The 131,536-nt window shown below is 44.4% G+C and overlaps 1 protein-coding gene and 3 long non-coding RNA genes across 5 annotated transcripts; 3 read left to right on the forward strand and 1 right to left on the reverse strand.

Moving 5' to 3' along the window:
- The first annotated feature begins 2,148 nt into the window (after positions 1-2,148).
- On the forward strand, positions 2,149-120,247 carry dok4 (docking protein 4). The gene is made up of 7 exons (XM_036133064.1): positions 2,149-3,169; positions 32,485-32,592; positions 70,560-70,674; positions 70,810-70,929; positions 71,025-71,214; positions 112,252-112,390; positions 120,224-120,247. Exons 1-7 carry the CDS (start codon positions 3,104-3,106, stop codon positions 120,245-120,247), a joined length of 762 nt encoding a protein of 253 aa, XP_035988957.1. The 5' UTR covers positions 2,149-3,103.
- Positions 52,927-67,047, reverse strand: LOC118561139. 2 transcript variants are annotated; one of them, XR_004929794.1, is made up of 2 exons: positions 66,543-67,047; positions 52,927-54,248 (listed from the first exon to the last, which is right to left on the reverse strand). It is a non-coding gene; the product is annotated as an uncharacterized LOC118561139 (long non-coding RNA). The 2 variants fall into 2 exon arrangements; XR_004929795.1 differs by lacking the exon at positions 66,543-67,047 and adding an exon at positions 57,030-57,545.
- Positions 120,248-123,694: 3,447 nt separating the features above from the next.
- On the forward strand, positions 123,695-124,242 carry LOC118561138. Its single transcript, XR_004929792.1, has 2 exons — positions 123,695-124,091; positions 124,164-124,242. It is a non-coding gene; the product is annotated as an uncharacterized LOC118561138 (long non-coding RNA).
- A 4,418-nt stretch (positions 124,243-128,660) lies between these two features.
- LOC110368930 lies at positions 128,661-129,208 on the forward strand. Its single transcript, XR_004929793.1, has 2 exons — positions 128,661-129,057; positions 129,130-129,208. It is a non-coding gene; the product is annotated as an uncharacterized LOC110368930 (long non-coding RNA).
- Positions 129,209-131,536: the final 2,328 nt, after the last annotated feature.

The following is a 131,536-nucleotide window of genomic DNA, read 5'->3' on the forward strand; positions in this document are numbered from 1 at the left end:
AATCTGTTCTACATTAGATGGTAATAGCGGGTGAGCCGTCTTCTCTGGATGATGTCACAGTTAACAGAACACCAGACCAGGTGTACCTACTATGAAGAAAAAGAGAGAGAGCAAAAGTTAAAAGCTGAAATGACGACAGTCATTTCAATGTAATACAATGCAAAACTGGAGAACAGTAGACTGAAGAACAGTAGAAATCAGTAGAGTGAGAAAATTAGACCCTGATGTCCTCCAGCAGCCTAGGCCTATCACAGCACAACTATAGAGATAGCTCAGGGTATGAGCCACTCTAACTATAAGCTTTGTCAAAAAGGAAAGTTTTAACATTAGTCTTAAAAATAGATAGGGTGTCTGCCTCACGGACCAGAACTGGGAGTTGGTTCCACAGGAGAGGAGCCTGATAGCTAAAGGATCTGCCTCCCATTCTACTTTTAGAGACTCTAGGAACCACCAGCAGACCTGCAGTCTGAGAGCGAAGTGCTCTGTTAGGAACATACGGGGTAATCAGAGCTCTGATATAGGATGCAAGTACCCGTTTGATCCCAACTACCTGCACTCTGGGTCCCTGAGCAAGACCCTTAACCCCCAATTGCTCCCCAGGCGCCGCACAGTGGCAGCCCACTGCTCCCCAAGGTGATGGGTTAAGATGCAGAAGTGAATTTCTCCATTGTGAGATCAATAGAGTTCAATTATATTATTATTATATAAACACACCAATTTCAGATCAGAATCAGAAATACTTTAATAATCCCAGAGAGAAATTACTGTTTCAGTACAACTGCCATCACATACATCACAAACATTTCAGGGGGGAGAGACGATTTACTGAGGCCATGCTGCCAAGGACCCTACGGTGCCCACAAGGCGCTGCCATTGACTCTGTGGAAAGATAGAATACCACAATAGGGGAGAAGAGGAAAGAAAAAAAAGGCAAATAAATTCCACCCCATCCTCTCACGGTACAGTGGGAGATATCTGACTGAAAAAACTTTTGCACAAAAAGCAGAAATATAACGGAGACACATATAGCAGAAGGTAAACATTGGAGACTAGTCATGTGTAAGTTCATGTTTTTTTGTGGCCGTCAGTTACGAGTGTGTGTTTGGGTGAACGTTTTTTATATTTCCATGAACGCTCTCCAGAGGCCATTGTCCTTGATGTTATCAGCCGGCCAACAGTTCAGAAAGCATCCGCAGGTGTCAGCGGGGGAGAGTTCTGAGCTCCTTCCTCATAACAATCCAGGAGTGACTAGATAGGGGACACATATTCCAAATACTTTATTTGTTATGAGGACAAGCTGCTCTTACTTTGCCGTCAGCTGTAAGTCTTTGCTGGCTCCAAATGGCAAATCCAATATTCCAATTAGTTGGGCTTTTCTGCGTTTCACATCAAGATTTTATCCCATCTCCCCTTGAGTTCAACCACCAAAGCCAGTGTGAGTTCCAGCACATCCAGCTTTTCGGCTCTGCTCCTCCACCTTCCAAAACTGTCCGTTCACCGCCTTAGTGATCGCATCATGCAGCTAGTAGTCTGATCATAGCCAAATGGCTACCGACATCTGCTGTATTTGCTCATACATCAAAAATCCACCAAGTCCAATAAGTAGAAATCCAAGTATCCTGAATCCAAACATGCAAACGTTTCAAACGTCCAGGAATGACAAAGTCGAAAGACACACCATTTTCCATCCAGGAATGGAGGGTGTATCCCACAAAATGAGTCAATCGGATACATGACAGGTCCCCTTTATGCTGGCTACCCGTCGAAAAAATTTGATAAATTTTATTGAGAGACCAGCTTACCAGATCCATGGTTTTCAGAGTTCGGATGATATGAAGAAAGTACTCAGAAAGACAAGACATAGCAAAGCAGAAGAGGGGGAGGGGGGGGGGTGAATTTATTTAGAATACTTCAAAATCTATCGATCAAAACATCGATCAAAAGCCAATCTGGCTGCCAATCTCTATCAATTAATCTCTATATATTTTTTATATGTAAGCTCCATCTATATCTTTCTATCTAAATACTTAAAACATATATACAGGGAACATAGATGTTCACTACTTTCTGCCACATACAATATGGCGGTGACGTTAACGTACAAACCTGCGCCCTATGACGCGTCTACGTATTTAATGTGTATGGGTTTTGCTCTATGAGCTTGACGCATTGGTGTTGCCGGACCCATCACTACTGGACACCGAACCATCACAAGTACCTCTGACCTAGTCTCTCTGCCTGATCCCCTGGTTACCCTTGTCTGAGTGTGTGCATTGCTGGAAATAGACCTCGGACCGCTTCTGGATTCCCACTCTGTCTCACCCTCTGGTACCTCAGCTTGTCTCTGATCTCCTTTGCATGAATTTGGACTGTTCCCTGGATTTCCCCAGCTCAGTTACACACCTCTCAAAAACACAGCCTCAAAGAATACAATCTGCAAGCCTCCTGGACCTACTGCTTAGATTCTGTCGCAAACCAGATTCAAGAAAGGTTAGTGGCCTCTATTCTTTGTGCACAATTAACCACTGGATCATACAGCTACTAACCTTTCCTCTCTCCTTTTAGTGGTTCCTGAGTGCATTCCAGCCAGTTTCCAGTCTCTCTACACCTGCTGCTTAAATAAATCTTTAAAACTGCTCTTTATGTCTCAGCTGAATTATCAGGTTCTACCTTTGGTGCATTACAGGCCTTTGCATTAAGCAAGCCATCCTGCACGGCTGTTTGTAATGTAGTGTGCCAGTAACATGAATATTGGACTGAATAGTTTAATTAATATTTTTTTATATTTTTCTTTCCATTTTTTTCACCAAGGATTGGGATGCAGCGTTCTACATAGGGATATGAAAAGGACCTGTCTGGAGAGCAAAAAGAAGCTTGGGGAAAGAGTGGTAGGAGAAATAATTGTGGGGATTCAGTGAAGGGGAAGAAGCAAAGGCCAACGGAAGTAAGAGAAAGTGGAAAAGGATAACCTAAAGAACACAAACCTAACTGAAGCTTAAAGCTAAGGAGAAATAGTTGCCTGCTTGAAGGACAGGAGGAACATCTGGATAAGTCCCCCCACATCCTCCCCAGTTGCTGCCAGCAAGTTCTCTACCCTTGAAGGATGGCCTCCAACTTCATGGACATCATCAAACAGGGCTATGTACGAATGCGGAGCCGGAAGCTGGGGGTTTGTGTGTTTTAACTCCACTAATATTTCATCATGTCATATCTGAAGGGAATGCTACTAAGGCTTTGTTCACCTTGCAGGTCATTATACTCAATTCTATTTTATTTTTTGAGGTAGCCATTCATACTTCTGTCTGAATGGTTCAAGACCCCAATGCGACCCGCAAGTGCAGATACCAGGAGACCTCACACAGCAGCGCTGTTTTAAGGAAGCAATGCTGAATGCAATTCTAGAGGTATTAAAGTTTCATATAACACTGAAAAGATAAAACGCAGATACCGATGGCATCTCTTGCTATTATTAGAAAGCTATTGAGCAATGGGAGCTGACATTAAGACCACATCACAGCAAGAAGAAGTAAGCTAAGAACAAAGCGGCACATCTATTAACAGTGGTCTTTTATGGACCGCTAACTGCTACTACTGTGTGTGGATGTGTAGTGAGATCCAGGATAGTGATGTAAAAGATGGATAAAATGTGACATGCCTGTTCAGACTGCGGACCTTTTGAAAAATGTCCAATGCATATCCAAATTAGTACTACGTATCAAAGTGGCAGAAATCTAATTTCTTTTTTTTTTTTTTTGGATGAAAAGGTCGTTCACACTGCCATGAAAAAAAACATATATGGGTCACATAATATTAGTAGGGGAGTGCTGGCCTAGTGGTTAGAGCAGTGCGCTTGCACTCAGAGAAGGATGCAAGTACCCGGTTCGATCCCCACTGCCTGCACTCTGGGTCCCTGAGCAAGACCCTTAACCCCAGATTGCTCCCAGGGCGCCGCACAGTGGCAGCCCCCTGCTCCCCAAGGGGATGGGTTAAAAGCAGAGAAACCACATTTTGTTGCTTTGTACTTGTGACAGTGCAATGACAATAAAGTTGAATTCTATTCTATATGGGCAGAAGGATAAAAATTTGGTCACATTTCCCTGCAGAGTGAAAGTAGCCTTAGGTCAGTGGTTCCCAAACTTTTCTTGGTGGTCCCCCTGTGATTTAAAAGACAGTTTCCATGCCCCGTTCCAACCAAGCTTTTCGACAGCTGAACAAAGTCAACTGCAGTAAAATATGTAACAATAAAATAAACTGCAATCTTCTTTAAATCACAAAACTACCCATTTTAAAGTATAATTTTAAGTTTAACAGTATATTTTACTGTCATTGAATTCAACATTGCCATCAATATATATATTTTAAATAACCTCTCAAAATTGGTTATTTATCCTGCCCATTTCTGTAAAATAGCGGGCGGCCCACTTTGGTAACCACTGCCTTAGAGTATTGCTTGTATTGAATCTTGATTTTGTATAGTTTGCTTGTTATTTGTATTTATATTTCTTCCAATAAACGTCTCATTTATTTAATATAAACTTGCAATAGTTTTTACATATCTTATTTAATTTTTTTAAACAGACTTATATTTGTGTTTATTTGTAATAAAAAAATTTAAATCCTGAATGTGGAATTAAGTATTCTAAAGATTTTTAAGCCGTACTATAGTTCAGTTCACTTAGTTGTTTTTCATCCCTGTAAAAATACATATAGAGTTATCCAGTTAGCAGGAAAAGTTATTTCTTTGACTTAATTCACTTAATGAAATGTTATTTCTTTCTTCTTTCTTTCACTTTATTTTTAGTAAATTATCAAACATTAAACACAGGAAACAGTAAAAAAAACAACAACGATAAACAAACAAACCCACAATTTACCAAAAAAAAGGAATAGGCTGAAGGAAAGCTTATTATTGCATACCCTGTTTTATACTTACGACCTTAACAACCTACCAGGTTCTTTACAGTAGCTACATATATAAATATTGAAATCTACATAACACAGTATTTTATCATTTTAAATTTTAAAGCCCTTTTAAAATTCACCAAGAAAGGACATAACCTTAAATCATCATTCAATTCATTGCACAGTTTTACACCAATAACTGAAACACATCTAGACTTTATCTGGCTCTTCTCTTTTGCACATTCAAATATAAACAAACCTCGCAAATTATATTTATTCTCTCTTAACTTAAATAATTTCTGAATACCAGAAGGAAGACTTTTGTTCACTGCTTTATACATTATTTCCAGTATTTTTATATAAACAATGTCTTTGAATTTTAATGTGTTGCTTTGAATGAAGAGTTTATCAGTTGGTTCACGGTATCCCACCTTATTAATAAGCCTTATAGCTTTTTTTGCAACTTAACTAACTTATCAATAATTGTTTTATTTGCAATTCCCCATACTTCTGAACAATAAGACAAATAAGGCATGACCAAGGAGGAATATATAATATGCAGGCCTTTGATATTTATTAAATCTTTTATTTTAAACAATATTCTGATTGTTTCATTTCATTGTTTAATATATTCTATGTGAGGCTTCCAACTAAATTTATTGTCTATAATAATCCCTAAAAATTTTGTCTCATAAACTCTTTCAATTTCAACTCCATTTATGCATAACTTTACATCGTTATGAACCTGATTACCAGAGAATACCATAAATTTAGTTTTCCCTTCATTTAAAGACAATTTATTATAATCAAACCATGTTTTCAACTCAGCTAACTCTTTTTCTATCGTTTTTATTATTTCATCCAAATTTTTCCCAGAAAAAAATAGATTTGTATCATCAGCAAACATTATAAACTTTAAAATACTGGATACTGCAAAAATATAATTTAAATAAAGTATAAATAATTTAGGTCCTAGGACTGAGCCTTGGGGAAGACCACATTTTACTATGCCTGTTTGTGACTTTGTGTTATTGATTTGTTCATATTGCAATCTATTACTTAGATAACTTTTAAACCACTGATATGTAACCACCCGTAGGCCATACAGTTTACATTTACCTGATAGTCGTTCATGGTCAATAGTATCAAATGCTTTACATAAGTCAATAAACGCACCTACGGTATTAAGTTTTTGGTACACTGCTGCAGCAATATGCTCCACAAACTCCATCACAGCTAAAGTTGTGGAGCAGTTGTTCCTGAAGCCGTACTGGTGCTCATTCAATAAATTATTTTTATTAAGAAAGGAGTTCAGCCTTTTTATAAATTATGTTTAATAAATAATGTTTAAGAAATGTTATATAAATAAATTCTACACAATGATGGTTTCAAGCCTTTATTTCTATTAATTATGATGATTTTCTGCTCACAACTAAACAAAATTGAGGACTAGAATATTTATTACAACAGACCAATAAAAAACTGTTTTGACACTAATATGTGGGCTTAATAAAACATGTTTATCATCTGCTTAAGAAGGTGCTTTTCCATTGCTTGCAGAAAGCTTTTGAAAAATTGCTTTTCTAAACATTGGGGCTTTCAAAAGCCCAGGGCACATTTCGATTCAAATTTACATGGGTAATTTAAGTTTTGTGGGACTTTAGTTAAAGACGTATGTTGCAAAATTAAGTAAAGCTACTCATTTGAGAACATAATAATTCCATAAATTCTGTCCTACTAACTGTCATGTTCGGCTTTAAATGTTTGGCCCACATGCAGAAACACTCAGGGGAAACAGGTCAGATCTCAAGAGTTTTATTTAACAGAAACGCGGGATCACGAGGAAGATCTGTCGCCGCAGATCGGGGAGCAGTGGGTAACCAAAGTCTGGAGACAGGGTCAGTCTGAAGGAGAGGAAGACACGGTTAATTGAGGGAGAAGCTACGGTAACGTTACGGGGAATCGTAAGCTTACCACAGAGCACGGGAACCGAATCGAGGAGGTAGTGGTGTGGACTCAGCCCGGCCTGCGGATGTAGTGACAGGCGTCCGGGAGAACTGTGGGCGGAGGCGGATGGGGTCCGAGCAGCACCGGCGGGTCCAGGGATCCGGAATGAACAGAGGAAGGAACTAGAAGAGTCCGAGGTGACCAGGGTGAATCCGGGGAGGGGAAGCTCGCGCCCAACTTGGTACCACCAAGGGAGTCTTGAGGAGGAGATCGCCAGAGCAGAATCTGAGCGGTTGTGGATTCGGGAGCCTGGTCTTCACAGCGCAGAGTCACACGAGAGAAGGGTTCCAAAGACACGAGTGCACTGGAGAAAACACAGGAAACAAGGATTAGATCCAAAAACGTTGATCGAAAAACTCACGGGTCTGAAGCTCAGGTGGAAGTTTCTGGCCTTTAGGCATACTGCGACAAGGTAACACTCTGGCATCCTCCCTCTGTTCGAGCACGGTTCTTATAGTGCGGCCCGGTGCTGCTGAAGTGTCTGCAGGTGTGTGCACTCCGCCCACCCGTTAACCACGAACACCTGTGGAGAGAATGGAGGCAGCAGAGCCAGCAGCAAGCTGCACGGCCCTGCTGACTGAGTCCTGACACCACCCCCCCCCCTCAAGGGTCACCTCCTGGCGACCCAGAAGAGGAAGTGGAGGGAAGGGAGGAGAGAAAGGAGTCAATGAGGAAACGGTCAGGAATGGAGGAGCCGGGTAGCCAGGACCTATCCTCAGGACCGCGGCCAACCCAGTCCACGAGGTATTGGAAACCTCTACCTCGTGGACGGGAGGCCATGATCCGTTGGATTTGGCGTCCGTGGTGGTCCTGGGTGGGTGGAGGGGGTTCGGCCGGAGGGCACAGAGGACTGGAGGTAACGGGCTTGATCTGGGACACATGGAAGGTAGGGTGGACGCGGGAGTGAGACGGGAGACGCAGACGGACAGAGGTGGGGCTGACAATGGAGACAATCTCGTAAGGACCAGTGAAGTGTGGAGACAGCTTGCGGGAGGCGGCTCGGGAGGGAAGGTCCCTGGTGGAAAGCCAGACTCGCTGGCCGGGGTGGTAACTGGGGGCTGGGACTCGTTTGCGGTCAGCGAATCGGCGGTTCTGTTCGGTGGTGCGATTGAGGGCTTGAATGGTCTGGTTCCAGAAGTCCTTACTGCGCTTAATGTGTTCTTGAACTGAGGGGATCTGTCGGTTGTCCTCTGGGAGTAACGGGGGCTGATAACCTAAGGAGATCTCAAAAGGGGATAGTCTGGCGGCAGTGGAAACGTGGCTGTTGTGGGCGTACTCAATCCATGAGAGATATTTATTCCAGTCTGAGGGATTATTGGAGGTGAGACAGCGGAGGGCGGTCTCCAGCTCCTGGTTCATTCGTTCTGTCTGACCGTTGGTCTGCGGGTGATAACCGGAGGTTAGTGTATACCGGGCCCCAAGGGCCACAACGAACTCCTTCCACACCCGCGAGATGAACTGAGGACCACGGTCAGACAGAATCTCCTGAGGTATACCATGCAGGCGGAATACGTGTTTAACCAGGAGCTGGGCCGTTTGGAGAGCTGAGGGGAGTCTTCTGAGGGGAATGAGGTGGCAGGCCTTAGAGAACCGGTCAATAACGGTGAGTATGGTGGTCATGCCTTGTGACGAGGGGAGACCGGTGACAAAATCCAGAGCGATATGGGACCAGGGGCGCTCAGGGACAGGTAAGGGCTGGAGGAGACCTGCCGGGGGTCGGTTTGAGGTCTTGTTTTTGGCACACACGGGACACGAGAGGACAAATTGTCTGACATCACGGGACATAGTAGGCCACCAGAACCGACGGGAAAGGAACACTCGGGTGCGATGGATGCCAGGGTGAGCGGAGAACTTCTGCGCGTGAGCCCATTGGATGACCCGGGACCTGGCAGAAGAGGGAACATAGGTTCGATTGGGGGGGCCAGTACCCGGGTCAGGCTCTGACTGTTGGGCTCGGGAAATAAGGTCCTGAACCTCCCACTGGAGGGCTCCGCACACACATGACGAGGGGAGGATGGTTGCTGGTTCCTTCACGGAGTCAGGGGGTGAAAACATGTGGGACAGGGCGTCGGGTTTTAGGTTCTTAGAACCGGGGCGATAGGAAATGGACAGATTGAAGCGGGAAAAGAAAAGGGACCAGCGGGCCTGTCTGGGGTTCAACCGTCTTGCCGTCTGGATGTAGGCCAGGTTCTTGTGGTCTGTCCAAATGAGTACGGGCTGCTCGGACCCCTCTAGCCAGTGACGCCACTCCTCCAAGGCGAGCTTGATGGCTAGTAGCTCACGATCCCCGACATCATAATTCCTCTCCGCCGGGGACAGACGTCTGGAGAAGAAGGCGCAGGGATGTAGTTTCTGGTCTTGGTCAGAGTTCTGAGACAGAACTGCGCCCACCCCTCTATCAGAGGCGTCTATCTCCACAACAAACTGCTTCTTGGGGTCTGGGTGGATCAGAATGGGTGCTTGAGAGAACCTTGTCTTTAGGGCAGAGAACGCAGAGTCAGCTTCAGAGTTCCATGAGTAAGAGGTCTTGACGGAAGTGAGGGCGTGGAGAGGGGCGGCGATCTGACTGTACCCCCTGATGAAGCGTCTGTAGAAGTTGGCGAACCCTAGGAATCGTTATAACTCTCTTCTGGTCTTGGGCACCGGCCAGTCAAGGACCACCTTGATCTTTTTGGGTCAGATCGAACCCGCCCCCCTTCTAGGATGAGTCCGAGAAACGAGACAGAGGGCTTGTGAAACTCGCATTTCTCTGCTTTGACAAATAACTTGTTTTCCAGGAGGCGTTGGAGAACTGCACGGACATGTTGACGGTGTTCTGTTGGGTCTTGGGAATAAATGAGAATGTCATCCAGGTACACAAACTCGAATATATTCAGGTTATCTCGGAGGACATCATTCACCAGGGCCTGAAACACTGCTGGGGCATTGCACAGGCCGAACGGCATAACCTGGTACTCGAAGTGTCTGAGTGGCGTCTTAAAAGCAGTCTTCCACTCATCTCCCCGGCGGACCCGCACTAAGTGGTAAGCATTACGCAAGTCTAGCTTAGTGAAGATGGTCGCAGACTGAACCGGTTCGAGGGCGGATGAGAGGAGGGGGAGGGGATACTTGTTCTTCACCGTTATGGCGTTTAAACCCCGATAACCAATACATGGGCGAAGGGAACCATCCTTCTTAGAAACGAAGAAAAACCCTGCCCCTAGAGGTGAAGATGAGGCACGGATTAGTCCAGCAGCTAAAGACTCCTTAATATATTTCTCCAGGGCCTGACGCTCCCCCTGAGAAATATTGTAAAGGCGGCTAGACGGCAACGGAGCACCAGGCAAGAGGTCGATCGCACAATCGTAGGGGCGATGGGGCGGAAGCGAACTAGCTTGGGTCTTGCAAAAAACTTGCCTGAGGTCGTGATAGCACTCGGGCACTAGTTTTAAAACCTCAGAGTCAAGCTGAGGAACAGGCTGTGTGCAAGCCTGTGACGAGGGAACAGCTCACTGTAGACAGGTGGCGTGACACCCAGGCAACCAGGTCTCCACCCGTCACTCCGCCCAATTGATGTGCGGATTATGATGCTGTAACCAAGGAAACCCCAGGACAACGGGGGCGTGTTTAACGGGAAAAACTAAGAAAGAGATCCGTTCTCTATGATTACCGGACACCACAAGTTCAAGGGGATTCGTTCTGTGGGTTATACACGGGAGAACCCCGCCGTCCAGGGCAGAAATCTGGAGAGGTGAACTTAAAGGAACTGTCTCCAGCTTAGCCTGGAGGACAAACGAATGCTCGATTAAATTAAAATCACACCCTGAATCCACTAGGGCGGATAACTTAAACGTGTCTCCGACAGACACAATCGCCGCTTGCAGGCAAAGACGCGGAGGAGAAGAAAACGTAAACTTAGGCTGGTCCGCCGGTTTCTCCGCTAGAACCGACGGACCTGATCTTTTAGCTGATCTGGACACTCCTTAATAAAGTGAGCGGGAGAAGCACAATAAAGGCAGAGCTTCGCGCTCATGCGTTTCTGCTGCTCATCATCAGACAGCCTAAGCCGACCCAACTGCATGGGTTCCGGCGGGGAGGGAGGCGCTGCAGCGGGTCTGAGAGGGGTCCGCTCGGTTGGAGCCGGCCGGAACACCGACAATCTCTCGGGGCGGCTCCTACCGCGCGCCCGTAAGCGATTGTCTAAGCGCACCGCCAACGCGATGTATTCATTTAAGGTGGCGGGTTGCTCTACTCGAGCCAGCTCGTCCTTTAGGGACTCATCGAGAGCCTGGAGAAAGACAGATCTTAAAGCGCGCTCCTCCCAGCCCGTCACAGCCGCCACGGTACGAAACTCTATGGCAAAGTCTGCTACCCGTCTGCCCCGTTGTCTAAGAGTCAGGAGCCGCTGTGAATCCTGTGCCTCGTCTGATTCGGCTGCAAAGACCGTCTTAAACTCAGCTATGAACTCGTTAAATGTGCAGCAGAACTGTTGACAATTAGGGACAATTTGTGCTCGGCCCGTTAACAGCCGCAGCACAAAAGAGATCTTAGAGTGGTCAAGAGTGAAGGTTTGTGGTGAATTATTGAAAGCTAGGGAGCACTGGAACAAAAAACCCTGACAATCACCCGCCTCGCCGGAGTACTTCTCCGGAGTGAGCGAGGGGGTTCCGGGGACATGATCTGACGTCATAGCTGACGCGGCCTCGGGGGAGGGGTTAGGAGGCTCGGACGGAGTAGGCTGGAGGCTAGCATTTAGCATACCGGTTAGCTGGTTAAGCTGGGCCGCAAAACCCTGCATCTGACTCTGCAACCCCAACATCGAGGATTCTAACCCTCGGATCTGATCCTGTTGAGCTGTATACGCCCTACCGAGTGTCTCTGCCGAGTCTGTTTGGCCAGAGTGTTCTTCTGTCATGTTCGGCTTTATATGTTTGGCCCACATGCAGAAACACTCAGGGGAAACAGGTCAGATCTCAAGAGTTTTATTTAACAGAAACGCGGGATCACGAGGAAGATCTGTCGCCGCAGTTCGGGGAGCAGCGGGTAACCAAAGTCTGGAGACAGGGTCAGTCTGAAGGAGAGGAAGACACGGTTAATTGAGGGAGAAGCTACGGTAACGTTACGGGGAATCGTAAGCTTACCACAGAGCACGGGAACCGAACCGAGGAGGTAGTGGTGTGGACTCAGCCCGGCCTGCGGATGTAGTGACAGGCGTCTGGGAGAACTGTGGGCGGAGGCGGATGGGGTCCGAGCAGCACCGGCGGGTCCAGGGATCCGGAATGAACAGAGGAAGGAATCAGAAGGGTGAATCCGGGGAGGGGAAGCTCGCGCCCAACTTGGTACCACCAAGGGAGTCTTGAGGAGGAGATCGCCAGAGCAGAATCTGAGCGGATGTGGATTCGGGAGCCTGGTCTTCACAGCGCAGAGTCACACGAGAGAAGGGTTCCAAAGACACGAGTGCACTGGAGAAAACACAGGAAACAAGGATTAGATCCAAAAACGGGGATCGAAAAACTCACGGGTCTGAAGCTCAGGTGGAGGTTTCTGGCCTTTAGGCATACTGCGACAAGGTAACACTCTGGCATCCTCCCTCTGTTCGAGCACGGTTCTTATAGTGCGGCCCGGTGCTGCTGAAGTGTGCACTCCGCCCACCCGTTAACCACGAACACCTGTGGAGAGAATGGAGGCAGCAGAGCCAGCAGCAAGCTGCACGGCCCTGCTGACTGAGTCCTGACACTAACCACTACCTTTAGCCCAACTAAAGGATACAGCTTTAGTTGGGCTTTGATTGCAGGCCTTTGCTTTCTTATTATAGCCACACACTGAACTGAAGGTGAAGTGCAGTTTTCTTCACAACTTCCCCATTTGTCATTAGGCTGATTAATGGTCTGTAATAATGGAAAACACATATTTAAATTCCCAAGGCTTCCTTTTACCATTATAACATACCCTGGGGCATCAAAGTCTGGGGCTTTTAGTGGAAATGGGGCTATGAAGATTATTTTCAAGAGGAATTTTTAATCTGACTAACAAGCCCCATCAGAATACATATTTGAATTTATTGAAAATGACTGTATGCAAGAAATGCTAACCAAGCTACTAGTTAACTGTAGTTAAATGTAACTAGGATCACAAGTAAATTTGTAGGATTTAGTGTGCTTTGTTCTGTTCAGATATATTCAGTGTGTATCACAAATCATGAATCTTCATTAAAGTCTGCTTGGTCAATATAATAAAACCACCTGCCCATTTCCGCTCATAAAATGTGCCTGTAGAGAAAATAAAAATGCTGCATATTTAGTAACTAGTGCTTCCTCTGTATGTGCCTGTGTAAATTCTCAGTTATCTGGGTCATCGCAACAGCAAACGGGCTTAAATAGGCAGTAACCGGACTTTCGTTCAGTTCTTTCTGAAAACGTTTCAACACCTATCCAGGAGTCTTTGTCAATTCTGGTTGTTGGCACGTGAGCAACCTGCAGTTGGTGCACAGCTGTTTTTTAGACATGGTGTCCCATCCTAAGTCTAATGGACTTGCGTCGCGAGTGGACCAATTGGTCACCTAAATGATGATGAGACTGCTGATGTAATCTCCTTCAAATGTGTTGGAGGACTGAGCTGTAAACACTGTGGAGTTGGAAGTGCAATACTCCCCCTCTGTTTAGTGATGGCTTTTCTTATTTGACCAAGATAGCTTCTTTCACCCCTCTTTCAAACCATCTGTTCTCCCTGTCCAAAATTTGGACATCATTGTTGTCAAAAGAGCGCCCTTTGTTCTTCAGATGCAAGTGGATTGCTGAATCTTGCCCCAAGCTTCTGGCCCTCCTGTGCTGAGCAGTCCTCACTGCATTGGACCACATACACAACTATCAGCTGTACCCAGGCGACGCCATTCCATGCATATATGGACTTTCAAAAATACATAAAGAAGGGGTGCCCAGACCCATTGTTATCAGCATTAACTCAGTAACATAAAACAGCGAATATTTCTATTGTTGGAAATATTGCGGAGGTGAAAAAAGGAAACCATGGAAAAGTGTTTAATCCATCCAATAATCCATTTTCCTACACACCTATCCCTATTGGGGTTGCGAAGGGTGCTGGTGCCTATCTCCAGCTGTCAACGGGCGAGAAGCGGGGTACACCCTGGACAGGTCGCCAGTCTATCGCAGAGACAACACAGAGAAAAACAGAACAAACAACCATTCTCGCACAACCTCACACCTAAGGAGAATTTAGAGAGGCCAATTAACCTAATAATCATGTTTTTGGATGTGGGAGGATGCCGGAGTACCAAGAGAGAACCCACACATGCACAGGGAGAACCTGCAAACTCCATGCAGAAAGGACTCGAACCCAGGACCTTCTTGCTGCAAGGCAACCGCGCTACCCATTGAGTAAAAGGGTTGGCTGCGGTAATGATATGCGGCTCTACTAAGTTGACTTCACTCTGTCTGACTACAACCATATTTGGAAAATTTGAGACTACTTTTCGAAATAAAAGCAATATGTTTGGGGCATATCGACCTAGTTTATTTTTAAGTTTTACACATATTGACTTCAGCTAGTTGAAATATTATTTTACTGCTTTATGTAATATTTTTTTTATTATTCAAGTGCAGTGGGTAGCACTGTTGCCTTACAGCAAGAAGGTTCAGGGTTCAAATCCAACCCTGGGTATTTCTGCATGGAGTTTGCATGTTCTCCCTGTGCATGCGTGGATTCTCTCTGGTTACTCCTTCCTTCCACAGTCCAAAAACATGACTGTTAGGTTAATTGGCTTCTCTAAATTGTCCTTAGGTGTGAGTGTGTTCGTGAATGGTTGCTTGTCTCTGTGTTGCCCTGCCACAGACTGGCGACCTGTCTAGGGTGTACCCCGCCTCTTGCCCGGTGAACGCTGGAGATAGGCACCAGCAACCCCCGCGACCCCATGAGGGATTAAACGGTTCAGAAAATGGATGGATGGATGGATATTCAGGTCTGCTGGTGATTATGGAAATATATATTTGTCACCCTTTTTAAAACAGGTGACTACTTTCACTTACAGATGACAGATGATGATCTCTAGATGTTACTCATCAAAGTCCATCTACATGATGTGGAATTTCAAAATAAATACCCTTCAGAACCTTTCAGTGGATACTGTCACTTTGGTCTGACAGTAGAACACCTCCAAATGTTGCTCAACAAATTTAATTGAGATCTGATGTGGAATTTCAAAATAAAGGCCTCTCAAAATCTCTCTATATATAGTCCCTTTGACCTAAGTTGCTTTCAATGTTGCTACTAAGCCTTACATTTTCAGTGGATACTGATACTTAAGCCTGACAGTAGAACACCTCCAGACGTTGCTCAACAAATTTCATCCAGATCTGATGTGGAATTTCAAAATAAAACCCACTCAAAATCTCTCTCTCTATATATAGTCACTTTGACCTAAGTTGCTGTCAATGTTGCTACTAACCCATATGTTTCAGTGGAAACTGTCACTTTAGCCTGACAGGAGAACACCTCCAAATGTTGCTCAATAAATTTCATATACATCTGATGTGGAATTTCAAAATAAAAGCCACTCAAAATCTCTATATATAGTCACCTTGACCTAAGTTGCTGTCAATGTCCCAGACCGCAGTCTGGGACGAGGGGATGATTTCCATCGGGAGATGGCCCAGTCCTCCTGTTTAGGTCCTCCCGATTATCCAGCATGCCACTATCATACTGCATGCGATGGTAAATCGCAGAAATCAGCCTCACGTTACAAAAGAGTGGGGGATGTGGGCAGAGAACTGAGCATGGAGCAAGAAGAGAGCTGGCAGACACAAAAATGCTCACGGTGAGCTCTGGCACTATTTGTAAAGACTGCAAACACAGAGGACGTGCGATGCTACTGCTCTGCATTTACTCTAATTTATAGAGTAAATGCACCAAGTTACAAAAAATTTAATTACATTACAAGATACATTGATGTTTTTAAATTATTAACATATAGACCTTTTATTGAATGTTAAGAGTGAGATTATGTTAATTTTCTCAGAGCGGGCAGGGTGGGTGGGACACTAGTGGCTTGACTGCAGCTGGTCCAAAATGCATTTGCTCTTCTCTTAACTGGTACCAGAAAATAAGAGCACATTTCCCCAGTTTTAGCAGCAATTCATTGGCTACTGGTTCACATTCTGTCAGGGTTCTGTGGTGGTGCCCGGTCTTGGTCACAACCTCCGAGCACTGCCTGCTGAAGCCTGCTCACCCTCCAACACTCAGCCTCCCTGCTTGACAGCCACCTAACCCGTGGCAAGCACTCCACCATAGATGGCCTGTCCACAGCACCTGCTCACTTTCCCCCTTGGCGGGTTCACTGCGTACTCGCGGTAAGCCTCACCTCACGTCTTACTCCCGTTGATCTTAGCCATTGTATTACCCTCTCACTCCTTGTCTGCAGAGTGTAAGCTCGTCTTCCTCATTCACACACGTTTCCCGAAGACTTCTCTCGTTACGCTCTGTAGTTGTGCAATAAACATTCTAAATCTGCCGTCAGTTGTCTCCTGAGTGTGTTCTGCATGTGGGTCAAGAAACTTAGCACCATGGCACATACGGATTGATTTTAAAAATTGTATTTGTATTTGTATTCATTGCCTTGCTTTCCAGGATCTGCCAGACCTATGTCATAGGCACACTCCCTCTCGTTTGCTCAGGTTGCCAGATCAGTTTTATTAGTTATTCACAAAACAGAGTGCAATGATGTAACCGCACAAACTCTGGATTCAAGTAGCTTTACATATAAGGCAGGCCGTTTAACTTTCTATGTTTAATGTTCTCTTAAAACATAGATTGAGGTGTTAGCTTTTGAAGTTTTTATTTTTGTGGATCGGCATTTTATTTTACATTTTGTTAGCTTTAACTTTTGATTCTGTTTTGAATTACTAGTTTTTAGATTATGTAAATGTTGAGTTGAGAATATTACTAGTTTTAAAAAGGGGGAAATGTGGTTGCTTTGCAAGCAGAAGTTTTTCAAAAACGGCTCAACCACATAACAATCTTTTTTCCCTAACTTTAACAAGAAAATATTGTAGTTAATAATAAAAGGCACAATATGATTTATCAGATTCACATCCAGGCAATGAAAACACCCCCCATTATAATTCATCTATGTCATGGTTTAAGTTTTGTCTGGCTTCTTTGTTATTTTGCAGTTCACTCAGCTCTCCCTCGGTCAGCTATTAGTCACACCTCTGGACACTAATTAGTTTTCATTCCCGTCACCTGCCAGGCTGCAATTACCCCTGATCTGTTGCCACCTGTGTTCACCTCTTTATAAGACTCACCTCATTCTGTTCTCGTCGCCGATTCATAGTGTTCACTCCCGCTCCGTCTCTGCCAGAATCCTTGTCAGCTCAGTTTTTGTTACAGTCAGCCAGAAGACTTACTTCAACTTTGTTTTTTGTTCCAGCCAGCCAATAGATTTTCTGTCAGCTTTGTTTTTGTTCCAGTCTCTGCCTAGATCCAGCTCAGCTCTGTTCCCACTCAAGTTCTCAACTCCAGTTCACGACTCCCGGGTTCCGTTCTGCTCTCAAGTTCCTACTCTTGTTCTCAACTCCTGTTGAGCTGTTCTAGTCTCAAGTCCTCGGCTCTGATGTTCTGGTCTCAAGTCCTCGGCTCAGATGTTCTGGTCTCAAGTCCTCGGCTCTGATGTTCTGGTCTCAAGTCCTCGGCTCTGATGTTCTGGTCTCAAGTCCTCGGCTCAGATGCTCCGTCCTGGTCTCAAGTCTTCGTCTCCAGAGTTCCTCCCGGTCAGTCTATCAACACGCCTCCTGCCGGTCAACTTCTGCACCCTACACCTCCGTCTGCTGTAAGACTCTGGGTTCCATCGTCATTCATCTTCCACACTATTCAATAAACTCACTCCTAAGAACTAGCTCTGTGTGTGCGTGCTGTGCCTGGGTTCATCCTAGAAAAATATCATGACAATCTATGGGTTTGTTTATCAATGTAGATCTATAACCTCATTGGTGAATCAGGCTGAGTTTAATCCAGCCTATATGGTCCGACATTTTTCCCTCAGCCGCAACACTTGAAGCACACAGGGGTTTGTGCTTCATCTTTACGCATGATCCAACTACTGATGTTTCCCTGTTTTCAGCTCCATGCACTTCTACACTGTTATAGTTCATAACATGGGCGTAGGTTTGTATAGGGACCATAGGGACATGTCCCTACCAATAATTCGATGTGAATAACATGTTTATAATTTACAATACATCGTTGTTACAGCAGTCGCTTTTTTCCTCTCGCAGCTCCGCTGCTTGGCGGCGGCTGCTGCTGCAGCCATAGATATCCATAATAAAGGCTTTATTATGGATATCTATGGCTGCAGCTCCGTCTGCCAGCCTGCGTGTCCAGTCGGTCTTTCCTGTCGCTTTAACTTAGCAGCACACGTAACTGTGCTGTGTGCTGTTTAACTCCACTCTCATTGGTTGTTTTGCCTTAAGTCCCGCCTTCTCTCTCCCTGGTTGGTTGTTTTCTAGTGCGTGCATGTGCGTGCATGCTTGCAGCGCGAAATTTAAATTTAATTTACACTAGAATACTGCGGTTACTACAACGATTAAAAAAAATATATTATCCACGCTATAACAGGCGATAGAAGAAGCAGGAGAGAGTAGTTTTCATTTGTGGAACTTAAGAAATGTAAGTAACCAACGTTAGCATCTTAAAATAATATTTAATTCTGAAGTATAATACATTTTATCAACAAAAATATTCAGTATCAGGCAGGAGTTCTGAAGACTGCTGGAAAAATCGACAAGCAAAGAATGTAAGCTTTCAAAAAATCCCTTTAAGGCGGTTCAGATATAAATAGCAGGTGTTATTCGTTTTATAGAGTATAACAATACGAGATGGTGCCTAAACATTGCTATTTTTTGTTTAGAAAGCATAATTAGGGTTCTACATAATAATAGTGCTATTTAATTATTTCTACTTTTGGAAATAGGATAAAGTACAAACAGAGGAACACATTGGTTTGATTTTACATAGATTTCCACACAGTCCATAAGTAAATTAGTACAAATATTAGTGTCCGGTAAAAATGCTTGAATCTGGCTGTTTATTTTGGAGATTATTACATTACGGATAAGATAGTGTTATATTTTATTTTAATAATTGTTAAAAGCGATTTTATATTTGAATAAACTTAGGCTCATGCTTAGTGTTGTGATTGTAGATGATGCCACCAAAAATGAAAAGAGACATAAGGAGCTATTTTAACTCTCAGACAGTAAGTATCATAGGATGATATAAAAGGTTGTGTTACATTTAATCCTTTAATACTAAAAACACACTTGTATAATAGTAACATTATATGATTATAGGAAACACAGATATCCAGTAATAATGATGCAGGGCAGCTTGGAGGTGAAGCAGCTGGCCCTTCAGTGCTTCAGGTGATGTCTAATTTATTTTAATTACAAATTAAGGAGCAGCTTTTTATTTATATACAATATATATAGTGCTTATAAAATTTGTATTAATGTAGCAAAAAATACTGCTTTTCTCTTTAAACGAAATGTCCCCGATGCTCATGTCAAGTATAAAAAAATAGGGGCATGCATACTGCGTAGGACCAATGACATCAAACCAATGAAACTTGATGCAGCCTTGATGCATTACTCTGGTGGGTAATTACGCAAGCCAAGGGCTGAGTTTGAAGATGTTCTTTGAGCATGTTTTGTTTGTGGTCGGAGCAGACGGGATGATTCAATTCTGCTTCAATTTTAGTCCACTAATAGTCTTAAATGGGGTATCCTATAGGAAATATAGCACTTTTTATTCATTGTGTTGTGCATTTATACACTGTTTAAAGTTATTTAATGTTTAATAAATAACTCTCTCTCTGTTAGGCATTGTCTGTCTGGTGAATATCAGCCCAAGAGCTGATAGTTGAAAGGGATGAATTCGAGCACTGGCGATCTTTTAACAGCAAACTCTGCACACACATAGAATTAGGAGTGACAACTTCTCTTCAAGTTCAAGAATTTATTAACAAAAATAAAGTCACTTTATTCGGATCTATAGTTATAAATATGTATATATAAACATGTATATATATTGACTTATATATGTATATATTTATATTACTTTGTGTGGAATGTTGTAAATATATATCTAAAAATGTTTGTATATATGGAGCATGTAACAAAAGTAATTTCCCTCTGGGATTATTAAAGTATGTCTGATTCTAATCTGATCAACATCCAGAGAACATCACTATATAATGCTGTTTATCTGAATCAACCCTAACCCTATATTTCACTCAACAAATCTTCTCTACGAGGCAAGTGAAACTTAACTAAAACTACTAAGCAAAATGGAGAGAAAAAGTAGCTAAGTTAAGGAACTATGTACACACAGAAAGAAACAAAAGACAAAACAAAATGGTGATCATCATCAGAATGATTCAGAGAATCCTGGTTCATTGCAGATCTGAGTTAACGAACCAAAGTTCAACTTAAAGAACATGGACTGGAGTTCAATTAGCTTAACTAATTTAGAACAACATTTGGTAAGTGTTTCAACCCATTCACAATGCAAATCCTGAGTCAAACAAAACATTATTTGATAAACATTTTAAAGACTGATTTTCTCAGTAAGAATTTGTAAACTTTAGGATTGCTTGATTTTACTAATGCGATTATACCTCTGGGCGGCTACGAGTTGAGCCAAAAGGCAAAGCTCTCGATTTACCAGTCGATCTACGTTCCTACCCTCATCTATGGTCACGAGCTTTGGGTCATGACCAATAGAACGACATCCCGGACACAAGCGGCCGCAATGAGTTTTCTCCATAGTGTCTGGGCTCTCCCTTAGAGATAGAGTGAGGAGCTCAGTCATCCGGGGAGGACTCAGAGTAGAGCCGCTGCTCCTCCACGTCGAGAGGAGTCAGTTGAGGTGGCTCGGGCATCTGGTTAGGATGCCTCCTGGACGCCTCCCTGGTGAGGTGTTCCGGGCACGTCCCACTGGGAGGAGACCCAGAGGAAGACCCAGGACACGCTGGAGGGACTATGTTTTTCGGCTGGCCTGGGAACGCCTTGGGATTCCCCCGGAGGAGCTGGCCCAAGTGGCCGGGGAGAGGGATGTCTGGGCCTCCCTACTGAAGCTGCTGCCCCCGCGACCCAACCCCGAATAAGCAGAAGAGAATGGATGGATGGATGGCACTATTGAACAATGGCGGAGCGAGACAAACAAGTCTTATGCTTGAAACAAGCCTTTTTCATGCCTGTCCGGGAACCGGAATTTACCAGAGCTGATAGCATTTAGGCTAGTGGGGCTTTGGTACTAATTTTAAAAAGCTCCGACTTTATTTTCGTCATAATGAGTGAGCCAGATAAGATAAAAAGGTCGATTAGCTCAACACAATGTAACGCATTACACAAATAAACCATTTATTGCTCCCTGCTCATCCTCTGACAAACCTGTTGGTGCCTCAGTGTGAGTTCGGTTTACTATGGGCATCCAAGGAAGAGCAGTGGTCCAGGGAAAATGTTGGTCATTTAGGCAACAGACATGCGGCTCTGTGGCTAGCCAAAACGTGGTCGTAACAGGGTAGGCCGGTCTGACGTCCTGCATACAGTCTCAGCTCTCAGCCTGTCTGGTGAGGAAAGGCAATCGATCCGCCGTCTCAGGTTCGTTTTCCTGCTACAGCTGACAAAAATAAACAAAGCTGTTTCGGCATTCTTCACGGCTGCGAAGTCAGACTGCAACTTAGCTTTGATCTGGTCGGTGAATTTCTGAACTCAGTCGGGTCCTCCGCTCCGCAGAGGACAAGTTTCTCCCCATTGCTGTCCCAATAACACAGCAGGAACTAGGTTTCAGAGAGGCACATTTTTACTCAGCTTGTGGGTCTTTCGGGCCCCATGAGGCCCCATGCCTGGCTGGCTTGTCCTGGGCAGACTCTCTCTCCTTGAGAGTCCCAGGAAAAAGTGTGTAGTGAAGAGAACTGAGAGATATTGTCTGTGTGGCTAGCAGGGCAGCTGGTCCCCCAGCCACCCTCCCCTCCAGGTCTCCAGGCAAGAAGTTGAACAAAGAAAGAGGAGTGGTCTGGCTTAATAGCAGGGCACCCCTGCTGTGAGGCTGTCTCTGCTTTGGGTGTGAACTTCCTTGCTCACAATAGGGGGTTTTCACTGACGTCACTGGCCAACTTCCGGTCCTCCATATTGGGTGTCACACTTCCTTATCTCTAGTTGTCCACGTATTTTCGTATCGAGAATGGATAAGTACGCCAGCACGCTAGAGCGACCAGATAAGGACGTATATCTGAGGAAATGTTCCGTGATCGACCATATGGACCCTATGCCCTCCACGGTGCCTTGTTTAGCCGTAATCCAGATGATTGGCCAAATGTAGAGCACGGCGACATAGTGCATTACCTGGTGTTCGGTGAAAACCCTCTGCACAGTCTTGAGGAAATGAGAGCTTACAAGGGTCTAGAGGCTCACAACCAGTTCACATCTGGTTGGGTACGAGATGTCGAAGTTATGTACATCAAGGAAATCGCCATCATACGTGGACGGGTGAGTTTTAATAAGATGGTAAAAATGTAAGCAATCCGACGCAAATGCGGCGCATGCTTCTGCGGTGGCTGACGGCCGGCGGTGCGCGAAGGCGCTTGGCTGCAGGGCTGATCGACGCCACTCGCGGCTTTAATTATTTAAGCAGAACAATGACCAGTGCAAAATTAAGTTGTATTTACTGTATTTACGTCGGTAGGCGCCGGTAGGTTTTTGCCTACTGGCGTAACCCGGAAGGAGCGCGGACTTCACTTTACTGTTGTAAAGTGTTGATATTGAGGGAAGTGTTCATTTATTTTCATTGTGTCCCCTAAGTTACTGTGTGCCACATATGCCACAACGACACATGTTAAAACGTCTGAACGCATGAAATGTTAATAAGAGTTTTTGAACTTTAATTTATCTAATGCTGATTATTCATTGAATCGTTTGAATTTAAATATTTAAAATACTTTCACAGCAAAAATTATATGTGATTAATTTAGATTAATTAATTACAGAGTATGTAATTAATTAGATTGATTTTTTTAATCGATTGACAGCCCTAGTTTATGCATGTTACAGTGACACTTTAAACCAATTTGTTCTACAGCAAGGGGGGCCTTACACTTACAGAAATGCATTATGCAGGATAAATAATGGGACTATTAAATCACAAGTAATCATAAAGAGAAAAATTATGACAATTTGTTAACGTAATTGTAAAATAACAGTTCATTTAAAAAACATGCAATATTAAAACTGTTCTTATTTTAATTTCAGGTCCTTCACTCTCAAAGTGTCCGCGCTACAGCAACACATCCGTGGATTCTTTCCAAGCGGGATGGCCTCGTACTGACAGGGCATTGCGACTGCAAGGCAGGAATGGGCAGCACCTGTACCCATGTCGCTGCCATGCTGTTTCAGCTAGAGGCAGCTACCAGGATGCGTGCATCAAAGACAGTGACTGAATCAAAGGCGTACTGGCTTCTCCCAGGCGGTGTGAAGGATGTTCCTTTCGCGCCAGTATCGGACATAGACTTTAGCTCTGCCAAGAGCAAACGTCAGAAACTGGATGATAGCATAGCAGCGCTCTCGCTTCCGTCGCCAACAATGACTTCCACACCAGCTCGTGTGCGACCTGCTCAGCATGTGGCTGTTAAAAGTAGCGAAAAGCAGGAGGCGTTCCTGACAGCCCTCAGCAAGCTGAGGCCTAAAGCAGCTGTACTGGCTGCCTGTGATGACTTTGCTGCTGCCTTCCGCCCTAAAGCGACAACTAGCAAGTACCCCGCACCTTTAGTTGATCTGAAGGATGTAAAATACCAGGCTATGAGTAGGGCTGATCTGGAGAAAGCCTGTGCTGAGATCAGTATAAGCGTCACGCCGGAGCAAGCTAAACATATTGAAGAGGCCACTAGAGCTCAGGCGGATTCAAAATTATGGCATGTCTTCCGTGCTGGACGAGTGACTGCTTCATCTATGAAGGCTGCATGCCATACATCATTAGAGAAGCCCTCACCAAGTCTGGTGAGGGCCCTGTGCCATCCGGACAATAACAAACTGTAGGACACATTAAAACGGTAAGCAATATCCTGTACAGATAAGTTTAGACGAAGTCTCATTAGAGTAAGAACCATTTGCTGGAATTTGTTGAGACAGCTGCTGGGTCCACAGGTTAACTCATCTGAAATATAATTGAACAATAACATCAGAAGAGTAAATGATGGCAAGCCAGTGTAAAACTTAACTTTGCCATCATCATTTTCAAAAGTCCTCTGACAAACAGTAGATTCCTCAACCTTAATCCGCAATTCCATATTTTCCTGTGTCAGTCTATTCAGTTCTGACTGCATGCCATCGATCATCGACGTGGATATATCCGTTTGGCAGGGCAAAGTGTTCGGTTCTGCTGTCAGAGTCTCATCTGTATCGGGTAGTGGCTCACCACCTGATATTTCTAAGTCCTTGTTAGGCTTGAATGACTTGCTGAGAGAGATAAGGCTCTCAGCAGCATCATATAGCTTCCTTTTATGAGCCCTCTGCTGCACACGCTCCTTCCGGGATGCTGTCAGGTCTGAAGCTGGTTTCACCTTAGAATGGCCTAGGAGAAGGCTCGGTGCCCAGTCTGGGTTATCACAGTCGAAGAGTGCTGCAGGTTTGCCTGGAAAACAAAAAGCATTGTTGCTTAGCAAAGAAAATGCCATAAAGTTACAAAATAGCAATAGATTATCACATCAAGTGCATTTTTTGCAAGCTCTAACATTGTGTTCAACTATCTTACATTATTATTATCAATTTGTTTTTTAATAAGTACATTTTACCATAAGCATACAACATACCACCTGTATAGCTATTAGTCACAATAGTTAAAATGCCTGAGTACAAAGTTTATCATTCTAATCTGTCAAAAACACTGATTGACACACTGACCTCAAAATATACGTCAACTAGCACTGTAGGCTGCAGCCAGGCTTAACTAAACCCCAAGTAGATATATTGTTTAAATATAGGGCTTGGGATCCGCGTTGCATTGTGGGACGTGGCTGCCATGTTGATGGAAACGCAAAGTTAAAATGACAAAATCAGCATTATTAATAATTTGGATCCATATGAAGTTCCAAACAATGAGTGGAGCGTAACAGTTCTGAAGCTACAAGTCCTTGGAGTCTCATGTGCAGTTCACGAATGGATGGGTTCAGGAGCTGCAGATCTTAAAGCCGTGATCCAAGCGAGCCGACGACTCTTTGTTATCACTAACAGTTGTTCTCCGTGGTTGCGCCTCCAGGCAGGAAAGCGGTGGAAAATTAACCCGTTTCTATGTTTTTCCCATAGCGATCATGTGTTGCGCTGTTACAGCCCACAATACAGCAACGGTTTACATGTTTTAAATACTTAACAGTTAATTACCTGTGACAAAGTGAGCACCGCAGACTCTGGCGTATTCCAGCTTAACACCGTCCAAATCGGACCTGGATATCCGTGTCAGCCATAGGTGATGGCGTTGTTCAGATAGCTGTTTGGTTTTTTCGCACTGATTCACTATTACGGCTGGTAGGCGATAGAAAGAGCGTTGATCTCCACCTCCACGGGCCGTGCAACCAACAATTAAACACGTTTTCACCATTTTTCACTTCCAATACTGCCTAAGGCGTCATACAATGCAGGTCAACGGTGCGAAACGACTGCCACCCAATATGGCGGACGCGCTGAGTAGTCACGTGAGCGTGACGTCAGCTGAAAACCCCCTATCCATTTTGATTCCTTCCCCATGTCATATATTCAGAATTCAAAATGAATTCTGCCATGACGCGATGTCATAACAATTGCAGCCCCAGAATTGATGAATATAGGTGCAGCTTTTCAAGCTCTGCACCTCACTGCTTCCTAAGTGATGGTAGAAAAAAAACACTTATTTTTGGTCATTTCTGGTATCAGCATAATTTATATTTAATGATACCAGTTTGAGGCGGTGTGGTGGGCATATTTTACCCCCATTGGCAAATAAATAAACAAAAATGCATAAATAAAGACTGTAAAGGGCACCTTTAGAGGGAACAGGAGGAATTAAAAGTCTGAACTGAAGCCCTGATGTTACAAGTTCTTTAAAATGGCCCTTAAAAGTGCACACTTAAATTACATGTAACTTAAAGGTATACTATGCAACCGGGGTTGATTTTCCAGCGAGGCTCCCCCCAGAGGGCGAAAGTGAAAGTGCACTGTCGTAAATATGCTCAGCTGTTCTACTGGTTTCTCCGTCAAGCCAGGCGCGGCTGTTTTGAGCTTAGCAGACAGGCGAACGCAACGAATCACCATGTCTACTAACACAGTGAAAGTATGAACATGCACACAGAGAGAGAGAAACCATTCCAATGCAGTGTTTCTCCTAGGAATTTGCTTACCGGATGAGCGGAGCGGGGGAGAGACAAGCTTTGCGCAACCGGCAGAGCGGGGGGGGGGGGGGGGAGAGAGAGACAAGCTTTGCGCTAACGGCAGAGCGGGGGGGAGACTAGCTTTGCACTACCGGCAGAGGGGGGGCAAGCTTTAAGCTACCAGCAGAGCGGGGGGGGGGGGGGGGGGGGGGGGTAGACAAGCTTTGCAACCGGCAGAGCGGGGGAGACAATCTTTGCGCGCATATGGAGTTTAGTTTTTTCTTTTTTTTTGGAATGTCGGCGAGGCGGTAGCGTGAGGGAAACCCTACAATGTAACTTACAATTGCATCAGCAGAAACGCGAGGTCCGCGTCAGCCTTGCAGCCTTCTTTTTCTTTTAGTTCTCGCCATTCTGAAAAAGCTTGCCCGATGTTCACCCGTGTAGGACTCTTCTCTCTGTCCAGAGCCATTTTCCTCTTTCTCGCCTGCTCCAACATGGGCTTTCGCTGTTTTCTCGCTGGTTCCGCCATAATAAATGCACAAATCTAGCAACGAGCATGCTTTTCACTGGGGGCGTGTAGCAGTTCTCGCCGTAAAGCAAGACCGACTCTCGCGATGCACACGTGACTACTGAGCCTGTGAGTGCGGGCTGAGTGCTCCTGCAATTGCGGTATTTCCCCCACAGACCACCAGGGCGGCCGAGAAAACCTTAGTTCGACCTGAAATGACTCATTTAATCATCCAAAACACATTAATTAACTGAAAAATGTTGCATAGTATGCCTAATTTTGCACACCTGAATTCAAGCGCAAGGCGAAGCAGCAGCCCCACCGAAGCAGCGCTGGTTCTGCGTCATTAAACAAAATAGTAACTAATAACTAGAACTGCAAGCAGTTATTAACGGGTTCCAAGCCCACGCACCGCCCCCTTTGAGCATGTTCCTGGACTTCAGCATTCAATCCCACAGCATCTGGTGGAAAAACTGGAACATCTGGGCTTCAGCACACCCCTTCACCACTCCCTCACCTCCTGAGCACTGTCGGTCCGGGTCTGACAGACCACCTCTGATGTCATCACCCTCAGCACAGGCTCCCCTCAGGGCTGCATCCGGAGCCCCTTGCTGTTTACTCTGATGAGACACGACTGCACCCCCAGGTTCACCACCAATCACATCATGAAGTTCGCAGATGACATAAACCCATCAACAGCTCAGCTGTGGAGGTGGTTAGCAGCACCAAGTTCCTGGGGGTGCACATCACGGTCAACCTCACCTGGTCTGTGAACACCACGTCACTGGTGAAGAGGGCACAGAAGCGCTTGTACTTCCTGCAGAGGATGAGGAGAGCCCACCTGTCCCCGCACATTCTCACAACCTTCTACAGAAGTACCATAGAGAGCATTCTAACCAGCTGTCTCTCTGTGTGGTTTGGAGGCGGCAGCACCTCCGACTGGTGGAAAATGAGAGTGGTGGGGACAGCAGAAGGGATCATAGGGGCTCCTCTTTCCTCCATTAAGGACATTTCATCCCAGCGCTGCATGTCCCCAGCCCATAGCATCAACAGAGACCCTCAAACCCCCACCATGAACTGTTCCCCATATATATATATATATATATATATATATATATATATATATATATATATATATATATATATATATAATGAATGTTCTTCATTTACAGTGACCCTTTAAACCAGGGGTGTCAAACTCATTTCTATATAGGGCCACTTTGGCGTCATGAAGTCATTACAAGGGCCGGTTGCACGTGTGTAGACGATACTTTTCATTTCATAATTTCATTCCAGTTCACATAGAAGTATAAAAAATGCACAGTAACATAAAAGTAGCAACCTTAGGCCGTTTATACAGTTTATCTGCAAAAAACGTTGATATTGGGGTGAGTTACACTTACAGGAGGCACAGATTTAGCCATTTTATACACTTTCAAAGGATATATGCCTCTACTTTATTATTTTTGGCTCTTGAGGGCCGGATTATTTACCTTGACGGGCCGGATTTGGCCCGCGGGCCTTGAGTTTGACACCTGTGCTTTAAACCATTAATGCTATTACTCCTTTTCATGACAACTCATAATATATGAATTACATGTTTCCCGTAACCTATACCTTTTTATTCTAAGTTCAACCAAGATATTCTCTTCTTATCCTTGTAGCGTGTAGTGTTAAATAAGACTAAAATCGTTTCATTTGAATCAAGGTATGCAGATGTTGATAGATATATCTATCTATCAGTGACGTGCGGTAGGGTTCATAGCTGGTGAAGCACTGACATCATCAGTCAGATTTACAAATATATACACTCTACAGAGTAGACTCATTGCAAAGTGCTGAAGGAGACTGGTTGAGCCAAATCAATTAACCAAGAGACATGGAAAAAATATTGATTATTTGTTAAAAAAATAAATAAAACTAAATTATTTGTCATTTGATTGGTAGCAGTTTATGAGTTATGATGGATTTCTAACTAACCTACATTACGCACATTTTATTACAAAAACAAAACATGAATAATTATCGCTGTCTTACCTCTACTTAGAAATGAAGTGCAGCTGCGCTCTTTCTGAACAAAAATATCGGTCACTTTCCGGTAAAAGTTCTTTTTATCTTCTTCAGTTTTAAAAGTTTCTCAGTCTCAGTGGAGCTCACTGCCAGGGAGGAAAGCCTTCCTTCATCAGTCCTGTTCCAGCTGTATGTTTAGAGTCTTTTTAGTGCTTTACTTGTTTAGCAAAACTCGCTAATAACACATCCATAACTTGCTTTGACTCTACTATTTGGGGATCAGAGCGGTGCCCCTTGAGCGCTCCCTGCCTAGAGGCCAAGGAACTGCCGGCCTCACCTACAACCAGCTCTTTGGCTTTTATGATCGCCCAGCAGCACACGAAAACACATAGTTTAGTGACCAAAACACAATTCGTAATCCACATATATTAAATTGTGGAAAATCAGTTCATCAGTGTTTGAACAATTGAATTTATGATCTAGAGACAGGAAGATGCATTCACGGAATGGAAGTCAGCGCAGTTAACATGGGATTGCGCAATCCCAGGGGAGGCCAAGATCGCTGGCTTGGTGGCGCTTCACTATCAAGCACCACCAAGGATTTACGTTAAAAATAGCCAAAAGTCTTCGATTTTAAAGAGAATATGACAAAAAAAATAAGGAAATTAGATTAAAAAAACAATTATTACAAATCACTGCGTGAATCACAATATATATTGTTATCATTATTCTATATTTTCTATCTTTCCATGATTGCCTCCCCTGAATGCATGTCACTGCTATCTATAACTATAACCCATAACCTTTGCACAACATTCGCATATTTGCTCATTTTGCATCATTGTATCTCCAACTAGCATGACAAATGCTGTCGAACTCTCAGTTTCTAAATGCATTCTCGCACAAATGCCCTTTGCACAATCAATTCAGTACATACAAATGGTTTTAAAAATACTTACCTGTACACTGTGACTTTCTCATGCATTGTTTACACTTCAATTGTTTACTTTTAAATCACTGCTGCACCTTATATTGTAATTTAAATTGACTGTAATTTACAAGCTGTATTCTTGCACAAATTGCCCTCTGCACAATCAATTCTGCATATACAAATGTTTTTTAAAAATACACACCTGTACACTGTGACTTCTCCTGATTTGTTTGCATTTCAATTGTTTACTTCAAATCACTGCTGCACCTTATACTGTAATTTATTTTACTGCAATTTACAAGCTGTATGCAACAGAATTTTGTTCTGTACGCACTCTGTGCATACAAACTGACAAATAAAGTTTTCTAATTCTCTCTAAGTCTATCTATCTATCTATCCATATTATATTATAGCGTTACTTTTCGAATAAGTCTGATCCATATCTGAACTATGGATCTTTGCAAATGTTCTTGCCATTACTTCTACTTTTTATTCATTTGTTAATGCTGTTCCTTCTTCATGTTTTAGAACTGGATATGTTCTCTCTGATCTATTTCCCTTCATTTTCTTAATCATTCCACATACCTCAGCTATAGAAGTTGTTCTGCCTATTGAATCACAAAAATCTCTCCATTTTGTCTTCTTTGCCTTCTAAATAACTTTCCTTGCTTCTGCTTGATCTTTTTTATATTCAATGAAATTTTTTAAATTATGTGTTCTTCTCAAAACTCTAAAAGCTATCCTCCCATTTCAAGTCTCTGCTCCGCTTAGAAAAAACACAGGATGTGACGTCACTTCCGGTGATGTGCCCAAATATGGGCATAATGGCCGCCCTGTTCACAGTTCTGGATGGCAGAGCTCTCGATGATGAGAGCTGTAAACTGATCACAAACTTCATAAATTTGTTAAAATTCAACGGTTTGCTCTAAAATTCTGAAAATATTCATGAATGTCCAAGAGTGTTTCATCTAACCACACGATTTCTTTGATGGTCATTAAAAAAATGGATTCAGAGAAATAAAATATTAAACTTTATAATCTTGTATCATTAATTTTTAAAATCTTGTAAATTGGTCAAAATCGCCTGGATTTTTACCAAACTGAAAGACATGATTATTCTGGCTGTGCTTTACAGATAGAGGCCATTTTTATTGGGATTGACCAATATTTGTGGAAAATACATTGATTTCTCCATTTTACAAACTTTGAAAAAAACAGAGTGTGGCACTTTCAAACACTGGAATACATGCAGTGAGAGAATTGTTGCACCTTATTCAAGGAATACATCCTGAAAATCTGAGCTTGTTACACCACACAAGTGATTTTAGGTGAATTTTTGAAGTTTTCCTGTTTTTTTCCACACTTTTGGAAATAGGCCCCGCCCACTTGATTCAATAAATACCATATTTAATACTTTAGTTAAGGGCAATGTCTGGAAGGGAATGAAGAAGGTTTTGTAAAAATCCGATCAGCCATTCTTGCGTAGTAGATTTCTTGACATCACAGCGCCCCCTAGTGATGGACGATCCTCAAACGCGGGTCACATGTGCAAAATCTTATTTGGACTATGTGTTATGAAGGACATGTCAAAATCTGTTATAGTTTTAGAATAATCAGCAATTACATTTAGAGCTAGCTAGCTAACAATCACTTATTTTAGCGTTACTTTTCGAAAAAGTCAAAATTCAAAAATCCGCCGCGATAACTTTTTTTATTTGTCCATTATATGGGTATATATGGAGTTTTGTGCGGATTGCACAAAATATGTAGGAGGAGTTTAACAAGAAAGGTTTAACCTTTGTAGCCATGTAGCGCGAAAACTAGCTGGGAAACGAAGGGTGTGCCAATTCACTTTATTTTGCAGAATCATCCAATAAACAAAGTGCCATCAAGTTTTTGAGTGTGGGACCAGTAGTTTGGTGGTTACAGGCGTAAACGCATTGTCCATTGTTATAGCGCCCCCTAGTTGTTGAGGGGTCTGAATTTCTGGGTTTGAGTAGCGGTGCACATTCTGTACTTGGATACCTGATCCAATTGATTCGTTACAAATCCGCATGGGCCGCCCAACGCGTTTTAGCGGAGAATAATAATTACCCGTAATAATAAATAATTTAAAAACACACGAAAAACAATAGGGTTCTCTGCTCACAGAGCAGACGAACGGCATAGCCGTTCGCCTGCGCTGCGGGCTTGGAACCCTAATAATAATAAATAATTTAAAAACACTAGAAAAACAATAGGGTTCTCTGCTCACAGAGCAGACGAACGGCATAGCCGTTCGCCTGCGCTGCGGGCTTGGAACCCTAATAATTTAAAAACACGAGAAAAACAATAGGGTTCTCTGCTCACAGAGCAGACGAACGGCATAGCCGTTCGCCTGCACTGCGGGCTTGGAACCCTAATAACTACTAACTCTCCTATTGACTTTAATTGGGACATTTTGAAATGGTAGTGTTTCACGTTTTGGCCACTTGACCAGTTTGACAAGCTTGTAACACCCATATATGACTAGCCAGCAGAATCCATCCAAAAATTTAAATTTTTATCTTTAGATTACTAAATAACTTTGATAAAACATGTCTCCAGAAGGTAAGGTACTGCCCCGTTACCCACTTCCGAATGATCTTTTTAATAAACAAACATCTTTCAAGAAGTGTTTGTGAACTGTTAAAGTCAATTAAAATGCTGAAGACATACATTTTTCTTGCATTTCTTATTTGTGTTTTATGTCCTTGTATGTTACAGATCTATCGGCGCTGCTGGCTTGTATTCAAGAAGTCTTCCAGCAAAGGACCCTGTCGTCTTGAGAAATACCCTGATGAGAAGGCTGCCTACATCAGAGGATGTCCTAAAGTAAGTTTGAGTTTTTTGTGAAGGACAGGTATAGTCTACTCTGTACAGAAAAGTGTTCAAACACACATTTACACACTCACCGAGAGATGAAGTTAACCAGCCTTCACATCAAAGTAGCACTCTTTTACTTCTTATTAGGCGACTGCCATAGCATTTGCAATGAGGAGGCACTGCCTCTTCATTGTAAATGCGGAGAGAGGATGCTGGGGCTGTCTGTTCGCCGCTTCTACAGTCGTGTTAAAATAACGGCAAGCTTTTTTAGTAAACTTTTATTTTAATATTTTAACCTTTTTACTACTTGGGCAACCGACCAGTGGACCTTTTTTTTGATCAACTATTTTACCTTCCGCACCACTGAACTGTGGACCTGTATGGATTTCGTGGTTTTTCGAGTCTAGCGGTGGCCTACTTGTTGTCGCTGGCAGAAACTCCTGCTCGGAGACTCCCTGGAGTTGCTCATTGCCGCTGAGGCCGCATTTGGACAGCCTGGACTGAGTTTATCCTGAGAACCACCCTTCGCCGCTGCCGCAGAGTTTTCCACCGCCACCGGTGCCATCACTATGTTGAGTTACTCCGTCAACCAGCTGGTAAATTTTAACAGTTTCCTCACTCCAGCGTGCATTGCAATGATTAAACAACTAGGACTTCTCCGCCGTTCGCGCTATATCCATAGAAGTTCCCGCAGAAAGTTTTTCTCCTTACAAACAAGTCACACCATCCCGGTTCTTTGGTCACAAATGCAAACTTTTGCGCCACATTTATGTCAGTCTCCATGAAAACATCTCTCAATGTGCTGAATGGGAAACGTGGAGCGGACTTCCGTCTACTACGGCCAGTACAAAGATTTGTTGCATCATCAAATAGCAAAATCACACTCTTAAATGCACAGTCTATCACAAATAAATCCTGCCTCATTCATGACTACATCCTGGATAAATCTCATTACAGAGTCCTGGCACCAACCAAATAACTTTTTTTCTTTAAATGAGAGCTGTCCTCAAGGATATAGCTACCTCCAGAAAGCTTGCAGCACAGGGCGTGGAGGCGGCCTGTCAGTCATCCATTGCAGCAATCTAGAGTTTTCTCTGCAACCTTTACCCGAACTGTCTTCATTTAAATGCCTGGCAATTAACTGTCAGTCCCCTTCCCCTGTGCTGTCCCTTCTCATCTACCGACCACCAAAACCAAACCCATCATTTATTACTGAGATGTCAAATCTCCTCACAACTTCCTGCACACCCCCTCCTGCTGTTTTGCAGCTGAATTTCTCCAATTACTTAAAACTTAAAACAACTTGTTGATGTCCCCACACACACTAGGGGGCATACCCTGGACCTGGTCATTACAAACTCTGCCCCTCTTACCAACCTGCAGGTGCATGACCTAGGTGTGTCTGATCCCAAAGCCATTTCTATGGATCTGCCACCCCATCCAGTTTTTCCAAGCCTAAGCGGCATATCTGTTTCAGACTTTGCTGTCTTCCTGGCCAAGATAGATATATCATTAATAATCTACCTTACACCATACAACACCTCAACACCAATACTAATAGTAAGAGTGTCATGGTTTTTAGGTGTTTGGCCCACATGCAGAACACAGTCAGGAGACAAAAAGCAGTTTAAGGTGTTTTATTGCAGTGTCGGAGATACACTGAGAAATAATGCTCACAGAGTGAGCGGCCGACAGTGATCGAGACGCCAGGATCAAAAACACTGTGGGAGAAAAAGGAGATAAGTTAACTGAGGCCAGTGCGGGGATCTAACCGTGAATGGCTGTGCTTACCGCCAGGTACCGGTAACCTAGCCGGGGGGGAGTGGAGCAGAAGAACGGATTCAGTAGAACTCTTCTCTTGGTGTAACTAAGTGACTGAGTGACAGGTACCACAGCAGGATCAGGGATGGAGGAGCCAGGCACCCATGATCGGTCCTCCCAGTCGACAAGGTATTGGTAACCTCTACCCCGTCCACGGGAGTTCTCGATCCCTCGGATCCGGCATCCTTGATGGTCCTGGGTGGGTGGAGGGCAAAGATTTCTTGAGAGAACGGGCTTGATCTGGGAGACGTGGAAGGTTGGGTGGACACAAGAGTGAGGGGGCAGACGGAGACGAACAGCGGATGGACTGATCTTCTCAATTTCATGGGGTCCAGTAAACCGGGGGGCTAACTTCTTAGCTTATGGAGTGGTGAGTACATCTTTAGACGAGAGCCAGACCTTCTGACCTGGGTGGTATTGCGGAGCTGGGGTCCTGCGTTGGTCAGCAAACCTTCTGTTCTGCTCCGCGGTTTGTTGGAGGGCAGTGATGGTGGATTCCCAGGTCTGACGGAAACAAAGGATGAATTGGTGAACAGAGGTGAACGGGATCTGGAGCTCATCATAGGGAAGGAGTGGTGGCTGATAACCAAGGGAAATCTCGAATGGAGAATGACCAGTGGCAGTGGAGACGTGAGAGTTTAGGGCATACTCAACCCAAGGCAGGTATTTGTTCCCGTCAGTGGGTGACAAGGAGGTGAGGCATCGGAGAGTGGTTTCAAGTTGTTGGTACATACGTTCTGTTTGTCCATTGGTCTGGGTGTTATCTAGAGGTGAGGGTGTAACGGGCACCGAGAGCACAAAAGAAGTGCTTCCAGACTTGGGAAACAAACTGGGGGCCCCGGTCAGAGAGGATGACACTGGGAATTCCGTGGAGTGTGAAAACATGTTTAATAAGGAGCTGGGCGGTCTGCAAAGCGTTGGGCAGTTTTCTGAGTGCAATCAGGTGGCATGACTTAGAGAACTGATCTACAACCGTGAGGATGGTAGTAATGCCTTGAGAGGACGGGAGACCGGTGATGTAGTCTAGAGCAATGTGAGACCAGGGGCGCAGAAAGGGAATGTAGGAGACCAGCAGGGGGGTTGTTAGATGCCTTATTTTGAGCACAAACAGGGCAGGCATGAACATATTCTCTGACATCTTTAGACTAGGAAGGCCACAAAAAACAACGAGAAACTTGGGACTGGGTTCTTGAAATGCCCGGATGGGCGGAGAACTTGGAGGCGTGGCACCAACATAGGACATCGGGACAAACTGAGCGGGGAACATAGGATAGGCCAGGAGGTCCGGTTCCAGGATCGGGTTCTTCTTGCAAAGCTTGAGCTATGAGATCCTCCAGCTCCCAGCGAAAGGCACCAAAGGGTGCAGGTTGGAGGTAAGCTGGGAGTGGCTTCTTCATAAGAGTCCTGTGGAGCATACAGGCGGGACAGAGTGTCTGGTTTCAGGTTCCTAGGTAGGACGGTAGGTGATGGATAGGTTGAACCGAGAAAAGAAGACGGACCAACGAGCCTGTCGGGGGTTGAGGCGTCGGGCGGACCTTAGGTATGCCAAGTTCTTGTGGTCAGCCCAAATTATCATGGGCTGCTTGGACCCCTCCAACCAATGTCGCCACTCCTCTAGAGCTAACTTAATAGCTAGAAGTTCTCTGTCACCTACATTGTAATTTCGTTCGGCTGGGGACAACTGATGAGAAAAAAACGCACAGGGGCGAAAACCGGTTCCTGTTCAGAACCAGTTCCGTGTTTTCCAATTCCATGGAACCGTTTGGCAGCGCGCTTAACGATTCTCTTTTCGATTCCGTGTGCTCCGGCTCTGAGCAGCACGAGGGTAGCAAGTTAGACAAGTTACGTCACGTTACGTCACGTTTTTTACGCAGGTTACGCAAGTTACGCAAGTTAGGCAACTTACGTCACGTTTTTTATGCAGGTTACGCACACGGCATTCAGTAAGCAAATACGGCATGGTCAGGCTTAAAGCAAAACAAAACAAATGGTGCAGTTGAAGGTTTGGCTTCATTTTAAGGAAGAGAAAGATGGCAACAAGGCGCTTTGCAATCATTGCAAAATGGTATTTACATCCGCGGGAGTAAATACATCCAACAGGCAGAAATACCTGCGCACACAACATGGCATACATTTTAACAAATGCCGTGTTTTTGATTCTTACCGGACAGAAGCTAAAGTTACGACCAGCATGGAAGGTAACTCTGGTTGTAAGTAGCTAGTTTTACATCACTGGCTGTGCTTAATGTGGTGCCTAGTAAATCATATGCCAGGAAAATAAACCAATTTCCTACCTCTCTTTGGGGTTATTAAGGGAGTGTGCCTTTCTCATTAATCCAGCCCTTTATTGGTAGCATGTTTAATTAGAACTACTGGTAGGTGGAATTCTTACATGATTCTAGCTATTGCAGTGGATATAACGAAACATGCTACTGTCATGTTTGGCTTAAGGTGTTTCACCCACATGCAGAATACACTCGGGAAAACAGGTAGATTAGGAAAAGGTTTATTGAAGTACAAGAACGCAGGTGGAGATTGTGCTGAAGACCGGGACTTAAACGGGGACCAGGAGGGCGGGGAACCGGACTGATCTAGAGGAATGAGAGGATCTGTTAACTGTTGGAGGGACAACGGGAGATGTGCTGCTGGACGTATGCTTACTACGAGGTGGGGAAACCAAACCGGGGAGGAAATGACGAGGACTCAGGGATTGCCTGGTGGTAATGCCACAGGCGTCCGGGAGACCAGGGAGCGGAGGCAGAAACGGGTCCGAGCAGCACCGAGAGATCCAGGGATCCAGATCAGCGGGAGGAACCAGTTGTTGTCCGGAGGCGGCTGGGGTCCAGAGGTAGGTGGCTGGCCAGGAGGAACCAGGATGAATCCACGAGGGAAGACTGGCGGAGGAGTGACAGGAGAAGCTTGAAGGATGTTGACACGAGCGATGGATGTCTGATTACGAGGGGGAACCTGGGAGACACAAAGGTAGGAATCTTTAGTTTTCACGAAACCAATCAAAGCTAGAGGCCGAAGCTGGCTTGCATACCACGACGGTAACACTCTGGCATCCTCCCGCTGTCTGCGCGCTGTTCTTGTAGTGCTGCCCGATGCTGCTTAACGACCCGCAGGTGTGTGGGTTCCGCCCACCAGTCAACCCCGAACACCTGTGGAGAAAGCAGCAGAACCGGCAGCAGGCTGCACGGCCCTGCTGGCTGAGTCCTGACACCACCACCCCCTCAAGGGTCGCCACCTAGCGACACAGAGGAAGGGACTGGATGTGACGGGCTTGATCTGACACACATGGAAGGTGGGGTGCACACGGGAGTGGGACGGGAGACGAAGACGGACTGTGGTGGGGCTTATCACGGAGATGATTTCATACGGGCCGGTGAATCGGGGTGACAACTTTCGGGAGGCGGCTCGGGAGGGGAGGTCGCGGGTTGACAAGCCAGACTCGCTGACCAGGGTGGTACGTGGGGGCTGGGACCCGGCGCTGGTCAGCAAAGCAGCGGTTCTGTTCGGCGTTTTCCTGGAGGGCTTGAATGGTCTGGGTCCAAACTTGCTTGCAGCGGTTGATGTGGTCCTGAACAGAGGGAACGGTGATCTGGTGGTTGTTGTCAGTGAGCAGTGGGGGCTAATAACCAAATGATACTTCGAAAGGAGAGAGGCCGGTAGCAGAGGAGATGTGGCTGTTATGTGCGTACTCAATCCAGGGGAGGTATTTACTCCATTCAGAGGGGTTCTTGGAAGTGAGGCAACGAAGGGCGGTCTCCAGCTCCTGGTTCATTCTCTCTGTCTGACCGTTGGTCTGGGGGTGGTATCCTGAGGTCAGGGTATACCGGGCCCCAAGGGCCGCGGCAAACTCCTTCCACAACCGAGATATAAACTGGGGACCACAGTCAGACAGGATCTCACGGGGTATCCCATGGAGGCGGAAGACATGTCTTACCAGGAGCTGGGCCGTGAGGAGAGCGAAGGGGAGTTTGCGAAGTGGGATGAGGTGACAGGCCTTGGAGAACCGGTCGATAACTGTGAGGATGACGGTCATGCCTTAGGAGGAAGGGAGTCCGGTGACGAAGTCTAAGGCTGTATGGGACCAGGGGCGTTCAGGAACTGGTAAGGGTTGAAGGAGGCCGGCAGGTGGTCTATTGGATGGTTTGTTTTGGGCACAGACAGGACATGAGAGGACAAACTGCCTAATGTCTTGGAACATGGTGGGCCACCAGAAACTACGGGCGAGGAGGGTTTATGTCCGATGGATTCCGGTATGAGCTGAGAACTTTTCAGAGTGGGCCCACTTGATGACTTGAGATCTAACGGAGGACGGAACATAGGAACGATTAGGTGGGCCGGTTCCAGGGTCTGGGTCTGAAGGAAGGGCACGGGTGATGAGGTCCTGTACCTCCCACTGGAGAGCACCAAGCATGCAGGAGGGAGGTAGAATTGGGGCTGGTTCGTTCTCAGAGTCGGAGGAGGAGTACAGACGGGACAGGGCGTCGGGTTTTACATTCTTGGAGCCGGGATGGTAGAAGATGGTGAGGTTGAAGCGTGAGAAAAAGAGGGACCAATGGGCTTGGCGGGGGTCTAACCTCCTTGCAGTCTGTATGTATTCCAAGTTGTTATGATCTGTCCAAATGAGGACGGGCTGCTCGGACCCCTCCAACCAGTGACGGCACTCCTCCAGGGCGAGCTTGATGGCCAGCAGCTCTCTGTCTCCGACGTCGTAATTTCGCTCTGCCGGAGACAGACGCCTGGAGAAGAAGGCGCACGGGTGGAGCTTCTGGTCTTGACCGGACACCTGGGATAGGACGGCTCCCACGCCTGTGTCTGAGGCATCGATTTCAATGATGAATTGTTTCGAGGGGTCAGGGTACATGAGAATGGGTGCACTGGAAAACCGGTTCTTGAGATCGACAAATGCTGAGTGGGCCTCGGGAGTCCAGGTGAATGATGTCTTGACTGAGGTGAGTGCGTCAAGGGGGGCGGCGATCTGACTGCAACCCCGAATGAACCGTCTGTAAAAATTAGCGAAGCCAAGGAATCGCTGGAGGTCTCTTCTGGACTCCGACTTGGGCCAGTCGAGGACAGCACGGATCTTCTCTGGGTCAGACCGCACCTGCCCCCCTTCCAGGATTAATCCCAAGAAGGTGACGGATGATTTGTGGAACTCACATTTCTCTGCCTTAACAAAGCTTGTTTTCGAGGAGGCGTTGGAGGACGAGACGGACATGCTTGTAGTGCTCGGATGGGTCACGGGAGTAGATCAGGATATCATCGAGGTAGACAAACACGAAGACGTTGAGAAAGTCACGTAGGACATCATTAACGAGGGCTTGGAAGACAGCGGGGGCATTGCACAAACCAAACGGCATGACTTGGTATTTGAAATGTCCTAAAAGGGTCTTGAAAGCTGTCTTCCACTCGTCTCCCCGGCGGATCTGCACCAAGTGGTAAGCGTTACGCAAGTCCAGCTTAGTGAAAATGGTGGCTGACTGTACGGGTTCTAACGCGGATGAAAGGAGCGGAAGAGGGTAATTGTTTTTGACTGTTATGGCGTTTAAACCCCGATAGTCTATGCAAGGCCGAAGGGAACCATCCTTCTTGCCTCCGAAGAAGAACCTTGCCCCTAGAGGAGAAGACGAGGCGCGAACGAGCCCTGCGGCTAAAGACTCCTTAACATACCTCTCGAGAGCCTGACGCTCACCCTGAGACACAACTGCATAGGCTCCGGTGGAGAGGGTGGCGCTACGATCGGTCTAGCTGGGGTCCGCTCGATTGGAGCCAGTCGGAAAACTGGCTGCCGCTCGGGGCGGCTCTTACCCCGAGCTCATAAGTGGTTATCTAACCGTACTGCCAACGCAATGTATTCGTTCAGGGAGTTCGGCTGTTTCACGCGTGCCAGCTTATCCTTAAGGGACTCGTCTAAGGACTGAAAAAAAACTGATCTTAAAGCACGCTGTTCCCAACCGACCGCCGCCGCCACTGTGCGAATCTCGATTGCGTAATCAGCTATTCGCCTGCCCCGCTGCCGTAAGGTGAGTAGACGCTGGGAGTCCTGACTCAACCGCAAACACTGTCTTGAATTCAGAGCGGATACAGTTCTACCGACTGTATCCGCTGGGTCTGTTTGGCCAGAGTGTTCTTCTGTCATGTTTGGCTTAAGGTGTTTCACCCACATGCAGAATACACTCGGGAAAACAGGTAGATTAGGAAAAGGTTTATTGAAGTACAAGAACGCAGGTGGAGATTGTGCTGAAGACCGGGACTCGAACGGGGACTAGGAGGACGGGGAACCGGACTGATCTAGAGGAATGAGAGGATCTGTTAACTGTTGGAGGGACAACGGGAGATGTGCTGCTGGACGTAAGCTTACCACGAGGTGGGGAAACCAAACCGGGAAGGAAATGACAAGGACTCAGGGATTGCCTGGTGGTAATGCCACAGGCGTCCGGGAGACCAGGGAGCGGAGGCAGAAACGGGTCCGAGCAGCACCGAGAGATCCAGGGATCCAGATCAGCGGGAGGAACCAGTTGTTGTCCGGAGGCAGCTGGGGTCCAGAGGTGGGTGGCTGGCCAGGAGGAACCAGGATGAATCCACGAGGGAAGACCGGCGGAGGAGTGACAGGAGGAGCTTGAAGGATGTTGACACGAGCGATGGACGTCTGGATATGAGGGGGAACCTGGGAGACACAAAAGTAGGAATCTTTAGTTTCCACGAAACCGATCAAAGCTAGAGGCTGAAGCTGGCTTGCATACCACAACGGTAACACTCTGGCATCCTCCCGCTGTCTGCGCGCTGTTCTTGTAGTGCTGCCCGGTGCTGCTTAACGACCCGCAGGTGTGTGGGTTCCGCCCACCAGTCAACCCCGAACACCTGTGGAGAAAGCAGCAGAACCGGCAGCAGGCTGCACGGCCCTGCTGGCTGAGTCCTGACAGCTACAAAGTTGCTCCGCAGTCCAGGGAGCGAGAGAAAGGTGACGCTCGTTTATTTAAATCAGGGGACATGAGTTTATTTCCCAAAATCTTCTCCGAGATTAATAAGCAACTGTCAAAACAAACTTCATTTTCTTGTATTCTAAACAACTCATCTATTGTATTTAAGTTTGTTCTTATATTCCTTTTTTATTTAAACAAAGATAAATATTACTCCAGTTGCACATTTGCTGTGGACATCTTGACCTTGTTAGTTTGTAAGGTCGTGTGATAGTTAAGTAAACAAAGTTGATGCTCATCATCAAACTGTTTGTTCTCCTTTTTTCCCCAAATTGGAATCGAAAAGATAATCGAAAAGGAAACGAATCGTTTCACAGAATCGATAAGGGAATCGGAATCGTGAAAATCTTTTCAATTCCCAACCCTAACGCTGGGAGAGAACCGCCCCTACCCCTCTGTCAGAAGTGTCTATCTCAAGGATGAACTGTTTACTAGGGTCTGGGTGTACAAGGATGGGAGCCTGAGGGCATCAACTCTTTAATTCCTGAAAAGCGGCACTGGCTTCTGGGTTCCAGGTAAAGAGGGACTTAGGAGAAGTGAGTGCGTGTAGGTGAGCAGCAATCTGACTGTACCCCCTGATGAAACGCCTATAAAAGTTAGCAAAACCGAGGAAACGCTGAAGCTGCCTCCTAGAGTCTGGTACTGGTCAATCTAGCACAGCCTTGATCTTATCAGGGTCTGACCTGACCTGTTCACCTTCTAAAATAAGACTGAGGAAAATAACTGAGGCCTTGTGAAATTCACATTTCTCGGCTTAACCAAACAAGCGGTTCTCAAAGAGATGCTGGAGGACTAAACAAACGTGCTGTTGGTGCTGGGCGAGGTCTCGAGAGTAAATAAGGATGTCATTAAGGTAAACAAAAACATTGAGAAAATTCCGTAGGACATCATTCACTAGGGCTTGGAAAACTGACGGAGCATTACACTGCCCGAAAGGCATCACTAAGTACTCAAAATGCCCCAGAGGGGTCTTGAATGCCGTTTTCCACTCATCACCCCGGCGGATACGAACCAAATGATAAGCATTACAGAGATCTAGTATATTAAAAACTACTGCATCTTGGACCGGTTCTAGTGCCGAGGACAACAAAGGAAACGGGTATTTGTTCTTTATGGCAATCTGGTCCTCGCTCTTTAAAGAGGGTCCTGACGGATGACTGGACGGAACGGCGGACTGAAGACAGCGTGAGTGACAAGCCGGTGACCAGGACTCTAAACTGCACTCAGCCCAGTTAAGATGGGGACTGTGTTGCTGTAACCAAGCCAAGCCTAAGATGACTGGTGAGTGTTTCACAGGGAAAACAAAAAACGAGATGAGTTTCCTATGATTTCCGGAAATTATCACCTCCAGAGGCTTGGTCTGGTGAGTGATCTGAGTTAAACGCCCCCAATCCAGGGCTGAAACCTGGAGGGGCGCGGACAAAGGCACCATCTCGATCTTGGTTTGATGTACTAGTGTCTGGTCAATTAAATAAAAATCTGAGGCTGAGTCGATTAATGTCTTGGGCCGTGATAATGGTAGCACGAAGGCAAAAACGTTGTGACGCGGGTGCACTAGGCGAAGTGGGGGGTGAGAATTTGTTACGATCTGCCGGCTTCCCCACTACAGGCGGCGGACCCGGTCTTATGGCCGTACAGGGCACAAATTAACAAAATCTGAGACGCAGCGACCTTGCTGCCTAAGGGCTAATAATTGCCTGGACTGCTGCACAGGATCAGCTTCGACTGCAAATACAGTTTTAAACTCGCGAACAAACTCATCGAAAGTGCAGCCAACCGATCGGCAGTCAGGGAAGCGGGCTTCAGCCCATCTTAAACCTCGTTCCGATAGCAGCCGTAAAACAAATGAAATCTTGGCTTCATCTAAAGCGAATGTCTGAGGGGATCGATTGAAAACAAGGGAGCACTGAAACAGAAACCCACCGCAGTCTCCACTGTCTCCGGAGACTGCGGTGGGAAGAGCTCTTGGAGACAGGGGAAGGCTGAGCCATGGAGTCTGGGGAAGTGCTGGACGAGGGTGGAGCGCTGGACGAGGTGGAAGCGAGTGGATGAGATGCAGAGTTCAGCACAGCTGTCAGTTGGCCCAGTTTAGCTGTCAACCCCTGCAGTTGATCCTGAGTAGCGTGTACCGCTAATCTGAAAGCCTGTAACTGCTCTTGTTGGGCAGCAAGCTGCCTCCTGCAGGGGGTTGGAAAACATCTGAAGTCTGTTTGTCCTGAAAGCGAGGTGAAGGGAGCACAAGTCCAGAATACGACCAGGACATGACATCCTGTGTCACCCAAACAGAGGTCAACTGACAAGATAAGGTTGTCTGTTTTTCAACGTTTGTGGAGCTGTTCCCAGAAATATGACCAATGTCTGCCGAAGGAGGCTGGAAGCACATGGACACTGCTGGGTCACAGCGCGGACCAATGGATGCAAAGAGAATCCTATTTGTAACACACACCCATCTGTGGGATATAAAATGCATGTACACTATGTTGTAATTAGAACTCTAGCTCACACCCGTTCGTATGTGCTGAGGAGGTAAAGCCTGAAATAAATGGGTTCTCCAGTTGGCAAGCAGAAAGACCTCGTTTCCCGTGTCATCATTCTTTTATATAGTTTAATAGTTAAAAATCTCCCACACTCCCAAAAGTGTCTGCTGGGTCTGCGTGGCCGGAGTGTTCTTCTGTTATGGTTTTTAGGTGTTTGGCCCACATGCAGAACACAGTTGGGAAACAAAAAGCAGTTTAAGGTGTTTTAATGCAGGCTCGGAGATACACTGAGAAATAATGCTCACAGAGTGAGCGGCCGACAGTGATCAAGACACCGGGATCGAAAACACTGTAGGAGAGAAAGGAGATAAGTTAACTGAGGCCAGTGCGGGGATCTAACCGTGAATGGCTGTGCTTACCGCCAGGTACCGGTAACCTAGCCTGGGGGAGTGGAGCAGAAGAACAGATTCAGTAGAACTCTTCTCTTGGTGGAACTAGGTGACCGAGTGACAGGTAAGCTGGCAGGTGGTACAGAGGCGGGGAGCCCGAGCAGCACCACAGCAGGAAGCAGGGAGCAGAGAGCAGCTTCCAGAGAGAATCCAGGAACTTGACTTAAGACTTCAGCGCTCGGAGGAGCAACTGGTGAGTAATCCAGAGTACAAGGCGATCTGTGAGAAAATAGGAGACACGAGGTAGCGCTGGAAACAGGAAACACGAGTAGCGCTGGAGCGAGAAACTGTCGAGAGACAATGGCCAAAAAAATCATACCACAACGGTTTACCACTCTGGCGTCCTTCAGCTGACTGCAACCCGCTTTTAAGCTCCAAGCCGGAGCTGCCAAAACGAGCTGCAGGTGTGCACCAAGCCCACCAGTCAACTACGATCACCTGTGAGGGAAAGGAGAAGAGAGCAGGCAGCACTGAAAGAAACTGTACAGCACAGCCTGCAGAACCCTGACAAAGAGTAGGCCTATATATTGCTAAACAGACATGCAGAGAATTGTTAATGTCTCATAAATTGTGTCTCAATAAATTATCAATTAACAATTTATATTCTTAAATCAGTCTCATTAAGAAAACGTGTTATATCTATTATCAGTCTAATTTTTCAATATTCATTTATAAAGGAGCAAACTGTTTTACTTATTCAGTGAGCCCTTGTTGCATACTTCATAGAAATGAAGAAAAACACACAATATGAGAAAAATATTATATATATATATATATATATATATATATATATATATATATATATATATATATATATATATTAGGGCTGGGCAACGATTAAAATATTTAATCGCGATGAATCGCATAATTTGCCTGATTAATCATGATTAATCGCATTGTATTTACAAACTCCAAGAATTAATTCAAAAGTAGTGTAAAGAGCACTTTTATTTTAATGTTTGCCATATGAACAAAAGTGTTGTATCATTTGTAGCACTTATCAGTAACACATACTTAGTGTAAAGCTCAACTTAGACATGTAAAACAAAAAATAGCAATAATAATAAATTAAAGCTTATTGCCACTGACAGGAAATTCTCTTTATGGGGAAAAATCTACCAAAAATAGGCAATTTCTGAGGTAACCGCAGGGAGCAGCATTACCATTTTATGTTCAATACCAAAGTTTAACTTGGCAGTGGTTACAACTAACTTGTTTCTGTCATACTCGTTGCTGGAAGAACTTTAAACTGAAATATTTGCTAACTCGATATGCGTGCATGTTTATTTGACGTTAACACGCGTTTTTTTGTTGTTGCTTTCTCGCGTGCATATAGTGAATGGCAGGTAAAAAACTGGCAAAAACACATGGATACTTTGAAGCGAGAAGCGACTTCACCGACGGCGTCAATGCAGACCCCGCTCCGCTCCGCACAAAACTTGTTCCGTTCGCCAACTCACCGCCTCGCCTAAGCAAAGTCCTGCGGGAAATACCGCCTTCCCCATGTCAGCTTTGTTTTTTTCCGGCCAGCACCTTTCTTCTTCTTTGAATCCGAGGCTGGGCTGACAGCGAGGTTATTGGCGCATTATCGCCACCTACTGTTCTGATTCAAACCCCTACACCGCAGCAACAGACCTTCACAAAATAAAAGCATGTGAGCAACATGCGTTAATGCGTGTTAAAGTAATTACAAATGGAGTCAATAATTATCCTAATATTGATCTTACTAAAACTTTTCCATGATTAAATAAAGATACTGGAACACAAACAAGCCTAAATCTTTCTATCTGAAAGGAAATAATCCATACCCATAAATAGCAGTTTTGTGGAGAGCTTGAATAATATACTGTTCAAAAAATGAAGGTAACACTTACACAACACAATGTAACTCCAAGTCAATCACAAATCTGTGAAATCAAACTTTCCTTTTAAGCACCACTGATTGACAATTTCACATACTGTTGTGCAACCCTCCATGTGCTCGGCAGAGGTATTCTGACTGCCATTGGGTACAGAGATGAGATCCTCAGACCCATTGTGAGACCATATGCCAGTGCCGTTGGCCCTGGGTTCCTCCTAATTCAAGGCAATGCTAGACCTCATGTGGATGGAATGTGTCCGCAGTTCCTGCTAGATGAAGGCATTGATACTATGGACTGGCCCGCCCATTCCCCAGACCTGAATCCAATTGAGCACATCTGGTACATCATGTCTCGCTACATCCACCAACGCCATGTTGCACCACAGACTGGCCAGGAGTTGGTGGATGTGTTAGGCCAAGGTCTGGGAGGAAATCCCTTAGGAGACGATCTGCCACCTCATAAGGAGCATGCCCAGGCATTGTATGGAGTTCATACAGACATGTGGCAGTCCCACACGCTACTGAGCCTCATTTTGACTTGTTTTAAGGACATTACATCAAAGTTGGAGCCGCCTGTAGTGTGTTGTTACACTTGGCTCCAAATCCAGACCTCCATGGATTAATACATTTCCATTGATATTTTTTGCATGATTTTGTTGTCAGTACATTCAGCTATGTAAATAACAAAGTATTTAATAAGAATATTTCATTCATTCACATCTAGGATATGTTATTTTACTGTTCCCTTTATATTTTTGAGCAGTGCATTGTCCTACCAGTAGATTATCCCACGTGGGCTGAGGATCACCTCAGCTCCTCCAGAGTTAACATGGTTCTCTTGGCTAATTCTCTGGATGTTAAAGGCTGCTGTATGATAAGTTTGGGGCCAATCAACCAAAGTTTTTTGATATTAAGTGTTGTTCAAGATCTCAAAAGCCCCCAACTATTTTGAGTAAAGAGGTTCCATGGACACCGGAGAGGTCGCGTTCTACTCGGGATGACATCGTGGACAACACATGTGAAAACTCTTGAAAATATTTTGTGTCCTGGGAATCCCAGAGTCTGCAGATGGGCTCTGATTTCTCAAGCCGAGATGCTCTGTTAAAGATGGAAAGAGCACCAAAATAATTAACAAAGACCTGTGGCCGCCAAAATTCTAGCAAGGGTGATTCTAGACAGGGGTAGTGCCCCTTTAGAACTGGTCCTGGTCCCTGTATTGGAAATATATTACCATGATTATGCCCGTTTCTTTTAGAAATGTTTTTAAGATTTAGTTCTCAAATGTCTAAACTGTCTTGCACCTACTTATCTCAAAGAGCTTTTACAGCCACATATTCTCAATAGATCTCTTAAGATCTCTAGCTCAATAAGCTCTTAGTTGTTCCCAGGACTCTGCTCGTGACCTGGGGAGAAAGAGCTTTTTCAGCCACAGGTCCCAGACTCTAGATAAGTCTCCCTTTTTCTGGGAGGTCTGGTGGATCTTTAAATGATTTTAAGTCTCTTTTAAAACCCCTTCTTTTTAAACAAGCTTTTAATTCCAGAGAGCATGGCCATTAGTCCTGCCTATGTTTTTTCCTGACTTTTTATTCTGAAGTTTGCTGCCTACCTTGCATTTTGCTTATTGGTTTTGTAATATTATTATCATTATTATTTATTTTCCCTTTTAGTTCTTATGTGGGCCTACCTGTACAGCGCTTTAGTTTTTAAAGCACTTTGAAAGTAAATAATGATGATGATATGTGCTAGCACAGGAACTATAACTGATTAGTCCCTTGGACCGAATACATTTTTTACCGTTACAGTATTACTCTAACAGTGAAAATCTATCTAAAAATAGTCTGTTTCACTTTTAGCTTCAGCTGTATTGAGATAAGATCACAGTTTTCATCTGCTAGATCAGGGGTGTGCAACCTGCACTTCCACAGCTGCAAGTAGCCCTTTGGCTTACCTAATACAGTAAACGATTAAACATGGCCGTGTATGTTTTGTTTCATCCTTTTGTTCTGTGTCCCATGAAAAAACACTGGCCCCATTCTGGCTCCCTTGGTAAATTTGATCTAGAACCACCACAGCATTCTAGGCTGCATTTTGTGCAATTTCTGGGTCTCTAGGTGCCCTATGGTAGGGTGACCAAACGTCCGTATTTCCCGGGACATGTCCGTATTTCACGTCCTGTCCCGGGCGTCCCGGGTTTTTTTTAGAAAGTGAGGAAATGTCCTGTTTTTTAAATTACCTTCATTGGACCATTAAATTGACAGGCACTAGGGCACTGCGGGCGCTTGTCGGCCGCGCTTGTCTCTTCACCTGCCCCCTGCTCGGCCGCTTTTGCCTTACAACACCCCCCCCCGGCCGCTTTTGCCTTACAACACCATGGCAGAGAGCACATGTCACACAGGAGCATATGGCAGATAAATCACTACAAAGCAGGTAATGAAAATCAAACAGTTAAAAATAATTATTTTTTCTTTTCCAAGTCACTACTTTATGTTTTCCAGAAAAAAGTTACCAAGCTTTTTTGTAGAATGGTTTTCTGAATAGCAAATAGTTGTGCCAGCTAGCTTCTTCATGTAAAATGTTGAGAAATTTTAAAAAAAATCTTGCCATTGTCATGGTGCAATTTTGGCCTGCCTGCTTCCCCATGAACTTTCTCCTTTCCACCTCTCATGCAGTTCACTCTCCACTTCCTCATTAGTTCCACCTGCCGTGCTTAATCAGATCTGGGCTCATTCCACATGCCAACCCCTCTATAAAAGCTTACCTCAGTCAACCATTCCCCGCCGGATCGTCTCACAGTCTTTTCATGACAGCGTCTGCAGTCTTCACCTGCCAAGCCTGTCTGCTCCCTACGTCTGCCAAGCCTCAGCTCCGCTGTCCAGCTCCAACCATCATCACACGCCTGCTACAGTCTGGTACAGCCTCCGGTTCTCCATTCCATTTTTCAACCGTTCAATAAAAATCCTTAAGACGTGGCTCTGTGTGTGGCTAAATTCGGGTTCAATAGTACATTTCCTGACAGCCATATTTAAAAATTATTTAGATTGTCTTGGTTTTAAAGTGCTCATTATTTGAATTTGTGTGATTTGTATTCTGCAGTTTGTTGTGTTTAGGAGCAGAGCTGAGTAAAGTAGTCAAAAGTGTGCTCCAGTAACAATAGTAGTATTTGAACATATTTGTACCCAAGTAGAATTAAAAAGTAGCCATCCAGTAAGTTACTCAAGTAAGAGCAATACCTATTTAGTAAAATGTGTACTGAGTTACTAAAAATAACATCTGATTTAATGTTTTCAATTTATGTACTAAGACAAACAAAAAAGTAAAGTGAAGTGCAAACTCAAGTGTTTTAAATACATTATTTAATACAAATAAATACAATTACAATATAATACAAATAAATACAATTACAAAATAACAAAGGCAGAATAAACTCTCACAAATCTTTTGCTCAAAGGTAACACTGTCTATTTTGAATAACCATGTACAGTTTTGGTTCAGTAGGCTCCAACAGTTCCTGGATGTCATGCCTCAAGTGTACATGTGCAGTGTTGTCAGATTTTTGATTTATAAAGCTGGCCAAAGGCATTGAGCAAATATCCACTCATAATGTATTAGGTTTTGACAACGCTCTGTGATACTTGGGTTTAATCAACAAATTATTACCATCAGAATGAAACTGTATTCAAATTGAGAGGGCTGGTTTTGATCGATAATCTGATCAGTGTCCATCTAAACACTTGTTCCAATTAACTCATGGATGTACTGCACATACGTGTGGAGGGCGGGGCAGCAGCGCTGTACAGTAAGAAACATTTTGGGATGATCATAATTTTCTTACCGCTCTTTCAACAGCAACAGCAGTTCACTACTCTCAGAACCTGGTGCGGGTTCATTCCTTGTGCTCAGAACAGTTAGAACCAGCACATCTCCGCGTTTTTTTTGTTGTTTTTTTGTGCACGAAGAAGCACAAAGCTTTTGCGGTTGTTTTATGTTCGACCGTGTCCCTTGAGGGATCCTGTGGGGGGTACTCCGGGAATATGGAGTACCGGGCCCTTTAATAAGGGCTGTCAGGTCTCTGTACGACCGGTGTCAGAGTCTGGTCCGCATTGCCGGCAGTAAGTCGGACTCGTTTCTGTGAGAGTTGAACTCCACCAAGGTTGCACTTTGTCACAGATTCTGTTCATTACTTTTATGGACAGAATTTCTAGGCGCAGCCAAGGTGTTGAGGGGATCTGTTTTGGTGCCCTTAGGATTGCATCTCTGCTATTCGCGGATGACGTGGTCCTGTTGACTTCATTAGGGCTTGATCTACAGCTCCCACTACAGCGGTTCGCAGCCGAGTGCCAAGCGGCCGGGATGAAAATCAGTGCCTCCAAATCCGAGACCATGGTCTTGAACCGGAAAAGTGTAGAGTGCCTTCTCCGGGTTGGGGAGGATGTGGTGCCCCTAGTGGAGGAGTTCAAGTATCTTGGGGTCTTGTTCACGAATGAGGGGAAGAACGAGCGGGAGATCGACGGGTGGATTGGTGCGGCGTCTGCTGTGAAGCGGGCGCTGTACCAATCTATTGTGGTAAAGAGAGAGCTGAGCCAAAAGGCGAAGCTCTCGATTTACCGGTCGATCTACGTTCCTACCCTCATCTCTGGTCACAAGTTTGGGTCGTGACCGAAAGAACGAGATCCCGGATACAAGCGGCCAAAATGAGTTTTCTCCGTAGTGTGTCTGGGCTCTCCCTTAGAGATAGGGTGAGGAGTGGATGGTTGTCCGTCCGTCTTCTTCCACTTACGGACGGTTGTTTTATGGTAATTCAACAACTCTGCTAATGTCAGAGTTTGTACTTTGAATAAAGCTTGGTGCACGTAAACCCATGTTATGGTCGAATTGTTTGATTTTGAGCCCATATAAACTGCATTTGTCATGGTTTTGACATTTTTTGCCCACATACAGATCACAGAGGTAAAGAGCAGTTTAAGGCGTTTATTGTGACATACAGTTGTACAGGGGAGAACATGTGGATAAACCACGACGAAAGAGCGCCAGACAGAGACGCGACACTGGGGCTCGTTCAATCTGAGAGGTAAGGGATTAGATAATGCTCAGTGAACGGAGCGTGCAAGGGTGAAAGGGGAGCTTACCGCCAAGTACAGGAACCTAGCCGGGGGGAGTGGAGCAGAGAGACAGACTCAGCGGGTGACTCCCAGTGATGGCAGCAGTCAACTGAGTGGCTGGTGGGAGGGCTGGTGGAGTTGAAGCGGGGTCCGAGCAGCCGATGTTGGGAGCAGTGGTCCGTGGAGGAAGGAGGAGGAACCAGGGGAGATCCAGTGAGGGCCTCAGCCCGGCTTGGTAATACCAAGAGAGCCTCGGACTGGGATTTGAGCAGAGAGAGGGAGGAGACTTGACCAAGGATGCCTTGGGTTTGAGGGAGCGCTCAGGAATGGGATCCGGAGAGGTGAGAGAAAGGAAGGTGACTTGGGACGTCAGAGCTTGAAGGAGCACTTGGAGTGGGACCCTGAGCGCCACGCAACCTGTTAGAGACAGGAGACAAAGGATTACGTAGGAAACGAGAGAGCTGTCGTAAGACAGTGGCCAACTGAGGCGTACTACACTAGGTTAACACTCTGGCATACTTCAGCTGTCAGACCGCCGCTGAAATGCTCCCAAACCACGACGCTGAACGAAACGCAGGTGTTCGCCATGCTTACCTGCCAACTACATCCACCTACAGAGAAGGGAGAGAGCAGAGAAGGCAGGGCCGGGAGAGATCTGCTCGGCGCTGCCTGCTGAGTCCTGACAGCATTCGGAATACTTTACTTCCTTTTAATCCAAACACATTCCAATCCGATCAGAGAATGTTGTGCCTGTAAACAAGCCCCTGTCATTAACCAGCTAACAGCCGCATTAGACGAGCTACCAGACCGACATCCAGGCGGCACCCTGAAGCACAACTTCAGCTGTGCGGTACTCCGCTCTCGGTCCTAAGCCAAGCGCTGGCAATAGTATGTGTCTGCAGACCTGAAGACCACTGGTTCAAACCCACAATTCTACACCCCTTCTCTTCCACGACAGCAGCATTTATTTTTTTGACAAGTCGGAACAGGTTAAAGCTACTATTTATTTTAATATTTTTGATATTTAGGCCACCTCGACACCCCTGATAGCTAGAAAGGTTATTACTTTAAACTACTAGTAATATGCAATTCTAGACCCATTGTCTTCTGTAACAGCGCCATCTCTTTCTTTGCGGATCAGAAGCTATTAAAGCTACCTAAAACATTGATTTTAATTAGAGATCTTGTGCATTCCTATACCAAACAGTTTGAAAGTTTATTAGATAAATTACTAAATAGTGATAATGAATTAAAAGATTATTTAACATAATACTTTATGCCGACGCAAACATTATACAATATATTTTGTGTGGACATTCATATGTTTCAGCTGATAGCAGGACAGTCTGGTAGCTTTGAGTTATCCAGTCTGTGTGTCTGCTCTTTCTGCTGTCAATCATGGTGAGAAACTCTCATTTCTGATTAGATGTGTCATAGTTTTTGCCAATGGTTTAACCCACATGCAGAACACACTCAGGAGATCATAGTTTTTAAAGATTTACTTAAAAAGTGACGCAACTTGTCAATAATTCAAAAATGAGAGCTTGAGCCAGGGCAGCAGAGGCTTGGGGTGGAGGTGGAGATCTGCCAGGGAGATTTTTAACTATTAAACTATATAAAAGAATGATGACACGGGAAACGAGGTCCTTCTGCTTGCCAACTGGGAACCCATTTATTTCAGGCTTTACCTCTCAGCACGTACGAACGGGTGTGAGCTAGGGTTCTGATTACAACATAGTGTACATGCATTTTATATCCCACAGATGGGTGTGTGTTACAAATAAGATTCTTCGTGCATCCATTGGTCCACATGCTTCCAGCCTCCTTTGGCAGACATTGGTCTTATTTCTGGGAACAGCTCCACAAACGTTGAAAAACAGACAACCTTATCTTGTCAGTTGACCTCTGTTTGGGTCACACAGGATGTCATGTCCTGGTCGTATTCTGGACTTGTGCTCCCTTCGCCTCGCTTTCAGGACAAACAGACTTCAGATGTTTTCCAACCCCCTGCACATCCTCCCTTGTTACGTTACTTACGTAACACTCCTAAGGAACCCTCTATATACTAAAGTACATAGACTAAACATCGTATAAAGAGAAAATCTGACTCCGCACTAATCAAGCTTAGCTGTAATGATAACACATCTAAAAATGTAATTGCTTACACAACCAATGGATAATATACTAATGTGATCACGGTGTCCACATAATTGTTGATCAACACTGACTTGTAATAAGTGCAAATTACAATCAATAACACATTTCAACGAGAGAGAGAGAGAGAGATGCAAAATAGTCATTGCTTTCACATTGGCATCAATCCAGCTGATATGGAAGCGAAAAACCCCGTTGTTGGCACTTATTCATGTACTGTTCTCAGGGGAAAAAACTCTCCCATGGATCTCGGTTCCCCATCGAGCATCCACCAGTCAGGTCGACCGGCATCAATTGGAAATCAGCCATGCTACTTGCAATGAAATCCAGCACTTATCATTCAAAAAGAGTACCTAATAGAATGTAACATATACAACCATCAATAAACAACATATGAAATACATGGATTATATATATATATGCAAATTATCTTGCTAATAAAACTGATACGGAGGGTTAAACAGAAACGAATGTTAAAATATAATGTTATGACAGATTAAACTAACCGGCCGCCTGTGCTACCTTATCTACTAATGCTTTATTGTATTATATTTTATTCATTTAATCTTAGATTGAGTAACTTAAACAAGGTTAACAGGGTTAGTCAGTCTTCAGTTCATGTGCTTGGTTTGAATGAGTCCATGGACACGTAGCAAAACAAGAGAGTCCGTCTCGATCACGGGTACTCCTTTCTATTTGGAATGAGTCTGTAGCATACGTGTGAGTCCATAGACGTGTCCAGGCGGCCGGGATGTCAGCCTTTTCGATGGCTGCTGCCTGATGTCATCCATCTATACATCGTTCCCACAATCCACCTTTTCAAAATAGGCACAACACAACACAGAAACATTAAGATTACAATCAGTGTTATTACCAAAGTTAGTCCTGTTTTAGCAGCTAAAACACCCCATTCTCCTAAAATTTCTTCCAGACTTTTCCACGACCAGTTGTTTCTACCAGCATTCTCTTTTACTTCCTCTTTAAGTTTCATAAGTTTAACCATTACTGTCCTAAACGAACCTTTAGGAGCTGTGTTCATGGGAATGTATGTACAGTACTGATTACCGAACATGTGACAAACACCTCCCTTACTTGCTAAAAGCCAATCTAAGGCTTGTCTGTTTTGTATTACCATTCTACTTGTTTCATGTACTTGGTCTCCCAGTGCCATAAATCCTTCAACGGTGAAATTTATCATCCTTTGCTGATTATAGTAAATGTAGTTTATCCATTCAACATTTTTATTAATAGTAATTTGAGGTAAAATAGACTCAAAACCTGCTTTAACTTCATGTTGTGCTTTAAATTCATCTGGAATTCCTCTTGGTTGACCAATAAGATTTAAATAAACTCCTTCATTCGTACTAATGCACAGAGCCCTACCCACTTAAGTGGTAAGGTGTTCATTAGCATGTCATCACCACACATACCGTAACTGTCTGCCACTGGATACGTTTGATCTCCTAAAAAGAAAAGTTTGGGAATTGTCATAGATAAATTTTTACAGTCCTCTTCTACAAAATCTGGGTTTTCAAACCAAACGGGCTTTGTAGCAAACACTGGTGTTACATTTGCATGCTTAAACCAAGATAATACCCAGGTTACATTACATTTTACAGTGGTGTTTCCTACATTAATTCCTTCATTGTCCTCAAAACCTCCACTGATGAAACATTCGTAGTCTGCATCATAATCTATTTCATAATCAGTGGGTGGAACATTATCTGTAGTACTAATGTTAAATTCTGCACACAATGATTCTAATTTATACCCTTTCCATTTTTCTAAGTATTGATGAGAGTTTCTTGAACCATATAAGAGTCTGCAACTCAAACCACACATAGGTAATTTAAAGAATGACACTGCGTCTTCTCTTGAAGTGAACTCACCATTCCTACATTTTTGACGTTGTACAACTGCACATTCTTTTGACGTATATTTTTTCTGGAATAACCATCGGAACTGCTCCCGGAGCAGCAGTACAGATAAGGCAAACATTTTTAGTTAACTCTCTTGCTGTATACCATGACCAGCTATACCATGTATTAAGTATGGCTCTTTGCCATAAAGGATCACCCCTTGGTCTGATTCCATGCCATTTAATATCCTGTAATTTATTTATTGCTCTTGGTGTAGCTACTTTTGGATTTTGTTTTTCATAAAATTTATCCAACCCTTCAGAGAAATCTTCACTTCCTTCCTTTTCAGAGCATCCATACTGTTTTGGATCTGGTTCTGCGAATTCTAATATTAGGTTGTTGTCCTGATCTGATGTTACCTCAACCGGAGGAGGTGCCGTTGTAATTAATCTTATTAGTGAGGGTTTAGTAGTATTTAACACTTCCTTTGTGGTTTTAATTGTATTTGAAACTATTGGCTGTAGATTTGTTTTAGTTATAACAGTTGTTGGAGGTTCAGTTATTATGCTCTTAGGTCGAATCACGGTAGGTTTTGCATTGTCCCTAGCAAGTCCCTAGCAACCTCTGTAGGTTGCACTTCCATTTTACTTGTATTTACCTTTGTAATATCACTATTATTTGTTGAAATTTGTATTGTGCTATTTAAAATTTTAGACGCTGATGTGACCGTTAATGTCTTTTCCGTTAAAGTTGTCGACTTATTTAGTCCTGATTTAGTGACTGAAGTAGGTAAAGTCACATTTCCACTAGGGTCAGTCATTTTCTTCACTTCTACTGTAGTTCTAGTAGCCATAGTTGTTGGGGGAAAACAATTTACATCTTCTGGTAAAGTCTCTTTACGTGGTATGGTCCATAATATAGTTGAATCTACTTTTCCACTCGAGGTGACGTCTTCGAATTTCAACTCGTATGTTTTGTTAATCCGGAAAGCTATTACATTTGCTTCAATAATCCATCCACAATCTGCATTCCAAACAGTCATATTACAATTAATGTTTTCTTGATTTTGACTTGATAATTGATGACTTACCTTAGTATTCGAATTACACATCCTTCGTCTGTCACCTTTTTGCAGTAATCTAGAGATAATCACGTTTCTTTCAACCAAGTCATAATTATCACTGTCTGGCTCCACATGTATCCTAATTCGGTCATTAAACATTTGGACTTTAGCATTTAATTCCTTATTTCCTATTCGTTCTAAATCACCATTTCCTGATACTACATTGTGGTTTTGTAGATTCTTCATTGTTAAGTTATATTTGTAATTGTCCTTGGGATCCCTGTGGGATTCTATTTCTACCTCAAAACCATCATCCTTTATGTACAGAATAAATGAGCACTGATTTATCCCATATTCTGTATATACCTTTTTGACACTTTTTCCACACAATTTGTGATCATTGTAATAAATGTTCACCTCAAATTCCGTATCTAATTTTGTACGAAATCCTGTATCGGTTACCGTTGCTTTCCATTTTAATTCAGCATGGGTCTCTCTTTTCTTACGCAACCTTTTTGTTTTTACTCTTAATTGTTCTCTAAGACCTAGATGAGTCATTGACTTCAGTTCAGCTGGCAAAAACACTGGTGTGTACTTTGTCAAACTCATTAACGTTGTGTTGTACTTATCTTGTTCTGCAAAGGTGGATTTCCCTTTATAGACTGAAGTCCCACATTTCATGGTTGCATGTCGATCGTCTCGACCCTCATTACTCGTTGCTCGTTTCACTCGTGGTTGAGTTGACGTTGGCTGATGCTGTGGTGCCGTCTGCAGGCTGTGAGAGTTCATCTCCGGCCTCGCTGTTGTTAGGCTCACCACCTCTGCCAACATCCACAGGTGAAATGTCATTAATACCAGTTTCATTGCTGCAAACTTTCTGTTCACAGTCTTTTCCATTGTCTGGCTTCACAATGTCTGGCTTCACAGTGTCTCTGGCGTGTACTTTAGTACAATGAGTCAAATGATACCACGTATCACTCCCCTGAACTTGGACGGCGGTTGCGGTCGCTCGTTTGACCTCAAATGGTCCGTCCCATCTTGAGCTGTTCCATTTACGTCTCCTGGTTCGACTGGTCTCTTCACCACCGACTCTGGACAGGAACTTCTGGCTTTTTCCTGCAGATAGATAGCTCTATGGATAGCAGTTAGTTGGTCCATATATGCTTTCAACTCTGTTTGTAGCTGTTCAAGTGCCGGTCCTTTGAATGGAAGCCTCCATTCAGGCACTGGCATTGTTCTGCCTGTTAGCATTTCATGCAGGGTTAAATGTGTGCTGCGGTGCAACTGCATGCGATAGCTCATTAGCGCAAGCGGCAAAGCATCAGCCCAGTTTAGGTTAGTAGAAGCACAGATTTTATTCAGCTTAGCTTTCAAAGTCCCATTGATTCTTTCTACAATACCCTGACTCTGCGGGTGATAGACTGCTCCAAAGCGTTGTTTAATTCCTAGCTTTGACAAAACACCTTTTAACACCTTTTGGATAAAAGCTGAACCATTATCTGAACTGATTTCTGATGGGATGCCAAATCTCGGAATCACCTCTCTTGTCAGAAACTTAATCACTGTCTCAGCTCCCAATGTCTTTGATGGGACTGCTTCAACCCATCGGCTGAACCGATCGATCACCACCAACATGTACCTTTTTCCTTGCACTGGCTTTATCATGTCAACATAATCTATCACTAGATGTTTAAAGGGTCCCTCAGGGACCGGAATGTGTCCAATCGGTGATTTTATGCCTTTTCGTACATTGTTTTCTGCACATATTTCACATTGGCTCAAGATTTCATCCACCACTGCTTGCATGTAAGGCGACCAATAACCTTGCTTTTTCAACTTCTCCATCACTTTACCTCTACCACAGTGATCCAAACCATGTGCTTCTGAGACCAACATTGTCAACAATGCTACTGGTGCAACTAAATGTCCACTTTGTGATCTCCACAAACCATTTTCACTCATTGTCGCACCTCTCTGCGCCCAGAGAGAGTGCTCACTCGCACCTGCTTCCTGCTGCATCAAAATTATGTCTTCTGGTGTCACCATTGGTTCCAAGGTGACCACTGGTGCCAAGATAGCCATCTGGCACTTTGATGCTAGTTTTGCTGCCTCATCTGCGGCGTTGTTCCCTTTAATGACTAAATCATTAACTTTACGATGGGCGTTGCATTTGATCACTGCCAGTCTTGATGGCAGCATCATCGATGCAATCAGCTCTTTTAGCTGTTCTTGATGTAATACTGGACTGCCGTCTGCTCGTTTGCTGCTGTTTGGAAACAAAGAGGTTTCAAACAGATAACACACCCCATGGGCATAGGCCGAGTCTGTGAATATGTTTGCTACTTTTCCTTTTGCTAGTTTGCATGCTTCTGTCAAGGCTTTTAGTTCTGCCTTTTGGGCAGAACATGGTTGCTCACATTTTTCTGCTTTGACTGTTACAAAATTGTCTCCTACTTGTTTAACCACAGCATAACCTGCGTGGTTTCCAAGATGATCTCTGAAACATGACCCGTCAACAAAATAAGTGACTTCCGCGTTCATTATCGGAGTTGACTCTAAATTGGGTCTTAGTCTTGTGAATTTCATTGTTTCTGCAAGACACTCGTGTGGTTCTCCTTCACAGTCTAGAGGTACCATGTCAACAGGGTTGTTTGTTGTACACCTTTGTACTGTTACATCTGGATATGTTAAAAGTGGCATGTACTGTAAACATCTTGCCTGAGTCATCACAAACTTCCCTTGATTTATCAGTTCTGTGATTTTGTGGTGGGTCTGTATTGTTACCGGATAACCCATTGTTATGGTTGATGCTTTTTCATAAGCGTAGTAGACTGCTGCTAGACCTTGATAACATGGTGGCCAGCCTTGGGCCACATTGTCTAGTTTAGTGCTGTAATAAGCAATGGCTTGCTTTCGTCGTCCTACACAGGTTTCTTGCATTAGTACAGCTGATGCGTACATGTTTTTTCTGTTGGCTACATACAGGTAAAATAGTTTGTCATAATTTGGCAATGCCAAGGTTTGTGCCACTTGCATTTCCTGTTTTAGTGTTTCAAAAGCTATTTTAGCTTCTGTTTTAACACTGCTTTTAATGACTGGTTTCCTGTTTCTTTTATTAGCTCTCTAAGTGGTGCTGATTTTTCCGCATAGTTTTCAATCCAGTCTGCATTGAAACCTGTCATTCCCAAAAATGTCATCATTTCGCCGACTGTCCTTGGACTTGGAGCTTTAAATGTTGTGACTCTTCCGCTAGCGGAATGCTGAAAAACGCTGAACAGAGATCAATAACGGTGAAAAAACGTGCTTCTGATGGTATTGAATTTAAAAGAGTATTTGGATTTGGCACATCCGATTCTGCGTCTACTATTATGTTGTTTATTTCTCTTAAGTCATGAACAAGACGGTATTTGTTTTTGTCTGCTTTCAGAACTGGAAAAATCGGAGTGTTACATTGACTTTCTACTTCCACCAGCACACCTGCTTGCATCAATCCGTCAATGGTTTTCTGAATGCCTTGTTCTGCTTCTGGTTTTAATGGGTATTGCTGGTGAAAAGGAAACCGTACATTTGGTTTTATTTGAACTGAGACTGGTTCTGCAGATTTGACTAAACCCATGTATCATGTTCGGACCATAAGTGCTCAGGGACATTTTTTAGCATGTCCTGCATTAATGGTTGATCTTTAGAGGAACCATTTTCCTCAGACTGATCTTTTAGATCAACAGGCACTGTCACAACTTGTGGTTTTGCTGTCATTGTTGTTTCACATAGGATCTTGATCATTGTTCCATCACTTGATTGAAAAATGAATGGGTTATCTTTGTCTTCCCATGTTGCTTCTGTTGCAAGTTTCATCATTGGTCCCAGATCTTTCGCATGAAATCTTTTATTTACAAACAATGTTATGTGTGGTACTGAGTCTGGAACATTGTACCACTCTGAAATGAAATCATTTTGCTTCACATTTAAAGCTGCACCTTGGTTTCCAATAACAATACATTGTGTTTCAAGATTAACAGTTCTGTCTTTTGTAGAACTGTCCCATTTTTCTTCAAACTCCTTGCTCTTTGAAATGTCATAAAACATGGTGCAGTGGTAATCTAGAAAAGGTTTTCTGGCTTCTGGAATTTGAGCTTTAATGTACCGGCCCAAGTTAGTGACTACATCTTCAACTGGGCCTGAAATGTCTCCTAGCCAATAAACATTAGCTTCATGTGTTTGCATGTACATTTGAAGATCCAGACCTGTTTTGTCAACATACAAACCCTGAGGAGAACACCAGATTTTCAATTTCATCCTGCATAATGCATCTGTTCCCAATAGGTTAATTGGTGTTTGGTCAGAGACAAGAATTGGTATTCTTATCTCATCATCATCATTTGCCAGTCGTACAGGAGCTGTCATTTGTATTAACTGTCTTGTTCCCGAGAACCCTACTGTTGAAATAAATTTATTAGACATGGGGAGGTGCTTTGCATAATTTGGACTTACACACGTGTAAGCTGCTCCTGTATCGACCAGCATCGGTGTTTCTTTTTCTTCAATTAGAATTTTTAACATAGGTTCATTTTCAGCACCCTTGCTTACGATCGGGCACTGGTTCTCCCCTGTAAGGTTCTCTGGGCCCCCCTAGTAACCAAAATTAGGTGGGTTTACAGGGCGTCTTGTTGGACCTGGACGGAACCGGCCATGTGATTGCCTGCGGTAGGTGTTGTTGCCTCTTGGGCAATGCTCGGCACGATGTCCAAGTTCATTGCATGCCCAGCATGCGCCCATTATTCCAGGTGCGCCAGGCCTGCCTCTGTTAGTCCAGGCGGGACCTCTTTGCTGCCGTCCACGAGGCCCATATGGCTGTGTATTGAATGCTTGAGGATAAACATTAACCACTGGTTGTTGTGGCCGGGTAAGTTGAGGAGCCGGAAAACTCCTTTGTGTTTGATTTGTCACATCATGTACAAGTTCTGAAAAACCTTGAGGTGGGGTTACATTATCAGTCACTTTAATCATTGTAGCTTGGGTTCTAGCTTTGTTTTTTCTGATAGTTCTCCAAGCTGCATTTGTGCCAGTTTTCTTTGTACATTTTTATCATGTTCTGCACTCTTACTTTCTTCTCTTCTGTACTTCTCCACTGCATGTATCACATGATCACGGAACTCTCTGTGAGGCATTGATGTCAAAGCCACCACATCTTCTAACCTGCTTCTCACAGAAGCAGGCATTGCTTCAATGATGGAGTTCTGGAACAGAGTTGTCAGCACAGGGCTCTTATCAACTTCCTCTTCTGTTTCCTGTTTCCATCTTTTTAGCTGCTTTGCAATATAAGACGCTGGATTTTCTGCATTATCGATTGGATCTCCTCTTAATGTCTTTGGGTCAATCTTAGTGGGATATTTTTTTCGCAGTGCTTCCCACAGTGCTGTGCGAAATAAATTGAAGCCGATTCCATCAGCTCTCTGTTGGAGCATCCACGCGAAACGTTCCTTTAAGACGTTTTCCATAGCAGGTGTTCCCAGGCACTGTGCAAAAACAGCTTTTAAATCGCCAAGAGCTAGCATTTTTCCAACAGTTTCCTCCTCAAACACCTTTATCCACTTCCTGGCACCCTCATTTGTGTCTGGCAATCTGCCAACCAGGCCGACAAGGTCTTGAGACGCCCATGGAACATAGTGGGCAATGTTCCCTTTTACAAGTATGGGTAACTGTTTGTTATCTGTGTATTTGTCAGGTGCATGTATGCCTGGTCTCCATCTTAAATCATAATCACTTCTCCTGCCAGTAGCTGTTTGTGTTCCTCCTGTAGGGCCCTTCACTGCCTCTTGTTCTAAAAGCTTGCTGGCATTTTCTGGTACAATATTTTGTCTTATGGCTTCCTCATCAATTTCCTTTTCTAATTCCTCAATTATGGTGCGATCAATTTCTCTTTGCAAACTTAACCCTTCATGATCTAGGTTTACCCAAAATGAATCACCCTTTGGTTTCATTGCGTAGTCTGCATAACAATCAACTCCACCCATAGGCTTCAGGGTCAACGACCTTCTCTGATCCCCAGATGTTTTCTTTGCGGTGCTACAATGATTAGGTGCAAGATCCTGCACGTTAACAGGGGAATCTGAGTTAATTGGGCCTGCATTGTTCTGATGCATTGCAACCGAAGCAACAGGAGAACCTGATTTATGCACGGCCGAATATATGTTTACTAAGGCATGATCATTTTGCTGTGTTGCAGGTACGTTTTGGTTAGGCGACCCTGCTGCGTTTGTAAAACTGATATGTGAGGCCTTTGTCATGATCCCTTTATGTTCTGTTGAATCATTTTGGCTCCCCCCCTCTGCAGCTGCATCTATGATCAGACTATCCTTGTCCTTGTACTGGAAATCTCCCATTATATTAACTGTTCCACTTAAAGATGGGTAAAGTCCTGCAGCTTTTGAATATTCTGATTTACCATTTGCAGACTGCTGTCTCATTTCCATAAGCTTCTGTTTTAATGCACTTCTATAGGCCTGACCTTCTTCCTTGAAAAGGTTTAGAATTTTTAACTCAAGCTCACGTTTTTCTGTTCTCTTTTTAGAATTATTATTAGCCTTGTAATCCATGATTCTCACTTCCATTTGTTCGCAAAGAGATGTATCAAAGCAACCTGATTCCGGCCACGGGGAGGTTAATTTCTGAGTCCTTTTGTGCCATTTTTTAGAGATTTTGGGAATTTTTGAAGCAAATTCGGAGTATTTCAACCCAAGAATAACAATAGGAATGTTTGCCATTTTGTTCTGTATTTAAATTTAAGAAAACCAAAAATTTTAAATGTACTACAGGGTGACTTGTCTTGCAGAATCAATAAATCCCTGCAAACTGATAAACTGTTACCACTCAGAGATTTGTTTGCTTTCCTCCGGGCGGGGCTGTGCTCCGCTCTAAAGGGACTGTACTTTGCTCTCTCTGAGCTGATGCAAAGGGAGGGAGGGGGAGAGGGGGCGGACTGTTTGTATTGGCACGAGTCACTGACCGTCAATCGATAACCCAGGGTGCTTACTTTCTCCTCACTGACAGGCAAAATAATAAAAAAAACAACAGCAGACAAGCTCGCAGATTCAATAGCTGAAGAGTTTTACAACAACACACCTTTTTTAAAATAATAGCACACAGTCAGGAACAGACAGACGCCACTGCCACCAGCGAAACCACTGCACAACTATTGGTAAACCTTCAAACCCAGTTTACGTAACTGCACCCACATCTTTTCAACACAGCAGCTCAATAAGTATACACACCTTGGTTCAGCAGATTTCTTTACAAAAAATAAAGGTTTCCATGCACTTTTGCTTTCTCAAATTAGACACACTTTACCTTTACTTCTGATGACGGGACTTTGGAGAAAAAAACAAAGCAACAGCAAACAAAGCAGTTTCATACATGCATTTTAGTCAAACAGAGCTCTAATCATTTGTTATGCCATAAGCTGGTTGAATATGCTTATTATTATTATTTAATATAATTTGGTATTATAATTTAAATAATAAATCATTCAACTCAAAATTCCGCTATAACAAATATAGTTCAAATGGTGGTGATGTTAGCTATAAGCTTGTAGGTATTTATACCACTAATGCATTAGTTAATTTGCTGTTATGAACTCATTTATGCTGGAATAAATGATCTGGTCGGACTGTTAACCGACGAGGTTTATCCAGCAGGCTGTGAGAACCCCAATGTAACTGCAATTAGAGTTTAAATCCTTATTCCTTATCACCATCCATTGATATTGTCTCTGTATTAATATCAGATGTTAACTCCAAAGGAGGTTAGCTCTGAATTCTGAATACCCAGGCAACTGTGAATTGGATTGAACACAAAACAATGTCTATTCCGCAGTCGTTGGTTTTATTGAACCAAAAGCAATTCCCTGTTACAGTAATTCTCTGATTCAACAACTTTGGAATTCTTACTCACTACTAAAACTAAACATGCAAAATATATATGTGGAAATAAAGAACAAAACAAAAATAAACAATGGATTAAAATGAGCGGTTAGCAGATCTTAACTTAACTCACAGTTGTTTAACACTGCCCTCAAAACACCGGCATTTGACGTATCAGCATTGACAGACAGAACAGCTTCGGGAATCTCACTGGACGCTTTGATGTCTTACCAAAAGCTAGTTCAGCTAAGCTCCCTACAGTTCAGATACACGTCACCCTCCCAAGATGGCTGCTACGATAAATATGAGGGGAGGTCCTAATGACGTAACCATGCTTACGCTGATGGGATAATGCCTCGCTTCGAGAGGGCGCGGCTAACTGGGAGTTTAAGCAAAGCCCGCGACTTGAGCTCGGACAAAAAGATTAATTTATAAGAAGAAGCGAAAAGAGAGAGAGGGGAAAGCAGGGAAAAAGATGGAAAGAAATAAAGCAGTAACCCACGGCGGGGTTATTGATGAATCACAAATCAACACAGCAAAATCAATTGTAAAATGCATGCACATACAAAGAAAATGTTCAGCAAAATAATTCCAACTTCGTCATGGAATAAAAGCACTTCTAAACACCCTGTTGGTGAGACAGAAATAAAAGGGGAGACCCCGTTACTTTGAGGTGCCTCGGGGCTGGTCCGGAGCGCTCCGAGTAGTGCGGCTTTCTGGACGCGCCTTGACGAGCGCAGATGTCCGCAGGCTGCAGCGGGACGGGGAAAAAGCTCCTTCGTTTCTTCCTCCGGGTTCAACAGTCGCTTTGTTGGCCAGACAAAGCGGGGTCCTCTTCGATCACTGGGAGATACGGCGTCTCTCAGTCTTTTGATCAGAGGGAATTTAAAAGTACTTATTTTAGTCGACCTCCTGTTATGCAAAGCAGGGAATAACCGTTGCGTCGAAAAATCTCGGTCCAGCGAGAAACTCGAACACGTGGCGTGGGATTACCCCAACGGAAACAGCTGTGTGTGTGTCTTCTCGGGTTGGCTAAAGCCAGGGAAGAAGGAAGATTGTCGTGTGTGATCGGGTTTTATAGCCATCACCATAGCAACCTTATCTTGATCGGCGGCCATTTTGCCGTGTTGCGTGATGGGAGTTGGTGGCCATTTTGACCACATGAGTTGGTGGCCATTTTGACCACATTGCATCATGGGTAACGCAGTCCGTTACGTCCCGAATTGATGCCGTTTTTTGTCACGTCTGAACTGGCACAACACATTTAAGCTCACACATAGACGTCTGACACACAACACATCCCAAACACTCTTTCACTCACTCATTTCTCACTCTCCCGGGAACTTAATATTTTCTATTAATGGTCCAGATGCCCAATATTCCTGGATTTTACTGTGCTCACATATAATTTAAACCATATTTATTGGACCCATAGAAAAAAAAAAGTAAACATTTATATTTCACGTGCTCCAGAACAGGCCTTCTATTTCAAATTTCATTTCACCTCGTTACCTAAACCAGAGTACTCAAACAACCCAGACTGCAGTTAACTCTTTAAGACACACTGATGATCCAAGAGAAACCTCATTTCTCTTTTACAAGCGCTTACAACTACTGGGCCTCGCCCATCAAAAATCTGCATGCACCAAAACAGGCCTACTATTTAAAATTTACCGGGAGGTTTTTCTCACCTCAAAGCCTAAACCAGAGATCTCAGCTTTACAAAACAACTGCAGTTCACTAAGGCCACATCTCATTGGAGTCACTCGCAAGTCGAACCTCCAATCGGCCTGTACAGCGCTTCACGCTTCACTTACTCAGAGGCTTAACCTCTTAATACTCCGACCAGCCGGACATTTATGAAATCAACCTTTTACAATGATTTCTTTATTCTAAAAAGATATATATATTAGAAAACTTCAGCTTAAACCGTTATGGTCCGATCCATTTCCTATTCGTCGTCATACTAGCGTTTTCTAACGAGACGTACGATTAAAGCGGCTGGGAGTCACAAGTCACTTCTTTTAAGTTGTCTCTTGTAGTCAATTGTGTTGGAATTCTAAACCATTCCAAATCTTGTATTGTTTAAGACAACTCTTTCCTCACGTGGGAAATAATGACAGAAAGCAAAACAGAGAGACGACCTCTCCCAATTGTCAAACAATCAATAAACACACTCCTCCCAAATCAAACTTCACAGATGGCAATTTTTGTCATTATCAAGCAGAGAAAGAAAGAGAGCAGTATAAAAAAAACATTTACACTTACCCCCTGTCTTTCTCCGTATCTGTGTGTCCCAGCTCAAAGTGGCCAGCTTGCACCGAAGGCCCTGCCGTCTGGGGAAGAGGATCTCCCTTTTTATCCAAAATCACGTCGAAAGGTCACCAATTTGTGGGAGATTTGTAACTATTAAACTATATAAAAGAATGATGACACGGGAAACGAGGTCCTTCTGCTTGCCAACTGGGAACCCATTTATTTCAGGCTTTACCTCTCAGCACGTACGAACGGGTGTGAGCTAGGGTTCTGATTACAACATAGTGTACATGCATTTATATCCCACAGATGGGTGTGTGTTACAAATAAGATTCTTCGTGCATCCATTGGTCCACGTGCTTCCAGCCTCCTTTGGCAGACATTGGTCTTATTTCTGGTAACAGCTCCACAAACGTTGAAAAACAGACAACCTTATCTTGTCAGTTGACCTCTGTTTGGGTCACACAGGATGTCATGTCCTGGTCGTATTCTGGACTTCTGCTCCCTTCGCCTCGCTTTCAGGACAAACAGACTTCAGATGTTTTCCAACCCCCTGCAGAGGAAGGGTCTGATCAAGGAGGCAGGTGGGTTTACAAGTGGATCTGGATCTTGAGAAGGGAAGCACGGTGGAGGGTGAGCAGAGTGCAATTGCAGGAGGACTGAGGCCAAAAGCCTGGAGCCTGCCAGCTGAGACTTGGAACCTGGGAGTCTTCTGGAATATTTGCAGACGGGTTCAGGCGCTGGGAAACTGAGCCAGAACAGGATCAGGAGAATGCAGGCTTGAATCTAGGGAACAAAGCACAAGGCTATCAGACTTAAAACATTGGTACAAGAAACAAGAGTTTCAGAAGCTAGAGTTACCACTGTGAGGAAACACGCTGGCGAAAAAGGGCTGGCAGCTGGCTCGTCTTATCCTCCTGCTGATGAGGTCTGATAAAGAAAACCTGTGCTTCACCAGCCCCCATTCCTACTGGACGCCATCTAGCGGAGGAACAATAAGAATACCACACAGAAGGAAATAAAATCTCCAAGACCCCGACATCATTCCCCCTACCCCCCACCCTCCAACCAGATGAAGTGAGCGAAAGAGAAGACTTGTAATCAGAGATCAATGATGGGTCAGAGATGTTGTGCAATTAGTGCAATTATACACTGTTTAAAGTTATTTATTGTTTAATAAATAACTCTCTGTTGTCCGGTGGATATCAGCTCTTAACTGATATCAGGACAATAGTTGAAAGGGATGAATTTGAGCACTGCAAATCTTATAACAGCAAACTCATACACACATAGAATAAGGCGTGACAACTTCTCTTCAAGTTCAATAATTTATTAACAGAAATAAAATGAACATCCAGAGAACATCACTATATGATGCTGTTTATCTGAATTAACTATATTTCAATCTAATCCTCTCTACTAGGCTAGTGAGACTTAACTAAACTACTAAGCAAAAAGAAGATAAAAAGAAGCTAAGCTAAGTAACTGTGTACATGCAAAAGACACAAAAGAGAAAACAAAGTGGTTGATCATCATCATCAAAATAATTCAGTGAATCCTGGTTCACTGCAGATCTTAAAGAACATGGAATGTTAAATTAGCTTAACTAATTAAGAACAACATTTGGCATGTGTTTCAACCCATTCACAATGCACATCCCAAGTTACACAAAACATTATTTGAGGAAATAACATTTTAAAGAATGATTTGCTCAGTAAAATCAATAACTTTAGGGGCGCTAGATTTTATTATTGTGATTATACCTCCTGACTTTATTAAGTCATCTTGATCAAGAGAAGGTTTTTTAAGTAAAGGTTTAATAACAGCTACTTTAAAAACCTGTGGTACACATCCTTTTACTAAGGATAGATTAATCATGTCTAAAATAGTACCACTGATCAAAGGGAATACCTCCTAAACAACTTGGTTGGGATTGGGTCTAACATACAGGTAGAAGGTTTAGATGAAGCTAATATTTTAGATAGCTCAGAAAGCTCTACTGTTTTTAAACAGTTCAGACACTGCGCAGGTTCTAAAGATTCCTCCAACACTGCCTAACTTACTGAGGGCGAGGTAATCATGTTTGGGAGGATGCCAATTATTTATTTTTTAATGGAATCAATTTTATTTATGAAGAATCCACAAAGTCATTACTGCTGAAAGCTAAGGAAATGGATGAATCAACGGAGCTGTGACTCTGACTAAGTTTGGCAACTGTACTGAAGAGAAATCTAGGATTATTTTTATTCTTCTCAATTAATGATAAAAAATTTGCTGCTCTAACTCTGCAAAGGGTCTTTCTATACAACAATAGACTGTCCCTCCAGATTAGGTAGGATTCCTCTTGGTGTGTAGAGCGCCATTTTCTCTCCAATTTCCTAACATTGTGCTTCAAGGAGCGCAGATCTGAATTAAACCAGGGAGCCAGCTGGCTGTGAATAATCACCTTCTTTTTCAAGGGAGCTACATTGTCTAATGCAAAACGCAATGAGGAAGTCACACATGTATGTGTTTGTGCGTGTACTTCCCCTCCTCCACTACAGGGTGTCACCGGCAGGTGCCTCCACACAGCTGCATCCCACTAAGGCCATTCAGGAGAAGATTAAAAGGACATGGTTCCCCTGAGGCAGATAGTTCCTACTTAGTGGTAATCAGGATTCCTATCTTTGCTTGTGATGTTCCTATGTGCCTTTGCTTATCTCCTTGTGTCTTCCCTTGTAAACATCCTTGTCTCCAGTCCTTCATTCTGCCCAGGCCCTTGGTCAACTGCTTTCTAGTCCTCAGAGTCTTCTTGGAAGGACTCATTCTGGAAACCACTTTGTTAACCTTCATATTACTCCTGTCGCTGCTCCCTTGGATCTGCTGTTGGATAGGACCTGCGAGGATGGATCGAACCTGCCTAGCCATCCTCTAACACTTTGATGCCATTACCAAAAACATCTGGAAACAAAGGATCATTACTTAACTACATTGCTTGACCACCAACCTTAGCACGTGAGGATGTACTCACCTCCCTCCCGGATCTTCACTATCTCCACAAAATGGAAGAATCAGCTTTTCCCTCTTCATTTCCATTGGTTTCCTAATTCTTCAATTCTCTCTTAGTACTTGCCTCTCTTTGAAGGTGCTGTCCCGCATCCCTTTCCTGAGCCACAAAGGAATATTTACTTAACTGTTTTGTCAATAAAGTATTTATACTTTCCTCAATTGTCTGTAGTTGTTGCCTGCAAAAGGGTATAATAGAACTGACATCAGCTGGTTCCGGACCTGATCTTAGGAGATGAAGGTAAAGTACTAATACACATAGAAAAGAATACCGAGGGATCTAACAAGACAAAAATGGATTTTACTGACAAAGAAGCTTAAGAACTAACAAAAACAGGTTACTACCAATACACAAAAAACAAACACAAGAAAATTAAAACCTAGAATGAAGCAGCCAGTAGGTCATGAAGCAAAATAATAAATTATGTATGTGAGAGTGAGTGACAAGCAAAGAAAGCAATCACAACCGTATGTGATCTAAATACTGAACCAATGTGAGCAAAATGGAGCCATAGACCACGACAACCTGTTTTAAACATCTCCACAACTTTCTCCTTGTCCTGTCGGCTATGTTTCTTGGACTTCATAAACCTGTTTATGTTCTGTTTGTCCACTTCTCTGACAAACCTTTAAGACTATCACAGCAAAAAAAAAAAAAAGACCATCACAGCACAGCTGGATTCATACAAAGAATAAACTACTCACAGGTAGATTGTGCCTAACAACTTGGTAACTTTTGAGAGCAATCGGTTGAAAATATTTTTTTCTAGCGGTAAAGGCACCTCAACACAAATGCAAGACACAGTTTTCAGAGTTTTATTTGTTAAATATTTCAAAAATTTATATAACTTTTTTCTACTTCGCAATTAGGTGTTCATTTGTGTTGACCTACCATTTAAAATTCCAATAAAATACACTGAAATTTAAGATAGCAACATGATTACTGTATTTTTGAATTTTTCATGTTCTCTTTTAACTATTTAGGTGACAGAAATGAGTAACATCAAGAACATCACCCGGTTACCTCGGGATACCAAGCGACAGGCAGTAGTCATTGTGTTCACAGATGAAACTTCACGCACCTTCACCTGTGAATCAGGTAAGCACAATCAGACGATCTAAGATTTACTAGCTTCAGCTCATCTGCAGGACAGTGCTGCTAAGTTTCTCCATGGAACTGGCTTTTGACAAAGTAAGATTGCATACACAAGATGTGAAGTGGTGTGTTTTGCAGAGCTGGAAGCAGAGGACTGGTTCAAGATGCTATCAATAGAGTGTCTTGGTTTGCGACTGAATGACATCAGCATGGGAGAACCGGATCTGCTGTCTGCTGGAGTACAGTGTGAACACTCAGGTATTTTATATACAAACACACCAATAGACATCAGATAAAAAAAGTCATCACCGTACAAATGTTTTCTTACATTGTGCTATTCTTTGTCTTGCTAGAGCGTTTCAACGTGTTTCTCCTTCCCTGTCCCAACCTCGACATCTATGGGGCGTGTATGATGCAGATAACCCATGAAAACATATATCTGTGGGATATCCACAACCCTCACACCAAACTGGCTACTTGGCCCCTCTGCTGTCTTCGCCGCTATGGACGTGATGACACTCTGTTCACTTTTGAGGCTGGACGGTGAGACCACAAAAAGCTGACAGTGGCAGAAAGTCAGAGATGTATAGTACTATTACTGTATTTTGTCCATATAAACAGTTTCTAAACTTATCTTAAGTTAGAGCATAGATACTGAAGTTATTGTATAGACACTGTCCATTATTATACACACTGAGAAAAAGAATACCTAATTGTACCTTTAAGAGTAAAAGGCTCATCAGGTTCTTTTACTGAATAATGTGGTGTTGGTGTTTCTATTGTAGACTTCTGTAGGAGTAAAAAGACTCACGAAACCATAATTATATTTTACCATATTTAATCTAAAAAGCAGAGGAATGCTTTAGTTCCATTACTGGTTTCTCACACAACAATGCTGATGTCATTTGTGCCAGTGGGGAGTGGTGGCCTAGTGGTTAGAGCGTTGTGCTTGGGTCCCAGAGGTTCTAAGTTTAACTCCCACTGACCGCCACTCTGGCTCCCTGAGCATGACCCTTAACCCCAGACAGCTCCCCAGGCACTGCACAGTGGCAGCCCACTGCTCCCCAAGGGGGAAGTGAATCTCTCCATTGTGAGATCAACAAAGTTCAAATTATTATTATTTCTGGACATCCAAGACAGAGAGAGAATGAGACTCTCGTTCATTCCTCCCACAGACATTAAGTAGGATCAATTGTGTACACCACAATTGTTTACAGCAATTTAAACAAAGCGGTTTACAACATAATAACAGTGTTCCGTTCATAACATTGGTGGATAGGATACCTAGCGAACACATTTCTCCTAATCAGTCATTCTGTCCAATCCAAGAATGTCAGCCTCTGGCCTCCAGAGTCCGTTTATCTGTGATCTCCATGGGAACCGATATTGCAGTCCAGACTCTGTAGTCACAATCTCTAACAGCTGGAAGTCCATTTCATCTCCCGGTTTTGGTAAAGTCTGCTGTGCCATTATGCACAGTTTTAAGTTATTTAACGTTTAATGAATAACTCTTGGTCTGTTAGGTATTGTCTGGTGAATATCAGCCCAAACAGCTGATATTAGGACTGTTCTGACTCCTGTCAGTTTGTAAGTTTCAGCTGTCCCTTGTGGTAGTTTTCAGTTACTGTAGCTATAACAACAAGACTTTTTCCTTGTGCTCAGATAGAGCACAACATGCTACACCACAGTCAGTTATTTAAGTCTTGGAGCGGAACCAACAGTAAGTATAAACAAAGTTGGTTATTTTATTTGTTTCCTACCACTCTTTTTTATGTTATATTGTTTGAGGGAGTTTATGTTGAGTTTTAAAAGACCGTGCTAACAATGCTAATGCTAATCGCAAAGCCAACCGCTAGCATGAGGCTACTTTGGATGCTAAGGCTAATTTAGTTAACTTTTGAGCTTCATATGCGTTGTATTGGTGAATGTAAAGGTCTTCCAAAAAATTCAATTAAATTGAAGTTTTTCCAACGTAAAAAATGGTTAACAAAAGGGTCAAACTTCCACACAAAATAACTCAAATAATAAATTGCATGGTTTTGGGCCCAACTCAACTGAAGTCAACTAAACTTTAAGAAAAAACAAAACTGACGTCCAGTCAAAGAACAAAGGTTGCTTAAATAGAGGTGGAATAACCTACACTTTCCACATGAGGGAGGAACAAACCAAAAAAATAAACACACAAACTACCAAACAAATAAAGCAAAATCATCTTTAACTTAGCACAAATAAGTGAATATTAAAATAAAATAACTAAGGTCAACTTAAACAAAGTTCCTCCCCCTCAGTGTTTGGAGTAGTGGTATGTTGAAAGGTACCAGCAGGTTATTCGACTATTGGTGTCCTTCATCCTTTCTAACTATTTTAGTGCTTTGTGGTCAGTTTCAAGTAGAACATTTTTCCCCAGGAGGTAATAGCAAAGTGAATTCAGAACCCACTTTATAGCCAGGCATTCCTTCTCATCAGCGGAATAACCCGTTTCTCTGGGAAAAAGTTTTCAGCTGATGAAGGCAATTGGATGGCCATTTGGGGGGGAGGGGGCTGAATCAACACAGCACCAAGACCTTTATCTGAGCCATCAGTTTGTAAGACAAACTCCTGCTGGAAATCACGGTAATGGAACACAGGATCTTGGCTTCGGGCTTGCTGAATGTCTCTGAATGCTGCCTTAGCTTCTTCAGACCACAGTAGAACATTCGAGCCCCGAAGACTGGTCATGTCTGTAACAAGAGAAGCTCTGGCAGAGTCTCCCTTTTGGCAATGGCACCCTTTGCTGGATTCACTGTGAAACCTGCTTTATGGAGACACTTGAAGACCACTTTCAAGTGTTGCAGGTGTTCATCCCAGCAGTTGCTGTAAACAATGATGTCATCCAGATATGCAGAGACAAAATGTGAGAGGCCATTGAGTACTTTATCCATTAGGCACTGGAATGTGGCAGGAGCCCCATGAAGTCCAAACAGCATCACTCTAGAGTGGTAAAGGCCCCAAAGTGTCCTGATCGCTGGGAACTCTCTGGACCTAGGGGAGATCGGAACTTGCCAATAGCCTTGGGGAAGGTCAATAGTGGTGAGATATTTTGCTTTGTCAAGTTTCTCAACCAAATCATCGATGCAGAGGGTTGAATAAGATATCATAAGATAAGATAAAATAGGCTTTATTGATCTCACATTGGAGAAATTAATTTGTTACATCGGCTCAGTAATTAATAATCAAAAGAAGGTGCCAAAAGGAGGAAAAGGTGCATCAGGTATATACAGTGTGTCCTTATATATACAGTGGATCAAAAAATAAGAAAAATAAAAATACAAAAAGGAAATAAAGCAGAGGTTTAGGATGTCTTATGTACATTCATGGTGACAATATACATATGTATTGACGTACATTAAAGTGGTAATAACAGCAGAAGTGATAGGGTTATTAAAGATAACCCCTTTTATCCTAGAACAAAAAGCCACACAACACAAGTTTTAGACTGTTCTATAGAAGAGGACAGAGGATAAACCCAAACGGAGAACTTCACTCCCTGAGAGTTTGGTATAGTCTGCGTCGGGTCATCTCTGTCCTTCTGCCTTTATTATCACACATCAAAGAGGGGGTTAGGAGGTTTCTGGAATTTACAACATGGAGGTTGAAAACAAACATGGGGGTTGAAAAGAAACAAGGGAGCAAGCTTTGTTGCGGCCTTATCTGGGAGAACCATTTGTTCTCCCTACCTAAGGATATATACAACAGAACCTTCCTGAAAGCAAACTCTTAAAACAAACCAAATACCTGTAACTTGATAGAAATAAAATTATTACATTCACATTTTTCTAGCATATCCCTCCTGTTAATCATTTTATTTAAAGCTTAACTTAACCTATGTCAAGTATTCTTTTCTTGCATTCTGCATTTTCAATGAGACTGTCATTTTGTTAAGCATTTAACAAGGGAAAAGTTAAACTACGGGGTGTATTTCTTCAAGAGGGATTTGTGAAAGCATTTGATATTGAAACATTACATTTCCCATAGTTTTAGCAATCATAGACTTTAGGCATGGGATTACACAAGCAGTAAAAACACAAAGAATAATAAGAACAATAATAATGGGTGTCATTATTTTCAGCAAGAGATGCCACCACGATCCTGAAAAGAACCAGGAGAGGAAGTCCACACTTAGAGGAACAGCATCCTGGGACATTGCTTGTTGCAGATTCTTTAAAGCAGACATAGCTTCAGTAATATGAGTTTCATTTGCGTCAGAAATGTACGTACAGCAGGATGTTCCAATCATTACACATACGCCACCTTGGCTAGCAGTTTACATGTCCAAAACCATTCTGTTTTGTAGTACCATTAAATGCATTTCCAGGTGCAAACACAGGTATGAAGATAGTCCTCAGGAAACACGTTCCGTCTCCTGCCGGCATGCTCTTAGCATACAGGGTGGGTTGTCTGGTGGATTTTGGCATCATTGAGCATACGTAGCAGTTACTCATGTTCTTCTCTTCAGCCAACATCGTCACATTCATCTGCCACAAGTTCTCTGGGTGATGGTCTGGGAGATTTCCCAGCCAAATCTTCATGGCAGTGGAGGGGATGAACTTCTTTTCTCTCTCACTCAGCGGATCTGGACTCAAACAGATAATACGCAACAGCCACAACGCAAAAGAAGACCCATCTCCATGGGAACCCCATTTTTGCTAGGTTAGCAGAGATGTTAATTTTACCCAGGACTCTAAAGAACAGGGATCAGTTGGTTTCTTCACCGACGTTGAGACGAGTGGTCCTAAAAAACCAAACCCCTTTGTAAATCGGACTTCCCCACTGTTCCAACCTTTTAGGTATTTAACACTCTCTGTAACGTACAGTGGCTGAGGTGAATCCAGGAAGGTCTTTCAGCGATGTTCACAGCTGTTGGCATGGTCAGGAGCTCTTGGGATGGTCCTTCCCAACTTTGGCTCGCCCAGTTAACACCCAGTCTCCTGGTCTCACTGCTTGTGGATCCTGTGGAGACAAAGGTTCTCCTGGCAGTAAATTTGCATTGGACACTTCTTTAGACTGCAATATTTCTCTCATATAGTCTGCTAGAGTATTTTCTTCCTCCTTAGGTGGCGTCTGTATTGTGAACAGCGGTAATTTATATGGTCTGCCATATATTATTTCAAGCAGAGTCACTCCACTGCCCGTTGGAGTTATTCTCATGTACAGTTTTACTAGGTCCAGACACTCTGGCCATGGCCTCTTTGTTTCTTCCATGCACTTTTTAAGCCTGGATTTAAATGTCCCATTTGTCCTTCTCACAAGTTCTGCACTTTGTGGCACAGTGTGTTTCTTTAAGGTTATTTGTAACCTGCTTGCCATTTGCTGAACCACCCGATTCAGCAAATGTGGACCATTTTCACTGTAAATTTTCTGTGGGATGCCAAACCTTTGCATATTGCCTTAGCTACTGTCAGTGCATCTGTGTGCTTTGCTGGAACTATTTCAACCCATTTTGAAAATGTATCAATCATTACCAAACAGTATTTGTAAGGGCCACTTTGTCAGTTCAATAAAATCCATATGCATCACTTCAAAAGGTTCCTTTAGTTCTGGAAACCTTCACTCTTCTGATATAAAATTAACCTGAGGGTAATTTTTAACACAGATTGTACATGCTTTACAAAAAAATATTTTTTGTATGAATTAAATCCTATGAATTAAATCCATATGTTGCTGTATTATAGTTATCCCTCCCTTTTTGAGACATGGCAATTGCCCATGGCTCAAATAAGCTGCTGCTCGGACTAAGCTTTTAGGGAGAACTGCTTTGTTACAAACTATAGAATCCTTCTGATTCATTGTTGCTACATTTTTTACCCACATTTGTTTTTCTACAATTGGCGCCGTTTGTCTATTTAACAACACTTCTAGAACAATGATTTGCTCTGTTTTTTGCTCTAGGCAAATATCAGAAAGACCAAATTGGGGTCTAGTGGTTGAATGAAACCAGACCAAACCTTCAGCTGAACTTCCTACAGCCATGGTCCTAAAAAAGACATCACTTGTTTTTTAGGCTCACTTACTATAGCAATTCTTCACTTCCTTCACTTTACTTTAATACTTTACTTCCATGCTTTGGATTAAAGCTCTTTAAGCATGTTAAAATAGCCTGGATGAAAATTGTAGAACTGTCTACAAATGCCTGTGGCAGGCGTGTCTACATATATTTTTTCTCTTCCTTGAAAGTAAAAGCTAACAAAAACTGGGAATCTAGACATGGTCTAATTATTCCTGCATCCAATAAAATGTTTATAACTGCCATTATACCCTCCTGTTCTTCATATTTTAGCCCGTACTGTTTTATCTGCAGCCTGTACTTTAATTTAGAAACTATTTTAACTGCTTCTACTGTTGTCAATAATCCTACATCAGTTGGCCTTGTAGACCACAAAGCATTTGGAATACCTTTTAAATAATTTTCATCGGATTCTGATAGCAAAGAATGTTGGATTATTTTGTCTCATGCCAAATCTTGGACACGGGGTTCTACATCGAACAGAACTTTGTAAGGCTGTTTCCATTGTTCTATACTAGGGCTATAAAGCCAGCCTGTTTTGTGTGGACACTGCTGAAAATCAGACGGTCTTTCTGCAGCTTTTAAACGTGGGCCTGTGTCTCTCCACTGCTCTTTACTGGTCTTAAACAATGACTAAAAAGGTTCAATTCAATTAAATTTTATTTATATAGCGCCAAATCATGAAACATGTCATCTCAAGGCACTTTACAAAGTCAAGTTCAATCATATTATACAGATTGGGTCAGATTATACAGATTGGTCAAAAATATCCTATATAAGGCAACAAGTTCATTGCATCAAAGTCCCGACAAGCAGCATTCACTCCTGGGGAAGCGTAGAGCTACAGGGAGAGTCGTCTGCATTGTACATGGCTTTGCTGCAATCCCTCATACTGGGCAAGCATGAAGCGACAGTGGGAAGAAAAACTCCCCATTAACGGGAAGGAAAACCTCCGGCAGAACCGGACTCAGTATGAACGGTCATCTGCCTCGACCGACTGGGGGGTTGCAGAAGACAGAGCAGAGACACAACAAGAGAGACAAAAAAGCAGAGAAGAAAACATTGATCCAGTAATCTGTTCTACATTAGATGGTAGTAGCGGGTGAGCCGTCTTCTTTGGATGATGTCACAGTTAACAGAACACCAGACCAGGTGTACCTACTATGAAGAGAAAAGAGAGAGAACAGAAAGTTAAAGCAGAAATGACAACACGCAATGTATAATTGAAGAACAGTAGAACTCTATAGAGTGAGAAAATTAGATCCTGATATCCTCCAGTAGCCTAAGCCTATAGCAGTAAAATTATGAAGGTAGCTCAGAGTAACATGAGCCACTCTAGTTATAAGTTTTGTCAAAAAGGAAAGTTTTAAGATTAGTCTTAAAAGTAGACAGGGTGTCTGCCTCACGGACCAAAACTGGGAGTTGGTTCCACAGGAGAGGAGCCTGATAGCTAAAGGATCTGCCTCCCATTCTACTTTTAGAGACTCTAGGAACCACCAGCAGACCTGCAGTCTGAGAGCGAAGTGCTCTGTTAGGAACATACGGGGTAATCAGAGCTCTGATATATGATGGAGTTTGATTACTAAGGGCTTTATACGTTAGAAGAAGAATTTTAAATTCTATTCTTGATTTAACAGGAAGTCAAGCATCACTCCTGGACAGAATGTTTCTAATTTTGGCGATATTCCGTAGGTGAAAAAAGGAAACTCTGGAAACCTGTTTAATATGGGATTTAAATTACGTGTCTTGGTCAAAAATAACACCAAGATTTTTTACTTTTCTACCAGAGGCCAAGTTAATGCCATTCAGATTAAGTGATTGGTTAAGAAGTTTATTTTTTGATGACTCTGGCCCAAAGATTACAACTTCGGTCTTGTCAGAATTTAGATCCAGCTTTTGTCATCCAGCTTTTGATGTCATCAAGACATGACTGCAGTCGAAGTAATTGATTGGATTCATCAGGATTTATGGATAAATATAGCTTATCAGCATAACAGTGGAAATTAATCCCATGCTGTCTGATAATGTTGCCGATCGGAAGCATATATATAGTAAATAGAATTGGTCCAAGGACTGAACCCTGTGGTACTCCACAGGTGACCTTAGAGTTTGAGGAAGATTTATTATTAACATGAACAAACTGGAATCTGTCCGACAGATAAGATTTAAACCAGCCTAATGCTTTCCCCTTAATCCCCACAGTATGTTCAAGTCTTTGTAGGAGAATATTGTGATCAACTGTATCAAATGCAGCACTGAGATCTAACAGGACAAGTACAGACACAAGTCCATTATCTGAGGCCATAAGAATATCATTAGTGACCTTCACCAAAACTGTTTCAGTGCTATGATGAGCTCTGAAGCCTGACTGAAACTCCTCAAGTAGGTCATTGCTTTGTAAATGTTCACAAAATTGATTAGCAACTACTTTCTCTAGAATTTTAGATAAGAAAAGAAGATTAGATATAGGTCTGTAGTTTACTAACTCATCTTAATCAAGAGAAGGTTTCTTAAGTAAAGGTTTAATAACAGCTACTTTAAAAACCTGTGGTGCATATCCATTTACTAAGGATAGATTAAACATGTCTAAAATAGTGCCACTGATCAAAGGGAATATGTCCTTAAACAACTTGGTTGGGATTGGGTCTAACATACAAGTAGAAGGTTTAGATGAAGCTAAAATTTTAAATGGCTCAGTAAGCTCTACTGCTTCTAAACAGTTCAAACACTGCGCAGGTTCTAAAGATTCCTCCAATGCTGCCTCACTTACTGAGGACGAGGTAATCATGTTTGGGAGGATGCCAATTATTTTATTTTTAATGGCATCAATTTTATTTATGAAGAATCCCAAAAAATCGTTACTACTAAGAGCTAAGGGAATGGATGGATCAACAGAGCTGTGGCTCTGGGTAAGTTTGGCAACTGTACTAAAGAGAAATCTAGGATTATTTTTATTCTCCTCAATTCATGATGAAAAATATGCTGCTCTAAGTCTGCGAAGGGTCTTGGTATACAACAATAGACTGTCCCTCCAGATTAAGTAGGATTCCTCTTGGTGTGTAGAGCGCCATTTTCTCTCCAATTTCCTAACGTTGTGCTTCAAGGAACTCAGCTCTGAATTTAACCAGGGAGCCAGCTTCCTGTGAATAATCACCTTCTTTTTCAAGGGAGCTACATTGTCTAATGCAGAACGCAATGAGGAAGTCACATTGTTAGCAAAGGTATCGATTTGTGAATAGGAAGAAACAGCATTGCTGCCATCTACAGGGCATTTCTGCAATACTGAGGATATTAAAAAGGGGACAGACTCTTTAAGTTTTGATACAGCATTATCCAATAAATATCTACTATAATGGAACCCTCTTTTGGGAGTGGAGAACTCAGTTAGATTAAACTCAAATGTTATTAAAAAATGATCAGACAGGACAGGGTTGTGAGAGAATATTGTTAATTCTTCACAATCAATGCCATATGTCAGAACAAGGTCTAAAGTATGGAGCAGAGAGTGCGTCGGTTTATGCACATTTTGAGCAAAACCAATTGAATCTAGGATAGTTTTAAAGGCTACACTAAGGTTATCACATTCAGTGTCAACATGGATGTTAAAATCACCCACTATAATAACCTTATCAGTATTTAACACCAAATCAGATAAAAAATCTGACAACTCATCCAAAAACTGAGTGTAAGGGCCTGGTGGATGATATAAAACAACAAACAGAAGAGGTTTTATTGCTTTGCAGTTTGGATGAGGGAAACTGAGGGTTAAATGTTCAAAAGAACTGTAGTTATTAATTGGCCTGGGACTAATTAATAAATCAGACTGAAAAATGGTTGCCACTCCTCCTCCTCTTCCCACAGATCTGGGAATGTGGAAATTTGAATAACTGGAGGGGGTTGACTCATTTATACTAATGTAGTCCTCTTGTAGCCAGGTTTCAGTGAGATAAAACAAATCAATCTGATTATCAGAAATCAATTCATTAACTAACAAAGTCTTTGGAGGGAGAGACCTTATATTTAATAGACCACATTTAATTCTTTTAGTTTTTGGTTCAAAGTGATCCGTATGTATTAGATTTTTATGATTTGTTCCTTTTAGATCAGTTTTTGATCTGTTAAGTTTTGGCCGTGGGAAACACACCGTCTCAATTGGGTAATGGGTGGGTAACAGTACAGAAGCTGCAGAGAGGTGTGTTAAACTACGGCTCTGCTTCCTGGTCTGGACCCTGGGTTGTCAGCATTTAGGAGAACTAATAAATCGGGCCAGATTCCTAGAAAGAAGAGCTGCACCATCCAAAGTGGGATGAATGCCATCTCTCCTGATCAGACCAGGTTTTCCCCAGAAAGTTTGCCAGTTATCAATATAGCCCACGTCGTTTTCTAGACACCACCTATACAACCAGCGGTTGAATGACGACATGCGGCTAAACATGTCATCACTGGTCAGATCAGGCAGGAGACCAGAGAAAATTACAGAGTCCGACATAGTTTTTAGCAAACTCACACACCGAAGCAACACCAACTTTGGTGACCTCTGATCGGCGTGACCTGGTGTCATTACCGCCAGCGTGAATAACAATTTTGCGGTATTTACGCTTATCCTTAGCCAGTAGTTTTAGGTAGGATTCTATGTCACCCGTTCTGGCCTCTGGTAGGCATTTAACTATGGTCCCTGGTTACTTTAGTGTTGTTCTGGGGAGTTCTTTTTTTGTTTAGAGCCTAATTTTGTGGGAGATCAACAGGTGTTGGGGGAGTGTTGTCAGCCGGACGCAGCGGCACTGCAGTCGCCGGCGTTCCATCAGCCAACCCAACCCCTCCTGCTGCACGGGGCTGTCTCTCATCCTGCCTATTTTGTGCTTGAATTAAATTACAGCGCGCAACGTCAAACGTCAACGTCAAGCTATATAAGGATATAGCTATAAATATTTCTATATACATACATAGACATACACATAGACATACACACAAACATTTTTTATTTCCCCCCCTTTTTTTTTTCTTAGCGCTTATTTTTAGCCGGCACACAACGTTTTTCCATTGATTCACCTTCAACACACCATCTATTTTATACTTCTCCTTCCACTTCTCCAAGTATTTTTTTAATATTAAGAAATATATATGATATTTATTGCAATAACATTTTAAATTTACGTGGATACACAAACTTTTCATCCCCTCTGGGATTTCCCTTTCTACTTTGTCCTGAACCCATCCTAATTACTTTTGCGTTGTGTTTATCTACCTTCCAGGACCTTAATCCTTATTTTTTCTTTTAAGGTACCGTTCAGGACTTTAACCTGAGTTTTTAGCTACCTTTAATTTTACGACGGACTGAAAACCGGTCGTATTGCCTCGAGGGACTCAAACCTCTCGATTTAACTTTTCAGGGATTTTTTTAATCAACCGTTACAAGGGACTACCGCTTGCACAACTGTTCGGGGAACTTTTAATCACCCAAAACCCTGAACGATGGACTTTAACCGATCGCTTTAAAACTTACTTGCTGTGGTGTGTTTTTCTCCCGGTCGGATCCCGTCAATCCCTCGTTGGCGAAAGGAGTTAACCTATGATGCTGGCCCAGCGAGGAAGTTACCTCCCGGGACTTTAGACAGGTCCTTGACTCAGACCACTGGTGGGTGTCAGTGTGTCCGCTCCTCTCGTCAGCGAGCTGATATGTTGGTATCCCCGTCACGGCACCAGGCTGATAGGGTTATTAAAGATAACCCCTTTTATCCTAGAACGAAAAGCCACACAACACAAGTTTTAGACTGTTCTATAGAAGAGGACAGAGGATAAACCCAAACGGAGAATATATATGAATATATATATATATATATATATATATATATATATATATATATTTATGAATATATATATATATATATTTATGAATATATGAATATTATATATATATATTATATATATATATATATATATATATCGATATATATCATATATTATATCTACTAATATATATAGATATATATATATATATATATAGATATATATATGTATATATATATATGAATATATATATAATATATATATATATATATATATATATATATATATATATACAGCACATTAATTGTTACAGGTATAGTTACAGTTATAGTGCAGCATTGTATAGTCTGATAGCAGCAGGGATGAATGACCTGCTGTATCGCTCCTTTTAGCAGACTGGATGTCTAAGTCTGTCTTTAAAGGAGCTGCTCAGATCCTCTACAGTCTGGTGCAGGGGGGTGAAAGGTGTTGTCCATGATGGATGTGAGCTTGGACAACACCCTCCTCTCAGCCACTTCCTCCACTGAGTCCAGAGTGCAGCCCAGGACAGAAGTGGCCTTCCTCACCAGCTTATTCAGCCTCTTTCTGTCCCGCTCTGTGCTGCCAGGGGCCCAGCAGACAACAGCATCGAGGAGGGCTGAGGCCACCACAGAGTCATAGAAGGTTTTAAGCAGTGGCCTGCTCACTCCAAAGGACCTCAGCCTCCTCAGGAGGTGGAGGCAGCTCTGGCCCTTCTTATACAGAGCGTCGGTGTTGTGAGTCCAGTCCAGCTTATTGTTGACGTGAACACCCAGGTATTTGAAACTCTCCACAGTTTCTATGTCCTGCCCCTGGATGTTCACAGGTGAGTGAGGTGGGGGTCTTCTCCTGAAGTCGATCACCATCTCCTTGGTCTTACTGGTGTTTAAGCACAGATGGTTCTTCTCACACCAGTCCACAAAGTCCATGATGACCGACCGGTACTCCACCTCGTTCCCCTCAGACACACAGCCCACAATGGCTGAGTCGTCAGAGAACTTCTGAAGGTGGCAGCTGTCCGTGTTGTAGGTGAAGTCCGAGGTGTAGAGGGTGAAAAGAAACGGAGACAGAACGGTGCCCTGGGGGTCCCCGGTGCTGCAGAGTGCCACCTCTGACTGACAGCCGTGCAGCCGCACGTACTGAGGGCGGTCAGTGAGGTAGTTGATGGTCCAGTCAGCCAGATATTTGTCCACTCCAGCGTCCTCCAGCTTCCCCCTTAGCAGCACCGGTCTTATGGTGTTGAAGGTGCTGGAAAAGTCAAAGAACATGACTCTCACAGCGCTCCCGGTGGTCTCCAGGTGGGCGAGCGCCCGCTGCAGCAGGTAGATGATGACATCCTCTACTCCGATGTTGGGCTGGTAGGCAAACTGCAGCGGGTCCAGGGTGGGGCTCACCACGGTGCGTAGGTGTGCCAGGATGAGGCGCTCCATGGTGTATCTCACTGATGGCTTCCAGCCCAAACCAGCATAAAACCTGCCCAACTTAAAAGAAAAAACAAGCCCAAATCTCAAACTCTTTCATGTTAAAAGCATAGAACTATTAAACACATAAGAACATGCCATTAGCATGTTAATACTGTGCTGAAGCAAAAAAAAAAAAAAACTTAACGCATACGGGCTCCGCACAAAATGTACAATCAGACAACCAAATAACACACAAGATCACTTTAACAATCATGATATATCAACTGGAAAAAAAGAAAACTTTTATCAATAGCTTCCCAACATGAGTTGTAAATCTACCATAATATAAACTTAATTTATCTTACAGAATATGGCTCAATCAAACATTTCTCTTTCACAGCCATGAAATATTTCTAAATTGATCAGTAGAACTCAACCCCTCTGGGCCGTTTACATTGACCAAACACTTGATTAACCATTATTCTTTTCTTGTTTTATTATAACAATCAATATTATTCATTATAACTATTATTCATTGATGATGTCAGATTCGACTTATTTAAAAAATAAATTAATCAGTAAAATGAACTCCCCCCACCCCAACATAATTTTAAAGTGTAGAGCACTGACCTTACTTGAAGAAGGACAACTGAAAGCTTACAAAAAGGTTGTGTTTTCTGCACTTGGTTTATATTATTTTAAGTGAATTTGACTTTCAAAGTTTACCAAAATCTAAAATATGTAATTCAAACTGCATTTGCTTTGTTTTACTTTGTACTTTTCATTACATTACTTGAGTACATCTATTTTTACAGTAATTTTCATACTTAAGTACAAGACATTTCAGATGCTTTAAGACTTTTACTCAAGTAACATTTCAGTCAGTGACTTGGACTTTTACCAAAGTCATATTTTGGAGAGGTGACTATACTTTTACTTGACTTAGAGATTTCAGTACTTTATACAACACTGGCTTGCTCACACCAGTCCAGAATGTTCATGATGACCGACCGGTACTCCAGCTCGTTCTCCTCAGACACACAGCCCACAATGGCCGAGTCGTCGGAGAATTTCTGAAGATGGCAGCTGTCCGTGTTGTAAGTGAAGTCCGAGGTGTAGAGGGTGAAAAGAAACGGAGACAGGATGGTGCCCTAGGGGGCCCTGGTACTGCAGACTGCCACCTATGACTGACAGCCGTGCAGCCGCACGTGCTGAAGGCGGTCAGTGAGGTAGTTGATGGTCCAGTCAGCAAGATGTTTGTCCACTCCAGCGTCCTCCAGCTTCCCCCTCAGCAGCACCGGTCTGATGGTATTAAAGGCGCTGGAGAAGTCAAAGAACATGACTCTCACAGTGCTCCCGGGGGTCTCCAGGTGGGTGAGCGCCCGCTGCAGCAGGTAGATGATGGTATCCTCTACTCCGATGTTGGGCCGGTAGGCAAACTGCAGCGGGTCCAGGGTTGGGCTCACCACAGTGCGTAGGTGTGCTAGGATGAGACGCTCCATGGTCTTCTTCAGGTGGGATGTCAGAGTGACTGGTCTGTAGTGGGATGGTTACCTGGCGTGCGGTGTTTTGGGAACCGGTAGCACACAGGAGGTCTTCCACAGGGTGGGGACCACCTGTGGTTGTAGATGTAGCTGAGGACCTGACATAGCTCATCTGCACAGGTCCTCAGCAGCCTGTGGGCGATGCTGTCCGGCCTGAGGCTTTCCGCTGTTTCAGCCTCATCAGCTGCGCTCTTGGTGTGCCTGTGAGGGAGGAGAAAGGCAAGACTGAAGGTGTGGTGGTTAGTGAGAGCGGCGGTGGGGGGGAGGCTAGGCCTCTGGGAGTCTGGGGGTTGGAGACGTGTGGAGAGTTGAGGGCAGGGAGGGGGTCAGTGTGAAGGGAGTCAAACTGGGTGAAGAACCTGTTTAACTCATCTGCAAACTTGGTGTCACCGTCTGCAGCCCTGCTGGTCCTCTGCCCAAAGCCGGAGATGTTCTTTAGACCTCTCCACACATCTCTGACATTGTTCTGCGCCAGCTGCTCCTCCATCTTCCTCCCATAGTCCTTCTTTGCCGCCCTGATCCTCCATTGGAGCTCCCGCTGAGCCCTACGCTGCTCTTCTCTGTCCCCTGAGTAGAAAGCCTTTTTCTTCTGGTTCAGGAGGACTTTCAGCTCAGGGTTCACCGGGGGGGTTGTTTGGAAAGCACCGTAGCCGTCATGTAGGCACAAAGCTCTCCCCACAGAAGGTCATATAGCCAGTGATACATTCAGTCAGACTGTTGATGTCATCACCATGAGAGCTTTGGAACATGCTCCAGTCTGTGGTTCTGAAACAATCCCTCAGTCTCTCACTGGCCTCATCTGACCAAACTTTCACTGACTTCCTCTGTGCTATTGTCCTCCTCACCAGCGGAATGTAATGGGGAACAGCTAGACAAGATTGTGATCTGAACATCTGAGTGGGGGGCGGAGGTTTAGGCATCCTTAACATTTGTGTAAAAAAGGTCCAGCATTTTATTGTCCCTTGTTGTACACGTGACATACTGGATGAGCGTGGGGAAGGTGGAACGGAGGGAGGTATGTTGAAATCTCCTGTGATGAGCAGGAAAGCGCGGCGTTGCTGTATCTGCAGCCTGGTCACCGGGCCGTGGATCCGGTCACACGCAGCGGTGGCGTCCGCGGAGGGAGATATATAGACACACAGCATGATCACGTGACCAAACTCTCACGGCAAATAATAAGGTCTTAAACTCACTGCGAGTAACTCCACATCCGAGCAGCATATCTGCTGCTTCACATGAACATGAGCCGTGCTGCACTATCTCTTACTCACAAACACCGCCAGTCCCCCTCCTCTCTTTTTTTCCACTCTCCACCAAAGTTCTGTCTGCGCGAATGAGTTGAAAGCCGTCCAGAGAAACCACTGAGTCTGGGACTGATCCATCTGAGAGATCTTACGTTTCCCATGACAACCGATGCTAAATAACTCTTCCTCCGCTTCGTCCTGCCACCCCTGCAACCTCTCCGTCTCCTCCGTATGTCTGCAGGGATGTCTGATTTCTCAGCGGGGTGGGGAGCAGGGCAGCGGCACGTAGAGTCCCGTAGTCCCAGGAGCTGGTTCCGCGTGTAAACAATGGGACGCTCGGAGTCGCGGACAAAAGGGTCTCCCCTTGCAGCATCAAAAAGTGCCCAAAGTAGCAGAAAACTAAGTACTAAAGTCCCAAATGTTGACTTTTTCAGTGCACATATGTTCAGAATACCCTATCTGGTATTCGCTCAAAACAAAATTTCGTTCTGTACGCACTCTGTGCATACAAAATGACAAATAAAGTTGTCTAAATCTAAGTCTATAAAAACACTCCAACAAACAATATAAAGAGGAGAAAGTAGGAAAAGAAAGGAGACAGCCGAACTGACCGACTGCTTGCACAGCACCATCTTGGAAAAAAAAAAAAAAAGGAATCAAACTTTGAGACTGAATTGTCCTTTTTAGGGACAAGCGCAATTGGATTGCACCACTCTGTCATGCCTCAATAATCCCAAGAGAAAGCAATACCTCAATTTCCTTTTTGAGTGGTTCCAGGAGTCTCTCAGGAATGCTTGGCTTTACAGAGCCTGATATTCAAGCCATACACAGTGTTGCATTTTAAAATGTTTTTTAAAATAAATAAATAAACAAACAGAAACCCTGATGCAGGCAGGGAGTCAGGCAAGCTATGCACACAGCAGGCTGCTCACAGCAGGAGATTACCTGAATTGAATGCTTTATTTGTTCCTCAGGGGTGAAATTATATTTCAGTATAGCCCCTCCAAGAAAAGACAAAACATAGGTAGACAGGTGCCTGGGGCTGCTGCCCTAAAAGTGCTGCCTTTCAAAGAGTAGAAAAGAAAATAATTGGGTGAGAGAAGGGGGGAAAAACATACAGACAGCATCACAAAGCATAACACCTGAATAAACTAAATCAAAAACTACCCAGACAGGGTGGATGGAGGACGCCGCCGAAGGAGGATGAGAGTCCAACAAACAAAAACAACACAGTTAGGGCAGAGCAAAAGTTCAGGCAGGCGATCCGGAGGTCCTCCCAGGCAGAGCAGGACCTCAGAAGGGCAACCCAGAGGTGGTCCCAGGCAGAACCCAGGCAGAACAGGACCTCGGGCAGGCAGCCTGGAGGTCATCCCAGGCATAACAGGACCTCAGGCGGGCAGCCTGGAGGTCATTGCAGGCAGAGCAGGAACCTTGCAGGCCATTGATGCCAGAACAAGAACCTGGGAGGCTGTTGATGCAGGAGCAGGGAACTGGGAAACTGTGGCAGTGGAGCAGAAGAGGCAGGTGGCACAGGAGCAAGAGACTTGAAGGCCGTCGACACAAAAGCACGAACCTGGGTGGCCACCGGCGCTGGAGTAGGTCACTTGATGGCCAAAATGATGAATGGCTCATGTTGGATGCCAGTGCAGGAATCTATGTGGACGATGATGCCACTGTGGGAGTCTTGCCGGCCAAAGACAGGGGCATCTAAAGAACTGTTTGAACCATAGTGGCATAACCCTAGTGGGCTTCATCCTGGGTGGCTTGATCTCTGGGCGGAGTTTGGCGTCAGGCAAGACCTGAAACTTGTTGTCAGTCAAGACTTGAAGCTTGTCCTCTGGCCAGAGACTACGCAGCAGCTCTGGAAAGAAAAACCTGTGCAACCACTTAGGGTACTTGCAAATATTGTGGGAAAGAGCTCACAACGGACCTCAGGGACCGAAGGTAATCCCACTTGGATCCCCTCGTCAAAAGACTCAGTTGCTTGGGCAGGAGGCAGATCAACCTGGACACCCTCCTCGCTGAGCACAGGCATGTAGACTGGAAGCAGGTCCACCTGGACTCCATCCTTCCTGAGTTCAGGAATTTGAACTGGAGGTGGAACCACCTGGACTCTCTTCTCACTGAGCTCAGAAACATGGACTGAATGCAGGTCCATCTGGACACCCTCCTTGCTGAGCTCAGGAACATGGACTGGAACTGAGGCATCCACTGGAACCTCAGAAACGTTAGCAGGGCTGAGGAGTCCTCAGGACCCTCAGTGACAAGAATTTGAGCTTAGATTTCTTCCAGACCCTCCATGGTGTGTCAGAGGACCCAGCAGCAGAACTCGAAAAACTGGAGATGAAGAGCTGCAATGAAATTTCTTTTTATAAAAGTTCATCGGGGTGGCAGCAGAGAAAAAGGCAGAAGAAGTGCAGGATGGTTCAACAGTGAGAGTAAAAGAGGTGGACCCTGGGGGACTGAGGAAGTGGCACATGCCATCAGCACGGAGACAGGACCATGCAGAAGCGTTGGAATAGGATGGGTAGATTGGCATCTCCCGCATCAAGAGGATGGAAATGTTCTTAGCCGGAGCAGTCGGGGTCTGTTGTGGGATGGGGCAGTCTTCCAGTAAGCCTGTCGAACGACGTAACTCCTTCTGAGCCTCCTGAGAAAAAACAACCAAGACAGTCAGCCCTTTAATGGTGGAATACCTGTGCCGGTGATGGGTTCATACTGGCCAGGTGTACTGTAATTCTTAGTTTCAAAGAACCCGATATTCAAGCCAGACATGGTATTATGTCTTAAATGCTTATTAAAATATATAGACAAAATCCTGGTGCAGGCAGGTAAAGTCCAGGGATATTCAGAAGGCAGGCCGTGCAAAAAAGCAGGCTGCTCACAGCTGGGAATGACGGGCTGAATAGGCTAGAGACGGAGGTCCGCGAAACAGGCAAGGGTCAAACATGGAGATATTAGACAGAAGATAGCATCCAAAAAGGGAAGGGCTGCAATCATGGTAAAAAAAAAAAAAACAGTCCAATGTTGTCTCCAGAATCAGAGAGCTGGTGAGGTTAAAGCCAGGTCAAAGCAAAACAGAAGTTAAAAAAAGTGGGAAACTATGATCAGGAGACATGCGATGCAAACAATGAATGCTTGACAGCTACTCAATCTGGCAGAGACCGGCTGTGAGAGGCAAGTAAATATTGGCAGACTGAGGTTGAATAAGTGCAGGTGATAAGGAGTAACAAGTGCAGCTGCTCACTGAAATTCAGTGTGTCAGAAAATTTGAATGCCACATTAGACCAATCAAAAAAGGATGTTTTAATTTAGTTCAGTTCAATTTTATTTATATAGCACCAATTCATGAAACATGTCATCTCGAGGCACTTTACAAAGTCAAATCAATCATATTACACAGATTGGTCAAAAATGTCCTATATAAGGTGTCAAAATACCTCTAAAATCGGTGGTGTGGTGAGCTCAACCATATTCTCTATCATTCACAAATTAAGAATTAATTTGGACATTAAATGTATTAAGTTAAGAAAGCAACATAGAGAGCTCTGTAATTGTATGTTTTAACTGATTGTGGTTTCAGTATTGAATTATATGATTGACTGATTGTTTTTCTCTTTCTAAAATCGGTGGTGTGGATCAAGTACTTATGTATAAAATAAATTAAGCAATAAGTGTCGTAGTGCAGACAGGATGAGTAGAAAATAGAATTATCATATTCAGCATCAAGGATGTTGTCCATCTATAGCAGAAGAGGAACCAGACCTTTGATTCAACCTACACTGGTGAGTGGGGTAAAAAGGTTGAAGGGCCCTTTCAATGGTCGGAAAAAGGGAACTAGACCTGAAGCTCAACCGACAAAAGAGGAACTCGCTGCCTAGGGTCGCGGTCAATCGGAGATGAGAGAGGTGATGCTGTTCGATGCAGAGGGAGGGTGTGAAGCGCTGCAACCTCCCAGCGGTTTTTTCACCAGATAAAGGAAAGGTAATTTGTGTACTCGTTGCTCAGTTCCTCATCTCAGAAGACATGCAGCGCGGAGCAATAGAAAAGAAGACCCAAGACGGAAGGACGATCATTGAGCTGAAGGAAGAACACGGCGCCCCTGTCTCTGAAAACCACGAGACTGAGTCAGATTATCTATTTTCGTGTTTTTCCACAAATTGGGGCCAATGCAAGGTCTTAAAAGGTAACCTGTAGCCCAAACTTTAAAACAACACCCTTAGGGACTTTTGAGTCTTTAAAAAATACTGACCGTGTAACAAGTGCCGATTTATAGAAGTAGGAGCCACCGTTAACTAGGGCGGTGGTCGGGGTACAGGTAGCTTCAGGCTACTAGGTTGCCTGACCTGTCCACTGAAGAAGGGTGTGGCCCTGGGACGGAGGTGGTTAGTAGATCAGTCGTGTCCTACTTATCTAGCTGAAAAGGTCTCACAGGAATTCTAAACAGGGTAATACTCGTTAGATTTAGAGGTCTTTAGAACCCCAGCTAGTCTGAGCTGTACCCCAAAATAGGAAGGATGTGGGAAGTGGGGTTTTAGTTCAAAGTCGTAATCGACAAAGGGAACCAGTTGATTGCTTCAAAGTCCCGACAAGCAGCATTCACTCCTGGAGAAGCATAGAGCCACAGGGAGAGTCGTCTGCATTGTCCATGGCTTTGCAGCAATCCCTCATACTGAGCAAGCATAAAGCGACAGTGGAAAGAAAAAACACCCATTAGCGGGAAGGAAAAACCTCCAGCAGAACCGGGCTCAGTATGAACGGTCATCTGCCTCGACCGTCTGGTGGTTACAGAAGACAGAGCAGAGACACAACAAGACAGACAAAAAAGCACAGAAGCACACATTGATCCAGTAATCTGTTCTACATTAGATGGTAATAGCCGGTGATCTGTCTTCTCTGGATGATGTAACAGTTAACAGAACGTCAGACCAGGTGTACCTTCTATGAAGAAAAAAGAGAGAACAAAAAGTTCAAAGCTGAAATGACAACAGTCATTTCAATGTAATGCAATGCAAATCTGGAGATCAGTAGACTGGAGAACAGTAGAGTAGTACAGTAGTTTTAAGCACAAATGTCAGGCTTCTGAAAAGTATGTCCATTTCTGTGCTCTCAATGTTTGGTTGTGCCTCCGCTTGCATTATTTACTGCATCAATGTGCCGTAGCATAGAGGTGATCAGCCTGTGGCACTCTGTAGGTGTAATGCAATCCCAGATTTCATTGACAAATGTCTTCAGGTCATATGCCTTGTTGGGTCAGGTGTCTCATCTTCCTCTTAACAATAGCAGATAGATTTCCTATGGGAATCAGGTCAGGGGAGTTTGGTGGCCAATCAAGAACAGGAACACCACGATCCTTGAACCAGCTTTTGTTACCTTTGGAAGTGTGGTGTTGTGCCATCAAAGCTATGATAAAATATCAAGATTGAATTGGGAACAACATATAACCGGAGTAGAACTCAAAATGCGTTTTAAGCAAAGGAATTTCACATATCCATGCAAAGAGCCTCTGACAGCGCGGCGCCCTGCTATGAGGCTGGACTACACATCACTCTCTATATACACTTTTTGCCTGGGACTCTGAAGGAGAAGGTCAACCCTGAGGGCCAGCCATGCGCCCTCATGGGGCTCAAAAAGGCTCACAAGCTGAGTAAATGTGCTTTCTGTGAAACTCATTTTCCGTCGCTTCAGTGGAGCGACAAGAGGGGGAAATTCTCTTCGTCCATAGGACCTGACTGGACTCGGAGAACTCACTAATCAAAGTTAAGTCTGCAGTCTCAGTTCTGCTTAACCAGATGCCGAACTGAAAGAATCTGTCTATGCCGAACCAGCTTTGTTTTGCTTCCTCAGCATTTGCAGGAAACGGACTCCAGACGGAGCCGGAGCAGCCAGCAGAGGAACCATGTTCCCATGCTGAGAGCATGGACTGGACTGAAATCACCTGCTGCATGCCAGGGACTCGACTACAATCCAGGGTCTGCTCTTACCTTGTTGCGGCTAGCTCAGAGCCGCATGTCCGCTGCTGAAATGACCAATTTTCTCTTGGAGTACTTTCCCCGGCTTTCAACTGCTTCCAAGTGGATTCCCAAAGTGAATCGCACTGACAGAGGCACCGACAGGTTTGGCAGAGAAAAAAACAGGGAAAGTTAAATGGTTATTTAGAAGGTAACGTAATGCATTTTCACCGTGTTTTTGAAACACCTGGAATTTACAGGGTAGCTCCCATTAGCATTCTTCGAACCAGGTCATTGCTGATGTAATTTGAGTGTGTTTTATGGATATAACAAACGTTATCTCCACAAGCAAGTCCACATAACTGTATTGATAACGTTATTATAACTGTAACTACAACTGTAACCATAACTGTAATAACTAATGTGCAAAAATCTATTTAATACACTGTGCAATAATCCTGAAAGAAGTAACTTCTGCTGCTATCACCAAGTGAATATATCCATCCATCCATCCATCTTCTTCCGCTTATCCGGGGTCGGGTCGCGGGGGTAGCAGCTTCAGTAGGGAGGCCCAGACGTCCCTCTCCCCAGCCACTTGGGCCAACTCCTCCGGGGGAATCCCAAGGCATTTCCAGCCCAGCCGGGAGACATAGTCCCTCCAGCGTGTCCTGGGTCTTCCCCTGGGCCTCCTCCCGGTGGGACGTGCCCGGAATACCTCACCAGGGAGGCGTCCGGGAGGCATCCTAACCAGATGCCCGAGCCACCTCAACTGGCTCCTCTGGACGTGGAGGAGAAGCGGCTCTACTCTGAGTCCTCCCCGGATGACTGAGCACCTCACCCTATCTCTAAGGGAGAGCCCAGACACACTACGGAGAAAACTCATTTTGGCTGCTTGTATCCGGGATCTCGTTCTTTCGGTCACGACCCAAAGCTCGTGACCATAGATGAGGGTAGGAACGTAGATGGACCGGTAAATCGAGAGCTTCGCCTTTTGACTCAGCTCTCTCTTCACCACAACGGATCGGTACAGCGCCCGCTTCACAGCAGACGCCGCACCAATCCGCCTGTCGATCTCCCACTCCATCTTCCCCTCATTCGTGAACAAGACCCCAAGATACTTGAACTCCTCCACTAGGGGCAGCACATCCTCCCCAACCTGGAGAAGGCACTCTACCCTTTTCCGGTTCAAGACCATGGTCTCGGATTTGGAGGCACTGATTTTCATCCCGGCCGCTTCGCACTCGGCTGCAAACCGCTCTAGTGAGAGCTGTAGGTCACGCCCTGATGAAGCCAATAGGACCACGTCATCCGCAAATAGCAGAGACACAATCCTAAGGCCACCAAAATGGATCCCCTCAACACCTTGGCTGCGCCTAGAAATTCTGTCCATAAAAGTTATGAACAGAATCGGCGGAGTCCAACTCTCACCGGAAACGAGTCCGACTTACTGCCGGTAATGCGGATCAAACTCTGACACTGGTCGTACAGAGATCTGACAGCCCTTATTAAAGGGCCCGGTACTCCATACTCCCGGAGTACCCCCCACAGGATCCCTCGAGGGACACGGTCGAATGCCTTCTCCAAATCCACAAAACACATGTAGACTGGTTGGGCAAACCCCCATGTCCCCTCCAGGATCCTGCTGAGGGTGTAGAGCTGGTCCAGTGTTCTACGGCCAGGACGAAAACCACACTGCTCTTCCTGAATCTGAGATTCGACTATCCGACGGACCCTCCTTTCCAGAACCCCTAAATAGACCTTACCAGGGAGGCTTAAGAGTGTGATTCCTCTGTAGTTGGAACACACCCTCCGGCCCCCCTTTTTAAATAGGGGGACCACCACCCCAGTCTGCCAATCCAGGGGAACCGCCCCGATGTCCACACCATGCTGCAGAGCCGCGTTAACCAATGCAGCCCCACAACATCCAGAGCCTTAAGGTACTCGGGGTGAATCTCATCCACTCCCGGGGCCTTGCCACTGAGGAGCTTTTTAACAACCATGGCGACCTCAGCACCAGAGATGGGAGAACCCGACCCAGAGTCCTTAGGCTCTGCTTCCGCAATGGAAGACGTGTTGGTGGGATTAAGGAGGTCTTTGAAGTATTCCGCCCACCGATGCACAACGTCCCGTGTCGAGGTCAGCAGCACACCACCCCGACTGTAAACAGTTTTGGTACTGCACTGCTTCCCCCTCCTGAGACGCCGGATGGTGGACCAGATTTGCTTCGATGCCGTATGGAAGTCTTTCTCCATGGCCTCTCCGAACTCTTTCCATGCCCGAGTTTTTGCCTCGGCGACCAGCCGAGCCGCCTGCCGCTTCGACTGCCGGTACACATCAGCTGCTTCCGGAGTCCCACAGGCCAATAGAGCCCGGTAGGACTCCTTTTTCAGCTTGACGGCTTCCCTCACCTCTGGTGTCCACCAGCGTGTTCGAGGGTTGCCGCCGCGACATGCACCGACAATCTTGCGGCCACAGCTCAGACCAGCCGCCTCAACAATAGAGGCGTGGAACATGGTCCACTCGGACTCAATGTCCCCCGCCTCCCTCGGGACGTGTTCAAAGTTCTTTCGGAGGTGGGAGTTAAAGCTCCGTCTAGTGGGGGACTCTGCCAGACATTCCCAGCAAACCCACACAGTACGTTTGGGCCTGCCAGGTCTGACCGGCTTCATCCCTCACCATCGGAGCCAACTCACCACCAGGTAGTGGTCAGTGGAGAGCTTCGTCCCTCTCTTCACCCGAGTGTCCAAGACATGCGGCCGCAGGTCAGATGAAACGACAACAAAGTCGATCATCGAACTGCGGCCTAGGGTGTCCTGGTGCCAAGAGCACATGTGGACACCCTTATGCTTGAACATGGTGTTTGTGATGGACAATCCGTGACGAGCACAGAAGTCCAACAACAGAACACCACTCGAGTTCAGATCAGGTGGGCTATTCCTCCCAACCACGCCCCTCCAGGTCCCACTGTCATTGCCCAGGTGAGCGTTGAAGTCCCCCAGCAAAACGAGGGAGTCCCCAGGAGGGGCACTCTCCAGTACCCCTTTCCACGGACTCCAAAAAGGGTGGGTAATCTGAACTGCTGTTTGGTGCATAAGCACAAACAACAGTCAGAACCCGTCCCGCCACACGTTCACCGGGGTGAACCCCAACGTGCAGGCACCGAGATGAGGGGCAACAAGTATGCCCACCCCAGCTCGGCGCCTCTCACCAGGAGCAACTCCAGAGTGGAAGAATGTCTAGCCCCTCTCAAGGAGACTGATTCCAGAGCCAGATCGGTGCGTCGAGGTGAGTCCGACTATCTGTAGTCGGAACCTCTCAACCTCGCGCACAAGCTCAGGCTCCTTCCCCACCAGAGAGGTGACATTCCACGTCCCAAGAGCCAGCTTCTGCAGCCGAGGATCAGAACGCCAAGGTCCCCGCCCTCTACTACCACCCGTTATAAAATGCACCCGACCCCTTTGGCCCCTCCGACAGGTGGTGAGCCCATCGGAAGGGGGACCGATGTCGCCTCTTCGGGCTGAGCCCGGCCAGGCTCCATGGGCAAAAGCCCGGCCACCAGGTGCTTGCCAACGTGCCCCACCTCCAGGCCTGGCTCCAGAGTAGGGCCCCGGTGACCCGCGTCCAGGCGAGGGAACACAACGTCCATTGTTCGTATTCATCATAAAGGGGGTTTTGGCCTGCTCTTTGTCTGGTCCCTCACCTAGGACCTGTCTGCCTTGGGTGACCCTACTAGGGGCATAAAGCCCCCGACAGCATAGCTCCTAGGATCATTGGGACACTCAGTATATATGTATTGACATATACACACGTATATATATATATATATATATATATATATATATATATATATATACACACGTATATATATATATATATATATATATATATATATATATATATATATATATATATATTGACATAGACACACATACATATATATATATATATATTGACATAGACACACATACATACATATATATATATATATATATATATATATACTACTTTTGGCACCTATTTCTGACGATTGATTGACTATTGAGCCGATGGGACAAGTGAATTTCTCCAACGTGAGATCAATAAAGCCTATCTTATCTTATCTTAAATGTTTTATACACTGATGGGATATTCATGTTTATGTTATCTGGTCCACTAATTATGATTAAATAAAGCTGAAGCTTTTTAAAGTTAACGCCGAATGTCCGTTAGCGTAAAGGCTATTAGCTTCCGGTAACTTCTGTCTTCCCGGATGCACGACTACGATTCGTTTCAAATCCAATCAGGACGCAGGGCTGGAATTTCATAGATGTGACGTAGTGGAGAAGCGACCGTGATACTGTTTCAGACAATGGCGGCTCGCATCAAGGAAGCGAGCTTTAACATTGATGCTGCTATTTCTTTTTTCTTCTGTGTACCTAATATTGTTTTATTAAAAGAACATCAGAGAACGGCTCTGTAGGCTTTTATTGGTGGAAGCAATGTTTTCGCCCTTCTCCCGACTGGATTTGGCAAGTTCTGTTTTCCGGGGCGCGCCCGTGGCGGACGCGGCGCCCGTGGTCAGCGCAAACCATGTTAGGAGGTCTTTAGTCCTCAACGCGGTCGGCCCGGGATCGACTCCGACCCGCGGCGCTTTGCCGCCTGTCTTCCCCCCTCTTTCTGTCAGCTCACTGTCTATAAAACGCGTGCCACTAGAGCCGCAAACACATTTAAAAAAAAATAAAAAAATTTCCTGCGTCGCTCTCACAGCGTCACGGGTTGGCTTCGGTGTGAGTGGTTGAAATAGCATGTCGATAAAGATGACAGACAAGTGGCTTATCCAATCATATGCAAGGATTTTTGATAAGGCCCAGCCTTCAAAAAGGCAATTCCTATGGATCAGTTCCAGATGGATGTGAGTGGAGCTAGGCGGAGCGAAATACATCTGGCTAGGGTCAGGTTACAGTGAACCAGGATTCACCAGGATTTACTGAATTATTCTGATTTTCAACCACAATATTTTGTCTTTTATTTCTTTTGTGTGTACATAGTTCCTTAGCTTATTTCTATCTTAATTTTGCTTAGTAGATTTAGTTAAGCCCTGCAACAGACAGGTGGCCTGTCCAGGGTGTACCCTGCCTCTCGCCCATTAAAATGCTAGAGATAGGCACCAGCACCCCTCGCGACCACATGAGGGATAAAGTGAGTCAGAAAATGGATGGATGGATGGGTTTTAGTTAAGTTTCATTAGCCTCATAGAGAGGATTTGTTGATTGAAATATAGTGTTAATTCATATAAACAGCATATATAGTGAAGTTCTCTGGATGTTCATTTTATTTCTTTTAATAAATTCTTGAACTTGAAGAGAAGTGGTCACTTCTTTATTCTATATGTGTGCAGAGTGTAACGTACAGGAAACTGGATCCAGAATTCAAACCAGACAGGTCAGTGACGTTTTTAACAGGTTTATTAAAGATGCGCCGCCGCAGGCACTCAGAGCTCGCTGCTCGCTCAGAGACCGGAAACCTCCCTGCAGCAGAGACAACAGGTTAGTGATCAGCTGGTGGTGTCGGGCAAGAATGAGGGAGGCTGGATCACTAACCTGGTAGTGGGAGTCCGAAGCTTGGGGTTTAACTTTGGGCCAGAGTTCCAGAGCTGAAGCCGTTGAGCGACTACAGGCGGGCAAACGATCCGTTCAGGAAAATCCAGGGGCGTTATCCAGGGGTTCCGGGACCGATCACAGAGAGGCAGTTATCCAGCGGCAGCACAGAGAGGGGGAATCCGATAGGCGAGGTCCAGGTCCGGTCCAGGTCCGATAACAGGTGGGCTCAGAATAATCACAGGGGCATGGCAGAATCCGGTGCTCACAGGCGGGGGTCAAGGCTCCAGGCAGAATCAGAACGGGGAACAGGCAGGCTCAGTAACGGAGGGCAGAATCAGGTCAGACACGGACAGGCAAAATAAGGAAACACTGGAATGCTCGTACGGGTGGCTTGAGACAATCTGGCACTGACTTCTGGTCTGCACGGGGATTATAAGGAGGTGAAAACAGGTGGAACCGATGAGGACTAATTGCGGGAGAATGAGCAGTTGTGCTGAACAGAGGAAAAGATCAGAGCCAGTGCCGAGATCGTCACACAGAGTTTGCTGTTAAAAGAATGCCAGTGCTCGAATTCATCCCTTTCAACTATTATCCTTATATCTGCTCTAGAGCTGATATTCACTGGACAATCCCTAACAGACAGAGTTATTTATTAAACATTAAATAACTTTAAAAAACAGTGTGTAATTGCACAAGAGTGGACAGGTGCCAAGTGCTGCTGGAAAATAAAATCCATCTCATAAATAATTTAATTCATCTTCATACAGCTTCTCTGCAAAAGAAAGCATGAAGCGCCCTAGAATTTCCTGGTAGTTTCATTGTCCATCTCCGATTACCCAATCCTAGAAGTCCTACTAAAATCTTGACAGGAGACATATGTAAATTGGGTGAATCTCAATAGATTTTTAGATGCTGTGCCTTTGAGACCAGTTTCCTAAATCCTGTATATTTATATTAGGTGCAAAATTTATACACTGGGACCTATTTTCCAAATAGTTTGAAAACCAAGCAACCACATGCTCCGACAGTCCAATGAGAAGTAGCCTGCGTTTTAAAATAGCATGGTCTACAGCATCAAAAGCTTTTTAAAGATCAATAAAGAGTGAAGAACAGTACCGTTTTTCATCAAGTGCTACAATCATATAATTTATCACCTTTATAGAAGCAGTGATAGTGCTGTGTGTTTTATTTTCTGAAACCTGAATGATCACAAACAAGAGACTCCAGAATTTTGGATAAAAAGTTAAACACAAATTTGAAATTGGCCTATAACAGGGGTGTCAAACTCATTTTGGTTTAGGGGCCGCATTCAGCTTAATCTGATCTCAAGAGGGCCACATGAGTTAACTCATTGCAAGATTAAATAGAACTAATACATGTGGACTTGTTGTTGGTTTTTATATTAAATTAATTTCACTTTTACACAATATATTATGAATAACCTCAGCGTTTTTAAGAAAAGTATGTGCAATTTCAACAATACTTTTACTCATTTACTTGTGCATTATGCATAAGAACTGATCACAGTGATTATACAATGTTGAAAAACATTTATTCACATTTTTTGGAACTTAAAAACACTGTCCTACATGACAAAATACATTAAACAAATAAAGAAATTATTTAAATTTTTCCACACCTGAAGCTTAATCTGCTAATTAAAACACAGCGCCCCTCGTGGACAATCTAGGAACTGCATATTTTCAATTAAACGAAGTACATGTTTTTTTCAATAATTGTTTCATCATTCTCTTCCTTTAATCTCCTCTTTCTTTCACCTTTTGTTTTTTTCTTCTTGTTCTTCCTTTCCTCTTCTACTTTCCCTTTGTAGTGTCCATATCATTTGAGATATTCCCCGCATGAATCATAATAAAACATTAAGACAAGTTAATTCTTATTGCCACATTGCCAGACAGGACACTGGGAGAGGAAAAAATAAAAATAAAAATTTTATTTTAATTTATTTTTTTTTTATAATGATAATGCATTTAGCCACAGGGCCGGACTAAATTGTTCGTCGGGCCGTATGTTTTACACCCCTGGCCTATAATAATTGGTAGGAACTAATGGATCCCCTCCTTTATGAAATCAGCTGCCAGTTTTAGGAAGTAAGGCTCAATCAACTCAGGTCCAGGGGGCTTTCTGTGGTCTAGTGTTCTCTCCCCCCCCCAGTGTCCTGTCTAGCAATGTGGCAATAGGAATTGATTTATGCATGTGAATAGCTTTATTGAGATTCCTGCAGGGAGAATTTCAAATTATTTGGACACTACAATGGGAGAGTAAAGGAAGAACAAGAAGAGAGAGAAAAAAAAGAAAGAGAAGAGGTGAAAGAAAGAACAGATAAAAGGGAGAGAGTGATAAAACGTTCTCCGTCTGCTCCATCACCTGGAAAGAGAAATGCAAAAAGAACAGCACAACCAACAGACATAAAGCAACAGATACAATCGAATATCACCTAGATGCCATTTCTAAATCATATGTATTATTATTTAAGCTGACATGTGTAAAGTGAAACCTGAAAAAAGAAAGTGAAAGAACATAAATAAATAAATAAATTACAGGCTTTCTGTATATAAGTGAACACTTAATACCTGAAACCCTGCACCTGTGGGAGTTTGTGAGAGTGCACTAGTTTAGATGAAAATTATCCAGAAGGAAATAGCTCGATAGTGGTTGTGGAGAACCAAAGGCCCGCCTTCCCCGGGCACAGAGGCAGGAATCACAGGACCCATAACCCCGGACTCCCAAAGGGGTCCTTAAAGCAGGGCGCCCAGGAGGGGCCGACACAGGATATCTGCAACCCCCCCCCAAGGAAAGAGGAGAGACGACCCCGAGGAAATCCCCCAGCCACCGCAATGCCGACGCCCCCAAGAGCCGCGGGGACGAGCCCGTGGGCTCCGCCGGCAGCCAGACCTGCTGAAGTGGTCCCGGCCATGGGCCCTGAGGGCCAGAGGTGGTCCCGGCCATGGGCCCTGAGGGCCAGGGGCCACATAACACTCGTATCCAACACTCACAGGAGGGGGAGGGTTACCCCAAATCAACTATACGACTCCTTGTGCCCGACTCCCGGCCCCGCCCCCGGACCAGACGCCCACCGGACCAGGCCCCCCAAAGAGGGGGGGCCAACACGACCCGTACGGGCCACCCAGCCAGAACCCCACCTCACCCCCTAAATACCTAATAAACCCCCTTGCTCCCCCACCTTACCCTAGCCACCGCTGCCCCCCACCCCTCCTGGGGGGAGCAGAGGCGTCAGCCCCACCCTGGCAAGCCGCTGACTACCCATAGCAGACCCCCGCCAAGACCCCGGACACAGTGGCCCGCACCGCCCGAGGGCGGCGCGCCCCAGGGACCCCAGGCCCCCAGACCCACCCTGGCCCCCAGACCCACCCCGGCCCCACCCAGCGGCAGCACAGCTACCAGGTCAGTAACCCACGTCCGTCACCACGCAGCTCCCCAAGAGCGCCGCAAGCGGTTGCTGAAGGCCGCCCGTAGGCCTCCCAAGCCCTTCCCAGATGGGGGCAACAGACCCTGGAGTCAGACCCACCAGGCACCCCACTCCGAGTGCCCCCAAAGCCCCAGGAACCCCTCCATCCAGCCACTGCGCCCTGCAGGAAGCAACCCACCGCCCCCTATTCCACTAAGTGATGGTGTTGATCAGAGGAGCCCAAACAGATCGAACAGATGTGGATGCAGATGCTGTCTCAAGATTAATATGAGGTTTTTTTACTTTTTCAATTTATGAGAATAGTTTTCTTTGCGATACATAATGCAGTGAAAACCATGTAAACTCATTTTCCAGAGGGCTTTCCTCAAAATTACTGAGCAAGCAAACTGATGGGGAAGGTGTAATTTTACAGCTCAGGCACTTTGATAAGTCCCTACATATCTGTGTCCAGAACCTCTGGACTGGTGTGCATAACCATAACGCATGAATACAATTATCAGGATGATTGCCTATGCAGTGTGGACAGATGTTAGATTGTGCCAAACCCAATTTGAATAATCTTTGTCCTGTGTAGTGTACTCTATGAAGGATTTTGTATTGTATTAGTTGTAAGTTGGTGTTTCTAGTCAATTTGAAGGTTCTTAGACATATCCCATATCCCAGAGCCCAGAAGTTTTGTTCAAAGGTGACTGATAAATCCTCTTCCCATTTCATAATAGGAAGAGATATTGAATCATCTATTTTAGTCAGTGTCCTGTATGATTTAGACAGTAGTTTGGGGGAGGGGGTAAATCTAGGAACTCTAATATATTAGTTGGGATTTGTAAACAACCATTAATATGCTTATATTTATTTCTAATTATAGATTTAAGTTGTTCATATTCCAAGAATTTATTTTTACTAATGCCATATTGCATATTTAGTTTAGCAAAATTGATGAACTCGGTTCCGTCAAGTAGATGTTCCAGATATTTAATACCTTTATTCTTCCAGTATGTAAAGTTTATCATTTTATTATTTTGTAGGATATCAGGGTTATTCCAGATAGGTGTACGACTACATGGGATAAGGGATGACTTTGTCATTTTAAGGAACTCCCACCATGCTGTCAGAGTAAAACTAATGTTGATATTTTTGAAGCATGTATGCCGTTTTATATTTGAGCTAATAAACGGCAAATCTGAAATCATGATATTATTGCACATTTCCTGTTCTATATCTAACCAAGGCTCATCTAGATGACTATTTTTTATCCATTTAGAGATGTATTGTAGCCTATTTGCTAAGTAATAGTTATGGAAGTTAGGCAAATCTAATGCTCCTCTGTCTTTAGTCTTCTGTATTGTCTTTAAGCTAATACGTGGGGGTTTATCTTTCCAAAGAAATTTAGAAATGCCAGAGTCTAGAGATTTAAACCAGTCGGATGATAGTTTATTGGGGATCATTGAAAATAAATAATTAATTCTAGGTAGGACCATTGTATTGAAGCTACCCTACCCATAAGTGAAATTGGAAGCGATTTCCATCTTTTAAGGTCCTCTTCTATCCTGTTTAAAAGTGGGGTGTGGTTAAGTTTAAGTAAATCCGTTAATTTAGACAACACAGTAATACCTAAATATTTAATATTTCCTGATTGCATTTGTAAATCTAAGGAGTTTTCGAGAGAGCAATTAATTGACAGTACCGTAGATTTAGACCAGTTTAAAGAGTAATCTGATACTTTAGAGAAGGATTCTAGTATTCTAATTAGTTGTGAAAGAGAATTGTTTGAATGCTGGATCCGCGTACAGACTAATCTTATGCTCTATTTTCATGCATTTTATACCTTTTACAGCTTTTATTTGTCTGATTGTTGCTGCTAGAGGTTCTATAAAGATGGCAAAAAGTGATGGAGAAAGAGGGCATCCTTGCCTGGTGCCCCTCTGTAGACAAAAACTGGAAGATATTTGATTATTTGTCCTGACACAGGCTGTTGGAGAACTGTATAACATTTTTAACCAATTTATGAAAAAATTGCCAAAACCAAATTTATGTAGAGTAGCAAATACAAATTTCCAGTTTACTCTATCAAATGCTTTTTCTGTCTAATGTACTTAAAGCTATATGTACTTTGCGACAAGTAAAAGGAGTAAAATTAAAAGGATTGTCAGGTCTAAACACCTAAAACATTCATTAAACAACAGAAAGAAGAGAGACAACAGGGTTAAATCTTGCAAGGAGACCAGCAGAGAGATGAATTCCTTTACATCTCTCCTCTGTTCTGAAATTCACTCTGCTGCTGCTGTACTTTTATTATCTCAAACAGGGAGGGACCTAGTTTCATTGCAGAGCTTAAGGAAGGGGGAAACATACTTTAGTGTGACCTTGGACATCGTGAACTAGCAGTTTCAGGTATACAGAACTACTTTGACAATCGACCATTCAGTGACCTGGAAAGGGAGGATACCCAGATGGCTGGGTGCAATTCCTCACAGATACGATAGTGCTCGCAGATTTATGGTGAGGCTGTTTCTTGCACCAGACCTCACTCTGTAACATAGGAGAGAGACATCGGTTAAAGGAAAAACACTCTGATGTCTGAATAAACTCAAACTTTAACACCTTTTCAATTGTAATGCGTAAGTACATAATAAAACATATAGAATAGTAAAATTAATGCCATCAAGGATCTCCACAAAACATGGGAGATTCTGTAAAAATATATCTGGTAGTTGTCCCTTTTGAATCAAAATAGAGAACTAGATGATAAAAAATGCTGGTTAAAACAATTCAAGATTTCAGTCCGATCATAAACTGAGACTGAGTCTTTAAGTACAAATGTTGGAATAGTCTGATTTTTTATTAACAGACAGATATGATCACTTTCCAGAGTTTCTGTGGATCATTGAGATTTTCAGTGGTCGCAGACAAAACGTATTCTGCGTTGGCCCTTTTAATAAGCAAAGTGCATTTATTTCGTAGCCATCTAAAATAAAAAGACCAATCATTGGCAGAGTTAGTTTGTCTTGCCTTGTCCCATGCGTTATTACGCTCATGAATGCCATTTGCCAAATCTGGTGGTACCAGGGATATTCTCACCCCTTCCCCCTGAATTTCTTCAAAGGTGCATGTTTATTTTTAACTTGCATGAAAATGTCTCTGAAAAAAAGTCAGAGCTAGCTCTATATTTGGAATTGGATTTATATATTTTCAGTTCATCATAGACAAATGACATGATGTGGTCTGATAACCCTCTCTTAACAAATATTTAATTCTCTGTGAATTAATGCTTCATCAATTGGATCCTCGGCAAAAGGACATGACATGTTTAGGTTTTTAACATCTAATGTGGATAATGGACCTACTCACTGAAGTTTTTACTGTACTGCACAGAACTACGACAGAACCCTCCTGGCTGAATCAGGAAATGAAATGTGTGAGTGGCTTTAAGGAGGGCAGAGACACTCCGAGTTCATTGATAAAAACCTGGTCCTAACCAGGTTAGTTCTAGGGAGGATGTTACAGCGGTAACAGAGGTTGAGTAACCTCTCATCTTAAAACGGAAAACTCGGAGTTTCGCCTGATTTCATAGTTCTACTTGCTTTGTGAACGGACCCCAGGTCTTAATGGACAGAATATGTGAGACCTTATAGATCTGATTTTATATGAATATGTCTTAGAAGATGGTTGGGTTCATGATTTGTTTTATTGTAACACTAAATAGCTAGTGCGGGACTGACTGCGGAAGGATAATAAGATCAGAAGTAGGTTCGGCCAAGGAGTCAAGGGGTGTGAACAAAAGGCAAGGAATTATGGTTAAGAGTCATATATTGAATGCTCTCAAGGTAGAATTATCATTTGCATATATATTAATGAGTTACAGTCACAACTGAGTATTATCTACCACAGGGATTCCCAAAAGGTGGTGTGTGTACCCCTGGGGGTGCGTGAGCTGCCACTAGGGGGTGCGCAAGATGAAAAATGTAATGACAGTCTGACAGTGTTTTTCCCCCACATCATAAAGATGCGCAATAAACATTTCCTTTGTAAAAATTAAAATCAAAAACTAAATTTAATAAATAAATAAAAATGTATCGTAATGATCTGTAACTTTATTGCTAAGTGCTGTTGCACACTTAATGTTTCTTTAAGTTAGATTGTTTTCGGGTTATACCAGAAGAAATGTGTGGCTTCCGGGGGAGGAGTGGTGGTCCGGGGGACTGGCGGGCTACTGTTGTGTTCGTCCTAAAATAAAGTTTTAGCAGCAAAACATCGGTCTGGTGCTTAGGTGTCATAAAATGATAAAATGTATTTATTTAGAAGAAATCTTCTATGCTTCATTTTAGGATAAAATATATGCATTGTGCTATATATGCTGGGTGCGATTTGCTGGGGGGATGGGGAGGATTTACCCCCCCTCCTTTGTTTGTGATGCCCCCCCCCCCCTCTGGTCATTTATGTTTTATCCCTGGGGGATACATTCCTCCCCTCCTCTGGTCCAAATAAGTAATATTATAGATTTTTAAAAGTGTATATTAAGGCATGTCTTATGTCCTTCACATTTGTTGATAAAATTTTTTGTTGCTTGTTTTTAAAGAGTATTATTACGTTTTCCGCTTGAAGCGGTTAAAGTAAACTAATACCCACTCCTGAGTCCCAACAGTAGATGGTGCAAGTTTAAAAACAATAGTCTAACCTATTGGATCTAGCTAGCTACCTGAAAGAGCACCTGCTAGCTAACAAGTATGAATGAGAATGTGTGGTACCATGAAAATTCAATAAAGTATTTCATCATATTTCGGCCAAAAAATCAACAGAAAAGATCTCGAGTAGATGATGGGACGAACAGCCATGGTCATTTTACAGGACCAATTGTGTATATGCGCACCTAGCTTGTGGCCTCTACTTCAATCATTGTCGCACACTCGAATCCTGGTCCCTTAATCACCATTCTCGTTGTCTACAATCCGGCGTTCCCCCAGTCCGTCTCCGGGGGTTCCTGAGGAGAATGAGCCCGTTGAACTCGATCAGGTCCCCGAACAATGCCCAGACCTGAGGCTAGTTTTCAGCAAAAGTAAGGCAAAATTATTACCTCCCCATCGGGCCTACGATTGTGCAATAGACCTGCTGCCCGGTGCACCATTACCCGCCAGCCGACTTTACAAAATCTCTTGGGCCAAACAGCAAGCTCTTGAGAATTATATTAACGAATCCTTAGCTGCCATACTTATCTGTTTTTCTTCCTTCCCACTGGGGGCCGGTTTCTTCTTCATGGGTAAGAAGGACGGATCTCTCTGCCCCTGTATAGATTACTGGGGGCTAAACCAGATCATGGTTAAGAATAAGTGCCCACTTCCCCTCATCTCTTTGGCATTTGAAGTGGTTCAGGACGCCACTATTTTCACTAAATTAGACCTACGGAACACGTACCACTTAGTGAGAATCCGACAAGGGGATGAGTGAAAAACTGCTTTCAAGACTCCCATGGGGCATTTTGAATACTTAGTCATGCCGTTTGGACTTTTTAATGCCCCCCGCCGTCTTCCAAGCCCTCGTGAATGATGTCCCCGGACAAGATCAAGGCCGTCATCAACTGACCTGTGCCAGACTCCCGGAAACTGCTCCAGCTCTTCCTCGGTTTTGCAAACTTCTAACGGCGCTTCAACCATAACGACAGCCAGATTGCCACCCCGCTACACGCCCTAACGTTCACTAAGTCTGCGTTTGCCTGGAACCCAGAGGCCAACTCTGTCTTCCTAGAGTTAAAAGAAAGGTCCTCCCAAGCACCCATCCTTGTACACGACCCTCAAACAATTCGCCCTGGAGATCAATGCTTCGGACACTGGGGTTGGGGCCATTCTTTCCCGGAAACCTGACACAGACCATAAGCTTCACCCTTGTGCCTACTTCTTCTGACGCCTTTCCCCCGCTGAATGAAATTACGATGTAGGGGACAGGGAACTATTAGCCATTAAACTGGCCCTCGAAGAATGGTGCCATTGGTGAGAGGGCACCGAACAACCCATTCTGATCTGGACTGACCACAAGAACTTAGCGAACCTCCAATCCGCTAAATGCCTAAACTCCAGACAAGCCCACTGGTCCCTGTTCTTCTCCAGGTTTAACCTATCCATCTCCTACATATCAGCTCCAAGAATACTAAACCCAACGCCCTTTCTCGTCAGTATTCACCGGAGGACTCCGACAAGTAACCTGCCCCCTTCCTAAATAAAGCATTTAAACCTTTGAACCCTTTGTCTCCTGAGTGTGTCCTGCATGTAGGCCAAACACCTTAAACCATGACATTATGTGTGTTCTGGTCACTTGAGCATGATTAAACATGGCGCTTAATATAGCTATAAAACATTTTTTTTGAAGGTTGGAGGTGCGTCAACCCTCTTGGGACATAGAAGGGGGTGCGCGACTAAAAAAGTTTGGGAACCGCTGATCTACCAGATTGTGGAATAGCATGGAGCACAAGTTTATCCATGTGTACATGGATAACTGACTATTTCCTTTATCAGTCCCATCCATATCTATGTATGCTATATCTGTGAAATCCACAAAGCCTGAGAATCACCTGTTATTTCCCCCATAACTGCTTTCAACAGCTCCAAAAACCTGTAGCATCATGTAATATTTAAAAATTGCTGTTTTAAACGTCAGATGACATCCTTATCCGCCGTTTGAAACTGCAATCGGAATTCCTGTGCTCTGTGTTGAAATTCAGATCGACATACTGCAAAGGGAGGTATATCATACCAAATATAGTCCTTGCTGTATTATTTATATATCAAAAACTTTTACATACCTTGTCACAAAAATCAGGGAGAGGAATGTGATGGTAGACAAAACAATTAACCGCTGTGCGGACTTTTGTTTAAGATTTAAGTTGGTTTATGGCCATTTTTTTTATTTATTTGAAAGGTCTGTATAGTCGTGTCAGTCAGCAGTCTTTTCCATTATTGTGCAGCCTATTGACCCAAAGTGAGAGACCACTTGAAGGCTCAGGAAACTTTACAGGTGACAGAAAACTTTACCGCTTCCTTTAGATGATCGGAATCCACCTCAGATCCATTAAGACTGATTAGGCTGGTATATAAGTGATTACATTTCTTTAAGGTTTTGGCTAATTAAAGTGCTTCATAACGTTGACCTTCACGAGACCCAATTCTCTATCAAATGTTCTTTAATCAATCTGACATTTATCCATAACCTCCATGATGTAATTTTTCTATGTTATAGTTGTGAAGCTTGTAGAAGACACCACTGTGGTGGGTCTCATATCTAACAATGATGAAACCCCCTACAGAGAGGAGCTCCACAATCTGACACAGTGGTGCTCCAAGAATTACCTCATCCTGAACACCAGCAAAACCAAGGAAGTGATAGTGGACTGCAGGAGGTCCAGCAAGACTGGACATGTTCCTCTGTGCATAGATGCAGTGGAACATGTGGAAAGCAAAAGGCCCCTGTGCATTCACATTTACTCTGACCTCTCCCGGACTGTGAACACCTCCCACCTGGTGAAGAAGGCCCAACCACAGCTCTACTTTGTCAGGAATCTGAAACGGAAAGAACATTCTATTTAGCTACAAATAAACTTTTATAGCGGTACAATAAAAAGCTTTTTGTGTCTCAGCGTGACAGCGTGATAACAGGGTTGTTACGGTACAGGACAGGAAGGATTTAGCATTGGTGGTGAGGTCAGAACAGGGGATTGTAGGGTGCAGTCTACAATATCTAGACATGGTTTTTGCTGCATGAGTCAAGAAAAGGTCCAGAGGTATAGCCATAAATTCCACTCATCCAGTAAAGGCACGGTTTCCTCCACTTCCATCAGGTAAACAATTCTAAAAAGCTATTGGACTTAAAAACAGTCCTTTTCTCAAAGCTGTGAGGGCTATCGCCCCCTGCTGAGAATGAATATAACACCAGCCCAGTTCATAGTCTGTTCCATATTACACATTGCTGGTTCCATAGGCTCTTGAGCTGATGAGAATTATTTACACTGTTTCTCACATACAAATATGTATTTGCACACTTCGGTTTCTTGGCGCATATCTGTTTGTACATTTGTGCAAACTGCACAGTTCTGCAGCTTGCAGATCTAAATTGCACAGTATGTTGCTGCGTGCATGAGGGTATCAAATGACAGAGCAGTTGGAGCAGTAACTAGCTTGATCTGCCATTTTGAGTCATGAAGAGTGAGCAGAGTTCGGTCTTTTGAGGTGGAGGATTTTCACCCCCCTTGTCAATCGAAGGTTGAGGGAGGCTTTGTGGAGCCCCGTGGTCCAGAGCCTTATTAGTTTGAGCCGCTGGCTCAAGACGCTGACTCAGCAATGGCAGAAGCCGGTGTTGCTAAGGAAGTGGAGGACAGGATCAAGGAAAATAGGAAGAGCTCCCACCAGGACTCGCTGCTGTCTCAAGACAGTTACTGCAGAACAATCGATGCTTTCACGTAAATTCACCAATGACACATAATAAATCACTATATTTGTTGCTAGTCACTTTTTTTAAGAAAAAAAGTCACTAAAGGGTTCTGAAAAGTGCAACAGTGCTTTCTACAGTGGAACAATACAGAGCTGTGTTTTTTTTTAAAGACCGATCTGCTTTTATACCCCGCAGCAGAATTACTAACGTCAGTTTTTCCAAATGATGTCACAAAAACCTTTGAACCAATAGCAATACGGATTTGAAATTCAATGTAAGACCACCGTTTGACCCTAGGAGAGAGCCACATGGACAATGTTGGACAGAATCACTAGGGATGGGAAACTTAAAAGTTTATACTTCGTCCCATTCCTTTTCGAACAATTTATTATGGTTTATGTATTCATTGTGTTGTGTTGTATTTACACATTTTATATTGTTTTGTTGTTCGAATAAACTGAACTGAACTGAAAAGCAGGATTTCATCAAGGATGCACTAATTTGTCAAAATAATGACCAGGCTATGTAGACGGCACTGTAAGACAACAATGTTAACAGTTTATTATTGCCAAAAAACGTTGGGGTGTATTAGCGTTTACGTTTCTCTGGAAGTGTTGTTGCAACTAAAAACAAAAGTGTGAAAACATTATGTCTTGATGTGCTTGTGTGTTAAGTGTAGGCTAATTTATTTGGATTCTAAGTCATTGTCTCACCAAAACGTAAATATTGTAACACATTAAGATTATGAATATCCTTGATTCTTTGCTTTCCTTTATCCTTGTTGTTTAGTGAACTTTTATTTCATCCATCCATCCATCCATCCATTTTCTGACCCGCTTAATTCCTCATGGGGTCGCAGCAGGAGTTGCTGGTGCCCATCTCCAACGTTCACTGGGCGAGAGGCGGGTTACACCCTGGACAGGTTGCCAGTCTGTCACAGCCCATTTCATTGTTTCTATTGTAATAATTTTACCACAAAATATTTGTGATCAATTTAAATAGTACTTTAAAATGTATTTGGATATGTAAATGTTTCTAAAGAAACCCCCACATATTGCAAATGTATCTATCCTGTGTCTCTATTGTTTGAGTGTTGGTGCGTGAGCTAGGTGTGGAAACAAATGTTTGTATTGAGTGGCTATAAATGATAAGTTTGTCACCTGGATGTACACAGTTGTAAGAGTGGCTAAACAGTGGAAGACCTGCAACCCACAGCACCCAAGAGCTACAAAGGAGAGGTGGACACAATTCCAGAAGGCTGCAGCACTCCCAGGCAAACAGAAACCAAAATCAAGAATCTTTATCACTGTGTTACAATAGTTAAATTTTGCTGAGACAAGGGTGCAGGATGCATATACTGTATTACACATAACACGTAGACACAACAAGACATGATGTTTTCACTTCTTTATGTCAGCAACCCTTCATGAGAAGAGAAAAGCGTACAAATAGTTTAAGATTAATGTTCAAAGACAGATACCAGTTCCTTTGCAGATGATGTAGATCACTGTGCTGCTAGATGAATATATCAGATGAACGTTCCGTGAGTGTGCAAATAGTCAATGTCAAAAATTTAAATCTTCTATTTGATAGACGCTCAAGACTGGGTGGTCAAGAGATATGGATGACCACCGGAGCCCACGTAGCTCCCACAGCCACACCTCCAGGAGCTGTAGGCCATCAGACTCTTGGACATCTCACCCTCACCCATTGGTGTTTGCATGTGTGTCTGTGGAAATGTGAAATAAAAGTATTGTTTAGACTAAATGTGGCTGAACATGTTGGTTGTTCCCACTTAGCTAGTTCTAAAATTGAAAAGTATTCCAAAAAACAAAGCAACATACAGTTAGCCAAAAAAATGTCAGTTGGGAAAGAAAAGTGGAGGAAATTTGCATTGAAAATAAGGAAGACACACATTACAGGTAAAATACTTTAAGAGCTAAAAGGGACAGGAAGCAATCATGAATTGTGGATGATATGCCTTTTAAATATACAAACATCTAAATAGTGATTTAATGTTTTTTGTTGTTTTAAATGAGGGAAGTGCATAAATTGCAGAACTGGATTATCTAAAATGACTGCTAAACATCCAGTACATTAGCCAGTCATGTTTTATAACCTGGTTCAATATAGATTTGACATTGTGTGCAGGATGTGTGATGGTGGTGAAGGCCTCTACACCTTCCAGACCAAAGAGGGCGAGCAGATCTACCAGCGAGTCCACTCCTCTACACTGGCGATTGCTGAGCAGAGCAAAAAGGTCCTGCTGGAGATTGAGAAAAAAAGGAGGGTGAGCACACAAACACACGCGCACACACACACACACACACACACACACATCCTTGTTTAAAATACAGTGAGGACCATGCCTTGACTTCCATAAATTTTCATGCCATTCTATGGCCTTGCCCTGACCCTAACGTTTATCAGTATATACGTCACCTAAACCTTATTGACACCTTAGTCCTAAACCAAACCCCCAGCCCAGAAAAAATTGGGAACCAAACAAAGGTCCTCACTTTACATCAAAGTCCTCACTTTACTGGTAAAATGGGGACTACATTTTGTCCGTGGAAAGGACGAGCCAACACTTGAATGTCCAGAACTAACACCAGAGACTGCAACATCTGTGCAGGTAGACTATTTATGTGGCTTTTTCTGAGCGGAATGAAAACATCATACTTTCCATGAGAGGTGTTAGAGTGAGCTTCAGTGTTGCATAGTCTTCATATTATAAACGACTTTGGGCTTGTTTTTCTCTAAAGTCACTTGTAACTTTTGCGAGTTGGCAGTTGTAGTGTCTTGGATTTGTTTTTGAATGTGAAGTAAATTTTTGAGCTTGACTTTTTTCTGGCAGAGCAAGCTATTATTAGCCCTGGTGTGCATAAATAACATACTAAATTCATGCATTTGTAATAATTAGAAGTGGCCTCTATATCAAGGTGCGTTCACACTGGACGTGACTTTGACAGCCTTAACAAACTGATTTACATGATATCTCTATACAAGTACAACACAAGGGCGAGGCAACACAAAGTGAGGCAACAGACCAGCTTCTAGTGATGCAAAATGAGCAATTTTGTTGATTAAAGTGAAGCCAGAGTGATACAACACCTGTGATCAGACCCGGCGGCATGGGCGGGCATTGGGGGGCCGTGCCCGCCCTGTGAGCCAGCTGTGCCCGCCCTGGACTGGAAGCTGTCTTTTGTTTTTATATATATACCTCGGAGTGGCCATCGTCCTTTTAGTACTATCTTTGATGTGTCAATCATACAATTTAACCAATCAAATCAACGACTGAAGGCAACATGCTAGCCAATCACAGATGGAGTGGGGCGGGACACTGAGTTATAGCCTTCAGTCGCCGACGTGGTGTTCGGCTGTGGTCACCGTCGGTGTCGGTAGAGCGGGATGGAAATTTGGTCTGATTACCAAACAATTACAAGAAGTGAATACGAAGCAGACAAGAGCGAGCTGGAAGCAGCGCGATTAATTACTGTTTGAAATGTCAGCACTGAAGTCTAAAGTGGAGTAAACATTGACGCTAGGAGGATTAGCTAGGACAGTTAGCAGCACCAGGAGCAGATCTACTGCCAAACTGGAGAAACTTGGGTTACTTGCAGACAGAAGGGAACTCTGCTTTGTTCTGCTCCTTGCGCTCCATACCTGCTGTAATTACAGAACCTCTTTTAGTGTGAATATTTACTTCAGTCAGTGTTCAGCCTGATCTCATGCTAATAAGCGTGTAGCTTATGCTGGACTTTGAGTCAAGACACAGCACTACAGGTTACCCTATCTCACTGATAGTTTCCACTAACCCAACATAAAACCTGCCCAACTTAAAAGAAAAAAACAAGCCCAAATCTCAAACTCTCACGTTAAAAGCACAGAACTATTAAACACATAAGAACTATTAAACATAAGAATATGCCATTAGCACACAACTGCACTGAAGCAAAGAAAAAAACGGCATACGGCCTCTGAACAAAATATGCAATCAGACAACCACATAACACACACAATCTCTTTAACAATCATGATATATCAACCGGAAAAAAATTATTTATAAATAGCTTCCCAACATGAGTTGTAAATCTACCTTAATATAAACTTAATTTCTCTCAGTATAGGTCAATTAAACATATCTCTTACATGCAGTCATGAAATATTTTTAAGTTGATAAGTAGAACTCAACCCCTCCTGGGCGTTTACACTGACCAAACACTTAATTAACCATTATTCTTTTCTTGTTTTATCATACCAATCAATATTATTCATTATAACTACTATTCAATGATGATGTCAGATCGACAGATTCGACTTATTTAAAAAAATAAATTGACCAGTATGAGTTGTAGGAGATGGCATTTTATTAAAATGTTTTGGTTTCCTGTCCGACGTTGACAACTATTTTGATATATTTTGTTAGTAATTCTTTCTAAAAGCCCAACAAATGTTGTGAAAAGCTTCCCAATTTTTTTACAACCTGCCCATTAACTATTTTTGTTCCAGCTAATTGGAACAAAAATTAGGCTTTTGTGTTCAAATGCCTACTTGGTGTGAAGCCTGCCTAATTTGACAAAACTGACTACACTATTGCTATATATATATATATATATATATATATATATATATATATATATATATATATATATATATATATATAATAAGTAATAAATAAGTAATAAAAAACTTTTAAAAGTGTGCCCCCCTAAAAAAATGGAATGCCCCCCCTGTGATTTGTTTCTGCAGCCGGGTCTGCCTGTGATGATTGCAAAGCGACAGTGGCTGGAGTTGAAAAATCTGAACGTTTGTGTCTTGTTGCGTTGCGACAACCAATCAGAAACTGGATGTGGCTGTGATGTGGGGTGAAGGACTGCAGTGGAGATGAAGCTGTAGTCACTTAACACAAGCTGATAATGGCGGTCTGTGGTCCGCCTGAGTTGTATGACTTAACCAATTATTACTACAGAGACAAGTCCAGAAAGACCTAGCCTGCAGAATGAGTGAGGAGACTGGAATGGCAGGTAAGTGAAACTGTCACTAGATAGCATGTCTAATTACAGCAGGATGATTGACTTTCCAACTTTAGAAAAGAAGCAGGTATTTTTGCAATAAGTCTATTTTTTTGTTGTTGCAATAAGCCCTGTAATAATTTAAAACTTAGGTCTCTAATATTATATATATATATATATATATATATATATATATATATATTATATGCGAATTCAGTGGGTTTCTTCTTTGCATTTGATTCAATTCAAAATTCAATTAAGAAATAATTTATTTATCCCGACGGAAAATTAAATGTTGATGTAACTCATTTGGTCAAGAAGTTATTATAGGTGGTGATGGCTGTGGGCAGGAAAGATCTGCTGTAGCAGTCCGTTTTACAACCAACCTGACTCTGTTATCCAATGACAATGTCATGAAGACATTGTTATCAAGATTGTCCATAATTTTCTTGATTTTATCCAAAATTATTCTTTGCATCATCGTCTCCAGAGGTTCCCAAGTCGTCTCCAGAACAGAACCCGCTTTCTTTATCAGGTTCTTGAGCCTTTTTAGGTCCCTGGCTCTGATGCTGCTGCCCCAACAGAAGATGGCAGAGGAGATGACGATCTCAATAACAGACTTAGAAGATATGAAACATCTTGCTGCAAACCTTGAAGGATCTTAGCTTCCTCTAAAAGTACATTCTGCGCTGTCCTTTTTGGTAGATGGCATCACTGTTGAGTCTCCAGTTCAGTCTGTTTTCTAGATGAACACCGAGTAATTTATATTCCTCAACCACCTCCACTTCTTCTCCCATGATGGAAACAGAGTTTGATCTAATCCTGTTTCTCCTAAAATCCACAATCATCTCCTTTATGTTCACATAGGGAATTATCCATGGGTAGGGGAAGAGGGGTTTTGCGGCTAGCAGCTGCTATGCAGTCTACTCCAGAAACTCCAGGGTTTTCTTCAAACCTTTCTGGGTCTGGGAGGAAAACGGGGTTTGATGATCTGGCTAGTCAAACTTTAAGTTTCACTCCGGGCTTGAGCTCAGTGACTCTTTCATCCTCTCATGTGTTTACACCTGACGAAGAAGCTGCCTACACCTAATTAACTGATCTAATCAGGTGCATTGGGTCAGAAATAGGAGAGTCCATCAAAATGTCCTTGATGCAGAACGCCACTTCGGAGTCTCCACCCGTCTCAACCCCCCGGATCACAACATGAACACTTCACAGTCATTTCAAGGTTGCACTACTGTTATTGATGCATCAAATCTTAATCTTGTGTTGCGCTCTGATGTTGATGTTCCGCCTCACTTCAGGGTGACAAATCTGATAAATGTTCTGTTTTTGAGTGGGAAGACCTCATGCAGGCCTACCTTAGACAGAAACCCTCCACTACTGCTGAACAAGTTGAAGTGGTTATGAACAGATTGATGGGGAGGCCAAGAGATGTCACTATAGTTTGGATGCGTAGTACTGCAAATGCTACCGATGTCTCCGCTATCTTTAGCATTCTCAGGCAACATTTTGGTAACACCGTCAGTTCAGATCTACCTCTAGCTGACTTCTATGCTAGCACACCATACACAAACGAGGGACCTCTGGATTATTGGATCCGGCTTAACAAAGCTGCAGAGGTTGCTGAAAGGTGCTTGGCTAGTAAAGGGGAACCAATGACTGACCTGAGTTCACCACCGGTGCTCATGTCAATTCGCCATTGTCCTGACAGAGAGCTGGCCCTGGTTTTTAAAACCAAGCATTCTCGCGACTGGACAGCTAATGAAGTGCAAAACCATTTGGATGAGTATTTAAGGGATCAGATGGTTGTTCGGAACCGTGGGAAACAGAAAGTGCTGGTTACCGAGCTTTCACACAAGGGGGTGGCTCTTAATGAACAAACTGTGTTGCCCACTTCTAGATGTGTTCCGGACCCAGAGTGTTCCAAAACAATAATTGAAAACACCACAATGGACAGGGTCTTGAGTCTGCTGGAGACTGTTCTGATCAGTAACTCACAGGCTATAAGCAACAGGTCCAATAAGCAGATCTCTAGACGCTCACGGGAATGTCAGGTTTGTGGCAACCAGCAACATGACACCAGGTCACACTGTAGGATGCACAGGTTATGCTTCGATGCTTCTCTCCAGAGCACATCAGTGTTCACTGTTCTCAAACCCAGAAATCTCAAATGCACCCAATTGGTCAAGGACAGGCTGATTTGTCGCAGGAAAACTAGATGGCCCTCATTTAGCGGGGGATGGTGTGGGCCTCTGTAGTGTTTCCCCTAAATTGGATGACGATATTCAGACTGTGTACATGATGGCTTGCAACACAGTACCTAAGGATAAAACTGTCATTTTCAGTGACAGTCTGTTTTACACTACGGTACTAGTTGGCAACATGATTGAGCTGCAGGGGATGTTAGATAGTGGATCTATGGCTACATCTGTAAGTGCAGACATGATCCCTCAGCTACGTGAGGCAGGAGTGGTGATGGGAGATGCCATTTCTCCCACTAACATTGTTCTTGTTGGGTGTGGTGGCAAACAGACTGTTCCGGTTCTGTGAACTGAAACTTAAGCTTTTTGGGTTTGACTATGAGGTTCCAGTGTTGGTGGTTGACAGTCAGGCTGATGAGCTCATTGTTGGCACAAATGTGATGAAACCATTCATAAAACAGTTTGTCTGATAAGGCCTGTTGGCGGATACTGAGTAGACCTGACTCCAACTGTTTGGATGAAAATAGCCAGTTTGTCAGATTTTTGGCCAATCTTGAAAGGTGTTGAGGAGAGGAGATCCCGGAAAAAGTTGGAACTGTCAAACTAAAGAAGGCCATGACTCTTGAACCTATGAGTGAACATGTGGAATGGGGCCATCTTCCATCTAAGACTGAACTCTCTGTGGGGAGTACTGTTGTAGTTGAACCGAGTACTTCACGGTGTGTGCACCGTAGTGTGATGGTCGGCAGAGTAGTTACTCCACTTTGGGGAGGAGGGTGGCTTCCTGTGAAGATCATAAATCCTACTATGTCTCAGATTGTGTTGAGAAGGAACGCTAAGGTAGCTGACGTGTATCCATGCATTGCCTTGGAGGATTTTGATGGTGGTATGGAGATGAGGGTACATCAGAATGTGGGTAGGGCGGGCAGCTCTCATGGCAGCCTTACAGCTGAGCCGAGTTGCAGTGTTAATACAACAGGTGGAGCTGGCAAATTGGCTGATTTGGGGCTGCAGGATCTGTCAGTTGGCGACTGTGAAGTTTACGAACATTGGAGATAGAAGCTGACTGACTTAGTGGTGAAGTATGAAGACGTGTTTTCGAGACATCACTTGGACTGCAGCAAGGCTGCTGAATTCTGCCATCGTATCAGACTTACAGATGAACGCCCTTTTCGTCTGCCTTATCGTAGGCTGTCTTCTGCTCCCTATCAAAAGTTGAGAGAGACTTTAGATGATATGGAAGAGCGTGAAATTATCAGAAAGTCGTGCAGTGAGTATGCTTCTCCACTCATTCTTTGCTGGAAGAAAAATGGTTGAGGCTATGTACGGAGTTCAGATGGTTGAACGCCCATACAGTCAAAGATGCGCACCCTTTACCGCATCAAGCTGACATCCTTGCAGAGGTATGCATTCTTTAGCTCAATGGATTTGACTTTGGGATATTACAATGTCCCCCATTCATGACGATAAGAAATACACTGCTTTCTCATCTCCTCTCGGATTGCATGAGTATAATCGCATGCCACAGGGTCTGTGTAACAGCCCGGCTACTTTTATGCGAATGATGCTCACAATTTTTGGTGACCAGAAGTTTTTGAGCCTTCTTTGTTACTTGGACGATTTGCTGGTGTTTGGCAAGTCTGAGGAGGAAAGCCTGCAGAGACTTGAGATGGTGTTTCAGCGGTTAAGAGAACATAACCTAAAGCTGTCTCCATCCAAGTGTCAGTTTTTGAGGAAGTCAGTCAAGTTCTTGGGTCACATTGTTATGAGAGACGGAATTGCAACAGACCCTGATAAAGTGCAGGCAATCGTGGGTGTGTCAGAAGCAGATCTTATGGAACCAGATGGCACCACACCATCTCCTAAGAAGATTCGCTCTTTTCTTGGAATGGTGGTGTATTATCAGCATTACACTGAGAACTGGTCTGTGATTGCCAAGCCATTATTCCAACTGACTACTGGGACTGCCAAGCCACGGAGGGGAAAGGGCCGAAAGAAACAAGCTTTGTCGCGTAAGCTTGTTGCGGCTGACTGGACCCCGTAGTGTAGCGAAGCATTTAGGACTTTGAAAGTTGCATTAACGGAGCAGGTTCTTCTTGCACACCCAGACGTTACAAAGCCTTTCCTGCTCTCTGTTGATGCGTCCTCTTCTGGATTAGAAGCTGTGCTGTCACAGGTACAGGATGGCCACAACATTGCCAGGCCCATTGCCTTTGCGAGTAAGTCCCTGAATAATGCGCAGTTCAAATACCCTGCTCATAGGCTTGAGTTTCTCGCCATGAAATGGGCTATTCATGATAAGTTTAGTCATTGGCTGTGTGGACATAAATTTACTGTTTGGACTGACAACAATCCTCTGAAATACATTCTTACCAAGCCAAGGCTGGACGCTTGCGAACAGAGGTGGGTGGCCTAAGTGGCCCCCTTTGATTTTGACATTCAGTATATTCCAGGGCCGCGAAATGTTGTGGCAGATGCATTGAGCAGGGAACCATTTGCTCAGCATAGAATGATGCACCGGTTGACGAGGACTCCATATGACACTTTGTTGGAGGAGGTCAGGGGCTTGCTGGCAGAAGATGTTCGGAACATGTTTCGCCTTTCGCGGTAAAATCTTGTGGATGAGAGGCGCAAACTTATTCCTTCGTCTCAGGGCTCTGTCACAGGCAGTGTGGACATTAAGGACAACAATGGGAGAGTTTCTCATGATGAGGTGTCAGCCTTATTCAAGTCTCACCATTGTTGGAGTGAAGGTGCGAAAATGAGGGCAACCTGCCACACCCAACAATTGGAGAAACTGTTGCCAGTGGGGCAGAGCCCACTGCCTGTCCTCACTCATGAGGAGCTGTATGATAAGCAGTGTCAGGATCCTGTGGTCAGCCGGGTTTCTTTTTATGTGAACAGGGGAAGTCAACCATCCCGACGTGAGCACATTCATAAATCGCGGGAAACAAACTGTACATTATGACAGTGGGGAAAACTCGCGACCCATCTTGGCGTGTTGTACCGTGTTTCTAAACATGTGATGAGCAAGAAGAAAGTGTTCCAATATGTGGTTCCAGTTGCTTTGAGAGGCCAGGTGTTGAAAGGGGTGCATGACGATGCAGGCCATCAAGGTCAGCAGTGCACAATGTGGCTTGCCAGACAACGCTTTTACTGGGATTCGATGGAATGCGATGTCAAAGAATATGTGAGTCATTGCAAGAGATGTGTTTTGAGCAAAGCACCCGAACCTAAGGCCAGGGCTCCACTTGTTTCTGTTGTCACATCAGCACCACTAGAATAGGTTTGTATTGACTTCTGGTCTGCGGAGGATGTCAATAACAAGTCCATCAACGTTCTGGTGGTGACAGACCATTTTACCAGGCTCGCATGTGCTTACCCATGTCCAAATCAGTCTGCCAAGTTAGTGGCTTGTGTGTTATGGAATAATTTTTTTCCATATACGGGTTTCCAGCTTGTATTCACTCTGACTAAGGGGCAAATTTCGAGAGTTCCCTCATTGCCGAGCTACTCCAGATGGCCGGTGTTCGTAAGAGCCATACAACCCCGTATCATCCTGCGGGAAATGGACAGGCTGAACGTCTAAACCGGACTCTGGGTAGCATGATCCGTGCTTTGCTTCCTTTGGCAAAGGAAAAATGGCCTCAGATGCTAAACACCTTGACTTTTGCCTATAATTGCACAGTACACTAAACAACAGGTTTTCCCCCTTTCTTTTTAATGTTCGGGCAAACTCCCAGGTTACCTGGTGATGTAATGTTTGGAAGTGTTCTCTTAGATGGAGAGACTGCTGACATGGACAAATATGTTCAGTCATTGGGCACGTACCTCAGGAAAGCAATGACTTTGGCTCAGCAGCATGCTGAGAAGCAGCAATTGAGACAAGCTGAGGTGTATAACCGAGAGGTTAAGGGACATTATTTGGAGAATGGAGACAGAGTTTTGATGGCTAACAAAGGGGAACGGGGGAAAAGGAAATTGGCTGATCGTTGGAAGGATACGGTTTACATTGTGGTCCATAAGAACAGTGGACTGAACACCTATGTTATCCATCATCCTGTTACGGGACGAGCTAGGACAGTTCATAAGAATCTGATCATGCCTTAAACTTTCTGCCTTTGCCATCATGGGATGACTCTGTCTCAGGCTTCTTTTTCAAACACAGTTTCAGAAGGTGTGTCGTCAGATGATGTGGTTCCAGGTGAACGGAACAGTGACGTTCGAACAGCCCACTGGGTTTCCTGCCTTTCAGAGTCTAGTGTGGTAATGACTGCAGATGCGACAGTAGCAAGTGAATCCGAAGCGATTGGAGGGAATAATGGTAGCATTCAGGGTGGAGGGACCATGTCTGCCTGCGGGGACCATAGAAGCGTTTTGGATGGAGTGGATCATGGGTCGGAGAGCTAATGCCCAAGTGACGCTATAAGTTCAACCAAGACGGTTAGTGGCTCATGTGTGTCTAGATGTGACTCAGTCGTTACGGTTGTACCTTCAGGGGTTTCTTCGGTTGTTCAAGAGGATAGGAAAAAGACAAGACTGTGTAGATTAATCAAACCAGTTAACAGGTTGATTCAAACAGTGTCCACACAAAGAGTTAAGATTTTGTCATAGATCATTCAAGGCCATTTAGTTTGTTATATGTGTAATTTATTTATTTTCCTCATTAATTGGAACTTCTTTCACTGGGGTCTGGCCATAATTTTATTGAAGTTGTCCATTGAACTGGACACATTTGAGTGATTTTGGGTGTACTCTATGATAGATGTGTAAGTGGCACGTCTTCTATGGTGAGGTGGGGATTTAGCTTCTCCTCATCTTCCCTAATTCTTCATTGAATAGCTCTTTGCTGGTCGATCATTTTGGTCTTGTAGGGAGGGTATACCTGGGTTACACGTTTTGTTGTGGTCAGATTTGTAATTTTTTTTTTTGTATGTTTATTTTTTTTTTTTGCTGTTGGTTTATTCTGTTTGGTTTGTTTTTTCTTTTGGTAACATGCCCGCAATCTAGTGTGAAACAGTGGGGGTGAATGTAGCAGTGTGATGTTATTACACTAGATTGACAAGTAAATTAGTCCGGTAGGATACTGTATGAGCACTGGCAGCTTTTATTTTGAAAATACGACAGAGCCATTGAAAAACAGCGGGTTACTTCCCGTTATTTTTATTCAGATTTTGTCAGGATGCAGCTTGTAGGCTGCAGTCTGAGCCTCGCTGCCTCTCTCCCTTCCCTGCTCAGATTGATTGATTCCACCTGTCAGGCTGCAATCAACCTCCAACTGTTCCTACCTGTTTCCACCCCTATTTATACTCACCTCAGTCTGTTCTTGCTCGCCTGTCCGTAGTGTTCTTCTCCTGCTCAGTCTCTGCCAGAACCCTGTATCAGCTCAGTTTTCCTGTTTTGGTCCGTCAGAAGACTTCACTTCAGCTTTATTCCAGCCAGCCTCAACCCTAGACACGCTTCTGTTCCAACTCAAGTTCTCTACTCCTGTTCACGTCTCCTGGGTTCCGTTCTGCTCAAGTTCCTGTGCTGTTCCATGGTCTCAAGTTCTGCAGCTGTTCCACGGTCTCAAGTTCTGCAACTGTTCCACGGTCTTAAGTTCTGCAACTGTTCCACGGTTTCAAGTTCTGCAGCTGTTCCACAGGCTCAGGTTCCGCAGCAGTTCCACGGTCTCAAGTCCTCCGCTCCAGAGTACCCTCCTGGTCAGTCACCCCGCACCCCTCCTGTCAGCCAGCTTCTGCACCCTTCATCTCCGTCCGTAAAGACTCTGGTTCCTCTCGTCATCAATCTTTCATCCTGTTCAATAAACTCACTTTAAGAACTAGCTCTGTGTGTGCTTGCTGTGTCCAGGTTCATACAAAGACAAATCATGACAGATTTAATTTGTTGCGAATGAAAATATCAATTATTATCTTTACCTTTGAACATGTTGAGTTCATGAATTGTTGGTGTAAGTGTTAGTTTGGGGTTAAAAAAAGACAAATTAACGGAATATACCATTCTGTGAAGGGTTTTCCATGCTCTCCGACTCACTCTTTCTGTTTGGATTCCGTGGTAAAAGGTATGAAGCTTTGCTTTCTGTGTTCACTAAGTGTATTTAAGCAGAATAAGTGACAGTTTGATTATTGTTCTTATAAAACAATATGCTTTGGATCATTTGGATTTTGTTGAGCAGTGATGGAACTGTGTTAGCAGTTATTTAGCTGCTCTGGTGCTCAGTATGAAACATTGCTTGTGAAAGTTCTACATCCATGTGTAACGTTCCTGGCACTGGGGCTGTTAATTGCTGTCACCTGTTCCGGCTCCACCTCTCCAGTATAAAGGTCTCCTGCCTTTCAGCCTCCAGTGCCAGAACGTCTTGAGCCAATCCGGTGAGAACTTCCAGCCTTTTGAATAACCTGTCTGTCAGTCTGAAGCCCGACCTGTTTTTGCCCTGTTTTTCGAGCCAGCCCTGCCCTTTTCGGATCCTGTCTGCCCGCCCTGAGTTCTGCCTGTCAGTCTCTGGATTTGGATTGCTCACCCGTGTACCGACCTTCAGCCTGTGAGTACCTGAGATTGCCTGTCCCCTAAACTGCCTGCTCTTTTGGATTTTGACTCGGACCTGGACCTGGAACCCCCCTTTCGGATTTGCCCTTGGAAACCTCTGCCTAATCAATCGCCTTCACGATATCGGACCCGGACTGGACTCGGACAAAGGACCTTGGATAATCCTGCACGGACTCTGCCGCCCTCAGGGGCCAGAAGAAGCCCCGACAAGCCCACTCTCCACCAGGTTAGTGATCCAGCTTCTAGTCCACCTTTCTATCTGGCTCCGCTGATCACTAACCTGTCGTCTCGTCTCCAGGAGCTGCCAGCCGCCGAGCGTGAGCCGCACGCAGCAAGGGCCGTGCAACCCCTTCTTTTAATAAAATATCAAAGCGTCACTGACCTGTTTTCGGGTTGTCTTTTGGGTCCATCCAAATTCATAACAGTACGTTCTGGCCAAAGTAAAATGGATCCTTCACCCGAGGCTCAGTGGCGCGCGGGGGTTGAAAAATCGATTTCAGAGCTAGAATCCGGTGTGTCGGAGATTCTCAATCATCTCCGCAACCCGTCCCCGCCACTTCCGCAAACAGCTCCTCCGAGCGGCCCGTCACTTCCGGTTACGTCGTCCGTACCTGAGCCGCGTCTCACCCCGCCAGGCTCTTTTAGCGGCGATCCGGAGCACTGCCGGGCTTTTTTGACACAATGTGAAATTCACTTCGAGCTGCAACCGTCCTCCTTCCCTTCTGAACGGTCAAGGGTGGCCTATGTAATCTCTCTGTTGGCCGGTAAAGCCAGATTATGGGGCACCTCCGAGTGGCAAAATGATGCACGTATTTGCCACTCGTATCATGACTTCTCTAGAGAACTGACTCGAGTTTTCAGCCCCGTGCTGCCCTGCAGGGAGTCCTCTAGGGGGCTCTTATCCTTGAGACAGGGGGACAGGTCCGTCTCAGACTACATTATTGATTTTCATTTACTGGCAGCAGAGAGTTTATGGAATGAGTTCGCCCTCATGGTTGTTTTTATTTACGGTCTTAATGAAAAGATCAAGGATGAACTAGCCACCCGGGAGTATCCCAGATCTTTAAAACAGCTCGAGGAGCTGGTCACACGGGTGGATCTCCGTCTCCTTGAGCGAAGGAGGGAGCGTCGCTCAGTCTCAACTACTCACCCTCGTTTTTCTGCTACTCCCTCTGGTTCATCATCTGCTCCTCCTAAGCTCCCAGAACCAGAGCCGATGCAGATTGGAAAGGCGGGGCTGTCCAAGGAGGAGCACCAGCGCAGACAACAGTTGGGCCTCTGTCTCTACTGTGGAGGAACTGGTCACCGAGCCCGTTCCTGTCCGGTAAAAGACCAAGCTCAGTAGGGGGTAAGGGGCCCCTGCTGAGCTACACCAGACTCTCTGTCCCCTCCGACCGGTTACTTCCGGCCACCCTAACCACTCCTACTAAGTCCCACAGGGTATCTGTTTTCATCGATTCTGGAGCGGACACTGAGTTCATGGATGAGGCGTTGGCCAGGAAATTGAACATCCCTCTGCTTCAAGGCTCCTCCCCCCGCAGCGTGCTTGCCCTGGATGGGCACGAACTGAACCACTCCCGCCTCATCACTGAACCTGTGGAACTGACTATGGGAGGTAATCACAGAGAAAAGTTGGTTTTTATGATTATCGACTCCCCGCAGGTCCCGGTGATTTTGGGCGCGACATGGCTCCGAAGACACAACCCTCAGATTGACTGGCGACGGGTAGAAGTTACGGGCTGGGCGGGCTCCTGTTCTGAATTGCTTTCTGCTCAGCCACCCATTTCTCCTGAGGGTAAGGAGGCTGATTTCTACCCTGATTTGTCCAAGGTTCCTTCCTGTTACCATGATTTGAAGGAGGTTTTTAACAAGGCCAAAGCCACGAGCCTTCCTCCTCATCGTCCCTTTGACTGCGCCATTGACTTATTACCCGGCGCCGTTCCGCCCAGAGGGCGTCTTTACTCCTTATCACCGCCCGAGTCCCAAGCCATGCAGGACTACATTAATGAGTCCCTAAGGGCCAGCATCATTCGCCCCTCCTCATCTCCTGCAGGGGCGGGGTTTTTTTTTTGTCGGAAAGAAGGATGGCTCCCTTCGCCCTTGCATCGACTATAGGGGGCTCAATAGCATTTCGGTTAAGAACCGATACCCCATCCCATTAATGAACACTGCGTTTGACCAGGTCCAAGCAGCAAAGGTGTTTACTAAGCTGGACCTACGCAATGCCTATCATTTGGTCCGCATAAAGGAAGGAGATGAGTGGAAGACCGCTTTTAACACACCAACGGGCCATTATGAATATATGGTGATGCCCTTTGGCCTAACCAATGCCCCAGCGGTTTTCCAGAACTTGGTGAATGATGTTCTGAGGGATATGATTGGCCGTTTCGTTTTTGTCTACTTAGATGATATCCTCATTTACTCTGAAAATCTAACTCTCCACAAACAACATGTCCGCTCAGTTCTTCTCCGGCTTCTCCAGAACCAGCTTTATGTTAAAGCTGAGAAATGTGAGTTTCACTCATCATCAACCTCCTTCCTCGGCTTCATCCTATCCCCCGGTCAGATTTCAATGGACCCGGCCAAGGTCCGGGCCGTCACAGAATGGCCCACGCCTGTAGATCGAAAGCAGCTCCAGAGGTTCCTGGGGTTCTCCAATTTCTACAGGAGGTTCATTCGAAATTTCAGCCAAGTTGCTGCCCCACTTCACGCACTCACCTCCAACAAGACTAGGTTTGCTTGGAACGAGCAGGCTGACCAAGCCTTCAAGCGCCTTAAAGGCCTTTTCACCTCTGCCCCGGTGCTTGTTTCTCCTGACCCTGAGAAGCAGTTTATAGTGGAGGTGGATGCTTCAAGTTCCGGGGTTGGAGCGGTCCTCAGCCAAGAGTCCACTGACGGCCGTATTCACCCCTGTGCCTTTTTTTCCCGTAGGCTGTGTAAAGCTGAGCAGAACTATGATGTGGGCAATCGTGAACTTTTGGCTGTAAAGTTAGCTCTCGAGGAATGGAGGCACTGGCTCGAGGGCTCCAAGCTCCCGTTTTTGGTCTGGACTGACCACCGCAACCTAGAATACCTAAAGACTGCCAAGAGGCTCAACCCCAGACAGGCCAGGTGGGCGTTGTTTTTTGGCCGTTTTGATTTCACCCTCTCCTACAGACCCGGTTCCAAGAATGGCAAGCCCGATGCTCTGTCCCGGGTGTTCGAGTCCTCTGAGAAGGACCCTGACCAAGAACGGGGGTTCATCTTACCCGACACGGTAAGGTGTGCTGTCTCCCGCCTCGGGCTAGAGAGAGAGGTAAGGGAGTCTCTTGGGTCTGCTCAGATACCCAAGGCCTGCCCCAAGGACAGGTTATTCGTTCCCCATCACCTCAGATCTAAAGTCATCGACTTTTGCCACAGCTCCCGCTTATATGGTCATCCCGGCATCAGTAAGACCCTTAAGCTCATCCGCTCCCAGTTTTGGTGGCCTTCCCTGACCACAGATGTCAGCCAGTTTGTCTCCGCCTGCTCACCCTGCAACCAGGCTAAGGCATCCCGTCGTCCCCCAGCAGGTCTGCTCCGTCCCCTGCCTGTTCCTTCCCGGCCTTGGTCCAGTCTTTCGATGGACTTTGTTACTGGCCTCCCGACCTCTGACGGCTACACTGTTATCCTCACCATTGTAGACCGTTTTTCAAAGATGGTTCATTTGGTCCCTTTACCTAAGCTCCCCTCAGCCAAGGAGATGGGACTGATCCTAGCCAAGGAGGTGTTCAGGCTCCACGGTCTGCCTTCCGATATCGTCTCTGACAGGGGTCCACAATTTGTGGCCCGGTATTGGCAGGAGTTCTGCGCCATGCTTGGCATCTCCATAAACCTCTCCTCAGGCTTCCACCCCCAAACAGATGGCCAGTCGGAGAGAATGAACCAAGAGGTTGAAACTAAGATTCGCCTCTTCTGCCAGTCTGACCCCTCTAAATGGGCTCGAGATTTACCCTGGGTGGAGCACGCCATTAATGCCACACCATCCTCCTCCACTGGTCTTTCCCCATTCTACGTGGTTTATGGCTTCCAGCCGCCAGTGTTTGCCACTGAAGAGGTGAGGTCCAGGGTCCCGTCTGCTCGTCTCTCGGCCATAAGGTGCCAACGCGCCTGGAGGAGGGCCAAGAAGGCCATTCTTGCCGCCTCCAGTAATCAGGCCCGCGCAGCCAACCGTCGACGGAGTCCTGCCCCTCAGTACCAGGTTGGTGACAGGGTTTGGCTGTCCACTAAAGACCTCCCCCTGAAGGTCGACAGTAAAAAACTGGCACCCCGGTTTATCGGCCCTTTCACCATCACCAAGGTGGTTAATCCTGTGGCGGTACGCCTCCGTTTGCCTCCGGCCATGAAGGTCCATCCCACGTTCCATGTTTCCCGGGTCAAGCCGGTCAAGACCTCCAGCATGCTTCCCGCCTCCACGCCCCTACCTCCCGCCCGGCTTGTTGATGGCTCTCCCGCCTTCACAGTGAAGAGGATTCTGAAGTCTCGCATATGGGGTCGGGGTACCCAGTACCTCATTGATTGGGAGGGTTACGGGCTGGAGGAACGCCAGTGGGTTCCCTCCCGCAACATCCTGGACAAGTCTTTAATTAGCAACTTCCACAGGGCCCGTCCGGACCAACCCAGGGCGCCTGGAATTCGCCCTTGAGGGAGGGGCTCTGTAACGTTCCTGGCACTGGGGCTGTTAATTGCTGTCACCTGTTCCGGCTCCACCTCTCCAGTATAAAGGTCTCCTGCCTTTCAGCCTCCAGTGCCAGAACGTCTTGAGCCAATCCGGTGAGAACTTCCAGCCTTTTGAATAACCTGTCTGTCAGTCTGAAGCCCGACCTGTTTTTGCCCTGTTTTTCGAGCCAGCCCTGCCCTTTTCGGATCCTGTCTGCCCGCCCTGAGTTCTGCCTGTCAGTCTCTGGATTTGGATTGCTCACCCGTGTACCGACCTTCAGCCTGTGAGTACCTGAGATTGCCTGTCCCCTAAACTGCCTGCTCTTTTGGATTTTGACTCGGACCTGGACCTGGAACCCCCCTTTCGGATTTGCCCTTGGAAACCTCTGCCTAATCAATCGCCTTCACGATATCGGACCCGGACTGGACTCGGACAAAGGACCTTGGATAATCCTGCACGGACTCTGCCGCCCTCAGGGGCCAGAAGAAGCCCCGACAAGCCCACTCTCCACCAGGTTAGTGATCCAGCTTCTAGTCCACCTTTCTATCTGGCTCCGCTGATCACTAACCTGTCGTCTCGTCTCCAGGAGCTGCCAGCCGCCGAGCGTGAGCCGCACGCAGCAAGGGCCGTGCAACCCCTTCTTTTAATAAAATATCAAAGCGTCACTGACCTGTTTTCGGGTTGTCTTTTGGGTCCATCCAAATTCATAACACCATGTGCTGAAAATAGTATTGTTCATTGTTAAACAGGTGCTGTGGAAGACTGATGCCAAAAGGCCTGTTTTTGATACTATTTTCTATTTGAATGCAGGTATGTGATGTTTCATTATTTTTGGTGTGGGGTTATTTTGTTTAGTTTTTTTACTCATGTATTGTTTGAGATTATTTTTATTTTGTAAGGTAAATGTGTTATTTTACACAAGTTGCATGCGATTTGCCGCTCTTTCTGTTTGGATTCCGTGGTAAAAGACGTTGTGGAACACTGATGCCAAAAGGCCTGTTTTTGATACTATTTTCTATTTGAATGCAGGAGCATTAAAAGTGCCTTCAGACCAGCTGTTGCCTGATTATTATTTCTCACAAGACACAAGGCAGAATTAACTATGCTACATAAGCATCCAAGATGGTGCTGCACATTCAGTTGCCTGTGACATCGGCTCCGTCTTCTCTTTTCCTAATTTCTCCTCTTCATAGTGTTTTTTGGAGTGTTTTTCTAGTAGTGAATACCGGATCTGGTATTCTGGTATTATGTGCACAGAGGAAGCCAACTTTTGGGACTGTAATGCTGAGCTTTCTCTTACTTTCGTCACTTTTTGATGCCGCAAGGGGAGACCCCTTTGTCCACGACTCCGGGCGTCCCATTATTTACACGCGAAACTTGCTCCTTGGACTGACCATGGGACTATACGCCCTGTGGCCGGGCTCCCCACCATGCCGAGAAATCGGACCTCCCAGCAGACTGCCGGGAGAGGCTGCAGGGGTGGCAGGACGAAGCGGAGGAAAAATTATTTACCATCGGTGTCATGATTTTGTCGAGGATGAACCCGGACACAGCACGCACACACAGAGTAGGATTAAGAGAGTTCATTGCAGGTGGATGGTGGTGACATGAGGAACCAGAGTTTGTTACCAGGCAGAGGTGAAAGATGCAGGAGATGGCTGGCAGGTACAGAGTCCATGAGACAGAGGGGAGCTGGGCTATTGCAGGACCAGGGACGAAACCAGAGACCAGGACGAAGACGGAGAAATTGAAGCCAGCAGTGCAGCCACACATAAACCAAACCTTGACGGGCCGGGAACCAAGGCGGGGGAACAGGAGCAGACAGACACGATGGAGAGCAACGAACACTACAAGCCAACGACAAGGAAACAACTGAGGTGAGTTTATAAAGGGAGCCTGACAGGTGACGGGAATGAAGACTAATTAGAGTCCAGACGGGTGTGACTAATGGCTGTGGGAGGGAGAGCTGGGTTAACTACAAAATAACCAGAAGCCAGACAACTTAAACCATGACACTACCCCCCCTCAAGGCCGGACACCGGACGGCCCAGAACCTCTTACCCTGGGTGTGTGGAGGGGGTCTCAGGATGGCGGGCACGAGTCAAAAACAGGAAACTAAGGAACCAAAAGGTCAAGAACACGGGGGGTCTAAAGCTAGAGAACACGAGGAACCGAGGGGCTAGAGAACACTGGGGAACCAAGGGGCTAGAGAACACTGGGAACCAAGGGACTAAAGAACACTGGGAACCAAGGGACTAAAGAACACGGAGGAACCAAGGGACTAGAGAACACGGAGGAACCAAGGGACTAGAGAACACGGAGGAACCAAAGGGGCTAGAGAACACAGACGTACCCAAGCCGGCACACGCCAGAGCACAACCAGGGCGCGGCACACCTTGGAAAGGTACGGGCGCTTGACAGCGCCAGGGGAAAGAGCGGGCGCACCACAGCGCCAAAGGAAAGGAACGGGCGCACCACAGCGCCAAAGGGAAGGAACGGGCGCAACACAGCACCAAAGGGAAAGAGCGGGCGCAACACAGCACCAAAGGGAAGGAATGGGCGCACCACAGCGCCAAAGGAAAGGAACGGGCGCACCACAGCGCCAAATGGAAGGAACGGGCGCAACACAGCATCAAAGGGAAGGAACGGGTGCACCACAGCGCCAAAGGGAAAGAACGGGCGCACCACAGCGCCAAAGGGAAGGAACAGGCGCAACACAGCATCAAAGGGAAGGAACGGGTGCACCACAGCGCCAAAGGGAAGGAACGGGCGCAACACAGCACCAAAGGGAAAGAGCGGGCGCAACACAGCACCAAAGGGAAGGAATGGGCGCACCACAGCGCCAAAGGAAAGGAACGGGCGCACCACAGCGCCAAAGGGAAGGAACGGGCGCAACACAGCATCAAAGGGAAGGAACGGGTGCACCACAGCGCCAAAGGGAAAGAACGGGCGCACCACAGCGCCAAAGGGAAGGAACAGGCGCAACACAGCAT

Source organism: Fundulus heteroclitus, unplaced genomic scaffold (assembly GCF_011125445.2).
Source record: "Fundulus heteroclitus isolate FHET01 unplaced genomic scaffold, MU-UCD_Fhet_4.1 scaffold_57, whole genome shotgun sequence".
Taxonomy (NCBI): domain Eukaryota; kingdom Metazoa; phylum Chordata; class Actinopteri; order Cyprinodontiformes; family Fundulidae; genus Fundulus; species Fundulus heteroclitus.

Bases quoted from the DNA above. Each gene is read 5' to 3' on its own strand.
- dok4 (XM_036133064.1), top strand. From the start codon at position 3,104: ATGGCCTCCAACTTCATGGACATCATCAAACAGGGCTATGTACGAATG. The intron at 3,170-32,484 runs GTTTGTGTGTTT...TGTATGTTACAG, and splicing joins TGCGGAGCCGGAAGCTGGGG to ATCTATCGGCGCTGCTGGCT. The intron at 71,215-112,251 runs GTGAGACCACAA...CATTGTGTGCAG, and splicing joins TTCACTTTTGAGGCTGGACG to GATGTGTGATGGTGGTGAAG.